Here is a 144179-nt window from a genome sequence, read left to right on the forward strand (position 1 = left end):
GAGAGTGAGTGAACAAGAGAGAACATGTACAAAGGGAGGGAGAGGGGGAAGCAAACTCCCTGCTGAGCAGGGAGCCTGACGCGGGCCATGATCCCATGACCCTGGGATCATGACCTGAGCCTAAGGCAGATGCTTAACTGACTGAGCCACCCAGGTGCCCTGAATCCTGCAGATTTTTTTTTTAAGATTTTATTTATTTATTTGACAGACAGAAATCACAAGTTGGCAGAGAGGCAGGCAGAGAGAGAGGGGGAAGCAGGCTCCCTGCCGAGCAGAGAGCCCAATGGGGGCTGGATCCCAGGACCCTGAGATCATGACCTGAGCCAAAGGCAGAGGTTTAACCCACTGAGCCACCCACGCACCCCGAATCCTGCAGATTTTTATTTTACTTTTACTTATTCTTTTTCTAATTGTTTTCTTTCTTTATGTAAATCTGCGTTTCTGACCTATATTTTACTTTTTTTGACAAACGTCTTTTTTAAATTTCTTGAAAGACAGGTCCAGTGGAAACAAATTCTCTCAATTTTTGTTTCTGGGAAAGTTTTTATGCCTCCTTTACTTTTGAAGCATAATTTCACAGAGAACAGAATTCTAAGTTTGTAGACTTTTCCTTCAACACAAAATATTTTATCTCATTCTCTCCTTGTTTACACGACTTTTTACGGGGAGACAGATATAACTTTTGTCTTTGCTTCTCTATGAATAAGAGGTTTTTCAACTGGCTTCATTCAAGACTTTATCTTATAGTTTAAAGATGATATGCCTAGTTGTAGTATTTTTGCCATTTCTCCTACTTGGTCTTCTCTAAACTTTGCAGATCTGTGGTTTCTTATCTGATAATAATTTGAGTGAGAATCTTAGTCATTATAATTTCAAGTATTTCTTCTGTTTCTTTCTGTTTTTTTTTTTTTTCTTCTCTGTAGTTAATATCCCCACTATGTGTATGGTACACCTTTTGTAGTTGTCTCGCAGTTCTTGAATATCTATTGATTTTTTTCATCACTCTCTGTGTCTTTTTTTAATTTTGGAGCTTCTATTGAGATACCCTCAAACTCAGAGGTTCCTTCATCAGCTGTGACCAGTCTATAATAAGCCCATCAAAGATATATATTTTTTTCATTTTCTATTACAACATTTTTGATCTCCAGCATATCTTTTCGGTTCTGTCTTACAGTTTCCATCTCTGTGCTTACACCGGCCATCTGTTCTTGTATGGTGTATACTTATTAAAGTTCTTATCATATTAATCATAGTTTTTTTAATTCCCAACTTGAAAATAAAAATAAATTCCCAATTTAATGATTCCAACATCCTTGCCATTTTTGAGTCTGCTTCTGATGCTCACTTTATCTCTTCAAACTATGTTTTCTTTTTTTTTCTACTTAGTGTGACATGTAATTTTTTTCTTCATGGTAACCAGATATAATGTTATAGATTAAAAGACTACAATAAATAAGCCATTAGTAATGTGGTGGTAAGTTGGGGAAGCAGGGAGAGGAAGATTTCTATATCCTAGTAAGTCTCAACTTTTAGTGATCCTGTGCTGTGAACTGCAAACTTCTCATGTCTTCTCAGATCCCCACCCACCCAGCCACCTTCAGTGAGGCAGAATGGCTAGAGGGATCTGGACTTGGGTATCTCCTCCCTCAAATCCATTAGGTTCTGATGAAACCCCAGCAGACTATACTCTGGTTAAGTAAATTCTCTTGAAAGTAGACCTTGTTAAGAAGGACAAGGTTTTGTGAAATATTTAAAAATAGTTTCTTTTCCTGTTCTATGTCAGAAGGACTATGAGATTTTTATTCTGATATTCCCTTCGAGAACCTGTTCCAGTTCCTGGAGATAGAGCTCACCAAAGAGTGGGTACCTCTGGAATTTTTAACTCTTAAACCTCCCCACACTGAACCATTAGCAATTTGTCAATAAAAGTTGGGTTTTTCCACCCTGGCACTAGTTTCTGTGGAAGCTTCTGCTTGTGAGTTTCTGGTCTCATAAATTAAGATTATCTGTCTCTCTCTAACCAATTTAGGGGGCAGCAATTTGCCATGTGACCTCACTTTTCGTATGGATCTAAGCGGTATTGATTTTCTGTTTGTTCAACTTAAACTTTCTTATCACAGAGTGGTAACTTCCAAGCTTCTTTATGCTAAGTATAAAAAAAGTTCCACACTTTTTTTTTTTTTAAGAATTTTTTTAAAGGTTTTATTTATTCATTTAACAGAGAGGGAGAGTACAAGCAGGGAGAACAGCAGGCAGAGTGGGAGGGAGAAGCAAGCTCTCTGCTGAGCCAGGAGCCGGATGTCGGACTTGATCCCATGAACCTGGGATCATGACCTGAGTCTAAGGCAGACACTTAACGAAATGAGCCACCCAGGCATCCCTACACTTTTTATTTTTAACCTTACTCTACTTTACAGAGAAAGAAACACAAGTTGAATACCATGCTTACCATTTCTGTTAGGTATTATCAGTTCTCACACAGATTAAAACTAAAAGGAGATTTTATTACCCTTAACTTTTCTTTCAAGTTCATTCTTAGGCTTTGTTTTCCTAGCACTATTACTAAAGGTCAGCTGCACGTCTCTGAAAATAGGAAAAGGATGACTGCACTATTCTATGTTGTTAATTACATTATATTTTTATTTTGCTTCAAAATTTTACCAAGACTAAATCAACTATTTATGGGTACTCTATAATTATATCCAGGCACCAATTGTTTGTCCATCAGATATATGCACTTCTAATTAGGAATGGAGAAGAGGAAACTGAAAATGCACAATTTCTTTCACATTTACTGAAATTTTCTTATGTCTGTTTGGAACACATCTTTGTTCTGGAAATGATCATCCATCTGTTATAGTAGGAAGAAAATGTAATCCTTTGCTTTTTAGTTCCTTTTTTCCCATTAGGCCATACAAGGGAAGGAAATGAGTTCTAGGCTATACTTTTGATTCATTGCATAGCTGAACACATTTACACAGAGAAAAGTGCTATTTTAATTTTACACACTTCAATAAACACACATACATATGTTCAGCCTTTAGATGTAGTCATAAAAAATGACTGACTGTGAGAATTCCTGAAATGGAGTAAAAACATACATAAAAGTTTTACTTATAATAGTATTGCTCAGAATCCTATTATCTAAAATTAAGGACAGGTTTGTAGTATTTTTTTAAGTGCACATTTTTAGTTTAGCCTTCCAAAACTATTTACAAATTACATTGTATTATCTTTTCTTCATCATGATATGTTCATACTTATCATGCTGGAATAACATTTATGGAATTTAAAATTCTGTGTTGCATGGATGCCTACAACATATTTTCTTGTGGTCAAGTTGTTGTTATTGTTATTCTAAGATTTAAAAATAGATCAAATAATTTTTTCATAAATGTTTTTCTTCAGGAAATTCTGATTCTTGTTATCACAGAATTTTCAAAAGTACACTATCACATAATAAGTTGATATTTATCAAGTACTTACTGTTTCAGCTGAGGCATACATTTTGAGTGGTACACAAAAGCTCAACCTTCTATACCCCCAAAAAGTATCCAGATATATATCTAGGTATGGATATCTTTAAACGTACTAAGTGCTCACGAGTGAAGTTTTTTTAAAATTCTGGATTCTTGACTTTTTCTTCCTTTTTTTAGTCTTAGTGCTATTTTCTTCTCTTATGTCCTCAATGTCTGATTCTCTTCTACCTATTATTATATTTCTATCCCTTTGAATATTATATATATGGTATATATAATATTATAAATTATTATATTTCTATACCTTCACAAATGACTTTTGTGAAGCTCTTGTTAATTTTCTCAGCAACTCTTACCTATTCATTCATACTTATTTCTTTATTTTTACATACTAATTTCTTGATCTAATTATATTATATCTGTTTTTAACTGTATTCAACATTTTTTTTTTAAATGCCTCTGTTACACTTGTTATTTACTCATTTGAAAATAGTATTTCCTAATCTCAGGTTGTTTCCTCTAAACTAGTGAAAATTTAGAGAATGTTCTGTACATTGAAAACTCTGCCTATTTGTGCTAGAGTCTCAATAACAATTAATGGAAAATAACTTATAAAATAGTATATGTTAAACCAAGATATATGTCACTTTCCATTTATAATTATTAACTTGTAAAATAATTACTGTAGCAGTTGTGTAGAGAATAAGCTAGAGGTGAGAAGCAAATGATTTCATTGTCAAGGTCATTGAAGCAGACCATGCAGATTTTGTAGAAAGGGGAGAAAAAATAAGAATGACCTCATTAAAACAACATAAATAGAACTAGCTAGACTTAGTGATGTACTAAAGGCTGAAGAAAAAAAATAATATGTGAATAATCATTTTGTTTGTTGAATTTTATCACTGGTTGTCTTTTACTAAAATGTGGTAAAGTGAGAGTTGCTTATGGGTGAGAGTTCAGGAGTTCAATTCTGAACACCATATGCTTGAGGGATATGAGTTATGTCAATTTATGTTAATAGAAAATTCAAAATTTCAAAAGGAAAATCCAGGGAAATTATCAATCTGAAAGTTCTTGGTATATAGATGACAGAAAATAATAAAAATATTGCTAAAATTTCTTGAGTACTATGGTACTACACTAAGTATTTTAAATGTGTTATTTCAGTTAATATTCATCACACTTTACCCTAAATATTGTCACCTCCATTTTACTAATGATAAATCTGAGACACAGATAAGTTAACCAACTTGTCAAAGACCATAAAGCCTGTGACTATCAGAATTCAAAACCTTAAATTCTGTCTAAAGATTGAACCAAATTATAGCTGTGATGGACCATGAGAGTGGAAAAAAACATATAGAAAAAGACCTGACATTAAGTAATTTGACATTTAGAAGATAGATAAATAAAAATAATGACTAAAGATAACTAAGAATTCCTGATGAGAAATGTAAGCAGAACTCAGAATAACATATCATTTAAATGAAAAAAAGGAATCTTCAGGAAAGAGGGAATTCCTTATCTGTGTGTGTCATGTAGTCCTGAGGTGTGTGGTAAGTTGAGGACTGAAAATGAGCATAGAGTCTTGTTAGCTAGCAAGTTTATAATATTCATAATGTTTTGAGTAAGAAGAGTTTTGATGGGGATACAAACACCAGAATGAAATGGAGAAGAGTCAGTTTGGTTGCATGTGTTCACATGTGGACGTCTCCTGTGTTCCAAACAACAGTAGCAATAATAATGGAACCAGGGGTGTCTGGATGAGTCAGTCATTGAGCCTTTGCCTTTGGCTCAGGTCATGATCCCAGGGTCCTGGGATCAAGCCCCACATAGGGCTCCTTGCTCAGCAGGAAGCCTGCTTCTCCCTCCCCCACTCCTTGTGTCCCCTCTCTCATTGTGTCTCTCTCTGTCAAATAATTGAATGGATAAAATCTTTTAAAAAATTAATAATAATAATAATGGAACCAAAAAGATATATTCATGCTCAGTAACAAGAATAGAACAGAAATGCAAACAACAGAGCTAATGCTGTGAGCCTTCTACTCTCTGACCCTAGGAGACCACACCTGTCCACTTAGGATAAATAAAAATAAGTAAGAGCCAGACTTGAAAGCAAGGGTAGAGCTGTGCCACTGCACTCTTACCTGCCTGCTTTCAAAGAGAGAAAAAACAATCTTGTATGTAACCTGGACCAGATGCTGAAGGTTTTGGAAAGTGAGCCAAGGACCAGGAGCTAAAGGCTTTCGAAAATGAACCTAGGAAAGAGAATTAGCTCCTCACCAGGAATTCAGCTGAGCTACTAGCTGGCTCTATGACTAGATCTGCACAGGGCAAAATCCCTCACCTGCCTCTTGAAGACACTGTTAGTCTGGGACCTGGTGCACCGGGTGGAAAAGGCTGTGTAAATACAGATAGGAAGAGATAAGCATAGGGTGGGGTAAACCAAAAAATTATAGAAAAAATTAAAGACTTTTTTTTAAAAAAACAGTCAAAATAGGTCTGTAAGTCATAACAATAAAATGTTTGATGCACTCTAGTGCTAAGAAAGGCAACCCACAGAATGAATCATTGAAACAGGAATGCATTCCAAGTGAAAATAATTTTGTAAACACTATGACTCTAGAATAAGTATATTTTGGATGAGATAAAGGAAGATGTAATGCCCAGTAGAGCAACACTATTTTGTAAATCAAAAATAGACATAGGGAATTTAATCATTTCCTCTTTATTACGCTTCCTGATGGGCTGGGATATCCATATTGTTATTTGTTTCTTGCCTTTACTGCACCTTATTTTTGTCAGTTCTTTCTTTCTCAACTTCGACTTTTATTTGATTCATTAAGATTCTCTTCAACTCTGCAGTTATTCTTTCTTGGGTATGAATAAGCAACGATACCGTTTGTATCACATGCACTAACTACCAGCTGTCTGTCTGCCATTTTGGTGCCACATATCCCTATCTGCAGGAAGATCTGGACTTAGGTCTAGTTCCCCCCTGGGTTGCTTCTACCACTGATGTAGCTTTATTAAACTGAATGAGATCTGTCTGTAGTGTTCTTTGAATCTTAATCTATAAATTAAGGGATAGTGTAAAGTTTGCCTCTACTTCATGACCTCAGGAAGAGGACTTTGCCGGTCATACACTCTCATGCCCACATTCTGTCTTATGCTGGTGGCATTGTGGTTTATCAAAATGATTTGTGATAAGCCTCCCTATTTACTAGATAATATAAGATAATAAGATTTTTTTTCCTGTTTGCCTTAGTTTTATCAACAATTCATCCTTTCAATGTGAAACATCTGTTCTCACACTGTTACTTATTTCAAAAATCTTCTTGACTGTACTTCAAAATGTTGCTTACCTTTTTATGTTTCATATAGGTAATAACCATCATACAAACATACCTTTTGTCTCTTGTGGCAAATTCATGCACATATTAGTCTCAATATTTCACTAGTGTTCATTCTGGTGAACATCAATGTAATCATTAACATCTAATTGTTTAATTGTTTGACAACTTACTTTATTTCTTTATAAAATGGGAAGTTGATCTACGCCTAAGAATGATTATATAATGTTAAAAGATTCATCCAACTACAAAAAAGGATATGAAAATATTCTCTTCTAAGTCAATTCCAGAAACCACCGATTTCTTAGTGTGGCAAAGAAGACAATAACAAGAAGTATTGAAAAACAAACACTGCTGGAGTTTTTACTTACTGGGTTTTTTTGTTTGTTCGTTTGCTTATTTGTTATTTTAAATTCCAACTGTCTTTTAAATGTGTACCAAATGTTAACAAACAGCTTCAAGATAAATAAAAGATCCGGGCACACAGTTGATGATGTGATAAGGTGGAAAAGAAAAGACTCAAAGTATAATATTAGCTAAATGAACAAAGAAGAAGCTGAGATCCCATGTTCTAACATGTTGGAAGTGAGGCAAATGAAACAGTCTCTGAAAAATGGATTTGGGACTTGCAATGTCTGTGAAGTGATGGATATGTAAAATATTGGGATCTTCCTGGCTTGCTTTATAATTCTCACATACAGTCTCTGAGACTTATTTAACACTCTATTGAAGTTTTAATGACTAGATAGAATTTGTATTCTTTATGCCTCTTTCTGTAATTTTATTCTGAGATGGCACTAGCAGGAAATGTGTGATTTTCAATATAGTGGATATTCCTAGTTGTAGAGTGTTGATTTATGACAAAATGTGAGGGTCAGTTTTACATGTCACCTGAATTCATGACAGTGTATTATTACCAAAATCCTAGTCTAGTTCAAATGCTCAAGTTTGTTATTTTTTCTACTCCTGCTGTCTAAGTTGATTTTCCTTTACTATTTAATGGCAAAGTGAAACAGATCTTTCTCCCACATGACCTAGTTGATAAATGTCAGAGAAGCAGGGGAAAATAAGTTTCCCTATGAGAAATAATCAAGCAAAAATTAAAGAGATAATGTCATGCAAAATAGATTAGGTATATCAAATGGGTGGTAGAACCCACCAAAAGTGGCTTCAAAGATGCTTATTAGGATAAGGACAAAACAAATTGAAGATATCTTAGCTGGTATTCAGGAGTTGTTGTTAGTAGTAATATAAAGTTCATAATATTTAAACTATTAAATTTGGATGTGGAATCAATAAGAGGTGTTTTAATATCATTAGGAATAAAAATTTTTAAAGGCAAGAGAAAAGAAATTAAAAATATAAATTTAAGACAATTAAGTAAATTTCTGGTAATCTTAAATTTGAGTCAAAATATTGACACAAACTCAAATTTTTTTTCTTTCCAAAATAATATTATCAAAGTCTATGCCCTAAAAGACCTGAAAGTTATGACAAACCCATATCAATAAATAACCTTAATATTCCAGGTGTGTCTTCAAATATCAACCTCAACAGAGAGAAATCTTGGGGACACCTGGTTGGATCAGTCAGAAGAGCATGCAGCTCTTGATCTCAGGGTTGTGAGATTGAGACCCACTATTGGCTGTAAAGATTACATAAAGAAAAAAACAAACTTTAAAAATAAATAAATAAATAAGAAATGTTGTGGTGATATAAGCCTCAGGATGATAGTCTAAGTCATTTCTTTTTTCCTCTTCCCTATTATCTGCAACTAATCAGACATCCATAACTGAAAATATTGCCTCTGCACAGCATATCAGGTCACCAAGAAATCCACATATCCGAGTACCCAAAAGTGAGTGGATTGGGCCATAGAAGAGCCAGTGGTGTCAGAGAAGGTGTTAAGTTCAGCAGTGGGACAGTGCGACCATTCTGGCAAAGGAGGTCTTCCCAAATACACAGTCTGCACATAGAGATACCTGTTGTTGTGTTTGAGCAGAGACCATAGTGACTGGGGTGATGAAAAGGTAAAGGAAATAGGCAGACAAAAACGTCTGAAGGAAAGTGTCTATTTTAGGACTGTTTTATCTGTGTGTGTGTGTGTGTGTGTGTGGTTTTGGTTTTGGTTTTTGCTTTTCTGTAAGTGTCTTCTGCTGTCTGCCTCAGGATTCTGGACCACAAGCTTCTTGGACCCCTGCCCCCCACCACTACCACTGGAGGATTCCCCAACAGGCTGTGGGGCATACCTAAAGCCCCAGGTGTTAAATACACAACTCCTTCTACTCGGCTGGAACCCTTTTATTACCACTGTTTGTTTGTTTGCTGTTTGTTTGTTTTGTTTGTTTGTTGACACACTCTTACTCCCAAACTTAACTTCCAATCAGGCTTGGTAAGAAAAATCAAAAAGTTTGACTCTAGCACTCCATTCTAGGAAACAAAAGCAAGATATCTAACTACCAATCTGTTGAATTGTTAAAATCAATGTAAGCAAATCTTTGCCTAAATAAGAGGAGTGCTGCTACTTTAAATGTGATGGAAGAGACACATTTCATCCAATGCCATGAAAAATTGTGGTAATATGTCATCACAAAATGAAAAAAAAAATAATTTTCTAACAACCAAACCCAAAGATAGAGAATATCATGATCTGATAAAGAATTCAAAATAGCTCTTATGAAGAAATTCAGTGAACTACAAGAAAACTCAGAAAGGCAACACAATAATCTCAGGAACAGAATTAATTAACAGAAAGAGTACTTTACTAAAGAGACTGAGATTCTAAAAAAAGAACCAAATAAAAATTCTGGAACTAAAGAACTCAATAAATGAGATAAAGAATGCAATGGAATACACTGGAAATACAGCAGATCTGAAGAAAGAGAGAATTAGTGAGTTGGAAGATAGGATTAGAGAAATGATCCTGGTGGAAGAAGAGAGAAAATTAAGATTTAAAAGAAGTAAAGAAACCCTATGAGAAGTAAAGAAGTAAAGAAACCCCATTTAAAAAGCTAACATATTGGGACACCTGGGTGGCTTAGTCGTTAAGTGTCTGCCTTCAGCTCAGATCATGATCTCAGGGACCTGGGATCAAGCCCCTCATCAGGCTCTCTGCTCAGCGGGGGGCCTGCTTCTCCCTCTCCCACTACCCCTGCTTGTGTTCCCTCTCTCAGTGTGTCTCTCTGTCAAATAAATAAATAAATAATCTTAAAAAAAAGATCCAACATAAAAATAATGAATATTCAAGAAGAAGATATGGAGAAGAGGCAGTTTATTTAAAGAAATAATAGCCCAGAACATTCCAAACCTGGAGAAGGAATTGGATATGCAAGTCCATGAAGCTAATAAAACACCTTATTATCTTGATGCAAAAAGACCCACTCCAAGACATATTATATTCAAACTGTCAAAAGTCAATGATAAAGAAAGAATTTTAAAGGCAGCCAAAAGAAAAAAGATAATAATCTACAAAAGAACACCCATTAGGCTATCAGCAGATTTCTCAGGAAAAACTCTACAGGCCAAGAAAAAGCAAAATCACATATTCAAAATATTGAAAGATAAAAACTGCTAGCCAAGAATACTCTATCCAGTAAAGTTATCCTTCATATGTGAAGGAAAATTAAAGGCTTTCCCAGACAAACAAAAACAAGGAAGTTTACCACCACCAGATCTCCCCCATGAAAAATGTTGAAAGAAGCTCTTCAAGCTAAGACATAAAGATAAAAATACACAAAAGGTGATAAATTGTCATAATTAGAAAATTGCAACTATTTTAGAATAGTATATTAAGCTCTTAATTATGGTATAAAAACTAAAGCAGAAGAACATTAAAAACAACGCTAAGCTACTACAATTTGGTAACAAAATCAGCATAAAAAAAGATGATTTGTGACATCAGAAGTATAAAAGGACAAAAGTGAAAGGGTGAAAACTTTATAAGCAAATGAAAATAATTGCTATCAACAGTAAAGGGACTATTTTATCTGTGATTTTTTTTTTCTGTAAACTTCATGATAACTACAAAACAAAAATCTAGAGCAGAGACATAAAAGCATAAAAAGGAGGAAATTGAACAAATCACTATGGAAAAGCACCAAATTACAAAGGTAGATCAAACAGAAGTAAAAATAAACAATGGAGAGAAAAATAATCAGGAGGCCAAAGATAAAATGGTAATAGTAAATATTTACAGATCAATAATCACCTTATATGTAAATGGATTGAATTCACTAATCAAAAGGCACAGATTGGCTGGATGGATTAAAAAACAAACAGGGGTGCCTGGGTGATTTAGTGGGTTAAAGCCTCTGCCTTCAGCTCAAGTCATGATCCCAGGGTCCTGGGATCAAGCCCTGAATCCGGCTCTCTGCTCAGCAAAGAGCCTGCTTCCCTCTCTCTCTCTGCCTGCTTCTCTGGCTACTTGTGATCTCTCTCTCTGTGTGTCAAATAAATAAATAAAATCTTTTAAAAAATAAAATGAAATAAAAAATAAAAACAAAAAATAAAAATAAAAAACAAAAAACAAACACAAACAAGATCCAACTAAATTCTGCTACAGGAGACTTATCTCAGCTTTGCAGACACAACATAGGCTCAAAGTGAAAGGAAGGAAAATGAAATTTCATGTAGATGTATCCAAAATAAGGTAGGTATAGCCATACTTATGTCAGATAAAATGGACTTCACGCCAAAATAGATAACAAGAAACTAAGAGGTTCACTATACAATGATGAAGAGGGTCAGTACACCAAGAAGATAAAGAATTATAAATATATATGCTCCTGGGCACCTGGTGGCTCAGTTGTTTGGGTGATTGCCTTCAGCCCAGGTCATGATCAGGCTTCCTGCTCAGCAGGAAGTGTGCTTCTCCCTATGACCCTCCCCCCTCATGCTCTCTCTCGCTCTCAAATAAATAAATAAATTGTGTGTGTGTGTGTATATATATATATATATATATATATGTAATATATATATGTAATATATATGTAAATATATATACCTACATATATATATACATACACATATCCCCAACATCTGAGCACCAGAATAATATTAAACAAATACAAACCAAAATAATTATTAAACAAATAATAATAGCTCTTAAAGGAGAGCTAGACAATAATACAATAATAGTAAAAGACTTTACTACTCTATTATCAACAAGGAACAGATGTCCTGACAAAAAAAATCAAGAACATGTTGGGATTGATCCATACTTTAGAACAAATAGACTTAACATACATATACAAGGCATTCCATCCAGTAGCAGCAGCATACACATTCTTTTCAAAGGCACTTGACACTTAGCAAATTTAAGAAGATTGAAATATACTAACTATCTTCTCTGGCCACAATGGCATGAAACTAGAAATCAACAAGAGGAAAGTGAGAATATCTACAAATATGTGGAAGCTAACAACACACTTCTAAATAACCACTGGGTCAAAGAAGAAGCCAAACAGGAAATTAAAAATTATCTTATGGGGCACCTGGGTGGCTCAGTGGGTAAAGCCTCTGCCTTCGGCTCAGGTCATGGTCTCAGGGTCCTGGGATCAAGCCCCACATCGGGCTCTCTGCTCAGCTGGGAGCCTGCTTTCCCCTCTCCCTCTGCCTGCCTCTCTGCCTACTTGTGATCTCTCTCTGTCAAATAAATAAATAAATATAATCTTAAATAAATAAATAAATAAATAAAATAAAAATTATCTTACGACAAATGAAAATGGTAATACCACACACCAAATATTGTAGGATGCAGCAAAAGCAGATCTAAGAGGAAATTTTATAGCAGTAAATGCATGTATTAAGAATCAGAACATCCTAACTTTACACTTTGAAGAACTAAAAAAAGAACCATGCTATTGCCCATGTGGAACATAATCAGTAGCACACAGGATCATAGGGGAAGGGAGAGAAATCTGAAGGGGAAGAAATCAGAGAGGGAGATGAACCATGAGAGACTATGGACCACAGGAAACAAACTGAGGATTTCAGAGGGGAGGGGGGAGGAGGAGGGAGTAACAGAGTGATGGGTATTGAGGAAGACACGTCTTGTGATAAGCACTGGGTGTTATACATAACTAATGAAGCACTGAACACTACATCAAAAACTCATGATATATTATACATGATATATATATAATATACATATTATATATAACTGAACATTAAAAAAAGAACCAATAAAGCCCAAACTTATCAAAAGGGAAGAAATAACAAAAATCAGAACAGAAATAAAATAGAGAGCAGAAAATAATATAAAGATTAAACAAAACTAAGGGCTGGAACTCTGGGAGTATAAACAAAATTGATTCACCTTTAGCCAGACTAACTAAGAATAAAAGAGAAAAGACTCAACTTATAAAATTGAAAATGAAAGAGAAGACGTTACAACTAATAGTGTGTTAGAACATAGAATCATAAGAGACTACTATGAATACATTTCTAGAAGCACACAACCTACTAAGACTGAATCACAAAGAAATAGAAAATCTAAACCAATAACAAGAAATTGAATCAGTATTAAAACAAACAAACAAACCTCCCAATAGAGAAAACTCCAGAACAAGGCATCATCACTGGAGAATTCTACCAAATGCTTAAATAAGAATTAACATTAATTTTTCTCAAACTCTTCCAATATATTAAAGAGGAGGAACACTTCCAAACCTTGATACCAAAATCAGATAAAAATATCCTGAGAAAACTATAGACCAATACCTTTAATGAATATAGATGGAAAATTCTCAACAAAATATTAGTAAACCAAATTCAGCAACACATTAGAAAGATTATACACTATGATTAAATGAGATTCATCCCTGGGTTAGAAGAATGGTTCAATACACACAAATCAATAAATGTAATACAGCATGTCAATAAAATGACAGACTAAAATCATCTCAATAGACACAAAAAAAGAATTTGACAAAATACAACATCCTTCTGCAATAAAGCCCTTAACAGATTGGGTATAGAAAGAACATCCCTCAAGACAGTAAAGGCCATATATGACAAACCCATAGCTAACATTTTACTCAGTGGAAAAAAATTGAAAGCATTTCCTCCAAAATCAGAAACAAGACAGATGCCCACTCCCACCATTTCTATTCAATATAGTACTGGAAGTCTTAGAGCAATTAGGCAAGAATTCAGAATAAAAGAAATAAAAGAGGGACGCCTGGGTGGCTCAGTTGGTTAAGCGGCTGCCTTCGGCTCGGGTCATGATCCCAGGGTCCTGGGATCGAGTCCCACATCGGGCTCCTTGCTCGGCAGGGAGCCTGCTTCTCCCTCTGCCTCTGCCTGCCTCTCTTTCTGCCTGTGCTCACTCTCTCTGACAAATTAAAAAAAAAAAAAAAAAAAAAAGAAATAAAAGACATCCAAATCAGAAAGGAAGAAATAAAATTGTCACTACTTGCTAACATTTGGATTTTAATTAGTGAATCCCAGAGTCAGGCAAAAAAACAGTCAGAATTAATCAATGATTTCAGTAGAGTGGAAATATACAAAACTAACTTATAGAAATCAATGGTGTTCTTTTACACTAACAATGAAACATCAGAAAAGAAAGCAAAAATGTATTCCATTCACAAGAGCATCAAAAACAATAAGATACTTAGAAATAAATTTAACCAAGGAAGTGAAAGATCTGTACAAGGAAAACTGTAAAACTTTTCTGAAAGAAATCAATGAAATGGGAAGATATCTCATATTCATGGATTGTCAGAATTAATATTTTTATTTTATTTTTCCATTCGTAATGAGATGGGTGGACCCAGAGTGTACTACGCTAAGCAAAATAAGTCAGTCAGAGAAAGACAAATGCCATATGATTTCATTCATATGTGGAATTTAAGAAATAAAATAGATGAACCTATTGGGAGGAGAATAAAAAAGAGGGAAGCAGGGGCACCTGGGTGACTCAGTAAGTTAAGAGTCTACCTTCAGCTCAGGTCATGATCCCAGGTTCCCAGGATTGAGCCCTGCTTGGACTCCCTGCTCAGTGGAGAATCTGCTTCTCCCTCTTCCTCTGCCTCTCCCTCTGCCACTCATGTGCTCTCTCTCTCTCAAATAAATAAGCAAAAAATCTTAAAAATAAATAAATAAAAAAGAAGAAGAAGCAAAACCATAAGAGACTCTTTTTTTATTTATTTCTTTTAACTTCTTTTCAGCATAACTAAATTCATTGTTTTTGCACCACACCCAGTGCTCCATGCAATACGTGCCCTCCTTAATACCCACCACCCGGCTCACCCAACCTCCCACCCCCCCCCCCGCCCCTTCAAAACCCTCAGATTGTTTTTCAGAGTCCATAGTCTCTCATGGTTCACCTCCCCTTCCAATTTCCCTCAACTCCCTTCTCCTCTCCATCTCCCCATGTCCTCCATGTTATTTGTTATGCTCCACAAATAAGTGAAACCATATGATACTTGACTCTCTCTGCTTGACTTATTTTGCTCAGCATAATCTCTTTCTGTCCCATCCATGTTGCTACAAAAGTTGGGTATTCGTCCTTTCTGATGGAGGCATAATACTCCATAGTGTATATGGACCACATCTTCCTTATCCATTCATCTGTTGAAGGGCATCTTGGTTCTTTCCACAGTTTGGCAACCGTGGCCATTGCTGCTATAAACATTGGGGTACAGATGGTCCTTCTTTTCACTACATCTGTATCTTTGGGGTAAATACCCAGTAGTGCAATTGCAGGGTCATAGGGAAGTTCTATTTTTAATTTATTGAGGAATCTCCACACTGTTTTCCAAAGTGGCAGCACCAACTTGCATTCCCACCAACAGTGTAAGAAGGTTCCCCTTTCTCCACATCCTCTCCAACACACGTTGTTTCCTGTCTTGCTAATTCTGGCCATTCTAACTGGTGTAAGGTGGTATCTCAATGTGGTTTTAATTTGAATCTCCCTGATGGCTAGTGATGATGAACATTTTTTCATGTGTCTGATAGCCATTTGTATGTCTTCATTGGAGAAGTGTCTGTTCATATCTTCTGCCCATTTTTTGATATGATTATCTGTTTTGTGTGTGTTGAGTTTGAGAAGTTCTTTATAGATCCTAGATATCAACCTTTTGTCTGTACTGTCATTTGCAAATATCTTCTCCCATTCCGTGGGTTGCCTCTTTGTTTTGTTGACTGTTTCCTTTGCTGTGCAGAAGTTTTTGATCTTGATGAAGTCCCAAAAATTCATTTTCGCTTTTGTTTCCTTTGCCTTTGGAGACATATCTTGAAAGAAGTTGCTGTGGCTGATATCGAAGAGGTTACTGCCTATGTTCTCCTCTAGGATTCTGATAGATTCCTGTCTCACGTTGAGGTCTTTTATCCATTTCGAGTTTATCTTTGTGCACGGTGTAAGAGAATGGTCAAGTTTCATTCTTCTACATATAGCTGTCCAATTTTCCAAACACCATTTATTGAAGAGACTGTCTTTTTTCCACTATATATTTTTCCCTGCTTTGTCAAAGATTATTTGACCATAGAGTTGAGGGTCCATATCTGGGCTCTCTACTCTGTTCCACTGGTCTATGTGTCTGTTTTTATGTCAGTATCATGCTGTCTTGGTGATCACAGCTTTGTAGTAAAGCTTGAAATCAGGTAACGTGATGCCGCCAGTTTTATTTTTGTTTTTCAACATTTCCTTAGCAATTCGGGGTTTCTTCTGTTTCCATACAAATTTTAGGATTATTTGCTCCAGCTCTTTGAAGAATACCGGTGGAATTTTGATCAGGATGGTATTAAAAGTATAGATTGCTCTAGGCAGTATAGACATTTTAACAATGTTTATTCTTCTGATCCAAGAGCATGGAATGGTTTTCCATCTTTTTGTGTCTTCTTCAGTTTCTTTCATGAGTGTTCCGTGGTTCTTCGAGTACAGATCCTTTACCTCTTTGGTTAGGTTTATTGCCAGGTATCTTATGGTTCTTGGTGCTATAGTAAATGGAATTGATTCTCTAATTTCCCTTTCTGTATTTTCATTGTTCGTGTATAAGAAAGCCACTGATTTCTGTACACTGACTTTGTTTCCTGCCACGTTACTGAATAGCTGTATGAGTTCTAGCAGTTTGGGGGTGGAGTCTTTTGGGTTTTCCATATAAAGAAACATGTCATCTGTGAAGAGAGAGAGTTTGGCTTCTTCATTGCCAATTTGGATACCTTTTATTTCTCTTTGTTGTCTGATTGCTGTTGCTAGGACTTCTAATACTATGTTGAACAAGAGTGGTGAGAGTGGGCATCCTTCTCACACGATCTGATCTCAATGGGAAGGCTGTGAGCTTTTTCCCATTGAGGATATTATTTGCTGTGGGTCTTTCATAGATTCCATAAGAGACTCTTAACTATAGAGAATAAAGTAAAGGTTGTGGGGGGAGTGAGTGGGGGATGGCTACATAGGTGACAGGTATTAAGGAGGCACTTGTGATGAACACTGTGTATTACATACAAGGTTTGAATTGCTAAAATCTACTCTTGAAACCAAACCAAACCAAACAAAACAAAAACAGAATTAATATTTTTGAAATAGCCATACTACCCAAAGCCATTTACAGACTCAATGCAATCCCGATCAAAATGCTAAAGGTATTTCTCACAGAAATAGAAGAAACATTCCTATAATGTGTGAGAAACTATGGAAGACCCCAGATAGCCAAAACAATCCTGAGAAAAAAAGAACAAAGCTGGAGGTATCCTGATTTCAAGCTATACTACGAAGCCATAGTAATAAAATCAACACAGTACTAGCACAAAAAATACAAACATATGTGATTGCAACAGAATAAAAAGCCCAGAATTAAGTCCCAGCACATAAGTCAACTAATACTGAAGAAGAAGCCAAGAATATCTAGGGGGAAAAGATAGTCCCTTCAACAAATGTGCTGGAAAAACTGCAGAAAAGCATGTAGCACAATTGAATTCAACCCTTGTCTTGCCCCACTCACAAAAAATTAACTCAAAATGAATGAAAGACTTAAACATAAGACCCTATAACCATAAAACTCTTAACAAAAAATGTAAAGAAGTTCATCGATGTTGGTCTTGACAATAATTTTTTGGAGATGATGCCCAGAGCAGAAACCACAAAAGCAAAAATCAAGAAATGGGACTACATCAAACTAAAAAGCTCTGCACAGCAAAAGAAACAACAAAATGAAATGGCAGCCTACAGAATGAGAGAGAAACTTTGCAAAACATATACTGAATAAAAATTAATGTCCAAAATATGTGAGAACTAACACGGTTTCAAAACAGTGACAAAACTAACAATCTGAGTTACAAAAAAGAATAGAAGAATTAAGTAGACATTTTTTGAAAGAGGATATCAAAATAGTCAACAGATCCATGAAATGATATTCGGCACTACTAATCATCAGGAAATTGCAAATCATAAAACCACAATGAGGTATTATCTCATACCTGCTAGATTGGGTATCATCAAGAAGAAAAGATACAATGGGTCCTGCTAAGAATGTGGTGAAAAGGGAATCTCCACACACTGTTGGTGGGAATGTAAAATGCTCTAATAACTAAGGAAAACAATATGGAGTTTTCTCAAAAGATTAAAAATAATTCTACCCTATGATCTAGCAAGTCCTCTTCCAGGGTATATATCCAAAGGAAATTAAAACGGGATTTCAATGGCATATATGCACACCCATGTTTATCACAGCATTATTCACAATAATCAAGATAAGAAACTACTGAAATGCTTATCAACAGATGAATGGATAAAAGATGTGGTACATGTACATAGTGGAATATTCTCAAGCCAAGAAAAAGGAAGATAGCTTTTCATAACCAACAACATGGAAGGACCTTGAGCATGTTATGCTAAGTGAGTCAGAGAAAGAAAAACATATACCGCATGATATCACTTACATGTGGAATCTCAAGTTAAATTGTAAAGTAAAATTGTGGGTCCCAGTGGATGGGGTGGAAGAATAAGAGTGTGTTGTTTATAGGTACAAATAAGTAATGATTAGTAAATAAGCCGTAGAAATCTAATGCACAGTATAATTAATATAGAAAATAATATTGTACTATAATGATGTGATAAATATCACTTCACTGCCAATCATAATATACAAATGCATCAAAGCAAGTAACATGCTGTACACCTTAAAACTTACACAATGTTTTAAGTCAAATTTATTCCTAGATCTTATAGGAAGAGAAACAATGAACATAAAACATTTTTACACTATTTTTTCTGATCTTGACCAATTAATATATATTTAATTGTAGTTATTTTGAGATGAACAAAAATAAAGGAATCTCAAGGAAGATTCTCCCCACCACCACCAAAATAAGAGATCTTACATAATGTTTAATTCTAAGACTGAGAAAGAAATATGTAAGATCTTGATTAAATATAATCATGTCAACAAGACACATCAGACTTCCATTTTCTGGTCCAACATGACAAGAGCTTGGAAAAAGTTGAACAAACAAAATCAACAACTATATTCAGATCCCACAGGGAACTGAGGTCACAGGACAAGTTGCTACTCTGACAAATGGAGTGTCAAACAGATAGGGAGCATCACAGCCTTCTAGCAGCAGAAGGCTCCTGATTTCGCTAATACTGGTGAGAAACTCATTACCAAGGAACCCAGGAGCCATTCTGTGAACTGCCTTGAAAGCAAAACACTTCAGAAGGGCCCCGTCTTCAAGGACCTTCACACATTGTTGTGAGTTTCTACCTTATGAGAGCAACCAGGCTCTGGGGGTGAAGATTGAAGAAAAATCCCCTTGTTCTTATGCTTTCAGGAAGAAAAGGTGGGAAATGACCATTTTAAGTATTCCCAGAACATTCTTTCCTTAACCAAAGGACTGCTGTGGAAAGAAGCTATTTTATCAGAGCCTAACTGATTTGGAAAAAGGGAAACACCCAGATTGACCCCCACTTGTGGCCTTTAATGTTGGGGAGGGAAATACCCAACCCCAGCCCCCTGGACTTCCTATCTCAACTGCGTGGAGAGGAGAGGGGAGTAAAACCAAGGTAGTTGTCAAGGTCATGGACAAGGACACGGGCTGACGAAAACATTGCAACTTGTTAAAAGATAAACTGAGGTGTAACCAAAAAATAATAAATTTAAAAAATAAAGTTTATGTGACCAAAAACAAACAAACAAACAAACAAACAAAACAAAACAAAAAACCCCACATCAGTTCTGATTGGGCAGCACCAGACCAGAAGTGATGAGGAGTTTGGGGAGAGACTTCACGGAGAAAAGGTGGAAGCAAAGTAAGGAAATTATTGACTGGCTCTAGCTGAAAGCCTAGTTGGCGATTTGTGCTCGGTTATCCTTAGGTTTCAATTTTGTTATTTATAGGTTAAGATTTGGTTGGCCTAGACATTGGGGACACTGCAGTTTACTGGCCCCTTGTTTAGCTAGTTCAAATCTAATCATTTCAGTTGCCTGAGAAATCAAACACATACCTGCTCAACACGGGCAAGAAAACCATTAAACCGTTATCAGCTATCTTCAGAGGCTCATTTTTTTTTTAAGTTTGAATATTTTATTTATTTATTTGTCAGAGAGAAGGAGAGAGAGTGCACACAAGCAGGCAGAGAGGAGGCAGAGGTGGAGAGAAAAGCAGGCTCCCTGCGGAGCAAGGAGCCCATACAGAACTTCATCCCAGGACCCTGGGATCATGACCCAAGCGGAAGTCAGCGGCTTAACCCACTGAGCCACCCAGGCATCCCTCAGAGGTTCACTTAAAAAAATACTTTGTTTCTTAATAATTTCATTCATATGTTTACAGTAAAGTGACAGTTTGAAACGCTGACACTAGGTGAAGCCGTAGAGGAGGCTAAATCAGCATTTCAGCCCTGACTCTGCAGTGTCCCTTGGGTTAAATATCCTGGCCTATTCAGGAGTCCGTTTTCTCGTTTGTAATGAGGCTATAATGCCAACTTCCTAGTGGTCTTTGTATTCATTTCCTCTGGCTGCTATAGCAAATTACCACAAAGTTGGTGGCTATAAACAACAGTTTTACAGTTCTGGAAGTCTGAAGTCCAAAACGGGGTCACTGGGCTCAGAACCAAGGCATTTTCCAGGCTATATCCTGCTGGAGACTACAGGGGAATGTCCATTCCTGTGTCCTTTCTAGCTTCTGGATGCTGCTTGCATTCCTAATTTTATGCCGCCTCCCTCCGCCTTCAAAGCCAGAAATGGTTGGTCAAGTCTTTCTTGTGCTGCATCACTCTGATGTTGACTCTCCTGCATCCCTTTTTCCCTTTTAAGGACCCTTGTGATTCCATTGACCCACCTAGATAATCCAACATCATATCCCCACCTCCCAGTCTTTAACTTAATCATATCTGCACATTCCCTTTTGCCACATAACCTAACATATTCACAGGTTTCAGGTGCTAGGACGCAGACATCTTTGGGGCCATTACCCTATTCTCCCTGCTACAGTATTGTGGGCAATTTATAAGAGGAAATGTGTATAAAGTTTAAAATCATGTTTCTAAAAAATGATTCTACTTCTTCTTACTCAGTCTTCTTCCTCCTCCCCTCCCTCCTCCCCTCCCTCCTCCCTTTCTCTTCCTCCTTCTTCTCCTCCTCTTCCTCCTCCTTCTCCCCCTCTCCCATTTTATGGCACTATGTATCTTTAAATTGATTTCCACATCTTTCATTTGAGGATCTAATCTGATTTTCATTTGCTGTATTTTCCTCCTTTCTTCTCATATTATTTCCTGCCCTCTCCCTTTCAATATTTATTTTATCATCCTGGAGTTTTACGAAAACTAATCCTGTTTGACAGTCAATTTCTGCCTGCTATTCCCTCATGATTGACTATTTATATCTTCTTGCTATATTCTCCCATCATCCGCATGCTTTCTATTTGCCTTTGCTCTGTCACCTCTTAGGATGCATCATTTATGAACCCTTTTCTTGAGTGTTTTGACAATTATGTTACCTCTAGATGAGCAGTTTTCCTCTTGAGACACTCAATACATTGACACTTCACACTCGTGCAAAACTCAAGATACCTCCTTGTTGCTCTGTTTTAAGGGCAATGTTTCATGGTGGGTTTTCACATTCTAATGCTTCTCTCACATATTTGGAGAACTATTAATGGGAAAGAGTCCATCACTCTGTATCTGACCAGTACAGCAAAGCAGAACTTACCAAACTGTCTAGTGAGCAAGATCAACACAATTGATCTAAGTAACCTAGTACACAAAATGATATTAAAGTGAAGTTGAACTCTAGAAGTGCATCACTTAATACTGCTTTCATGGATTGTGAAAATGACGGTGTTCCCTCTGATTAATCATTAACCATTAATAGTAGTAATTGAAACGTGCTAGAGATAGGTATATTCTAGAGAAATGTATTAATTACTAAAATTGTTTAAAATGACCAATAATATAATATTATGTTGTAATATAAACAAAAGCTAAGTTTAATTAATGCCAAGAATCCAAACAAAACCAGAAAATGTCCTACAAATATTCAACAATTGGTCAAGATAATATGTGGAACTCTCTGGTTAATGTATTATTTTTTAAATTCTATCTCGATATTTATCATTATGGAAACACACTATCCAAAAAATTAATTGCTTTTGTCCCTTTGCATTTGCCTTTTGCTGCCTGGGTGTTATTCCACCCAGACAGAATATTATAGTCACCCTGTGATAATACATATTTTCTTGGTAAAGACAGAGGTCATCAGCCCTCCATTAGCAGTATAGGCCAAACAGCAATAGTCAAAATTATACATGTGCTTTGCATAATATTATAAATAAATAAAAATAGATGACACTGATCTTGTTTGACCAGAAGTGAAAAGCATCACTGCCATTTCTTTGTAAGGCCCTGAATTAAACTTTAGTGCCCTGGAGCAATTATTTTTGTAATATGATAGTAAATTTCAGACGTCATACTTAAAATTTGATTCTCAGTGGCTGGAGCTTCCTTCTCTTGGACCAAGCCAATCTAGCCAAGACTGGACCATACAAAATACATCTACAACAGCAGTCTCTAGTTCTAATAGCGAATGCCAAATGTCATGAGAAACTGAAATTTCAAATATAAAACTTGACTTAGATTAACACATCCAACTGAATTTTAAGACATACAATTTCCCAAAATATGAGAAAATATTAGCTTGTGAGGTGTTGAGTCCTGATAGGAGGAACTAGAAAATATGGACAAAATTGGGGTACTCCGAACTCAGAGATGAGTGACAGGAAAAATGAAGCAGACTCCCTAAGCTAGGGTGAGGTTTGTAGGAGAATTAGATACATATAATCCACCTGGATACTGCCTTGTCTGGTGTCTGGACCAAAGAGTTGGCATGTGGAAGGGTTTTGGCAGTATGAGGAGAAAGGAAAGAGGAAATGTCAACCCTTCTCATCCTTGGACTTAGGTGGTGGTGTTCAAGGCATCAAAGCATGCTTCAGAGGAACGTGGCAATCATCTCAACATTCTCTAGGTTCGAGGCTATGACACTGATTCATGCATAGATAATGAACCAAAGCTCTACAGAAAGTGATGATGGAACTGCTCACACAGTTCAGTGAGACCAAGAAGTCAAATAGAAAATCCAGAAAAGAACAGCTCTTAGTGAAATGTGCTAGAAATTCCTTTGACCTTGAAGAGACAACCAGCACAAGCAACTGTTCCAGTGAATTTTGCTGTGAGCCTGATTATGGGATGTCATAGAATTCTGCGCTCTGGAATCATGAGGGCACTATTGCTAGTATGTCCTGGAAAACTGTGATGGCAAATGTAGTAAGCACTATTCAAAACACATTATATCTTTTACATTGTGCAAATGACTTGACATTGTCTAATTTAATAAAGCAATTGTACAAAAAGAATACTCTTTACAGATGAGAAAAGTGAGGCATGGAAAGGTCAAGTCTTTTGTATGAACTTACTAAACTAAAAGCTAAGCAGGCATTCAAGCCAAAATATGTCTGATTTCATCACTGTTCTGTTAAACACAGCAATTCAAAAAACAGATTAGGCTGAGAGATAGATATACAGCAACACTTCTTTAAAAGTCCTCTAGGCTCTGAGAACATACATCACTAATTAATAAATGAGCAATGAATCTTAGTTTCAATATTTATGACATAAAAGTAACAAACTATCATTTTTATCTCTAGGTTAATATTTTCTAAAGCTCATTTGCAATTGAAAATAATATAAAGTGTCGGGTCCTGGCAAAATTTAATCCCGCCCTCTGAAATGCAAGATGGTGTGTTATGTAAGTGCGAATTTTCATACAAATTCTATTATATATTCAAAATCATGCAAAAAAGGACTTGAGTCATAATGAGGATACTGGCAGTAGTTGAAAGTTGAAGAGGGAGACAGGACTTGAAGATTATTTTATCCTTTTCTCCCTTTGTATGTGAATCTATGCTTCTACTTCCGTTTGGACAGGAATCAATCAGAAAGTTCCTTCCACCTTGTTTCCAGCTCTTCACTTTTTCCCTAGTTTCTTTAAATTTGATTTATCAAATTGTTTCCCCTCCCATTCTTCTCCAAGAGAGGAAGGTCATAAGAGAATGTACATATTGCAATTCTTTGTTTTTCCTCTTCAAGGCTTAATGGAGGGAAATAGTGACTTATTTGTATTGCTAATTAGCACATACGGGGCTACAGAAAACTTTAAGATGATGAGAAATATCACCATCGTTTCTTTTTTCACTTCATTCTTTTATATATTCTTGGACGAGATACCTACTAAAATATGTAAAAGTTCTGTTTGGCAACTTCGTATTTTATATAAAGAATCTTTGTTGTAACAAAGTTAATTAACTTAATTGATTTAATTTCCTTAAAATAATAGTCTCAAGACATCCAAATAACTTTATTGACTTAAAAAGAGTTTTGTAAATTAAAGCACAATTGTCAATTGACATAAAATTGAGTAAGTGGTTAATTCATGGAAATTAACTGTTTAAGCTAATGAATTGTAAAACTGTATTAGTGCTGTCTTGATCATCATAAATGAATTACTCTGTTATCTGTTAAGCTTAGGAAGAAAACAATTACAGGGCTCTTTCCAATCCTATTACGTAAACCAAGGACTCCTTTTCTTTTGTAGTCCACTTAATTTGTATGTTTAAGAAAACTATTAGAGGAGCTGCTGTGCTTTGGGAAGATCAATATTCTCCGAAGGTTGGTATTTTTCAGCATTTTCTTTAGTTGATGATTTATAAGGTGCCAGGATTACTAATGGAATCTTTAACTCTTTGTCAGGTCTCTATTTTCTCTAATTATCTGCATTTTAATTATGAGCAAATAATATACAAATTAAATAATACTTTTGGAAATTTTGTAAGTGTATTCTAAGTTGAATTATGGTGTCAGAGAGTTCATGCTAGTCAATCTAGAATGGAGTAGAGATTGTGAAAAAAAAGGTCACTAAATTTAATGGCTGTTGGCTTGTAAATCACCATAAGTGTAATATCCCACAGAACTGAAAATATGATGTAAAATGAAATTTCAGATTTAAAAATCTGCTAAACAAAATTTAAAAATTCAAATGCAATACTTCACTTAAGTTATAATTAATAAAAAAAAATTCTGGAACAATATAAAACCATCACTTTTCACATCTGCTCAAGTACAAGTGGTACTTACTATATAATGTTAATATTCAAACTAAGTTTACCAACAGTGTTTCTTGCAGAACTGGAAGAAATTATCTTAAAATACGTATAGACCCACAAAAGACCCTAAATAGCCAAAATAATCTTGAAAAAGAAATACAAAGTTGGAGGCATCACAATTCCAGATTTTAACTTATACTACGAAGGTATAGTAATCAAAAGAGTATAAATAGACACATAGTGGGGCCCCTCGGTGGCTCAGTGGGTTAAAGCCTCTGCCGTCAGCCCAGGTCATGATCCCAGGGTCCTGGGATTGAGCCCCACATCAGCCTCTCTGCTCAGCGGGGAGCCTGCTTCTCCCTCTCTCTCTGCCTGCCTCTCTGCCTACTTGTGATCTCTGTCTGTCAAATAAATAAATTGATTAAAATCTTAAAAAAAAAAAATTGACACATAGTTCAGCAGAACAGGATGGAAAGCCCAGTAACAAGCCCATGATTATATGGCCAATCTTTGACAGAATAGGCAAGAATAAGCAGTAGGAGAAAAAGTCTCTTCAACAAACTGCTACAAATATGAATGAAACTGGGCTACTTCTTTACGCCACCCGCAAAAATAAACTCAAAACGGGTTAAAGACCTAAATGTGAGACCTGAAACCATATAAATTTTAGAACACAAGCAGTAACTTCTTTGACACCAGTCATAGCAACTTTTTTAAGCTAGATCTCCTGTGGCAAGGGAAATCAAAAGCAAAAATAAATTATGGAGACAACATCAAAATAAAAAGTTTCTGCCAGTGAAGGAAACAATCAACAAAACTGAAAGATAACCTACTGAATGGAAGAAGAAGAAATTTGCAAATGAGACATCTGACAAAGCGTTATTATTCAAAATGTAGAAAGAACTGATACAACTCAACACCCAAAAAATAAATAATCCAATAAAAAACAGGTAGACGACATGAACAGACATTTCTCCAAAGAAGATTTGCAGATGGCCAATGCACACATGGAAAGATGCTCAACGTCACTCATTATCAGGAAAATGTAAGTGAAAACTAGATAGATATCACCTCATACCTGTCAGAATGGTTAAAATAAAAAGCACAAGAAACAACAAGTTTTGGCAAGGATGTGGAGAATAAGGAACCCTCATGTACTGTTGGTGGGGATGCAAACTGATACAGCCACTGCAGAAGATGGTGTGGAGGTTCCTCAAAAAGTTAAAAGGAACCCTATGATTCAGTAATCACAAATATTGGAGATTTACCCTAAAATACAAAAACAGTAATTCAAAAGGATACATGTACCCCTATCTTTGTTACAGCATTATTTACAGTAGCCAAATGAAATCTTCCCATTTACAACAACATGGAAGGAGCTAGACTGCATAATGCTAAGTGAAATAAGTCAGAGAAAGACTAATACCATATGATTTCACTTCTATGTGGAATTTGAGAAACAGAATAAACAAACAAAGGAAACAAGAGAGAGAGAAAAAAAGAGAGAGAGAGACAAACCAAGAAATAGACTCTTAATTACAGAAAACAAACTGATGGTTATTAGAGGGGAAGTGGGTGGGGGGATGGGTGAAATGGGTGAAAGGAATTAAGAGAACACTTATCATGATGAGCAGGCAGCAATGTGTAGAATTGTTGAATCACTACGATGTACACCTGAGACTAATAAAGCACTATATACTAATTACACTGGAATTAGAATAAAAACCTTAATATGATTTAAAAGAATAAAAAAGCGGGTATCTGATGTAAAAAAAAATACATAAATAAATAAAATAAAATAAGCAATAGGATGCATTATTCAAAAAATATAGGAATGTAAAAGTGGGCATAATAGTGTATCAAATAGTACAACTACACAAATAAAATGTGACATCATTCTTACATGTTTTATAATTATCAGGATAAATTAATAATTAAAAAATGATCTGGGGAAATGGATTTGGGGGAAATGAACTCACTCAGTTCAATAAAACCTTAAGTAAAACAGTTTTTAATAATAAAAATGCCATAATCATCAAATGATTCCTGTTTCATTATAATTTTTATTATATAATTAGTTGAGAAATAAAACAGTTGATGATTAAAATACACTACTGACTTATCCCAGTGTAGTCCTTTTTGTTTTCAAAGATTGAGGGGGTAGTTATAGTTGTGTTTTGGTTAAGAGGAAAGACTCATCTATGCAGATACCTAGCCATCACTCTTGTCCCAAGTCTGAACATCTGTATTCTACCAGGAGAAATGTCAGTAAAAGCTATATGACACCCTTGTAGAATACTTTTTGATAACATTCATTGTATTCCTCTATTTTTCCAATGTGACCAAAAAGTTTTAAAATGGCAACAAGAAACTATGGATCATAATGGTGATTATCATAATAATTATATGAAATTCCTTAAACATTATCTTATAAAGAAGAGGGTACTCAACCTTAAATATATTCATACTGATGTGTGACTGCAAGACTGATACACCTCCATGTAACCTATGAGTCACATATAAGCTCAATAACATTAAATAATGTGACCAAAGGCACACTGCTGGAAAGTGGCAATATTCAATTATCAGATGCCAATCCCAATACAAATGTCATTATAACTCAAAGATGCCTTCAGTTTTGGTTCTGTTTCTACCAATAAGTATCTGACCAACAACTGGGCAAGCTCACGGTAGATATGCGCTGCCCTGGGGTGCTGGGTCACATGGTAAGCATGCATTTAACTCAATGAGAAACTACCAGCTCACATCCATGGTGTCTGTGCCATTTTCTATTCCTACAAGCAATGGACGAGAGCGTTTCCAATCGCTCAGCATACTCACTAGCAACTGATATTATCATTACTTTTTCAAAACTTCAACTACTATAGTGAGTTTGTGGTGGATCACATCAGAGTTTAATTTGCATTTCCTCGGTGGTACCTAACTGGCTCAGTCAGAAGAGCAGAGCATGCGAATCTTGATCTCAGGGTCATGAGTCTGAGCCCCACGTTGGGTGTAGAGATTACATAAATAAGTAAATAAATAAATACTTAAAAAAACACTGTGCAGTACTGGCATAACAATAGACATATAGACTAATGGAACAGAATAAAGATATTGAGGAGCACTTAGTGTACAAAATTCACATTTGCATATCTTTGGGGAAACATTTGTTTAGATATTTTGCCCAGTTTATAAATGGGTTTAAGTTTTCTTTACCTTTTTTTTTTTTTCCCACTTTGAGTTTTGAGATTTCGTGCATATTTGGGATATAAATTCTTTGTCAGAAATTTGGTTTGCAATGTTTCCTTCTAGTCTGGTTTGTCTTTTCATTGTCTTAACAACACCTTTAGCTGAAAAAAAAAATTTAATTTTGATAAAGTCCATTTTGACACTTGTTCCCTCCATGGGCTGGGCATTTGGCGTGGTATCTAAAATCTCTGCATCACTGAAGTGTCACATAGGTTTTCTCCTGTGAGTCCTTCAAAAAATTCTTTAGTTTTACACTTTACCTTTAGTGTATACGATTTACTTTTTCTCAATTTTTGGTTAAGGTATGGGATATAGGCTGTGGTTCATTTTTCTCACGTAAGTGTATAAAACTGTCTCAATTGCAAAACTCTCCTCTTCCACGGCATTGTCTTTGTAACTTCCATCAAAAAATCAGCTCACTCTTTGTTTGTCCCTCTCTGAATTTCTTATTCTGTTCCATAAATCTATTCTTTTACCAAAACCACACTTTTTTTTATTACTGTACCTTTATAACAAATGTTGAATCCGGTGGTATATTTCCTCCAACTTTGCTCATTTTAAAAATTGCTTTGCCTTCTCTCGTCTTTTCATATATCCCCTTTCCTTTTTAAAGTTCTGTCTCCCCGACCTGGCTCTTTCTCCCCTGCTAAGCATGAGACTATTCTTGGAGAGGTTCAGATGCTACTTAGACAAAGATGATAGTCGTTGTGAGGTGTCGAGTGACAAGATGCAGTAGTCTACAGCCTCTGGGCTGGCAAGCCTGTCCCTTTTTCCTTCTCCAAGTACAGTTCTCTTAGATGTCAAAGTCTTGCGTTAGATTATGAATTTACATCGTTATTTTTCATAACAACTTCCTCTGAACAAAATCCAGGTGGCTGGTCACTGAAGAAAGACATACAGATGCAACTTCTCTCCTTCTTGTTCTGGCCGGTTTCCCTAACAGACGTCATGACTGATATATTAAGCTGACCATTGGTCAGCTTGCCAAAGATTAAATAAATAAATAAATAACAAATATTTAAAAAGCAGCTTGGAAACTGATAGAGTAGCCACTGTTTCAATGAAAAAAATATGAAAAATGGCTAGGTCCTCAATGTGAAGAATGAATTAACCCTTAAAAATAGATTAATTGGGCAAATTGCACTAAAGAATAGATTAAACAGATCAAAACACAAAGAATATTTGGTGGAAAACTGTAATAGTTCTGTGTAACACCATCCCTAATATTTGAAGATTTCTATCCACTCCAAAATCCAATGGTGCTTTTGTCTGGTGGGGGGCATTCAGTGCACCCTTGGTCTTGAGACTTGTCTCCTTCCCACCAGCCCTGTGCCTTCCACTCCCATCCTGCTTGGCCAAGTGTACTCTGCCCCTGAAACTTTGTCACAAATGTGGGTTTCTCTGCCCAGCCTTGGATCGAGCGCTGAGTCCAGATGCTCGTGAAGTTTGCACGCTAATAGGAGGACAATGTTACCAATCAGTAAGTTCATATAAAGTAAGACCAGCAGTCTGCGCTCCTCAAGAGGCAAACCATCTTTCACCTTTCTTCATAATGACAATGGCAGATGGCATTCTGAGCACCTGAGCCAGAAACCAGAAGATTAGTGAATTGCTTACATAGAAGTATAAAGCTTTTGTATTTCCTAAGTAAGGTGAATAAAATTAAACTGCAAACAACAAACAAGAAAATGAAATTCAGAAGCACTAAAAATTCAGTGTTAAGGAAGGAGCCATTCATGTGCTAGAAGAACACATATGTGAAAATGTCTTGTGACAAAGAATATCTAGTTTTGCTCAGTATGACAAATAGTAAAAAAAAATAGACAAATTCTGTATTTCAGAAATATCACCTACAAGATACACAGTTGGCAGAAAAATATTTTAATACATATGAAGGATAAAATATTATTTCAGAAATATAAAGCTAAAATCAATAGGTTAAAACAAAACAAAACAAACAAAAAAACAAAAACAAAAAACAAGCTACAAAATGGGGAAAGGAAATTAGCAAAGCAACTCATTCTCATACACAAAATTCAATAATCAAGAAAAGACCAGAGTGAGCATAAGTAATCAGACATACAAAATGTAAAGAAGAATAAGGTATGAATGACAGAAAAAGGGGAAAGTTTATTGATTGACCCTCTTAAAAATGTTCATGGGACCTTCTCCGATGGTCTCATAAATTTAGCATTGTGTATAAAAAACCTTAAAAATATAGACCTGTTGAATCAGCATTTGTTCTTCCATAAATGTGTGCAAAGCAAGAGTCATAAAGGTCCGTGTGCAAACATGTTCATCCAAACCCATCTGTACTCATATGTATGTCTAATTGTGCAGCAGTGAAATGTTGTGGGTAAATCATGGAGCAACTGAATGAATTTCAAGGCAGTGTGTAACGGGAATATGGATATTTACTGACATAGAAGGAGACACCAAAAACATTTTTGAAGCATATTTACCAAAATATCTACATTGGGTATGTTTGTTTTTAAAAAAACAAACAAACAAGAAAAAAATGCCTTCTTTTCTCTTCCCTTCTTTCTCCTCCCCACCCTCTCACTCTCTTTCCTCCACCAATCCATTTCTCTCTTTCTTTGATCATTATATTTTATTCTTTTACAAGTAATATGCATCATTTGTGTAATGAAAACAATTGAAATTTAATTTAAAGTCTATTTGCATAACTGACCCTTCCTGCTAGGTTTTGTTTTCCATAACTATAGACCTAGATAAATACATGAGTCTGTGTGACTATAGATGAAAGGTTGAAACCAGTTGTAACTGTAACAAAACCATCCACTAAAATGCCAACCTGTGACTTATAGGATCTATTTACAACTTCGAGTAATATGTCTCACATAGTTGTAACAACTGCTTACACGTTATTTTGCGTTTTGCTGCTTGCTTAAAACATAGCTATAGTGTTTTCATAACCTTTGCATTTAATGATTGCATGATAATAATCTAGTAAATAAATTCCCCAATGTATATATTCAGATGTGATAATATTTGCTTTTCTGATCCATCTAACATAACAAAGGTAGGTAAATAATATTTCCTCATGAATGATAAATATTTTATGTCTTCTAATTTTTTTGCTTACTTATATTTAACCCATGATGTAAATTATATTTATTTTCATATTTAAGATATATAAAAACTTTTTTCCATTTATTCCAATGTTATCAATCACTTGTCCTTTAACCTTTCTTTATGAAAATATCACTTGTCCTCTAATGCAGTAACAAGTATTACCTTTCAAAATTGTCACAATATTATACCACATGGTAAATCAAATTTTCCCCACATGTTAAGATCATTTTTATAATAATCTTAAATTTATGATTTGTTGTATCCAAAATTAATGTATCTTTACTCTTTTTTCCCTATCTTTCCTATAAAATATGTATGTTGAATTTAGGTTTTAGATATGATACTTATGTTACATTGAGCAACTACTTCTTCTTTTCTATTTAACTAGGTTTAAGATAAGAATATATACCAAATGTTCCCACATCAAAAAAAGAGTCTTGGGGTGCCTGGTTGGCTCAGTGGGTTAAAGCCTCTGCCTTTGGCTCAGGTCATGATCTCAGGGTCCTGGGATCGAGCCCCACATCAAGCTCTCTGCTCAGCGGGGAGCCTGCTTCCCCCTCTCTCTCTGCCTACTTGTGATCTCTCTCTGTCAAATAAAGAAATAAATTCTTTTTTTAAAAAAGAGTCTTTACAAATTATTTGTGATTTGATATTTCTAAGTGCTTTTATATTTTTTTTTCTAAGTGCTTTTATATTAACATCCTTGCATTACTAGGTTAAAACCTTTTAGCTATTATTATTAATATTGGTGCTATTATTTCTTAGTTATCATTCATTTAGCCATATTACTTGGAAGTATTGATGATTTCTGTTTATCATGAGATTAAGACATTGCATCCTATAGTTACTAAAGAAAAAAAATCTGTAACTTTTTCTTGGAAAAAAAAGCTTTATGATTTTATTGCACATGGATATCAAATCTGGAACATGCCACCACTTTTTGTAAGGAAATTAAAAAAAAAAAAATGGGTCTCTGGTTCCACAGATAAGGAACTTGGAAATCGCCAGTATGTTTTATCAATAAGTAGTAAAAGACTGAACAAACTGAAACAATAAATAATTCTTCTTAGATCCATAAGAGAAATGAGGTCACAGGGCAAACTGATGTCCCCAAGATTGGGGAGAACAACAGGTGAATGCAGAGAATCACAAGTTCCCAGAGCAGAAATTTATAAACTAAATCTCGACAGGAACCAGTGCTACAGTAGGAAAACCTGAACTGCAGTAGACTAATTGTTAGTAGCTTAGAATGGTTAAGTCTGAGAGTTAAAAACTTCATGGGGACCCAGTGATAGGGGCACCCCCCACACTTTTGTGAGTTTTACTTCCAAGAGTTTATTATAAGGTAAAATAATAATGGGTTTCTTTACTTTTATAAGTATTATTTTATTTATTTTTTATTATGTTCAGTTAATCAGCATATACTTCATCATTAGATTTTGATATAGTGTTCAATGATTCATTAGTTGCATATAACACCCAGTGTTCATCATCCAAGTGCCCTCCTTAATACCCATCACCTGGTTACCTCATTCCCTCACCTCCCTTTTCTTCTGCAACCTTCATTTTGGCTCCCAGAGTCCAGAGACTGATGGTTTGTCTCCTTGTCTGATTTCTTGCCATTCATTTTTCCCTCCCTTCCCCTGTGGTCTTCCACGTTATTCCTTGTTCCACGTACGAGTAAAACTGTATGATAATTGTCTTTCTCTGCTTGACTTATTTCACCTAGCATAATCCCCTCCAGTTCCATCCATGTTGATGCAAATGGTGGGTATTCATTCTTTCTTACTGCTGAGTAATATTCCATTATATATATGAACCACAATGACCTTTTTCAAGACATGTCTCTAAAGGCAAGGGAAACAAAAGCAAAAATGAACTTTTGGGACTTCATCAAGATAAAAAGCTTTTGCACAACAAGGGAAACAGTCAACAAAACTAAGAGGCAACCCACAGAATGGGACAAGATATCTGCAAATGACATTACAGATGAAGGGCTGGTATCCAACACCCATAAAGAACTTCTCAAACTCAACACCAAAAAAACAAATAATCTAGTCAATAAATGGGCAGAAGACATGAACAGACACTTCTCCAAAGAAGACATACAAATGGTTAACAGACACATGAAAAAATGTTCAACATCGCTAGCCGTCAGGGAAATACATATCAAAACCACAATGAGATACCACCTGACACCAGTGAGAATGGCAAAAATTAACAAGACAGGAAACAGCAAGTGTTGGTGAGGATGTGGAGAAAGGGGAACATTCTTAGACTCTTGGTGGGAATGCAAGCTGGTATAGCCACTCTGGAAAATAATATGGAGGTTCCTCAAGATGTTAAAAACAGAGCTACCATATGATCCTGCAATTGCACTACTAGATATTTACCCCAAAGAGACATAGTGAAAAGAAGGTGCACGTGCACCCCAGTGTTCATAACACCAATATCCTCAATAGCCAAACTGTGGAAGGAGCCAAGATGCCCTTCAACAGATGAATGAAGATTTTATTTATTTGAGAGAGAGAGAGAAAACACACAGAGTAGTGAGGGGAGTAGAGGGAGAGGGAGAAGCATACTCCCCATTGGACACAGGGTTCAATCCCAGGATGCTGGGATCATGACCTGAGTCAAAGGCAGATGCTTACCAATCAAGCCACCCTGGCACCCCACATTCTATTCTTCTTAATAAAGGCACCCTCAGGAGAAAATATTCCACCTGTTGGGGTCTTATCAGAGCCTCACTGACCTGAGGGAAGAAAAATATCAACTCTAGCCAGCTTTAGCCTTCCATGGGACAGAAAGGAAATAGTGAACAGTAGCCCGCTCTAACCCTCCTGTCCCACCTAAGGGCGGAAGAAGAATCTGAGAAACACATCTGGAGTTCACATCCCAGAGGTATAGGCTCACTAAAAGACTGAGAACTGGAGTAATAATAATAATAGTAGTTCATAGTATAATAATAATAAAGCTACAGAAAGCTGCCCTTCCCTCAACATCAGACTGAAAATTTGAAACAACCATGATGAATATGCTAAGGGCTCCAGTGGATAAAGTAATAGGAATACAAAAAGGAAAAGAAAGAGAGAAAAGAACAGAAAAAAGCATTTGAAACAATATTGCAACAATTTCCCAAAATAATAGATTCCCATCTATTGCGAGATGTTCCCAAAATAACATCAGACACTAAACCACATATCACAAAGCTCAGAAAACACCAAGCAGCATAAATGCTTAAAAAAAAAAAAAACACACTTAGGCATATCATCTTCAAACTAAGGAAGATCAAAGATTAAAAAATCTGAAATAAGTCAGAGGATTAAAACTAGAGAAAAGAAAAAAAAAAACTAGAGAAAAGCAAAGATGAGAATTATACCTGACTTTTCTTCAGAAATTACTGCAAGCAAGAAGAGAATAGAAAGAGATATTTAAAGTGTTAAGAGGGGGTGAGGGGAACAAAACAAAAAACAAGCAAAAATCCACATTGACTGAGAACTCTGTATCTTGTGAAATAATGCCTAAAAATTGAAGGAGTAATAAAGAGATTTTCAGATAAGAAAAAAAAAAATTGAGAGCATTTGGAGGGTGCTCAGGGGCCGATACACTGACGTGTCTCCCTGCTCTTCCACAGCGAGAGAGAGAGAGAGAATTTCTTGTCAATGGCACTGCCTTGAAAGAAATATTAAAAGAAGTTCATTAGAGAGAAGGAAAATGATAACAGGTTAGAAACTCAGATTTATGGGAAATAAAGAAGGGAAGGGAGGGGAGGGGAGGGAAGGGAGAATAAGTGAAGGTAAAATTTTAAAAAATATGCTTTTCTTATTATTGATTGATTTAATAAGTAACTGTTCAAAATACTAATGTCAAGAATATATTTGATTATGTATGTTTATGTATATACATATATGCTTCCCTGTAAGTGAAATGAATAAAAGCAATGACACAAGGGACAGGAAAGAGGAGGTAGGATTATTTATTAATCGAAAGAACTTACATTACTCATGAAGCAGCAGTATAATGTTATTTGAAAGTGAATTTAGGGGCGCCTGGGTGGTTCAGTTGGTTAGGCGACTGCCTCCGGCTCAGGTCATGATCCCCGAGTCCCAATATCAAGTCCCACATCCAGCTCCCAGCACCATGGGAGTTACTTCTCGCTCAGAACTTCTCCCCCCTCATGCTCGCTCTCTCTCTCTCAATTAAATAAATAAAATCTTTAAAAATAAAAGTGAATTTTGATCCGTTTTAAATATATATTGCAAACTCTGGAGTAATCACTAAAAAAAGAGGAAAAAAAGAGTAGTATAACTGATATATAAAGAAAGAAAAGAAAATGGAATCATAAAATACTCACCTAAAACCACAAAGGACTGGGGCACCTCGGTGGCTCAGTGTTAAGCCTCTGCCTTCGGCTCAGGTCATGATCCCAGGGTCCTGGGATCAAGCCCCACATCAGGCTCTCTGCTTAGCAGGGAGCCTGCTTCTCCCTCTCTATTTGCCTCCCTCTCTGCCTACTTCTGCCTACTTGTGATTTCTCTCTCTGTCAAATAAATAAATAAATAATCTTAAAAAATAACACACAAAAGGCAGAAAGAGAGTGGAAGACAAAAATAGAAATAACAAGCAATGTTAAAAAATACATATAGTACAGTAACAGATATGGTAGTTATTCAAATTATATCAATTACCAATTTGAAAACCAGTGGTCTAATTGCACTAATCAAAAGAGAGAAGTTTTCAGAGCAGATCAAAAACTAAGACCTAACTCCAAGTTGTCTATAAGAAACCCACTGTAAATATAAAGATACATATAGATTAAAGGCAGTACATGGAGGATGATACACCATGGTAACACTAGTCAAAAGAAAACATGAGTTACATTATTTTCAGGCACAGCGGACTTCAAAGCAAATTAAGTTATCAGGGATAAAGAGGGGCATTGCATAATGATAAAATGGCCAATACTCGAAAAAGACATGCAGTCCTTAATATGTAAATAACTAACACACAGCATCATAATACATGAGGTAAAATCTGATACAACGTAAGGAGATATAGGTGAATCCACTATTATAGTGGAGACTTCAATACCCTTATATCAGAAATGGACATATTCCAGAAGCAGAAAATCAGTAAGAACACAGTTTAACTTCACAACTCCATTAATCAACTGTAAATAACTTTACCCAGAGCAGAATATACATTCTTTCATGGTCACATGGAACATTCACCAAAACAGACCGTATTCTGAGCTATAAAAATTCCGTAAAAATTTAAAGGACAAAAAAAAAAAAAAAATGTACTACCCTCCCAAACCTACTCATTATCCAAATTATTATATGTGTACACATTTTTTTTTCAAGAATCTGTCTCCAGCACATGGTTCCGCTTCCCATATTTTGGAACCCTTTATAGACTTTCCCTTCTTAGCGTCAGTGTGATGAGAGAAAACCAGATCAGTCACATTTTGAAAACCAACTGAAAAAGTTTCTGGAAGGAAGATGTATCCAACTGTGTCCATTGTTGACAAGTGAGAATTGACCTTTGGATTTGGCACTGGAGAGGGCTCTCCTCACCTTAGCCATAACAGCGCCCATGGAGACATAGCCTGGTTCAAGAGAATATGATAGTATATTGAGAACAAGTACATGCAACTCCTTCTAGAAGCTCTTTGCAATGGGGACAAAAGTAACAAGGCTGAACCTGCAGGGGCATGTACGTAGATGTTTTCATACTAAATGGGGGACTCAGTTTGGTAGGCACTAGCCACCCATTGTCACAAGACAAAACTCTAGGAGCTCTCCTTGATTTCTCTCTTTTCCTGGTGATCCACTTGATCAACAAGATCTGTTGACCCTCAAAATACATCCCCATTCTTAACTATCCCCTATGATTATGTGAGGAATCTGCATGACTTGAATTCCAAGTGTCAAATCCTGTACCATCTCACCAAGGAGATGTGTACCTGCAGATCCCTCTGATTTCCCCAGCTAAAAGCAACCCCAGTTTCTAGCACGTCATAAGATGGTGGTTCCCGGTGTAGCACTTGCCACATCTGGTTACTTTCTTGTCTGTTTTCCGGCTTATTTTTTCACGGTTGATGTTTTGTTGTCTTATCTCCAGAGAAAACATTCCTGTAAAAGCAAGAACATTTTCTATCTCATTAACAATGTCCTTTGCATGCAGAGAAGTGGCTAGCATACACAATGTCCTAAATAAAATTTGGGGGGATGCTGTTAATTAGTGAATAAAAACAATGTGACTATGTAAGCATAAGCAATAAATAATATTAGAATTAGAATATCCATTGGACTAGTATTTAATTTAAAGTTTTATTTGGGTAAAGTTTACCCAAATAAACTTTATTATATTTTATTATAGAGTTTCCCTATATAGAAAAATAGCTGATCTCCTCATTTTATAAGATATTCTTATGTGGGGGCACCTGGGTGTCTCAATCAATCAGTTAAGCATCTGACTTGTGATTTCAGCTCAGCTCCTGATCTCAGGATTGTGAGATCAAGCCCTGTGTCAGGCTCTGCCCTGAGCACAGAGTCTGCTTGGGATCCTCTGCCTCTTCCTCTTCCTATCTCCCTGCTTTCTCTCTCTCTTTCAAATTAATAAATAAAATATTTTTTAAAAAATTAAAAAAATATATATTCTTATATGTCCTTTATATAGATGAGTATATTTATTGCCAGTTTTTAATAATTCCTAATTATTTTATAATTTTATTTTATAATTGAACATTTTAATCTGCCACTTACTGGTGATTATATATATATTAAAAATATTAAAAATATAATATACTTTTATTATATAATATATATTATATATAATATATATAATATATAAAATATAATATAATATATTAAATATATATTATATTAAAATATTTAAAAATATATATTAAATATATATTAAATTTATATATATATAAATTTAATATATATTTAAATTTATATAAATATATATATAAATAAATATATATAAATATAAATTTATATATATTATTTATATAATATAAATATATGATATATATATTATTTATTTAATATATATTAAATATATATTAAATAAATATATATAAATATATTATATATTAAAATATATAATATATATATTATATATATATTATATATATAATATATATATTATATATTTATATAATATATATTTATATAATATATATATTATATATATATTTATATATTATTATAAATTAATATATATTAATTATATATATTTATATATATTATATATTTATATAATATATATATTATATATTTTAATATATAATATATATTTATATATAATATATTTATATTTAATATATATATTATATATTTTAATATATATTTTTAATATATATATATAATCACCAGTAAGTGGCAGATTAAAATATATATATATTTTAATATATATATATAATGTGTTTATATATATATATATATATATATACACACACATTTTATTTTGTATTGACCTATTATCCTCCTAGGCTGATAAAATACTATGATGAGTTTTAATATACTTATCCTTATATTTATACTTTCTTAAGTCTTTCTTTGTGGATAATTATACTATTTTTTAAGTAGCTTTCTTATTTCTTCCTTTCTTATTCTTAATTTGCTCTTTTTTTAAACTGGTCTTTTTACATTGGTCTACAATGTACAATGGTCCATATACTTCTATGTAGTTAGTTGATTACATAAATGACGTTGGTAGATGAGATTTAAAATTCCTTGATAATGGCTTAAGAGGGGCACCTGAGTGGCTTAGTCCATCAAGCATCTGCCTTTGGCTCAGGTCATGATCTCAGGGTCCTGGGATAGAGCTCCACATCAGGCAGGGAGCCTGCTTCTCCCTGACTCCTGCCTGCCACTCTCCCTGCTTGTGCTCTCTGTCTCTCTGTCAAATAAATAAGTAAAATCTTTTTTAAAAATGATAATGACTGAAAAGGGAATCTAGTATAGCCCAGCAAGCCTCAACCCTCAACTCACTCTTAGCTTTCTCCAGCTTCTCTTATTTATGTAAGCAAATAAAGCTGAGATAGACTCCGTGTTTACCTAATTAGATTAGCTAATGATTTTGATTTACTTTATGAATTAGTTTCCACATGATGACATATAACTATAAGTATACCTTTATTTACTTTTTTACATTTACTTGACTATTTTTGGTCATATGTCACTTTGTTTGGCATTGAATCTGTTAGACTCTCTAATGCAATTCATATAGAAGACTGGTTTGCACATTCATTGAGGTAAATAGGTGCATGGTTTCTCTACATGGAGAAAAGGAGAAATTCTAGAATATTAAAAATAAGAGCCTTTCTATTACATGTAGAAGGCGTAATGAACTATGCTAATAAAGTGTGGGAGAGCAGAGGACCTAATGGATCTTCAGTAATGTACAGATAAAAATCTCTCTGAATTAACTCAGCAAATCGATGTTGTTAATGTGACGAAAAATTCCTTCTCTTAGAATAGTAAATAGTCCCTATAAAATCTTTATACTTAACTTACTTGTGAAAATTATTTATCCGTAAATTGCATAAATAGCACTCTTGCTATTCAAATTATCTCAAATACTGTATTAATGGACTCTAAATTAATAAGGCTTTCTGTATTTCAGCTTTTCCATAATTAAACTAGCAATTTTTATCAGCTTAGAATTAAAGTCTTTCAATCTTGAGAGAACTAAAAATAGCAAACATTAATACAATTTAGCTATATTAGGGTATCACTTTCCTGATTTTTTAGGCACCATGATAGAAACTGTTCTAAAAAGGTTTATATCTTTCTGTTATATGTGTAAAATTTTCCATTTTAGTTGTTTCTCAGCAGGAAAACATCTTTAAATAAATTTGCCAGGTAACGAAACAAAGGTGATATTTAAAATCATTTTTTTAGACTTAACCTTGCCCATGCTATATAAATATAAACCCTGGTCATATAATGTGGTATGGAGTAGTAGTGATGTATACATACAAAAAGACCATACAAAAAGAAAATTAAAACCTTAGGAATTAACTTAAGAATTAATAGAAAGTTTTTAAATAAATTTTCAGATATGTATGTAATTTTTAAAGTAGTTATTACTAATCATAATCTTATAAAAAATGGATACTCTTAAGCATTTGTTTTGTTCATATATATGTATCTTGTTTGTTTGTTTGTTTATGAAAGTGAGTGTCTGCATAGCCAGTTTCAATTAGCAATAATCGCGCCTCGGATAGACCTCATTGGCTATGATACTGCCACTACGCAAAGCTGTATAGCCAGTTTCAAGCCATTTGACTGGATTTACATCAATCAGCAAGTTGAAAGAAATTCAAGCAATGCTTCTCAATACATGAATACGTAGAGTATGTGTGTACACATTCACAGTTGGATTCTCCCAATTAGATGAATAAAAATATTTTAAAAATTTTGATGGAAAAGGAATTTTTCTCTGACTATTCAAACCAGGTCAGGAATTTTTAACCTGGTGTCCATGAATAGGTCTTATCCTCTGAATCCCTGAAGCTATATATATATATTGGGTTATAACCCTTTTTTGTTTGTTTGTTTGTTTTTTGGTTTTTAGTTTTGTTTTCTTTTTTTTTCTTTCTTTTCTTTTTATTTATTTATTTATTATTTATTTATTTTAGAAAAAGATTCAGAGCTTTCATCAGAATCTGAGCGGCATCTATGACAAGGAAGTGAAAGCAGTCCTTAACTAGATGAAGGTAATAATGTGTATCTGGGGAACAATCTAATGACCTCTGAGGAAGTCACTTTCACTGGTCTGGGAAAATATGTGAAAGTTTTATTGAAACAAAAATAGGTGGCATCTCTCCATATATCATCAAACTCTGTGCTATCTTTAAAAATTAATATTCAAGAGAGTTTTGTTTGTTTATTCTGTATTTTTGGCAGATCACAGAAATTGCCCAATGGAGAAAATTAAATCATTTTTATTTACTGACAAATTTAACTATGGAGATGATGTGTACCCTTCATTACACATATGTCCAGGATGAAAATTCTGTTTTACAAAGCTGTGCATATTTTAAAGGTCTAAATAAAACATTTAAAAATAATCACATTTTAACTTTCAGATTAGCCTTGCTTTCAAGACGACAACAAAAAGTTTACTTCAAAATGAAATGGATGGAGATCCACTATCAGTATTATCAGAACAGGGAATTTGAACTGGCCTCCCCAAAAGAACAATCGGACAAGCAAAAGAAAATAATTAAACGTATGCAAGCTGGTAGAATTAAAGAGATGGTGAGGTATTATATAGTTGAGATTCAAGAAGAAAAATATCCAGAGAAATAAAACTTTTGTGTTTTCATAGCAGAATCTGTTCATCATAATGGAAGCTCTCATCCAGAAGGAAAGAAAATGAACATCATGTTCCCAAGACTCACGGGGCCAAGAAGAAAAACCATTAGGTTTCAGAACCCACTAAGAAAGGAGAGCTGTTTAATTTCTAGGGTAGCACCATAGGAGAGCAGTTTTCAAAGTGTGGTTCCAGAATAAAACACAGAGAAACAAATGGTGAAAAATACAGAAAAGTCCTAATACACATAACACATATAAATTGGAGTCTTGGAGTCTGAGGAGTGAGATTGGAGCAGAAGCAATAACTGAAAAGATAGAAAAGGATATCAGACTAAGTATTCAACAACATGCAGGATAAATTTTTTTAAAAAGCACATCTAATGGTGAAAAACAAAGTCAAAAGAAAAGTCTGAAAGCAGGTGGAGAAAGAGACACGTTACATACTTCAAAAGAGCAACTAAGACTAATAATGCAACTACAAAGCTACTTAAGGGAGGAAATAGAATGACTTAAAAATACAAATGAAGACAAAAAAGGAAAGAAATGAGAAGATAGATCAAATGACATAGATAGCAAACCAATAATAAGAGGGTCGGTCAATTGAGACCCAAATCATGAGGAGATATATTGCCCATTAATGATTTCTGTACTCCAGTTACAAGTTAAAGATTTGTCGGATGGAAAACAAAACTTTCAGGAAGCAAAGCTTTACTTTATAGAACACACCTAAAATAAAAGAAGAGAGAAATTAAAAAGACAAAAGAAAAAAAATCAAAAGGCCTTTAAGGAAAGAAAATGATAACAATAGATGAAAAGAGGAGCAAGAGAACAAGAGAACATCATAGTGATGACATTTCAATTTACTAGAAGACTAGGCAGCGACAAGGTGAGGCAAGTGAGGCATGTGGGCACATCATTTAAAGGACCCAATCTCTGGTGCCAATCCTGCACTTGTATAACTATGAGCATGAGAACCTCCCTAAAAGGATGTACGCTAAGCACCTCAATTGATTCATTCTGGTCCTGGCCCTGTCGGAAGACAAAACAATTATAAATGCCTATGCATCTATTAACCTAGCCTTTAAATAGTAAAGCAAAACTTGATAGAATTAAAGGAGAAAATAACATATCTATATTCAGAGTCGGAAATTATGAGTCTTTCTTAATCAATTGAACAAACAATACTAATCAGCAATTTAAAATATTGAAAAATATGATAGACAAGCTTAACTTAATTTGTGCATATAGGAATTACCTGTGTATATAGCAACTGCACTGATTCATACATATTTATCCAAATATGTACACAACATTTAAATATTCACCATATGCTAAGACATAAAACAATTCTCAACAACTTCTAGAATTTAAAGCATGTTCTCCGACTATAAAACTTTGCAATTAAGCTAAAAGTTTGCTAAAAATCCTTACATGTTTGGAAACAAAGAATTGTACTTCAAATAACACAGTAGTAGGGGCGCCTGGGTGGCTCGGCAGGTTCCACATCTGCCTTCAGATCAGGTCATGATCTCAGGGTCCTGGGATTGAGCCCCACATTGGGCTCCTTGTTCAGCAGGGAGTCTGCTTCTCCCTCTCTCTCTGCCTGCAGCTTCCCCTGCTTGTGCACGTTCTCTCTGTCAAATAAATAAAATATTAAAAAAAAGTTGCACATGAGTAAAATAAGAAATCAAAAGGGAAATTAGAGAATATTTTGATCTCAATAAAAATAAAAATAGTTCATATTTAAGCATGTGGGATGCAACTAAAACAGTAATCAGATGAAATTTTTTAAGTACATTGCAAGTGTCAAAAGTGTTTGAGAAATTATTATATAACTGTTCTGAGGAATCTACCCCAAGGAAATAAATAGTTGAAGATTCAGATAGTAGGGGTTCCTGGGGGGCTCGGTTGATTAAGTGTCTGACTTTGGCTCAGATCGTGACCTCAGGGTCCTGAGATTGAGCCCCATGTCAGGCTCCCCATGCAGCAGAGAGTCTGCCTCTCCCTCTCCCTTTGCCCCCTCCCCCCCGCCCCACTCATGTGTGCTCTCTCTCTCTCTCTCAAATAAATAAAATCTTTAAAAATGTATATTTTTTAAAAGATTCAGGAATAATATTTTAATAATATTTCTCCAAGGTATGGGGAATATTTAGTATAATCTCAACTATCTTGTGTATGGCACCAAATGTTAATCATGTTTCCTCTCAAATGTCTGAAGTAAAGTTAGGGGTTTTACAAAGGAATAAATAAATAAACAAAAAGTAGAATTGGATGGATAAATACAAAAAACAAATTGATGGATGCCAGAGGGGGAGGTGAGATGGGGGATGAGCAAAAAGGGTGAAGTAATAGTGGGAGATACAGGCTGTCAGTTATGGAATGAATAAGCCATGAGCATAAAAGGTACAGTATAGGGAACAGAGTCAATGGTATTATAATAGGGTTGGAAGGTGATGGAGGACAGCTACAAATGCATTGAGCATATTATAACTTATAGAGAAGCTGAATCTTCTGTTGTTTACCTGAAACTAATGTAGCATTGTGTGTTAACCATGCTTCAGTATTTTTTTAATTAGAGGTTTATTATTACTATTTGTTTTTATTTTTACTATGTTTTTGCCTTTTGCTAGTTTTTTAAAACACATTTTTTAATCAGAAAAACAAAAAGTTACTTCTAAATACTTGTGTATTTGCAACGCTATCTAGTGGAAGATCCGACGTTACAAGTCAGCTTTGGTGCTTTCCTGAGCAGCGTGCTGGGAGCAACAGCAGTTGTCATATGGGGCTGGTGTCAGCTAGGGCATCCAAAAGGGCCCAGGTCCTTTTTGTATGCTTACAATCTGGTAGGAAATACAGAGAATCAGCAATATGCATAAAAGTAGGTAGATTAGGGGGTGCCTGGGTGGCTCAGTGAGTTAGAGCCTCTGCCTTTGGCTCAGGGTCCTGGGATGGAGCCCCGCATCGGGCTCTCTGCTCAGCAGGGAGCCTGCTTCCTCCCTCTCTCTCTGCCTGCCTCTCTGCCTACTTGTGATCTCTGTCAAGTAAATAAATTTAAAAAATCTTAAAAAAAAAAAAAAAGGTAGGTAGATTACACGAATGTTATAGGAGATGAGAGATATGGGGGAAATTACTGTAGGAGGGATGGGGTAAGCCAGTGGGAGAAGGTGATGAAATAGAAACCGTTGAATGTTGCTATCAGGACAGAACTTTGTTAGGTGATTAGAACAATTCGACTTTTCAAAGCCTGGAACATCTTAAGTGCCGTCCCTGACTTAAAGGGCTTCTAGGAGAATACAAGGACTTACGCATGTCAAAGTCCCCAAGACCTTGAAATTCCAGATTTGCTTAAGCTGTTATTTCTGGGGTTTAGTATAGATGTTAGTGTCTGGGAAATAAACCCCCTTCATGGTTTCTATTCTACACATGTCCTTTGAAACAGGTGAATTAGGCCACCCAGAAGTATTTCACTATAGTCAAACAAACCAGCTTCTTTATGTGCCATCTTTTGACAACTTTGCACTGCCATTTGTAAGAGGTTCATGCCAACCAATTTCATCCAACACATGGTGCCAGAAGCCCATGAGTATTCCATGCATTCATGAGTCTTCGCAACACAAGTTTTCTGGATCTGCAAATAAATTTAGGTGAGTGGAAAATTACTTATCAGAAAATCTAGCACCCATTTTACTCCATTAGCTAAATTGTTCCAAAATTTAACAAAAACAAAATCTTATCAGCTTTTAGCATCTCTAATACATTCCTTTATTGCAGACAGCTTTTTGAATCACATTAAAGCCACAGGATTGGAGTTGCCATGAGTTGCATTTTATCAGCACAAATAAGGGTGCTTTTTTTTGCCATACAAATTAGAGCGATTATTTCAACTCAAGCTGTGATAGTTCTGGGGAGAATGATTGCACATATATTATTCAAAAAAAAAAAAAACGAAAAAGAAAGGAAAGAAAAAAGAAGAGATCACAGTAGGATTCTGCAATGCAGTGCTTCGTTTTGTTTGTGTGTGATCTCTTTTTTTAAAATCTAGCCACTTAGTAGTAATTTATTGTCCCATTATGTCCACATTTTGCTGAATTCAAGAAGTCTATACTTGTCATGTTTACAACTAAAGATACTCACAATCCTTTTACTGTACTGAAACTTTAAAAATGCCACAAACCAAACTAGACATCATTTAAAAGCTGCTGATTGCAAATTTAGAAGACGAAATGAAAAAGAAAGAACTGTTTTCTAAATTTCCATGTAGTCTGGCATCATACATTTAATAAATTCTTCAGCTGGTGCTTGTCAAAAGTGCATAGTTCTGTGCTCTGTGCCAAGGAATGTCCAAAAGACACAGACGCAGAGCTTCTTGTAAAATGCCTTTCCTCAACCTTCAATATCCAATTTCCTTGAATATTTTTCAACCTCAGACCAGATTAAAGAGACATTCGGGAAGATCGCACCCTCCATTGAAATATTAGAGTATAGAGCAGAATATATAAAATAAAATCCCTTCTTACTTTTATGTATAAGAATAAATTTCAATGTTTTACAAACCTCAATAATTAGAAACAATTTTGCTTTCCAAAGTTTGGAACTTACCTTTTTATATACTAAATTTAAAATTCAAATTAATGTTGAAATAAAAATTCTAACCACTCAAAAGCTCTTTATACTTTTGCTTCAGATCCTGTGGCAAAATTGAGACTAAACCAAGCCCAGCAGATGAAGGATTTAGTGCAAAGACTTTGGTGAGTTCAACAGGGGCTGCTTGGGGTCACAGGTGAGGCAGAGAGCTAAGTAAGGAAAAACAAGATGGCCGCCTCCCAGGGAAGGGACTCTGCTCCTCTCTTTTTGGTTTCAATCAGCAGCACAAGAGTGGAGGTATCACACAAATCTGAAAGATAATTCTTAATTCTTCCCAAAACAGTACTTTGGGGAGCACTGCTGCCAGTTTACTTAAGAAGAAGTAACCCCCAATTTTATATATCAGGCAGAAAAAAAAGGAAAAATACATTCTGATTGCTGGTGAAATGAATAGAATTTGTGTATAAAGGTCATTCAGAAATCATTAATTTGTGCAGATTATCTCTTCATTGTTTACTATGTACAGATAGACACTAGTTGGTGCCAACTGACTACTGTAACTTGGGGGAAGATCAGTTACGTATTAATGGTGTGATCAGCAGTGATTAGAAAGGGAACATATCACCAATCAACCTCCCTTGAAAACAACTTAAGAATTAGTAAAAGTTTCATGAATGAATACCCTCGGGTGTGATTCTATTAAAATCCAGAGTCACTTTTTCCAGGGGCTTGTGGTTTTCATTTGGAGTTTTAAAAACCACACAGCATACTGCTGCCATGTGGAAGAATTCCTTGAGCTTGTTCGAACTATAAATCAAGTGAAGGCATTAATAAAAAAAAAAAAAAAAAACTCTTTCAAACTCTGATGAGATTTTCTCACACTTGAGAAGAAAGTCAGAGGTATAAATGTTAGCTCTTTTACTTCTCCCTCTCCCATTCTGGTTTGCTTCTTTTTTTTTTTTTTTAAAGATTTTATTTATTTATTTGTCAGAGAGAGTGAGCACAGGCAGACAGAGAGGCAGGCAGAGGCAGAGGGAGAAGCAGGCTCCCTGCTGAGCAAGGAGCCCGATGTGGGACTCGATCCCAGGACGCTGGGATCATGACCTGAGCCGAAGGCAGCCGCTTAACCAACTGAGCCACCCAGGCGTCCCTGGTTTGCTTCTTTTGATTTGGTTTCATCCAAAGGGGCAAAATTATTAAAGATAGACCTTTATATGATAAAGTAAACTTAGTTAATTTAAAAAAAATAAGTAAGATATTTGAATTCAGACCCTTCTATTTATGTATCAGAAGGTATCTCAACTCAGTGGAAAAGGAGCAAATGTCTACATTATTTCACCTGAGGCATAACTAACTGGAATTTGCCCTTCAATCAGAGCCATAAATTATATCTTGAGTATCAGAAGAAAATTACAATATGAATATACATAAATCATTAAAAATACAATCTGTCTTTGCAAGCTATGTATGAAATGAAATGAGATGAACTATATGGCTGTATTTCAAGACAAGAAGGAAACTCAGAGTAATTTCCACTGGATGGAGAACAGTGACATTATTGTGATAAAAATTTTCCCAAACTACCATTAATATCTAGAACAAAGAAAAGATACCAATTATTATTATTAGATTCATAACAGAAATAAAAATAACTGAATGTGTGGTAGAGAAAGAGTAGATGGAGTATAAAGAAATATATTTTAATTATAAGGCAAGTTAAGTAATGAAACAGTTGGCAAGGGAAGTTTACTTTCATCACAGTTAAAATTGGCTTCAGATCCAGTAAGACATTCTTTCAGAAAGCTTTTTTTAATGATATTGTTTACTAATTTGCTGGTTTTCTGTACCAAACAACTTCTGAGGGCTCTTCATACTATCACAAAAGATTTAATCTAATTAAATATGATTTGATATTAAAATTGGCTTATCCCAAGATTCTTTCAACTTAATTTCAAATGTTTACCATAGCTCTAAAAGCCAAGAGTTTAATGAGGAAAAAAATAACTATTAAAATACACTTTTGGATCTTGACTATAGAGAACACACTGATGGTTACCAGAGGGGAGGTGGGTGGGGGTGATGGGGAAAACAGATGATGGGGCTGAAGGAGCACACCTGTTGTGCAGAGCACTGGGTGTTGTATGGAAGCATTGAATCACTATTTTGTATACCTGAGACCAGTATTACACTGTATGTTAACTAACTGGAATTTAAATACAAACTTAAAAAAATTAAAATAAGTAATACTTTTGGTATAGAGAAAACATGGTACTTATGTAAGATATTATAGCAGAAGGTATAAAAGTCCCTTTCTATTATCCCCAAGATAATTAGGTAATGACAAAATTGGATACATGGGGGGGCGCCTGGGTGGCTCAGTGGGTTGATGCCTCTGCCTTTGGTTCAGGTCATGATCTCAGGGTCTTGGGATCGAGCCCCACATGAGGCTCTCTGCTCTGCTGGAAGCCTGCTTCCCTTCCTCTCTCTCTACCTGCCTCTCTGCCTGCTTGTGATCTCTCTCTCTGTCAAATAAATAAATAAAATTTTTAAAAAAATAAAATATAAGTTTAAAAAACAAATTGGCTACATAGGGGGAATTAAGAGATGTCTCCTTTCAATCCATTGCTGTAATAAAAGATTTATTATGTGTAGAATAGTCTTTTGTGTAGAAAAAAGGTACATTTATTCATTAGGTAGATATAGAAAAGAAAATAATTACTACTGAAGCAAAGAATGACTTAACTATATTTTAAAACTGCATGAGCTAGATCATTCCCCATACAGCTTTCAAAGATTTTTTTTGCCTCTATTTCAATTTTCTTCTATCATTTCAAATTCTAATTCTAAAAAGAGAGCATTGCTTAGTGGTTATTGTAATGGGATAACATGATGGAATAATTAACAGAGGAATTTGAAGTCTTGAGATAAAAAAGAAATCTAAGGCACAATCTTTTAGTAATAAGTGTCATTACTTAGGTTGGGCTCAGACCAGTTTTAAGTTCAAAGAAACAGCACACAAAGAAAGGATATATGACCTATATTTACTGAATGCTTCTAGGTGCCAGGTACTTTGCTAATTGCTGAAAATAAAAGACTAAGACACAGTCTGTATCTTTACCAAATGGAGGATGAGAACAATAGAATAATTGATTGACTACAGTTAGAATCAATGCCTCAAAAGAAAAGCATGGGGTACAAAAAGAGAATATAACTAGGTCTGATGTTTGAACAATAATGGAAGGCTTTCCTCAGAAAATTGAAAGGTAAAGGAGTAAACCAGAGAAAATAATAAGGAGAAGATATTCCAGCCAGGGAAAGCTACATGTTGAGAGGTCTTAGCACATGAGAAGAAAAGGGAGAGGCAGTGTGGTTGGTACATAAAAATCCACCAAGAATGTGAAACCAGATGAGGTTGAAGAGCCAGCAGGACCTAGATCCTTTAAGCTTCTAAGGCTCCATTAAGAATTTTCAGTTTATTCTAGATCAGTGCAAAATGATTCAAGTGTGAAACAGGAAAGTGACACAAGGATTTTCTATGTAAACCCAATGAGTTTTTCACCAACAAAGCCACGAGGGAGTTGACTAGAAGTCCAATTTCCAGTGACAAGAGAAATCAGACAAATCCAGACTTAATTTAATTATAACCTAATGTTCAGGATGACTTAATCCCACAGATAAGATATGGTTATAAGAATACTTATTTATTCTGCTGATATTCAAATTGAATCTGTGATAAACATAGGGATCCTGGGCCTGGTTCACCCTGAATCAGGACCCAAATCAGTGAAAGGAACTGTGAAAACCATGATTTACCAAGTCCTAGGGATAAGGGTTTGCAAAGGACAGACCAGGTTGGAAGGCTCTGGAAGAAAACACTAACTCTTGCCTTTTTAACTTCTAGATGCTACCCACATCATTTGGCTCATTCCCTCTTTCACACATCTCTCCAATCTCTGTTTCTTTGACTCCCTGGTTCCCTGGTAAGAACTCACATGATTACACTGGACCCACCCGGATAATCCAGAATCACTTCCCCTGTCTCAAGATCCCTCACTTGCTCACATCTGCATATTCTGTTTTGTCATGTTGTAAAAATAAAAAAAATTAAAAATTAATAAAATAAATAATAAAATAAATAAAATTTAAAAAATAAAAAATAAAATAAATATTTGCCCTTAGTTCCTGGCACGCAGTTCCCAAAATCCTTGGAATCTTTAGAGTTATAAGATTGTGGTGCTATTCTAATGAGATGACTGGTAGCCTGAGACCCCTAGAGAGATCCAGGATAGGGGCTGGTCCCCAGAAAGACTGAGGCATGTGTATCACAGTTCTCCAGAAACACAGAGTACATACAGAGTATATATGTAATATAAATATATATTTACTTATTTATGATTTACAATCTTTTCACTTAATGATGGTGCAAAACTGACACACATTATGTAGAGACCATACTTCAAATTTTGAACTTTGATTTTTTCCCAGGCTAGCAATATGTGGTACAATACTCTCCTGATCTTGGGTAGCAGAAACAAGCCACAGTTCCCACTTAGCCAAGCAATCACAAAGGTAAATACTGACAGCCATTCAGTTTTTCACTTTCAGTTCAGTGCTCAATAAATTATATGAAATACTCAACATTTTGTTATAAAATAGGTTTTGTATTACAGGGCTTTGCTCAATTGTAGACTCATGTAAGTGTTCTGAGCACACTTAAAGTAGGCTAGGTTAAATGGTAATGTTTAGTAGGTTAAGTGTATTAAATGTATTTTCGACTTATTGTATTTTCAACTTAAGATGAGTTATTGGGACATAACCCCATAGCGAGTTGAGGAAGATCTGCATATAAAGGGAGATTTATTACAGGAATTGGCTTGCACAGTTACAGAGGCTGAGAAGTCCCACAGTTTGACATCTGCAGGCTGGAGAACTCGAAAACCTGGTGGTACTATTTAGTTTGAGTATGAAGGTCTGAGAACCAGGATCCTCAATGTCCCAGGTCAGAAAATAATGGACATTCCAGCTGGAGAAAGAGGGAATTGACCCCTCATTAAACTTGTTGTTCTATTTTGGCCCTCAGTAGATTGGATGACGCCCACTCACATTGCTAGCAATAGGTCTGTACTCTACTGAATGAAATGTTTCTCTCTTCCAGAAACCCCCAGCAATAATGTGCCAGCTATCTGGGTATCCCTTAGACCAATCAAGCTGACATGTGAAATGAACCATCATAGTAGTCTAGAGGGTTGAAACCTTCAGTCCTGTCCCAAAACCTTCAGGAGAGATGAGGGGCTGGAAATCAGGTTAATCACCAATAGTTAAGGATTTAATCAATCATGCTTATGTAATAGAATCTCCATAAAAACTCCAAACAACAGGGTTCAGATTGCTTCCAAGATGATGAACGCCCTGACGCCCTGAGAGGGTGACAAGCCCTTGGGAACCTGGAAATCTGTGCTCCTTCCATGATGCATCCCTTTCACTTGGCTGCTCCTGAGTTTTATCTTCTATAATAAGCTGATAAGCATAAATGAAGAGAGTTCCAGGGTTCTGTGAGCCATTCCAACAAATTATGAAATCTGAAGAAAAGAGGGGCGTTTTGGGAACCTCTGACATCGCAGCAAAGTCAGACAAACGGGCGGTACCTAATATTCATGACTGGTGTCTGAAGTGTTGTAAGAAAAACAATTTATTTGTAAACTCAAATGCTCACAGGTTCACCGATTAGAACATAAACATCTTGGGGAACCCATTACTCTGCCAACCACAATCCTCCCTTTGATCCTCCCAAATCTATGGGCTCTCATGTGCAAAATGCATTCATCCCATTCCAAACATTTCAATTCATTACAGCATCACCCCCATGTCCCAAGGATCATCTACATCTCAGCAGCTCAAAAGTCCCCAACCCCAGCATGTAAATTATTTAAATCAAGGATGGGTGTGGCTCTGGGTAAAAAATCCATCCTGAGACACATTCCTTGACATCTGGGATGCTGTGTAACTCTAGAAATAAGTCATATGTTCCCAAAATAAAAGTCTGAGATGGACATAAGATGACAGTTACAGACATTATCATTCAAAAAAGAAGAACACTAAAGGAAAAAAGGTGTGACCAGTCCCACATAATTTTGAAATGCTACTGGGCAAACAACCATCCTTTTCCAGATTCGGGACTAATTCTCTACAGTCTGTGGCTTCACATGTTTGCAGCTCAGTAGTTCTGTTTTGTGTTTTGTGTTTTGGGGTATCTTTAAGATTTTATTTATTTATTTATGAGAGAGAGAGAGAGCGAGCACCCGCACTAATGGAAGGGGAGAGGGAGAGAGAGAATCTCAAGCAGACCCCATCCTGAGCATGGAGCCAGACACAGGGCTCAATCCCAGGACCCTGAGATCAGGACCTGAGCTGAAATCAAGAGTTGGACACTCAACCCACTGTGCCACCCAGGTGCCCTGCAGCTCAGTAGTTCTACCAGCATATTCCCTATCTATACAGTGTTGGGCATCTGACAGTCCTCTTTCTTTTCTGTGCTCTTTCAGACCACATGGCAGTGTTTCTGCTGGCATAAAATTCTGAAAAAACCTTGTAGATCTCCTGTGTGTGTGGCAAGAATTTACTTCATTAGATCAGAGACTCCACCTCAGATCTTTCTAGGTAATCACATCCCCTTTTTTGGCTCCTTTGGAGAGGCTAATGGGATCCATGACCACATCCCTGATCTCTTCAAGGGGTTCTGTGTGTGACAGAATTCTACAGTGCCCTTTTGTTCTTTCTGAGTCACTAGCAAAAGAAAAACCATCAGCCACACCCTTGGCTTTCTACCCAGAGCAAGCTTTCCAGAAAGCAAATTTCCCAATTTTATCATCTTTGGCAATCTAAAGAGGCTGAGAATTTCCAAAATCATCAAGTCTTGGTTTCTTTTTGCTTAACAGTTGTTCCATCCATCCGTCTCTTTCATCTCTTGTTGTTTGTTTGTTTGTTTGTTTTAATTTTATTTATTTACCTGACAGACAGAGATCACAAGTAGGCAGAGAGGCAGGCAGAGAGAAGTGGGGAAGCAGGCTTCCTGCTGAGCAGAGAGCCCGATGCGGGGCTTGATCCCAGGACCCTGGGATCATGACCCGAGCCGAAGGCAGAGGCTTAACCCACTGAACCACCCAGGTGCCCTCATCTCTTGTTTATTATAAGCGAGAAGAAAGAAAATAGGCCACACTTTCAACACTTTGCTTGGAAATCTCCTAAGCTAAATGTCAAAGTTCATTGTTTTCAACTTCTGCTTTCTACTTAGCTACAAAATACAGTTTAGCTAAGCTTTTTGCCCCTATACAACAAGAATTATCTTTCTTCTAGTTTCCAATACCATGTTTCTCATTGCTTTCTGAAGTCTCATCCACAGTGCCTTGAGTGTCCACATTTCTACTAACAACCTATTCGTAATCATTTAAGTATTCTTAGTATCAGTTTTCTCTACAATACTCCTTACTTCCCATTGAGTCTTCACTAGCAGAGGAGTCAAGATTTAGAATTCTACTAATAATCCATTAAAGGTAATAGAGGCTATTTGTATTGTGCGTTCCAAAATTCTTCAGGCCTCTACCCATTACTGAATTCCAAAGTTGCTTCCACATTTTTAGGTATTTATCACATCAGTACCCCCATCTGGTATCATAATGTACATTGATTTCCTATCAACACTAGAACAAATTATTGCAAATTTAGTCTCTTAAAACAATACAATTTTTTTTTAAATCTTAAAGTTCTGGAGGCCAGGGATTTAAAATGGGTTTCAATGGACTAAAATTAAGGTGCGGGCAAGACTGTGTTCCTTCTGGAAGCCCTGGGGGAATCCATTGTTTTTCCTTCTTCAACTTCTAGAGGCTGCTGGCATTCCTAGGATTGTGGTCCTCTCCTTCTATTGTCATCTCCTCTGATTATCATTGTCCTGACTCCTTTCACTTTACAAAGGTTTTTATGACTGTTAGGCCTACCAGATAACACAGGATAATTTTCCCCTGTCGAAATCCTTAATCACATCAATAAAATCATCTTTGCCATGTGACGTAATATAGTCACAGGTTCAAGGACATCTTTGGGGATCATTATTCTGCCTACGATAATGACATAGGCAAATTTCTGGGAATAATAAATATATTGTCCTAAGCACCCAAACCTCCCTTCCCAGACACTAACTGAAATTAAAAACACCTTCAGCAATAGCAAATATCCAGAATATTTGTCAACTGTATTTTCTTTCAAATACGATAGAAGAGAGTTAATTGGAGAAGCTCTCAAAAGGCCCACTCAGACTTCATCAGATTTCGTCTTCTAGATGAAGCACAGATTTATTTTAAGGCATCAGTAAGAAGACATGGGCAGAACACCCCAATATAGCCTGAATTAGATGAGCAAACATGGGGAGAAAAGCTTACCTTGTGAGAAAAAGGAACTAGTTCACATGGAATCTCACTTGCTGCTTAGGTCATTGTGTAGGAAAGTGTGCTAGGTTGCCTGAGGGAAACAGTCACACCAAACTCAAAACTTCCCCCTAGTTTATAATCAACCCAATGCACTGAAATTCTTTTTTCTGGCATTTGTTCATCCATTCATTCATACACTCATTCAACAGATATTTAACAAGTAACCCCACACCTAACAGAGTTTCCTGGAAACAACAGAGAATAAAATGAAGTCTCTCCTCTAAAAGAACCCATGTTGAGTTATGAGGGAAAGATAATAGAAAACAAGTAACTTGTGATAGTGTCAGGTAGCACCAAGTTTTATAAAGGAAAATAATGCAAAATGAGGTAAGATGGGGGGAAAATGAGGTTAAGATGGAAAGGAAGAGGAGAATTAAAGACATTTGAACAAGAGTATTTGGGCAGAGGCGTATAAGAGAGAAAAGGAGTTAACTGAATGGATATTTAGGGGGTAGGCAGAAAGAAGAGCAGAATCAAAGCTTCTCCACATGATACGTTCTAAAGACAGTGAGGAGCCTGTCCTCTCTGCAGCTGAAGAGGGGAAAGCAAGGGACATTTAAAAGTAACAGGATTAGAAAGGTGGTCTAGGGTCTGATCATGTAGGTCAAGCTTCCGGATTTTATTCTAAAGCCTTTGGAACAGGGGAGTGCAGATTCAATTTACATTTTAAAAGGTAGGCAGCAGCTTACCAGCTACTAGGGAAGCATAAGAGCCCGTCAAAGTAACACAGATAGTAGTTTGTTGTTGCAGTAAGTAAGTAGGGCAGCTTTAATTAGAACTCTGCTTGTACACTGTAATATGGAAAGGGAAAAGCAGAACATGCTAGTGAGCTGCTGGAGAATGGGTGGTGTTCTTCTCTCACTCTGTCTACTAGGAGAACTCTGTCAGCTTCCCGAACAGATTCAAAGCATCAGTGATCGAACTTGCAGAGAACTGGGCTTCTCCATGGCAATGGTTCTCTGTAAGAAGGAGAGGCTCTTCACCAAAAGAGAGACAGAGAGCCACACTAAAATGTAAACAGTGTATATTGTATGGTTGGTAGTACTAGTGGAGGCCAGGTCCCAAAAATAGCTAGGTAAAGAAAGCTAGTCAATGTCAAGATGACTAGGAAATTCAGTTAAAAAAAAAAAAAAAAAGACACCTAGGGCCAAGAATCCCTTCTTGAAGAGATCTTGATCTATACCTTTCCTCACCTTCCTGGGGAGGCTGGGTAATCTAACTAGTAAAAGTAACTTACCCCCCATTATTTATTTGGGATAAATTTACAAGCACACATAGATCTCTTCTTTCCCATATATGAATTTTAAAAGGGAGGAAAAAGGCACATTAGGTTTTAATTTAATTTGCATCAAAAAAGAAAAGAATACTAACACTGGGGTTCTATTTGAAATAAAGGTAAATTTAAAACAGCAGTGTTATGGAATCTCATAACCCTCTGAGAACAGATGGGTAGCTATGCCATATTTTCCCAGAAAACATCTACAAATAGGTTCAACTTACATTTCAGGACTGTTAATTCTCATATGAAGACATTAACTACCGTGATATTTATATAATAAAGAATAGCCCCTTATTCGAAAAGATCATGATAACATTATCAAACCTTGCTAAATTTTACCACAGCTACACTGACACGAGAAATATCTAAAATTTTATGACTAAATGGGAAAAAAAGAAATAAATTAATATGGTGTCAACTGTGAATGAAAAATAACAATGGCAAAATGTAAGACCTGTAGAAAGACGTTGGTAAAGAAGCCAAAAATTTAGAAACTAGAAAGTACAATTTTTTAAAATGAATTTACCATGATGCTCAAACTCTCCTTCTAAAAATGAGTCCTAAGAATATATCCCAATAATAATAGTAATCATTATATTAGAGAACTGTCAGAGTTTATTTTTATTCATATTTCTCATTTAGTTCTATGTTATGTTTTTCATATAATTGATATTGAATACATTTAAGTTTGAACAATACATGCAAGTTTCTGTTTTGAATTTTGATTAGATGAAAAGAGGGTCACTACTACCCTCACAGGAACAATAACTTAATGCTAGAAAATCTGTAAATTCACTTTTCTTGAACATATCAGACAGCCAAACTCACTGAGTGACCAATTAACCTGAAATTTAAGGAAAAATAGGCTTTGCTAAATAGAGATCAGATATAAGCAATGGTTTTCCTAGGTTAAATGCTGGTGGGCACAGGTAAAAATTCATCTGGAAGTTGTAGTGAATCACAAAAGGTTGATGATGGGCTAGCAAGAGAATACAGAACACACGGAAACTACAGACACAAGCTCAATTCAACCCCACGTGCAGGCTCTTCTCCATAAACCTCACTGAATGCTTACAAAAAAATTAACACTGGCAAGAGTCCTGAAAAAGTGTTCCTCGTGGATAAACCCAAAGAAGAGGGACTGTAGGCACTGCTGCAAATGCACAAATTTCAACTAGACTCTTCTCCATTCTTATGGGGGAAAATACACTTTCAGCTGTTGGTTAAAGGGCAGCAAACTTTCTTGCCCTTGGAGCTAAGGGAAAACCTGCTGCAGCTGAAATGGAGGGGAGTAATGACTCTCTTCAGAGACAGAAAAGAAAACATGAGGAGCTCACATTGACAGCTGATATGACTGTGAAATCCCCACTCAAAAACCGAGGGACACAGTGAAAGAAAGAATCACTAAACATAAAGATAGATTAATAAATACTACCTAAAATAAACACAAAGAGAAAAAAAAATGATAAAACAGAGATGTAAGAAAATTAAAAATGCTATCGAGTGTGCAATTGCAATCCTTGGGAGCTATGAGTAGGAAGGAAAAGAACGCTGCAGAAGAAGTATCGGAACAAATAATGGCTAAGAAGTTCGCAAAATTAATAGACATCAAACTACAGATCCCAGCTCACAGAACATCAAATAGGGCAGATAGCAAACACATACTGACATGAACCTCTCAATAAATGTAGAAAGAGCCAATACCTATTTATTATAAAAACTAGGAAAAGAAAGGAACATGTTTTTCTGAAAATGACGAACTATAAAAATCTTAACAGCTGGCATCAAATGAACAGTGAAAGATGAATGCTTTCCTCCCAGGAGTTAGACAAAGATAATCTGCCCTTCCGACTCTTACTCAGCATAGTACTAGAAGTTCTAGACAATGCAATAAGGCAAAACGTAAAAGGTGTACAGAATGGGGAAGAAAACAAAAATAAAACTGTTTATTTTCCCACATGTTCTGACCATTTACATACAATTCCAAAGCATCTACCAAAAAAAAAAAAAAAAAAGGACACTAGAACAAATCTGTGAGTTGGCAGACCACAGGATAAAAATCGACATACAAAAGTACATCACATTTCTACATACTATCAATGAAAAGTTGGCAACTGTAATTTGAAAATATATAATTTACAATAGTGATAAAAATATGAAACGCTAAGCTATGTTTATTATAAAATATGTGTAGAGCCTGTGGGCTAAAAATTGCAAAATCTTTTTTTTTATAAAAATTGCAAAACCTTATTAAAACAAAAAGTCATGGAGATATATACCATATTCATGGACTGGAAAAGTCAGTGTTGTAAAGATATTAATTCACCTAAAATTGTCCCACATATTCAATATGCAATTGCAATAAAAATTCCAGGAGTAATTTTTAGAAAAATAAAATAATTTATTTTAAAATTATAGGAAAAGAAGATGACACATATAAAAGAACAAATTTGAAGCACTCACACTACCTGAATTTTTTTAAGATTTTATTTATTTATTTGACAGAGAGAGAGATCACAAGTAGGTAGAGAGGCAGGCAGAGAAAGAGGGGGGGAAGCAGGCTCCCTGCTGAGCAGAGAGCCTGATGCAGGGCTCAATCCCAGGACCCTGAGATCATGACCTGAGCCAAAGGCAGAGGATTAACCCACTGAGCCACCCAGGCACCCCATACTACCTGATTTTTAAACCTACTTAAACTACAGTAGTCAAGATAATATTAAAATAGAGAATTCATAATCATATAGATCAATGAAACAGAAAAGAAACCCAGAATCATACTTACATATTTATGGTAAATTGATTTTCAACAAAAATGCAAAGACAATTAAATTTTGGTTTTGGTTTTTTCTTTAAGTTTTTATTTAAATTCTAGTCGTTTAACATATACTGTAATATTAGTTTCAGGTATACAATACAGTGATTCAACACTTTCATACAATACCCAGTGCTCACCACAGCAAGTGTGCTTCTTAATCCCCATGGCCTATTTAACCCATCCCTCCCCCCATCTCTGTTCTGGCAACCATCAGTTTGTTCCCCACAGTCAAGAGTCTATTTCTTGGTTTGCCTCTCTCTCTCTCCTTGTTTTCCTTTGCTCATTTCTTTTGTCTCTTAAACTCCACATATGAATGAAATCATATGCTCTTGATTTAGTTATTTTTGTATTCTTTGGGTAAATAGCACAATTCTAGATCATAGGATGGTTCTACTTCTAACATCTCAAGGAACCTCCATACTGTTTTCTAGAATGACCGCATCAGTTTGCCTTCCCACCAACACTGTACAAGTTTCTGCTTTTTCCACGTCCTTGCCATTTCTTTCTTGTGCTGTGTTTAGCCCTTCTCATGTGTGTGAGGTGATGTCTCATTGTAGTTTTGATTTGTATTTCCCTGATGATCAGTGATGTTGAACATCTTTTCATGTGTAAGTTGGCCATCTGTATGTTTTCTTTGGAAAATGTCTGTTCATGTATTCTGCCCATTTTTAATTTGATTATTAATTTTATGGCTGTTGAGCTTTATAAGTTCTTTATACATTTTATATATTAACTCTTTATCAGATATGTCATTTGCAAATATCTTCTCCCATTCAGTAGGTTGCCTTTTACTTTTGTTGATTGTTTCCTTAATTGTGCCAAAGCTTTTCATTTTGATGAAGTCCCAAGAGTTTATTTGAGTTTTTGTGTTTCCCTTGCCTCAGGAGACCTATCTAGAAAGAAGTCACTACTGCCCATGCTGAAGAGGTTACTCCTTGTGTTTTCTTCCAGGATTTTTATGGCTTCCTGTCTCCCATTTAGCTTTTTAATCCACTTTGAGTTTATTTTGATATATGGTAAAAGAAAATGGTCCAGTTTCATTCTTTTACATGTAGCTGTCCAGTTTTCGCAATACCATATGTTGGTACCATACTGTTTTGATCACCAGAGCTTTGTAATGTAACTTGAAGTCCAGAATTGTGATGCCTCCAGCTTTGCTTTTCTTTTTTCAAGGTCACTTTGTCTATTTGGAGTCTTTTGTGGTTCCACACAAATATTAGGGTTGTTTGTTCTAGCTTGGTTTTGGCATTTTGATAGGTTGCATTAAACGTGTAGATTGCTTTGGGTAGTATAGCCATTTAAACAATGTTCGTTCTTCTAATCCATGAGCATGGAATGTCTTTCCATTTCTTTGTGTCATCTTGAATTTCTTTCAGCAGTGTTTTATAGTTTTCAGAGTATAGGTCTTTCACCTCTTTGGTTAGGTTTATTTCTAGATATCTTATTGTTTTTGCTACAATTATAAATGGCATTGATTCCTTAATTTTTCTTTCTGCTGCTTCATTATTGTTGTATAGAAATGCAACAGATTTCTGTGCATTTATTTTTGTATCCTGTGACTTTACTGAATTTGTTTATCAGTTCTAGCAATTTTTTGGTCAACTCTTCAGGTTTTTTAAATGGACTATCATGTCATAATAGTGAAGGTTTTACTTCTTTGCTGATTTGGAAGCTGTTTATTTCTGTTGTCTGATTGCTGAGGCTAGGACTTCCAGTACTATGTTAAATAATAATGGTGAGAGTGGACATCTTGTCTCGTTCCTTACTGTAAAGGAAAAGCTCTCAGTTTTTCCCCATTGAAGATGATATTAGCTGTGGATTTTTCATGTATGGCCTTTATTATGTGAAGGTATATTCCCTCTAAACCTGTTTTGTTGAGGGTTTTTATGATAAATGGATGTTATACTTTGTCAAGTACATCTATTGAATTGATCATATGATTCTCATCCTTTCTTTTATTAATGTGGTATATCACAGTGATTGATTTAAGGTAATTAAATTTTTAAAAGGATAATCTTTTGGGGGCAACTGGGTGGCTCAGTGGGTTAAGCCTCTGCCTTCAGCTCAGGTCATGATCTCTCGGTCCTGGATCAAGCCCTGCATCGGGAACTCTGCTCAGCAGGAAAATTGCTTCCCCCCCTCTCTCTCTGCATGCCTCTCTGCCTACTTGTGATCTCTGTCAAATAAATAAATAAAATGTTTTTTAAAAATTTTAAAAATAAAAGCATTATCTTTTTAATATCCCAATCCATACCTCACACCTTTTACCAAAAAAAAAGAAAGAAAGATAGCTCAAAATAAATTATAATCCTGAATATAAAACCTAAAATTCTAAAACTGCTAGAAGGAAACGTGAAAATATTTGTGATCTTGAATTAGGCAAAGGTTTTATAGATACAGCACCAAAAGTAGAATCCATAAAGAGAAAAAAAAAATAAAATGATAATTTGGACACCATCAAAATTAAAAATTCTGATCTGTGGAGGTTGGTGTTATCAGAATAAAAATACAAGGCAAGTCATAAATTAGGAAAAAATATTTGCAAATCATATATCTGACAAAGGACTTGTAATCGTAGTAAAAGTTCTTAAAACTCATGAACAGGAAGCCAAAAGTTTTTTTTAACAATGGGCAAAATATCTGAACTGACAATTCACACAGAATATATATGAATAGCAAACAAGCCTATGAAAAGTTGCTCAACATCATTAATCATTAGGAAAATGCAAATTAAAACTATATTGGACTGCTACACATCTGTGGTATTGAATGAAATTTTTAAACAAGCAATTCTAAGGTTGCTGAGTAACTGGCCTCATACATTGCAAAATGCTATAGTGACTTTGCTAAACAACTTAGCAATATCTTATAAAATTGAAAACATGTTTATCAATCTTACCACTTTCATTTATCCAAGTGAAATAAAAACTTGTGTTCACAAAAATAAATAAATAAATAAATAAATAAATACCAAAAACCCATATGAAAATGATTTTATTCATGAACTGAAAGCCACCCATATGTTCCTCAGCTCCAGTGTGGAGTAGGCATATACAACGGAATGAACCACAGTGATAACAGAGAATGAGCTACCGATACACACCACAGCATAAATGAATCTCAAATGAATTGTGCTAAGTAAAAGAAGCTAGGTGTGAGGGTTATATACGACATCATTCTATTTACGTGTCATTCTTTCAAAAGCAAAACTATAGGCGAAAAGTAGGTGAGTGTATGTCAGAGCTGGAAGCAGGGAGGGAGGTGTGAAGGTTGCCTCTGAAGAGTTTATTGGGTAATGGAACTGTTTTAAATCATAATTATTGTGGTGGTTAACAGACTGTATATGTGTGCCAAACTCTCAGAACTTTATGTTTAAAAATCTGAATTTTACTCCATGTAAATATATCTTAACTAAAAACAGAACAAATTGAGTACTAAAAAAAAACCTAATAAATTATCCTAACAATAAAATCAGACATGTGAATAAAAATCCATACAGAAGAGATTTAAAATCATTTAATTTTTTCCAATAAAACTTAGTAATAATCTAAATATTCACCAGGCAGAAAATATCAAAAGGTAAGGCATAAAACAATATTTTTTAAATGAAATAAAAACAATTATAAAAAATTCTAAAATTATATTGAGAAACACACTCATGTACAGTGTCAATGGTATAGCAAAATACTTGAATATTTTGTACTATGACTGTACTCTTTTTATGCTAACTCTTAAGGGTTTATAACAACTTTAATATTTTTATCTCATCCCTGTGAAAGACATGTAGAAGTTTCTAATAAAGAAACTACATGCATTTGCAATATCCCACCAAAGGAGCATCATTGTGTCTGTGTTAAGAGATTGGGTGGGTCAGAATGATCTCACAAGAGGATGTTCAGAACAGACCGTGGCACTGCAACCAGTGTGAGCGGCAATTTCAACAGGAAGAGGCATCTTTTACGCAAAAGACCCATTCTGATTCAGAGACTACTCCTCTGTTTGTTTCAAGGTGACTAACATGCTACAAGTTGCAACATTTTGGTTGGTTTTAACCAAAATTAAACCAGACATACAGGTTTAAAAGTGGGTGATACTGAGTGGGGACTGGCAGGTTGACCTCAATCCCATTGCCACCTCTACCACACATTAATCACGTGGCCACAGAGAGATTACTTGACTTCTTTGTTTTGTTTTTTTTTTTGTTTGTTTGTTTGTTTGTTTTATTTTGTTTTTCTGACAGGAGAAATGGAGATTAGAAAAAGAATGGAATGGAAATTCCCCATTTATTTATCTGTTGTCAAATTGTATCTACTGTGTCTACATTGTATCTATCGTGGCATGCACTTGAGCTAGGAAAATCAGCAAGGGAATTCTCTAAAACTTTCTAGAACTGGGCGGAAAGCACATTCATCAAATGATAAAATTAATAAGCACATAAATACTCTAAAGATGGTCAAAATGTAATAGAAAATGCCATAGAAAAGAGGCTCTGGCCTAGACTGGGCTTAAAGCTATGAAACAAGGAGCGGGGAAGGTTTTCTCTAAAGAAATGCTGTTTGAGATAAATTTTCAAGCAAAGGAAAAGCCTGTAAAGAGCTTGTTACCTGCCGTTAGTTATGTGCTCAATAAAAATGCCTCATTTTGTGCAAGAAAAGGAAGCAATCAGCCTATAGCATTAATGAATCACCTGGGAAGAGAAGGTAACACCAGAGGGCTTGACTCAGGGATATCCGCATCTCCTGTTGTAACTGTCCGACGCAGGTGGAAAGTTAGGCTGTTCGGAACAATCGCCAGTGCTCCGTGGAAATGACTTTTCTTGAATCCTAAGGCTAACTGCTTCCCTGACTCTCTCCTCTTTCAAGCCATGCAAAGCTTTTAGTGAAAGAAATTCCTCACCACCTCACTGGCTACAATCAATACGGTCCACATCACTTTCCACTGTGAGAACTATAAAAATAGAATCTGAAATTCAGCCTTAGGACTCTGGGGAAGAGAAGCACACATAAGTAAGGGAAAGTGTTTCACTTTGAATTCTGATACCTGACATTTGGACCTGAAGAGTCAGTGGAAATGACAGAAAAGTAAAATAATGCAAGATATGAGAGCCACATAGGGAAATGATGTCACAAGATTTTTCCTATTTATTTCCCTTCTTTTTGAACTTTGACCTGCAGGTTATAAGAAGAATCCTTAGAGCTTTTTAATACAATTTTATGTGGTGAGGGACTTACAGGAAATGCTTATCTTTGGATCTGCTCATCCCTGGAACACTTTAAACAAACCAGGATTGGAAGAATTATTCCTTCTCTTTATCTGCCAGTGTCTGTGCTCTCTGTGGGAAGAAGCCCTTCTTCCAGAATCAGAATCAGGGCAGGAGGACAAAACAGAAAGCCAATACTGAACAGTTTGGTATATTTGTTTCATTTCCCTAGGGTTTCCCTCAAAATGAGTAAAAGTGGCAGGTAACCTTCACTATCACCTTCTAAATGACCCTAATCCTTAGGTGTTTTTCATCTTTACATAAAGGAGAAATTTGTCTCCTGCTAACGTAGCTACAAAAATATATAGCTTTAGATGAGTTGGGATAAATCTTATAGAGAATCTAGTTCACTACCCACTTTTTAAGAATGAGATCATGGAGACCTACATAGATTCTCTGACTTTCCCGATGCATCACTTTTAGTGTCACGGACTTAAAACCTAACCAGTTGCTGGTGGGAGGAGAAGGGGACTGACTGGTCAATCACACTATTCTCTGGTTAATAGCCAATGTTTTATTTTTATTTTTTTAATGATTTTATTTATTTATAGGCAGAGAGGCAGGCAGAGAGAGGGAGAGGAGGAAGCAGGCTCCCTGCTGAGCAGAGAGCCCGATGCGGGGCTCGATCCCAGGACCCCGGGATCATGACCTGAGCTGAAGGCAGAGGCTTTAACCCACTGAGCCACCCAGGCACCCCTAATAGCCAATGTTTTAAATGGTGATCTGTCCAAAATCCCAGACCACGTTAATTGGTTCTTCAGAAGATATACTTCCAAATACATTTAGTCCTCTCCACACTTTGGCTTGGTTTCTCTAAGCATTCTTCATATGCTCTGTTCTATCTCATTTGAGACAGATTGTTTGCAGCAGATTGTATTTCCCAAAGATGTTTGCATCAGTACCTCCCATCCTACATGCTCCTGTACAGTTGACCTTGTTATCTTCCAGCCCAGGAGTGGCTCTGTGTTTCCTCCTCTTCGATTTGGGCATGCTCTTGACAGCTTCGTCACAGATATGACCCTGTGACTACCAAGGTTGGTTCATAAAATTCATTCAGTCTCACCAAAGAAGATATACAGATAGCAAGTAAGCATATGAAAAGATGTTCCACATCGTATGTCATCCGGGAAATGCAAATTAAAGGAAAAATCACCTACCACCCATTTATCAGATTTGGCCAATATTCAGTACACCTTTCTTGTTGTAGAACAACTGGAAATTTCATTCAATGTTGATGGGAATGCAAAGCGGTAGGGCTCCTTCAGGAGACAGTTTGGAAGCTTCTCACAAAACTAAACGTGCTCTGCCACATGACCCAGGCATTGTACTCCTTCATATTTACCCAAAGGAGATGGCAACTTAAGTCCACACAAAATCCATACAGCGATGTCTATAACCTCTTTATTCATAACTGCCAAAGCTTGGAAGCAACCAAGATGCCTTGCAGTAGATGAATGGATAAATAAACTGTTGGCACATCCAGACAATGGAATATTACTCAGTGCTAAAAAAAATGAGCTATTAAGTCATGAAAAGATGTGAAGGAATCTTAAATGCATATTGTTAAGTGAAAGAAGCCAATCTGAAAAGGCTGAATACTACATGATCCCAACCCTATGACCTTCTAGAAAAGGCAAAAGCATGGAGACAATTAAATATATATATATACCTATATATATAGGTATATATAGAGAGATTATATATATATAAAAATATATATATTTAAATAGATATGAGATTTTATATATATACACACATATATAATATTACTTTAAATTAAATATATATATACCTATATATATATAGGTATATATTAAATATATATAGGTATATATATATATAGTTTACATTAAGGTTAACTCGGTGTTCTACATTCCCTTTCATTGGGGGACACTGACATGTACCCACCATTGTCGTATATAGAATATCAGTACTGACGTAAAAACCCTCTGAGCTCTGCCAGTTCATTTCTTTCCCTAACCTCCCTGTTACCATTGAGATTATATATATATAAAAATATATATATATATTTAAATAGATATGAGATTTTATATATATATACATATATAATATTACTTTAAGTAATATTATTATATATTATATATTATAAAAATATATATATATTTAAATAGATATGAGATTTTATATATATATATAGATTTTATATATATATTTATATATATACATATATAATATATATATAAAATCTCATATAGATTTTATATAAAATCTATATGATATATATATTTATATATATATTTAAATAGATATGAGATTTTATATATATATATTATATATGTATATATATACATATATATATAAAATCTCATATCTATTTAAATATATATATAAATATATATATATCATATAGATTATATATATATATTTATATATATACATATATAATATATATATAAAATCTCATATCTATTTAAATATATATATATTTTTATATATATATAATCTCAATGGTAACAGGGAGGTTAGGGAAAGAAATGAACTGGCAGAGCTCAGAGGGTTTTTACGTCAGTACTGACGTAAAATATATATAAATATATATATATGAGATTTTATATATATATATTTATATATATATTATATATATATATAAAATCTATATGAGATTTTATATATATATATTATATATGTGTATATATATATAATCTATATATATATAAAATCTCATATCTATTTAAATATATATATATTTATAATATATAATATATAATAATATTACTTAAAGTAATATTATATATGTATATATATATAAAATCTCATATCTATTTAAATATATATATATTTTTATATATATAATCTTATATATATAATTTATATATATATAATATACACTTAAGGTAATATTATATATGTGTATATATATATTACTTAATATATATATTAAGTATATATATATTACTTAAAGTAATATTATATATGTATATATATATAAAATCTCATATCTATTTAAATATATATATATTTTTATATATATAATCTTATATATATCTTATATATATATATATTATATATATATAATTTATATATAAATTATATATATATAATTTATATTATATATATAAATTATATATATAATATATTCTATATATATTATATATATATATATATATTCTATATATATATATATATATATTCTATATACGACAATGGTGGGTACATGTCAGTGTCCCCCAATGAAAGGGAATGTAGAACACCGAGTTAACCTTAATGTAAACTATGGACTTCGGGTCATGATGACATGTCAATATAGGCTCATCAATAGTAACAAATGCACCACTCTGGTGGGAAATATTGGTAGTATGGTTGGGAAAGGCTATGGGTGTGTGAGGGCAGGGGTATATAGGAACTCTATAGTTTCTGCTAATTTTTTCTGTGAACCTAAAACTGCTCTAAAAAGTAAAGTGTGTGTGTATATATGTATTTATAATTTCTGTTTTGTGTCTTCCACCTGAGTGCCTCTGTCTCTGAATGACTGTTCTTGGAGCTTTGTGCCACAGTGTAGGAAGAAGCCATATTATAAGGAAACTTTGGGGGTTTCCTCATTCAGGGTGGCATCTGTTTCTACTGTGGACAAACCTTAGTTACTGCTACTGTTTTATTTACACTGGGATTCAGTCACACCCTCCTTACTTCTAATTCCTGCCTCTCAGGTCTGCTGTAGGCTCCGATGTTGATCTCCCTGCTTTAGTGTAAATAAGGTTTGTTTCATTCTCCTTCTCCTGGTTCTACATTAGCATGGGCTCTGGATACTTCTATTTACCCTCCCTGATGGTTTATATGACCTTTCCCAGGATGTATGGAGAGATCTTACCCTTTTTGTACAAAAACCACATATTTTACTTCTCTTAGGCTTAATTCTTTCATGTAACCAAAAATTCATCTGACATTTGATCTAGCAATTTTATATCTAGGAAATGAAACTAAAGAAAAGTATGGAATTTAAATAAAAGTTTATGTACAAGACATTAGGAAAATAATAACAGCAAACTTAGAAATAAAACTGTCCAGATAAATGGAAATAACTTAGTTACAGTCATAGTCTAGAATATGTTTTAGCTTTTATAAATTATGTTTGTGAAGAATAATTAGTAATGTGGGGAAACATTCTTAATTGAAAAATTATGGCACAAAATTTTATATCCAATGTAACTTTGCTGTTGGTAATCATACACAAATATACATGTAAAAAAAACAAGAGGGTGATAATACTCAATGCACAAACAATGGTGGGATGGGTGATTTTGTTTGTTTATGTATTTCTATAAATTTGAAAAAAAAAAATCCTTCAATGAGTATACGCTTTTTTCTGTACTTCTTTTTGTACTTCAAGAAAATGTATGTTAGGTCTTTTTAGAAGTTAGAAAAAAATCATGGGGTGCTTGGCTTATTTGGTTAAACATCTGCCTTCTGCTCAGGTCATGATCCCAGGGTCCTGGGACTGAGCCCCACATTGGGCTCCTTGCTTAGCATGGAATCTGCTTCTCACTCTCCCTGTGCTCCTCCCCACTGCTTACTCTCCCTCCTGCTCTCTCTCTCTCTCTCAAGTAAATAAATAAAATCTTAAAAAAAAAAAAAGGAAAAATTCAGAAAGGTGACAGTAACAAAAAAAAAAAAAAAACGGGAACACCACCAACAAAAAAATTCATAAAGCAAAAACAGTCCATGAGAATGCAGTGGAGGAACAAATCTAGTTCATAGCAGCAAGGAAAAACTTTTTAAAATCAAATAACAAAACAAAACAAAATCAAGTAACAAAGTTAACTGGACTCATCTATCACCAGAAATTATAAAACCTCACAGTAGAACATAAGGAATATGTAAATTTTGAAAAACAGGAGTTATTCATTACATCTGTAGCTAAAATCTCAAAATTACAAACATGTACTTCTTCCCAAATTCACCCGCAAATGTTATGCAATCACATCTATGTATGTTTATATCCAGAAAGCTAAGGTCACAGAAGATTTTTGTTAGAGTATAAAGTTCAAGAAAATAAGAACATTGGAAAGAAATTCTGCCATTTCTGATAGTTAAATATATTTAGGAGATTAATTAAATGAGCAGCTGACATAAATAAATATCACTGGAAATAAAAGTGAATAAAACAAGAAATTTTGTAATTATGAAAATAGTATTTTAAATCAGTGGAGAAAGTGTGGAGTATAGTGCCAGTATATTGGAAACAAATGAACATTTATTCAGAAAGTAAAAAGTAAAAGTAAAGGTGGGTTACAGGACCTTCGGTTTTTAAGTAGTAGCTGGTATTGCTTCTTCTTTCCTTAGAAATTTCTACTTGGGGAAAACAAAAAGGGAGAATGAAATACAAACATCAGACTCTAATTTCAATCATGTAGGCTGTATCTTTAATAGTGCCAATTCAGAAACAGGAGGAAATGCTACCAGATGCCGTTATCATCAGGTGGTCGTGTGGCAAGATTTTGAGAGCAAAGCCTTTAACACAGATTTCAGAAAGAGTTGGCCAGGTCAATAAATTCATGTCTGGATCAGTGGGACTAGAGATGAAGTGTGAGATGGCAACCTGGGAGCCCCATAATCATTAACATTATCATAGTTATTAAGAAAATTTTACTGCAGATAGCAGTAGGGTATCCTCTGATTTGCACCAAGCCATGGTGCACACTGGTGTGACCTTTGACTGGGCTTCAAATCCTCCATAGAGTCAGACCATTGTCAGCTGCCCTGACACTGGAAAGTGGGGTAGGAAGGTAAGTCTCCAAGGAAGAGTAAAACGGAACATCCAAGAAGTCCCCAAGACAGTGTCTTTTATCTCTAATAAGGGATATAAAATGCAGGTTACATAAGTCCTATGGCCTTCGGAGATTACACCATCACACCACCTGCCCATCCCAATCACTGGCATCCTGACCTGACATGTAGATGGGAAGTCCCATTTCACACCCTCCTTTGACAAGAGGTTCTCCTGCTACCTTTCCATTGGAGGGATGCCACCCAAAACTCCCGTGTGCTTTTGTTACCAACCCTACCCATGGAAAAAGAGAGAGAGAAAGAGGGAGAGAGAGGGAAAGAGAAGTTAAATCTCTTAAGTTAAAAGGAAATATTTTGAAATACATGTCATAAACACATATCCAGTTAAGACATCTTCTCCTAAATTCAATTATATTAAATTTTTAAACTCTAATTTGGAAATTTAAAAAGATATTACATAAATCATTAAACCATAAATAGGTCTTTAGAAGTGCTTTCTTTCAGAAATAGAACTGGTCAGCTTTCGTTCTGGTGCTGTGGTAGCCAGCACTGAGAAGAAACTAGTCCACAAGAGCTAAATTTTATACTAACTCCTTGTTGGCGAGCATTAGGGGCTTTACTACTCCAGATGAATTGTTCCTGAATGTGATTCAGTTGAGTGTGACATGTTGTTATCTGAATCAATTGATAATTTAATTGGGAAAAGAAGGAAAGTGCTCTCCTGGGATATCTGCCCAGTAAGTAACATCTCTAACCTCAAAGCACTGGGACACTTCCCAGAATTTTGCCTAATTTCAAGTTAATCTTTTAAACATTCAATGATGTAAATGTATTTCAAAAGTATCCCTGAGGTATAACATACTGGATCTTCTTGGTAAATCCCAGGAATGTGGTACACTGAGTATATACTATTAGAAGATTTTAATTTTTTTTATTTTTTTAAAGATTTTATTTATTTATTTCATAGAGAAAGCAGAAAGCATAAGCAGGTGTGGGGGGGAGGGTGCAGAGACAGAGGGAGAACCAGATTCCCCACTGAGCAGGTAACCTGATGCGGGGCCTGATCCCAGGACCCCAAGATCATGACCTGAGCTGAGGTCAGACACTTAACCAACTGAACCATCCAAGTGCCCCCGATGATTTCAAATTTATTAACCACAAAAATACAACGTTGAGAGATGAATGGATAAAGAAGTTGTGGTTCGTATACACAGTGGAATATTACTCAGTCATCAGAAAGGATGAATACCCATCATTTGCATTGAGATGGATGGAACTGGAGGGGATTATGCTAAGTGAAATAAGTCAAGCAGAGAAAGACAATATGGTTTCACTCATATGCAGAACATAAGGAATAGCATGGAGGACAGTGGGGGAAGGAAGGGAAAACTGAAAGGGCTGAGGGGGAATCAGAGGAGTCACCATGAGAGACTATGGACTCCAGGAAACAATCTGAGGGTTTCAGAGGGGAGTGGGGTGGGGTGATGGGATAGCCTGCTGGTCGGTATTAAGGAAGGCATGTGTTGTAATGAGCCCTGGGTGTTACATGAAAATAATGAATCATGGAACACTACTCAAAAATTAATGATGTGCTGTATGGTACCTAACATAACATAATAAAAAAAAATACAATGTTGAAGATATCAGGTAATGTAAGAAAAAAATTAAAACTAAGACATTATAGACATGTGAGCAAAAAAATTCAACTAACGTGATATTAAACAAATATGGCTACAAAGTTAAAGTATGTGAATATATACCAACAAATATGCTGTACACATTATTTTGAATATTCAGTGAATTAATATAGAAACAATTATTATTTTGGTTACCTAGGCAGGAATATATGTTGCTTTTATGAAATTATTTTTAAAAATGTATACATTTAGTAATATAATAAAATTATCCCTTATTCAATAAATAAACATAACAAAAATTTATAAATTTAATTATTTTTAGTGTTGTTTCTCACTCAGAAATTTCCATTTTAGACAGTACATATAGTCACCTTTACATAGATTACCTCCTAATAAGTATTTAACAAATACAATAATAATAAATATAAATTGAATTAATAGATCAATAATATGTTCCCCTATTACCAACTCTACTAAAATTTTGCATTTCCTGCTTATTCGCCTTCCCTCTTCTTTTGGCAGATGGCTTTGGTCCTTTCTAGGAGTAAGACTGAGTAGAAGGACTTTCTTCTAGACATATAGTGTATTCACTTTCTTGTAAAGTCACCGTACTTAGAATAAGACGGTTATTTCTCCACAGTTATGTCTCAAGACCTTAAGACATTCATAAAACACCCACCTTCCAGAAGTAGAACAGATGACTTGCCTAAAGGCAATGAAGTATGATAGTCAAGAACATGAATTCTGGGTCATGTTCTAAGTGTGTATCTTGATCAGAGTATTTGCTGAGTGGTCTTAGTATGCTATTTAAATCCCTAAACCTGAATTTCTTCTTCTATGATGGAGATAATAATAGCACCTACCTCTAACTGTTGTTGAAGGATTAAAGGAGCTATTTGAAATATGGGTGTAAACAATATCTTGCAAAAATATTTGATAAATATAGGTATTTAATTCTGCATATTTGACCAAAAATACAATCTTCCTACCAAAACAAAACAAAACATTTTGAATCACAATTTTAAAAAGAGAATAAAATGATAAGGAGATATCATTGAAAGAGGTAATAGATTCATTTAAATTTACTCAAACTTATGAACAGTGTATTGGGAGAATGTTTCAGTATGGAGGAAAAGTGACATTAGAAGGGTACTAAACTCTTGAGGAATCACCAAAGTATCACTATTTTAGTCTGCTCAGGCTGCTATAACAAAAACCACAAACTGGAAAAAAAATTTTTTTCACATAGTCTGGAGACTGGTGGTCCTAGTGCAGGGTGCCAGCATGATCCCTTGCTCAAAAAGGTCCCTCCCTGCCTTGTAGGACAGCAGCATATTCACTGTGTGCTCTGTCCTTGGGGTGTGCAAGTAGAGAATTCTGGTCCTGTTTCTCTCCATAATGTCGCTTATCCCACCAGATCAAGGCGTCTCACCCTTATGACCTCATCTATCCAAAACTACATCTGAAAAGGCCCTATTTCCAAATATAGCCACCTTTGGGGTTAGGGCTTCAATTTATAAATTCTGAGGGGACACAAACATTCAATTCATAATAGTTACCATTGGGAATTTCTCAAGACATAAAGCAAAATCAATTTTACATATTCAGCCCTTGTCTAGATCTGACTAGATAGGCATTGAGCAAAGACTGTGAAATAGGTATAATCAGGTTTCCTTATTGTACTTTTAGAAAGATTAAGGATTTCATGGCCAGTTTGGAATACCAGAGTGTAGATCCTTACAAGAAATCAAAATAATAAACATGGGAGTCAAAGCGCTCAGAAGAGGAACATGGTGATGGTATATGAATATGGATCTATCTGAAGGCCTTGATACTAGGGAGTGATCCATGACTGAGCAACATGTGCGCAGACTAGTGGCCAATTAGAAATGCAAAATCAGAGAAATGTCAAATTACACAGAAATCTTGAGCATGCTTTAGAATGATCTCTTCTATTTCTGTGAAGAATGTCCTTGGTATTTTAATGGAAATTGCATTGAATCCGTAGATGGAGTTCGATAATGTGGCCATTTGAACAATATTAATTCTTCTAATCCATGGGCATAGAGAGGACTTTCCATTTCATTGATTTCTTTCAGAGAAGTAGTTTTTACCGTGCAGATCTTTTACTTCCTTGGTTAAGTTTATTCTTAAATATTTTACTCTTTTTTTGATGTTATTGTGATTGGAAGAGTTTTTATTTCTTTTTCTGATGTTTCATCATTAGCATAAAGGAATGCCACTGATTTCTGCAAGTCAATTTTGTAAGTGGCCACTTTACTGAAATCATTGATTGATTCCAACAAGTTTTTGACCCTTTGGGATCATCTATATATATAAGATCATACCAGCAGCAAATAGCAGCAATTTTGCTTTTTTCCTTCCTGATTTAGATGCCTTTTATTTCTTTGTCTTACCTAATTGCTCTGGCTAGGATTTTCAGCACTATACTGAATAGGAGTGGTGAGAACGGTCCACATCATCTCCTTCTTGATCTCAGAGGAAACACAGGTTTTTCTTCATTGAGTATAATGTTAGCTGTGGATTTGTTGATATGGCTTTTATTATGCTGAAGTTATGTTCTTTCTATACCTACTCTGTTAAGGGTTTCTATCATGAAAAGACGTTATATTTTGTTCAAATACAAACACAATACCAATACTATCATAAATTAATCTTGTACATATATAAGAAGAAAAATATAAACAAAATTAATCTATTAATATATTCTTAAAACTTCATCATTGTAAGTTTCTGAATAATTTTACACATAATATCATTGATAGACTCATGATTCCACACAATATTGTCCTTTGTGTTACCAAGAGTGTTTGTCATGGAACATTTCAATACATTTCACTATTATCTTTGGGAAATTTTTCAAGCCACTGACACCTTTCTGCAAGTTTTGATGTTCTCCTCCTCTTGTTTCTAACAAATAGCAACTGGGACTCATATTCCTTCCTAAAATGGTTCTTAGAAGTTTTACTGCCTGAAACACTATACCTGACTTGGAAAAACAGCCAGCTGTGTGTATGCTGAATCAGTGGTGTGGTCCTCTCTGGCAAACAGACATTATAAGCCCCATATTGCAAGGTGGGTGCGTACGCTCTTCACATATGCAAAAATATTTACAACCTGGGGGTCTATATGGCTTATTTTTTTCATCCTTTCTTTCTCTCATTTTCTTCCTTCCCTCTGTTTTCATTTCTTCCTTCTTGATCCTTTCTGCCGTTCCTACTTCTTTCCTTCCTTTTTAGAAATTCATTATTTCAGTCTAAATCCTTTCTCCCTCTCACCCTAACTTTGCATGAAAACCACCTCAATGGGAATAACACAGAAGGAGTCTGAAGGGAAAATAAGCACAGACTTTTTAAATTTGCTTTGCATTTTTATAGAATGATAGCTTTGAGGATTCGATAATACAGAAAACACAGCAAGCCACCCATTCCAGGAGAATATTGCTGCACTTGGAAGGAAGTCTTTTAGAACACTTGTAAATTATATTATTTAGAATCTGTAGGGACTCATGAACACAGGAAAGGAGATAGAAATGTTATACAAATTGCCATTCTCTCAAATAAGAAGAAGCTAGGTTTACTTCCTCGTTTTTACAATTGTAGGAAGTAGCACAGAGTGGGCATGTTATTGCACAAAACTTGAGAAATTGTTTTTGCATATACCGTTTGACATAATGAGAGACTAGAGATTTTAAAATTTTAGCAATTAAAAAAAACAGCTTTGTGTTTCCTTATTGCACAGCCCAGTTTCATATCTTTTGGGTATACTAAAAGTCCCTGTCCTCATAAATTTTCTGCACACACAAATGGAATCACAATGTAACTAAATGCAAGACAAGTTGCTTAAAAGTTGACTTAATATCCAATTTGGGTTGTTTGTTTAAAAAATATATATTTATTACTATCAGGAATTACAAAACTTGTAGTAATGATAAGTTGGACAATGATTAAAATTTCCGATTTGACTTTTTAAACATTTAGGGTATGAATTAAAATTTGAGTATTGAAAATTAAAGTTCTTTAAAATAGATACCATGCTTGGGGTGCCTGGGTGGCTCAGTCGTTAAGTGACTGCCTTCAGCTCAGGTCATGATCCCAGTGTCCTGCGATCAAGCCCAGCCTCCAGCTCCTTGCTCAGCAGGAAGCCTGCTTCACCCTCTCCAACTCCCCCTGCTTGTGTTCCTCTCTCGCTGTGTCTCTCTCTGTCAAATAAGTAAAATCTTTAAAAAATAATAATAATAAATAAATAAGTAAAATAGATACCACACTAGTTATTTCAAGTGTGGAATAAAAGCATATAATATGCAAAATAATTCTCAGTTGTTTCTATTGATGTATATATGTTTATGTGTGTGCATTTCAATAGCTGAGTGTTTATTAGTGTATGTGGCTGAAAATTGACTCCAGCTCTATATTCTGTCCTGTGACATTGTTGGCCTCTTTCAGTCAACAGAAAATTTAGACTTTGGTGGTCATATTGGCTCTCTTTCAATAAAGAAGAGTCCTACATATTAAATAATAAAAATGAGTTAATTCTCATGTACATAAAATATTCTCAATTGCAAGAAAAAAGTCATTTGAAAATAATAATACCTAATAACTAAGTCCACACATAATAAATCTGGAAATCCAGTGAAGTAGTAACTTTAGTCTAGATATGTTGCTAGTATCTGTTACCGCAGAAGATTTATACCATAAGCTGTGATTTTTTTTTTTAAATGACCCAGATGTAAGCTCAAGGAGGAAAACAAAATAGAATTAGAGAAAAAAAATGAGGATAGAATAATGGTAGACCACAAATTATATTCTTTTCTAGAACTATGTAGACTTATACATGCCTTACAGCATGTATTGTAAGTAATTGTGCATAAAAGCATGGGCAAACCTATGTTCAAAGCCTGGTTACTGCCTTACTGGGTCAGTTGCTTAGCCTCCTTCAACCTCGGTTTCCTTTTCTACTAAATGGAAATATTAGTGCTCATTATTAAGAATGTTATGAGGCTTGAATGAATCAATGTACATAAATCCATAGTGCTGGGTATGTTCAGAAATGGTAGCTATTACGAGTAGCATTAGCATACTAATAGTAAAACTAAAACTGCCATTGAAATAAACAATAATGACTTTATGTCAGGAAGTGTGAAAGACATTATTGCAATGGTTCTAACGTATTGTTATTGAAGCCAGAATTCCTTCTGTTGGAGGGTTCAAGTTAAGTCTTACAATTCCGCCATATCGTGGCATCAGGCACAGACAAATTCAAGACATCAAAGAGATTTTCCACAAAGGTTTTTGTTCTTTGAAATGTTCACATATGGTCTGCAGTGTTCATATCATCACCAAAGCCCATGTTGCAGGAGGAAGGAGGGGAGAAAAAAGAAGGAAGGGAAAGATGGCAACTGTATTTCTTTTTCTAAGGTACATGGTCAGTAACATTGATAAGTTATCAACATGTTAGACTCTTCACATTTGACAATGTTTTATTCCCCAAAATAATCTGTGATCATTGTAAATCGTGGACCAGGAATGTTTAGATTCCTAAGAAGAGGACCATTATGAAGAATGTGAAGAAGGCATTCTATAGTAATTATTTGGGACAACAAAAGGAACACACACAAAAAGGGCCATTATGCAAAAAGATATTCATTCAGAACTAGTCTTGTGGAAAAAGCGCAAGTTCTTTGGTTTGGATTCCAAAGAGGGCACTCTTTTAAAAATCCTCTACCTTTCAAACCAACTCTTCATTTTAGTGTACCCCATTTTTGAAATATGCTTTAAGACACAATGCAAAAATGATGTCTAGGTGTAGAAATATGTTTTCTGTGCCAAAAGACCATATTGTCCCTGAGTTAGTCAGCTTTTGCTTCAGTAACAAACAATCCCAAAATCTCAGTCCTCAACACAAACATTAATTTCTTGCTCATGTTACATGAAAGTAGCAAAGTGGTCTGAGGGTTCTCACACATTTCTTTTTGAATCCAGCACCCAGGTTGAACAAACTACCCTACATGGAACATGCTGTTTTCCTGCTAGAGAAGGAAAGGCACAGAAATGCTCAGATGAGCCCTGAAATGACGTTTCAAGTTTTAGGTAGAGGTAGCATATATCATATCTGTTCACAATCCACTTCATAAAGTGTTTTGCAAGAGTAAACCCAGCATGGATTGGTAGGAAAGTATACTCCTATCATAGGAGGTGAGGATGAATATTTACAAAAAATAAAACAATACGCTGTAGACCCATTGGTGATATATATAAGTATAAAACAATGTAAGCCAAATAGCTAAAACTACCAGGTAAAAAACAAACAAACATGTAACTAGAAGTTCAAAGTAAAGAATTAATAATGCAGGCTGAAATAATCTGAGATTATACAAACAAAAACCCTCAAAATTTTGGAAATGATAGGATCATTGTTTTAGCCTTCAATCCTATCAATCCCTAAATTGTGTCAGTTCAACGTATGTAAAATCTTGCAACTCTCCCATTTCTCCCCGGTCCGTATTGCCACTCTCCTGGCTCAGGGTCACAGCGTCTCTTGTCTGATCTATTAGAAATATAATTTTAGTGTTCTATACAGGCCTCTGTCTAATTCACCAACCTGTTGTTTCCTTATTTTGTCTCTCCACTTAAAAATCAGAAAATGCCACTACCTACCAAAAATTCTTCAATGCATTCCCGTTGTTTACTGGACAAAACCTAAAAAATCTTTTGCATCGAAGTGCTTCATGCATTGGCCCTTGACTATCAACTAATACAGCTTTCCTTTCTTCCTTTGCTTCTACCCACATTTGCCAATCCAGTGTGTCCTGAACTATTAGTTCTTGACTGCATTTCACACATTTCTCACCTCCCTAGCCCTGCACAAGATCATCTGTGATTTGACTGAAATGAGCCATTCCAACATTCATGAACTCTTGTTCATTGGTCAAGTCTCAATTCAAATAACAACTCCCTTCCAAAGTTTGCCTTGATTTTCTGAGACTAATTAGGTCCTTCCTTTCCTATGTTCCCACTGGATTTGGTACGTATCATTTTAATACATTATTATAATGCGTTGTTAATGTTTACTGGTATTATTCCACTTAATGTCCATTGGGTTTTCTCCATGTTTCTTTAATTTTTCCTGACATAACCAAATATATAGATAGATAGATAGATAGATAGATAGATCTGTGTTCATATAACACATGAAATGTTAGTCTTACTCTAGGCTCATGTCTTTCTCTAAGAATTCTGATTTTAATTTTCCTGTAAAAGAACAAAAAAAGTGGTTCCGGTTGTTCTCAACCAAAATCTTTGTATGTGATCTTAATCAATAACCACATTTTGCAAAGAAAATAGCTTTGCTAATTAAATGTTCAAGCAATTTTCAATGTTGCTATTATTGTCAGAGAGTAAGAATTTGTGTTCCCCTTTCAAGGGTGTTTCTAGCTGGGCTAAGAGTCAAATTAATAGGAGAAAATAAAATTAAAAGCATATGCATGGGGAATCCACACAGACAGGAAATTTCCAGAGAGGCAAAATGCTGAGTGTGTATCACCCGGAACTAAGGAGAAGGGAGTGGGAGTCTGGGACTTCAGAGGAAAGGACTGCAATTCACAGGGTATTGAGCAGATGGGTGGTAATTAGATATTTGCCCTGCCGTACAGACAGGTCACTCAGATAAAATTTATCTCTGCTAACAACCCTTATTCTGAGAAAGACCCCCAATTTAGATTCCCCTATGTATTTTAAGGGAGGGACAAAAGTTTCGTGAGCCCAGAGGGTCTCCATTGCCTCCAACTCAGAGTAATCTTCCTGCCAAAGTGGTCCATCTTGGGATGAACTGCCCTCGGGCCCTATAATCCCCTCCTCTGAAACTCCCCTGAAGTTTCATATACTAAAAGTTGAACTGGTAGATTGCTTTGTCTCCCTGAACCAGACTTATCTTGACAATAGGTCAGTTTTGTCAAACTCACTTCAGGAGGCAATAATGCAGGTGTATTCTCAAAGTTAGGCCTATGGTTCAAGTAATCACTTATTAAATAAGAGTCATTTCTATGGCAACAAAAGAAAAACAGTGGTTAATGATTGGGTCAAATGTTAAACCAGTTTCTGTGTTCTGAAGGTAGCCAGTTAAGAAGATTTCTACGTGGGGTGCCTGGGTGGCTCAGTGGTTTAAAGCCTCTGCCTTCGGCTCAGGTCATGATCCCAGGGTCCTGGGATCGAGTCCCACGTTGGGCTCTCTTCTCATTGGGGAGCCTGCTTCTTCCTCTCTCTCTGCCTGCCTCTCTGCCTACTTGTGATCTCTGTCTGTCAAATAAATAAATAAAATTTAAAAAAAAAAGATTCCTACGTATCAGACTTGGAGCATGTTCAGATAGAGTGCAGGCAGGTAGTGGCAATCTGACAGACCTTCCTAGTTTGTAGCTCAAATGTCTTTGATCATTTTGAGTGGCCATTGAGCAACATGAATGAAAATTATCTATATATGAGCTATTGTGTCAATCTCTCTGAAATTTATATCAGTTTATATTTCTTTTTCAGGGCTTTAGGATAAAAAGCAGTTTTAGTTCTCAAATGATTCAAAGTTAGAAAGGTGGGAGAAAAATCGAAATGTTAATTTGGAGAGTTGTCACTAGACATTGAAGGAAACTAGAAGAAATCAGGATGCAGTCTAATTTATAATGAATAATATTAAAATATAATGTCTACACAGATGTGTTATTGAAACATATTTTTCTCTATAATCACCCTTACTTTTACCAAAGATAGCCAAATTAATGTTAATTTATTTGTAAAATAAGTCTAGTTTCCAAAAAAATTGGTCTAATTATATACATAAATGCAGCAAAAATAGAATTTGATCATATAGACTCTTTAAAACCTGCTTTTGAAAACTCAAAAGAAAACTGCTAGAACTCATACAGGAATTCAGTAAAGTGTCAGGATATAAAATCAATGCACAGGGACGCCTGGGTGGCTCAGTTGGTTAAGCGGCTGCCTTCGGCTCAGGTCATGATCCCAGCATCCTGGGATCGAGTCCCACATCGGGCTCCTTGCTCAGCAGGGAGCCTGCTTCTCCCTCTGCCTCTGCCTGCCTCTCTGTCTGCCTGTGCTCACTCTCTCTGACAAATAAATAAATAAAATCTTTAAAAAAAAATAAAAATAAAAAAAAATAAAATCAATGCACAGAAATCAGTTGCATTTCTATACGCCAACAATGAGACAGAAGAAAGAGAAATTAGGGAGTCAATCCCACTTACAATTGCAACCCAAACCATAAGATGCCTAGGAATAAATCTAACCAAACAAGCAAAGGATTTATACTCAGAAAATTATAGGATACTCATGAAAGAAACTGAGGAGGACACAAAGAAATGGAAAACACTCCAAGCTCATGGATTGGAAAAACAAACATTGTTCAAATATCTATGCTACCCAGAGCAATCTACACATTCAGTCCCTATCAAAATACCATCAACTTTTTTCACAGAACTGGAAAATAATCTTAAAATTTGTGTGGAACCACAAAAGATCCAGAATAGCCAAAGCAATGCTGAAAAAGAAAACCAACACTGGTGCCATCACAATTCTGGAATTCAAGCTCTATTACAGAGCATTAATCACCAAGACTATATGGTACTGGATGCCTCAGTCATTAAGCGTCTGTCTTTGGCTCATGTCATGGTCCCACAGTTCTGGCATCGAGCCGTGCATTGGTCTCTCTGCTTGGTGGGAGGCCTGCTTCTCCCCCTCCCACTCCCCCTGCTTGTGTTCCCTCTCTCACTGTGTCTCTCTGTCAAATAAATAGAAAAATCTTAAAAAAAAAAAAAAAGACTATATGGTACTAGCACAAAAACAGACACATAGATCGATGGAACAGAATAGAGAATCCAGAAACAGACGCTCAACTCTATGGTCAACTAATCTTCAACAAAGCAGGAAATAATATCCAATGGGGAAAAAAAGTCTCTTCAATAAATGATGTTGGGAAAATTGCAGAAGAATAAAACTGGAGCACTTCCTTATACCATACACAAAAATAGACTCAAAATGGATGAAAAACATAAATATGAGACAGGAATCCATCAAAATCCTAGAGGAAAACACAGGCAGCTGCCTCTGTGACCTTGACCACAGTAACTTCTTGCTAGACACATCTCCAAAGACAAGGGAAACAAAGGCCAAAAATGAACTATTGGGACCTCATCAAGATAAAAACCTTTTCCACAGCAAAGCAAACAGTTGACAAAAACCAAAAAACAACCAGCAGAATGGGAGAGGATATTTTCAAATGACAAATCAGATAAAAGGCCAGTATCCAAAATCTACAAAGAACTTATCAAACTCAACACCCAAGGAACAAATAATCCAATCAAGAAAAGAGCAGAAGACATGAACAGATATTTCTGCAAAGAAAACTTCTAAATGGTCAACAAACACATGAAAAACATCACTCAGCATTAGATACCACCTCACACAAGTCAGAATGGCTAAAATTAACAAGTCAGGAAACAACAGGTGTTAGCGAGGATGCGGAGAAATGGGAACCCTCCTACACTGCTGGTGGGAATGCTGGTGCAGCCACTCTGGAAAATAGTATGGAGGGTCCTCAAAGTTGAAAAGTTGAGCTACCTTATGACCCAGCAATTTCACTACTGGGTGTTTACCCTAAAGATAGAACTACAGTGATCCAAAGGGGCACCTGCACCCCAGTGTTTATAGCAACAATGTCTACAATAGCCAAACTATGGAAGGAGCCCAGATGATCGACAGATGAACAGATGAATGGATTAAGAATGTATGATATGTTGACTGTTTCCTTTGCTGTGCAGAAGCTTTTGATCTTGATGAACACCCAAAAGTTCATTTTCACTTTTGTTTCCTTTGCCTTTGGAGACATATCTTGAAAGAAGTTGCTGTGGCTGATATCGAAGAGGTTACTGCCTATGTTCTCCTCTAGGATTCTAATGGATTCCTGTCTCATGTTGAGGTCTTTTATCCATTTCGAGTTTATCTTTGTGCACGGTGTAAGAGAATGGTCGAGTTTCATTCTTCTACATATAGCTGTCCAGTTTTCCCAGCACCATTTATTGAAGAGACTGTCTTCTTTCCACTGGATATTTTTTCCTGTTTTGTCAAAGATTATTTGACCATAGAGTTGAGGGTCCATATCTGGGCTCTCTACTCTGTTCCACTGGTCTATGTATCTGTTTTTATGTCAGTACCATGTTGTCTTGGTGATCACAGCTTTGTAGTAAAGCTTGAAATCAGGTAACGTGATGCCACCAGTTTTATTTTTGTTTTTCAACATTTCCTTAGCAATTCGGGGTCTCTTCTGTTTCCATACAAATTTTAGGATTATTTGCTCCAGCTCTTTGAAAAATACCGGTGGAATTTTGATCAGAATGGCATTAAAAGTATAGATTGCTCTAGGCAGTATAGACATTTTAACAATGTTTATTCTTCCGATCCAAGAGCATGGAATGGTCTTCCATCTTTTTGTGTCTTCTTCAATTTCTTTCATGAGTGTTCCGTGGTTCTTCGAGTACAGATCCTTTACCTCTTTGGTTAGGTTTATTCCCAGGTATCTTATGGTTCTTGGTGCTATAGTAAATGGAATCGATTCTCTAATTTGCCTTTCTGTATTTTCATTGTTAGTGTATAAGAAAGCCACTGATTTCTGTACATTGACTTTATATCCTGCCACGTTACTGAATAGCTGTATGAGTTCTAGCAAAGAGGGAACCCATGGAATGGGAGAAGATATTTGCAAATGACAGTACAGACAAAAGGTTGATATACAGGATCTATAAAGAAATCCTCAAACTCAACACACACAAAACAGACAATCATATTAAAAAATGGGCAGAAGATATGAACAGACACTTCTCCAATGAAGACATACAAATGGCTATCAGACACATGAAAAAGTGTTCATCATCACTAGCCATCAGGGAGATTCAAATTAAAACCACATTAAGATACCACCTTACACCAGTTAGAATGGCCAGAATTAGCAAGACAGGAAACAACGTGTGTTGGAGGGGATGTGGAGAAAGGGGAACCCTCTTACACTGTTGGTGGGAATGCAAGTTGGTGCAGCTGCTTTGGAGAACAGTGTGGAGGTTCCTCAATAAATTAAAAATAGAAAAAATTTTTAAAAATTTTTAAAAATTTTAAAAAATTAAAAATAGAACTTCCCTATGACCCTGCAATTGTACTACTAGGTATTTACCCCAAAGATACAGATGTAGTGAAAAGAAGGGCCATCTGTACCCCAATGTTTATAGCAGCAATGGCCACGGTCGCCAAACTGTGGAAAGAACCAAGATGCCCTTCAATGGACGAATGGATAAGGAAGATGTGGTCCGTATACACTATGGAGTATTATGCCTCCATCAGAAAGGACGAATACCCAACTTTTGTAGCAACATGGACAGGACTGGAAGAGATTATGCTGAGTGAGATAAGTCAAGCAGAGAGAGTCAATTATCATATGGTTTCACTTATTTGTGGAGCATAACAAATAACATAGAGGACAAGGGGAGATGGAGAGGAGAAGAGAGTTGAGGGAAATTGGAAGGGGAGATGAACTATGAGAGACTATGGACTCTGAAAAACAACCTGAGGGTTTTGAAGGGGCAGGGGGTGGGAGGTTGGGGGAACCAGGTGGTGGGTATTAGGGAGGGCACAGATTGCATGGAGCACTGGGTGTGGTGAAAAAACAATGAATACTGTTACGCTGAAAAGAAATAAAAAATTTTAAAAAAATAAATAAATAAAACCATCTTTCATCTGAAAAAAAAAGAATGTATGGTATGTATGTGTGTGTGTGTGTGTGTGTGCATATATATATATATGAATATTATGCAGCCATCAAAAAATGCAACCTTGGCATTTGCAACCACACGGATGAAACTAGAGGGTGTTATGCTAAGTGAAATAAGTCAATCAGAGGAAGACAATTATCATATGATCTCACTGATATGAGGAATTTAAGAAATAAGGCAGAAGATCATAGGGGAAGAGAGGAAAAAATGAAACAAGATTAAACCAGAGACAGAGACAAACCATAAGAGATTCCTATAATTAAATAGGACACAAACTGAGAGTTGTTGGAGGGGAGAGAGGTGGAGGGATGGGGTAACTGGGTGATGGACACTGGGGAGAGTATGTGTTGTAATGAGCACTGGGTATTATATAAGCCTGATGAATCACAGACCTGTACCCCTGAAACAAATAATACATTATATGTTAATTAATTGAATTTAAATTTTAAAAATATAGACAAATAAAATATTGGCAAGAAAAAAAAATAAAATAAAACCAGCTTTGCTGGAACTTTTCATACTGAATCTCTAGATTACAGTTTTAATAGTGTCTGGAGGTCAGACGCCAAGCCAATGTGCCATCAGATTTCACCTGCTATATGTATATAGATTTGGGTGAATTACTCTCTTCTCAAGTTCCCCAAAATATCCTGAGGTTCCTGCCCCTGCCAGGAAGTGACCATCTTTAGTCACCTAGTGAAACTGCTGGAAATTCTGTAAGCAAGTTATCAGGCATATTTGTAAAGGACTTTATTGGCTCCATAAACTCAACCTTAGTTCCTTAAAGCTGTCTGGTTTTATCTGAGTCTATGCATGTCTCTCTCAAATATGACATTCCAGTAGAAAAGCCTTGGTAATAAAACCAATGTTTTCAATTGTGTCCTGTCAGAAGAAGAGATTCTTACTAAATTTATGCAAATAAATATATTGTTATAAAAATATAAAAATGCTCACTGAAAATGTCTGAAGTCTGGAGTGTTCAGGCAGGGAGAAAGGTAAATGTTTCAATTTGTTCCCAAAGGTACATTTTATCAAATTTTTGTAAGTCAGTTAGCTTAAGAGAAAAAGTATTCTTGGGGCACCTGGGTGACTCAGTTGGTTAAGCATCTGCCTTCAGCTCAGGTCATGAATCCAGGGTCCTGGGATGGGGCCCCACGTCAGGCTCCCTGCTCTGCGGGGAGTCTGCTTCTTCCTTTCCCTCTGCCCTTCCCCCTGCTTGTGCTCTCTGGCTCTCTCTCTTTCTCTCTGGCAATGAATAAATAAAAATCTTTTTAAAAAAAAGAAAGAAAGAAAAGGTATTCTTAAATCTTTAAAAAAACATTTTTAACAACAATGTTTCAAACAAAGAACAACAAAAACTATAGTTATCTTCCCCCATTTAGTCTCAAGTTATTAATTCTTGTTCTGCTTGAATCTAATTTTTTCACTAGGTTCTCGAAATTTTTACCTAGTTCAGCTTTATAATCTTAAGGTACTCAGAAACCAGTACTCATCGTTTTTTTCCATGAGTCTCACTGAAGATACAACCCATTTGCAGGAAACTTTTATAGATGCTTGTGAGTAAAACTATAACTGTCTCTAAGTGATAAAAGACTTAAAAATGGCCATGGTTATAGATCTGATTACAGTTCTTTAAAATGCAACTAATAAAGAGATTTGGTTATTTTGGTGACATACAACACTTTAAGATAACATACCAGGATATCATATTTCTAGGTGCTTCATATAATTTTTAGAAGATTTACTTTACTAACCTATCTACATAAATATAACCTAGGAGGGTTTAATATCATTTATTTGGCAATGCTTTCCACATAATTTCAAATACCAAATAAGCCTCATTAGTTTAACTTCTCAAAAAGATGATTTTTTGTTTTTTTTTAATGTTCCAGGAGTCTAATTGGAAAGTTTCAGTTAGATTGGGGTCAAAAGACTATACTAAGGGCACCTGGGTGGATTAGTAAGTTAAATGTCTGGCTTTGGCTCAGGTCATGATCCCAGGGTCCTGGAATTGAGCCCCACATCAGGCTCCCTGCTCAGCAGAGTCTGTTTCTCCCTCTCCCTCTGCCTCTCCTCACCAACTCATGCTGTCTTGCTCTCTCTCAAATTAATTAATTAATTAATTAGTGAATTAATTTTTTAAAAGACTGTATTAGAATATGATTTTGAGAAGTATGTCAAAAAATATCAAAAGATTTGAACGTTTGATTAAATAGGATCACAAATCATTATGAAATGACATTTAAGTATCTATTTAACCAAAGTGACAATAAAAGATATCAAAGGCAAATACAGAAAGCTACATGATTACAAGCAAATTTAGTAAAATTAAGACTCAGTTTTCTTAAGTAATCAGAGACCCCATAACCATAGAAATTATTTTGGGAAACAGAATCATTTTTTTTTTAATTAGGCAGATAACTTAAAAGGTCAAGAAAAACCTTGTTTATAATTTCTTATGAAGACCACAACAATTGTTCAGGTAAACTTTGTACTTTTAACAAAACTAAAACAAAAACTTTGTACTAGTGTGTTTTTGGTATTAAAACTCATTTATTTATTTAAATTTATCCTAATCTTAACCAGTACTGACCACACATAAAATTTCTTTCTTTTTTACATTCAGATTTTGTCCTAAATTTTCCATCTTTAAATAACCAGTCTCACTTTCAAACACCATTACTTTACTTTCCTTAACAAATACATATTTTTATTCTTCATACTTTTTCTTACCAAAAAGAAAAAATATATCCTATTTTCCTTACAGTGTTGTTTCCCTTATTTCCAGTAGAGTTTATTACATTTATTAGAATTCTTAATGCTTAGAAACCTTCCTTTCTAGTGAAAAACTAAGTAGCAAGCAATTATGAATTGTCTGTTATACAAGAATTCTTTAGATTGGCCAATATACGAACATATTTCACAATTTTCAGGAACATATATTTTTCACATAGTACAACCTTTTTTAAAAATATTTATTTATTTATTTTAGAGAGAAAAAGAAAGAAAGAGACAGAGAGCATGAGCAGACCGTACTGAGTGTGGAGTCCGAGTTGGGGCTCCACCTCACCACTCAGGTTATGACCTGAGCCAAAATCAAGAGTTGAAGGCTTTACCAACCAAACCACTAAGGTGCACCCATAGTACAATCTTTTAATAAAAATAAAAAGTAAACATGTTCACTAACAGACTTTATCTTTACATTCTCTGTAATAAGACAAAAGTAGATAAAACATGTTTAGTACTTAACGTTTCATTATTTTATTTGGAAATGATCTAGATAATCAATAAATTTAATTTTATTCATCATTTAACTTAGCAAACCTTTAAGTTAAGATTTTGGAAGCTATTTAAAAGTCTACCTACAGGTTTTTGTTGTTGTTGTTGTTTTGTTTTGTTTTGTTTTTGCTTATATCTATTTAATTCACTTGTTCTTAACAATTAGACTACTCACAAACTTCATAAGGCATTAGATTAAGTCAACCATTCTGTTTTTTTTTCTTTCTGATAAATTTTGCAACAGAATACCATGAACGTATTTGACTATTAGTTAACACAAGCAGAGTAAAAGTTTTATATTTAATGTTGATAACTCTAAACACCTGTTTATTTTAATTAAATCAACATCCTTAAATTAGCTTTAATACTGGATATTTTCCCAGATCCCATGAACGTGAAAAGCATTTGGGTTAGCTTTTATCTGTCTGAGTTTTAGAATGCCCAATCCTTACAAGTGCTTGCCTTCAAACCAACTTCAAATAGAGCTCTTTTTACAAATTAATTTTAGCAATGCCATTTGGAGTTAGAGAAAATATTTCACATTTACAACATACATGGAGATATACAAACACACAAAACAGAGACAAGATGTTAAACAATATTTGTGGAGGGGACGCTATAGACCCAACTTTTATACACTTATAAACACTTATATAAAAATATAATGTATATGTGAATATATATATGAATACATATGCATTTATATGAATATATAAGAATGCCCAGAAAGTGGATGGGGGTAGAAAAATTATATCACAAAGGCACAGAGAGAGTAAGTTGTTTTGTTTTGTTTCGTTTTTTAAGGTGGATATATATTGAGTATATTAGCCTGTTATTAGAGGTGCTAGAGTCTAGGTATAAGAGCATTTTCATCACTGAATTTTTAAAAGGACTCTTTCTCTCCGTCTCTCTGTCTCTCTCTGTCTCTCTTGTTTTTTCCAGTCTTAGGAGGTTGTGGGCTGTGTTTACATTTTAAAAATGTCATAAGGCTTATAATTTCAAGAGACAGAAAAAGAATGCAAAAAAAAAAATATCTGGAGTTTCAGAGTAATTGACATTTAAAATTTACCTTTTGTTAAAGTACAAAACGATTTTGTTCCAATATCTTGGATTTGTGTTCTCTTGTCTTTTGTTTTTTGGGTTTTTTTTTTTTTTTGCTTTGTTTTGTTTTGTTTTGTTTTGTTTTCGGTAACATTCACAAACATTTTCAGAGGAACAGGCAAGTTTTGGAGATTGGTCAAGATAGGTAGGCTTTGAATTGTTTCTAGAGTTGTATTTCTGATTTTGTAGAGATTTATAAGATAAGGATAGTTGTTCCAAATTCCCCAAAGACCTGGGTTACAACTTATATCTCAAAGGACTGACTCATCATTTTAACTAAATTTGCTTCTTTGTATCAGGGAGAAATTTAACTAAAACGATAACTGTATGATTTATGCCTTTATAAAGTATGTGTACAACATTTTAACAAAAGCTTTTTTCTGGGTACACAATTCAACCTTGGCCTCTATTAGCACCTGAATATTGAACTTCTACAAACCATTTGTAGAAGGACCTCAGAGAAATTCAGTCACCTATTTCCTCAGAAGGAAGACTGTGAATATAGTGAAATAATATTTCTAATTACTTTCTAAATTCAGTAGAATTTTTCAAAAGTAGAAATAGAAGAGCTTTATAATTTAAAGATTGGCACAAATTCTTTGTCTGTTGCGGGGGCTGTCTAAGATACACCTTCCGGGGACATCGTATAAAAATGCCTGTGGCTGGCAGAGCCTGATTATAAAGTCCTGGAAGGTAGGAGCAAGGTTAGCCTTACTGTCGTCAGGTGGTCTTCTTAAGTTCATTGTCCGGCCTTCTCCATGTATATGAGCAACCTCTATGCTTTGAACCTAGAGATTAGGCCAGAGAGATCTGTAAATCTTGTAAGGAAAGGGAAGTTAAAACAGGCAATGAGGCTTTATTTTAAGAAAGAAAATTTACAAAATAATAATAATCATAAAAGAGAAAGAAAGAGAAAAAGAAAAGGAAAAAGAAACAGGAAGGAAAAGGAAAGGAAAGAAGGAAGGAAGGAAGGAAGAATTTACATTGGATGGGGACATATCTTATGTCTAATTTCTGTCCTTTTATCTTGTTAAGGGAGTCCCCAAGGGTAGATGTTATACTAATAAGATAGCTGTGAACTCTTTATTTTATACATATTTTATGTATAAGCACATAAAATATAAATAAAATAATATAAAAATATAAATATTATATATATAATATGTATAAAATATATAGCAAATTTAAAGGGTCCATCATTTGCCAATTGATGAGTGGTATCTATTAACATGTCTCAAACCAATATGCAATTCACAGGGTATTGAGAAGAGCAGATATGTGGTAATTAGATATTTGTCCTGCCATACAGATGGGTCACACAGATAAAATTCATCCCTTCCAATAACCCTTATTCTGAGAAAGACCTCAATTTATATTCTTCTGTATAGCTAAGAGGGGGGCAGAAGTTTCTTTTGAGCCCACAGGCTCTCGGTTGCCTTCACCCAAAAGAGTCTTCATGTCAAAGTAGCTCATTTGGGGGTGACCTGCCAACAGCCCCTACACTATATGTTATTTAATTGCTTTATATTTCAATACCAGGGTTGTGGGAGAAACAGTAAAACAGAGACAGAAAAGTTGTACCTGGGACTGAGATATGCCTGAAGTTTGCAGAAAGAAATGATCTCTGGGTGGGTAATAGGTGGTCCAAAAGCTTACATGTACTTTAGGTCTCAAAGTGTCATAATAATTTCATAAGACAAATGGAACTTTTTTCATATTAAAGGAGTGAGTGTATTCTAAAGAATATCCCTGTGGAATTTCTCCTAAATTTTTGAGGATACTTAATTAAAAAAAAAAAAATGTGTCCTATGTGACTGTATATTTTTTTTTTACAAAAAATAAGAATGCACATTCAGGTAAAAAATTCAGTGATCTACTAACTAATGTACTATGGTTGATAAAGACTCATAAAATATTTCTTTTTTCCTGGATGAATGTCATATCAAAACTTCTGAGTGCTGGAAGTCCCTCCCCTTTCATGGTACTTCAATGCCATCCTCATTTCTGAGCTATACAGGAACTCTGCAAATGACCTGACATCCATCATGGATGGAGTACGCAGAGGGATATCTCCCTGGATGGCACTGTTGGCATTTTTCACTTCTGAGTTCCAGTTACCTTGTTGGTGAAATTCAAATGTTTCTCTTTCTATGTAGAGACTATAAAAAGACAAAAGGGAGACTTCTGGAGCTGCTTGGCTATTGTACCATATTTTTTGTTAAACCTCTATTGTTCATGTTTTTCTTTTTCTTTTTTCTTACTCAGAAAATTAATTTTACCAGCATTCTAGGGTTGCTAAGATTCCCAGACGCTTACTCATATTAACCAAATCATAGGAGACTCATTGACAAAATCAATTTATAATTTAAAATTCAAATTTTAATTATAAGGCAAACTAGGTATTTGTGTCAATTCCACTAGTACATACTCCCCCAAAACAAGATAAATTTTAATGAGGTTGTACTATTAACAGCCTCGACAGTAGGAGCTAAAATATATGATTAAAAGTTAATATTATTAGTCTCTGATAGTTTTGTACACCTCTCTAAATAAAACTCCTACCATAAGGCTGACTGAATATATTATTTAACCTGGGAAAGACCTTTTTCCCAGTAAGGAGTTTAGATAAGCGTAATTAAATTTTGCCTCTGTAATTCTCTCTCTGTCAGTCTTCCATGATTTAATGACTAATTTTTATTGACATATCCTTTCCCTACATACATCATTAATGACTTCCGCTGACAGACATGTTCTGCTGGCATTACATATGTACTATACATAAAGTTTTAAATTCCTTATTCATTGGCCGATATTATTTACAAGTTAAGTACATACAGGGAAAGTGAATAATTTACCTTTCCATAGTTTCATCCCATTAATCCTCTTCAAATCTCTGAAGTTACATAAGCATAGTTACTTTTTTTTTTTTTTTTTTTCAATTGACACCCTTGTCAAGCCCTTGAAGATAGCTTTGTTCCTTCTCTTGGGCCAGTCTGAATACCCCTCTCAACTCTTCTTCAATTACAAGTCTCCGTCCCATCATATGTTCTCCAGTTGTCTTCATCCTGCTCAGAGAACAGTATTAAGAATGAGAAAAAACCATCAAAGTGTGAAAAAAGACCAAGATTACCTATTACCATCTCCTTTCTCCCTTTATTCACTCAGTATTTGGGGGTCATCTGTCCCGCAGTATTTGTTGGTCATTTGCCCGTACTGACAAGAGAGTTAACTGAGAATCATAGAGATTTATACATGTAAATATATTACATGTGATCTCTGTAAGAGTTAGACTCAGTTAACCTGACTCAGGGGGAAATGAGAAGAATCTGTAAGAGGAGGTTGTGGTTGAGTTGTTTATTGAAAGATGCCAAAGAGTTTGCAAATGAGATAAAATCATTACAAATGGACAAGCGCTTGCAAAGTTTGGGGGCAACCAGAGATAATTAGAGAGCCCATGACACATCAGAATAAAAAAGTAAATTATAAAATAGGAGCTAATGATTAAGAATTCTATGTAGCATGTTAAGGAATTTGGTTTATATAATTGGAGGCAATAGGGAGAACTTACTGGAATTTAAGTAGTGCCATATTATCCTATCAGGAGATAAAAGGTATCAGATGAATAAATCCAATATGTGTGTGAGCAAAAAAGAAAATGAAAAATCCTACTGGCAAGTGGAAACACATCAGAGGGATGCTGGAAGAACTACAATTAGACATGACAGGGGGCACAAATTTAGGTGTGATTTGCAGTTTCCAACAAGTAACAGAATTTATTGAACTAGGAATTGGATTATTACAAAGGTGAGACCAAGTGACCCACGGAACCCCGTTTCTGCCTCCTGTGACTGAAAGACCAGCTACTTGCAGACACAGGGAATTCAGTAAGGGAGGCAGGTTGGAGCAAGAGAAGAAGTTTTAGGCAAAGAAGTGTTCTTCAAAAATCATGTATACTTTAAGAGATAATTTCAAAGTTAGTTTAGTAATTTCTGCTATAAAATAAATCACTAGAAGTAAAACGTGGGATGTGGGACGTACCCAGTGAATAAAATCAGGTAACTAACTCATGAAGACATACATCTCATTGTTTATACCTCATAAACAGCATGTAATAAGTATCAAGAACTTATAGTATATATAATTAATTTCTATTCCTAGAAGTTAAGAGCCTTCTTATAAATGTTTAAGTTTGAATATTTTAAACAGATTTTGTTCTAAGTAGGTTTCCTCTCAATCATGACTAATTTGGGGAAAAATAATATTTGAACATATTAATAATTAAGAGCCCTGTAGGGTTTTTTTTTTCATATGAAGGAACTGAATTAATGAGGTTCTAACATATTTGATAAGCATCCTTGAGTGTCCTGGTTTCAATTAATTCTTCTTAATAAGTGTCGCTTCATTTAGACTCTCCACTCAGTTTCCTGTAATTTCAATTACTAAACTCTAGGAAAGAATAAAGTTTTATCTTGTCATTTTCAATGCAGGCTATACATGGAGATTGTTAATAGGACTCCTTCAGTAAGATGATGCTGTCAGCTTTTGTTCTCAGATAATAATGTAAACACAATAGTTGATTATTTTATACTCATTATAATCTTGACATTAATGAGAGGGAAGACAGCTTCTAGGGATGAAGAGTAATAAAACAAGAGATGAAAACTATGACTGAGGCAGGACGTCACTGCCGCTGGTGGAGAAGCAACTGAATCAAGCCACCGTGGAGCGGAAATTCCTACCCCAGCCCAAACTCCCAGTCCCAGGTCCCAAGAAGGAGGACAATGGGCACTGGGACACTTCTCTTCACAAGAGGCCAGCATGCATGGTATATTATGAAGGCAAGGTTGAACATTGGAGGCAGTGACTCTTACTGTTATTTTTTTTTATTTTTATTTTTATCATTCCTGGGACATAGGGTAACACTTAAAGGAATAGGTGAGTAGAAGGTAAACAAAATATTAAAGAAGTTTTTTTTTTTTTAAAGATTTATCTATTTGAGAGAGACAGTAATAGAGAGAGCGAGCAGTGGTGGGGGTGGGGGGACCAGAGAAAGAGGGAGAGAAAGGGAGAAAACCCCAAGTAGACTCCCTGCTGAGCACAGAGCCCAACAGTGCCACAGAGCTCAATCCCATGACCCTAAGACCATGACCTGAGCTGAAGTCAAGAACTGGACACTCAACGGACTGAGCCACCCAGGCGTCCCAGAATATCAAAGAAGTTTTTGAATACTTTCCCTAGTTCAGCTCCTGAGAGCAGTGACTTCCACATGCTCAGTGTATCTAAACTGTGTTGGGCAAGCTTCCCCAGGGGCCATGAAAGTTGCCTCCAACTCAGGAAGGTTTCTCATCTTCCTTATGCAGGAATCACGTCTTCAGTGTAGATGTCTATCCACCAAGACAATTCTTTTCTTTCCTTGGTATGTGGTCTGTGTTCTCCACAAACTTCACTGGGGGTTTGGCTCCTCCGTCTGGAGGGTCGGTGCCACACCTTCCTTCTCTGATTTACTGCCCACCCTTCTTACTTGACCCTCAAATTTGCAATTAGCACCTCTCTTTTTGACTCCTGCTGAATCTATCTCAGCTAAGTAAGGGGGACAATATCAGCATCGCATTCAAGGCCAGAGCATGCACAGGGACCTGCCTTGCATCTGGTGCAGCTGTGTTGGACGGCGTCTCTCCCCATCACCAGAAGGCCCTCATAGATCTTGTCTGTCAGGGAAATGGATCATAACTCATGGAGAAGGGTTCACTGGATGTCCAGCCTGTGTAATCTTCCATGTTAGGGCCCAATTCCATGAATGCAAACCTCTGCATTGAAGGAACCACATATGGTTCCTGTTAGCTCACCAGCTCACCCTCAGTGAAATCAGAATCTTAGCTTAAGTGTATGTTCCCAAGAAGGTCCTGGGTAGTTCTGCTCTAGTCATACTATCAGAAGCACTACCCAGTTAGAGCTGGACACTTTCCTTTCATATTAGAGTGACTGCTGGTTATTTGGGAAATCACACCCTAGGTGAGCAGACCCCATTCATCAATAGCCACGTCACCCCAGCAAACACTCCCACCCCACCCCACCCCACCCCACACACTGCACGTAAGCCAGCACATTGAGTTTAAGAAGACTGCAGGTGCTTCTTAGACACACTTCTGCTTCGAAGAAGGGGTTTTCAAAGTCCTGAGAGTGTTAAAAATGTTTATTTAAGGATTTCACCCTCACCCACTGAATCAGAATCTCTAGAAATAAAGGCCAGACAACTGAGTCAGGGTGACCTTTCCATGTAGTTCTTATGCCTGTGAAAGTATGAGAAGCACTGCTCTACATCACTGGTCCCTGGTGGCAACCCTCTCCACATTCCTATGCCTTGTCCCTGGTCTATCCCATGAAGACAATACAGGCAAATAATGTTTCAAGTGGAAACTGGAATTCCTACAATTCCGAAAAAGTGGCCACCTGCTGCAATATATAAAAAATGAGTGCACCTATCGTCCTGCCTAGACCCTGAAGCTATCTGAAAGGACAGACAGACAAGACAAGGACATTTTGTATCTCAACCAACTCCCCAGTTAGTGCTGGCACATCTGGAGCTAATGCTGACATTCTGTGCTATTATCGACAAAAAGGTAAATGCAGAAAACTTCCCGAGGTGTTCAGATCACCCACAAAGGCAGAGTATTACTGTTCCTGCTGAATCTGGTTTCTTCTCCAGCACAGTTTCAGTGTAGATGGCCCCTATCATGCCTTGTTGCTACAGTTGACAGAGGTTCCATTTCTCCTTTTGGTAATACCTTGCTGTATGCTGTATTTCCCCCTGCAAAAAGCCATTCTAACAGCACATTTTCAGAATCCTATTTCTTTTTTTTTTTTTTTTTCTGTTATTGTCAAGGCTTATATCCTGCATGAGTTCCAGCTGTTTCCCATGTCACCAGATGTTCCTGAGCACTGATCTAGTAGTAGGGAAATTTTCAAGTCCTGGGGTAACTCTACCTTTGAGCCTCCCTGCTGGGTCTCCAGCCTGCAATTTGGAACATGCCAGTGATATCTTCCAGCCACATCTCAAAACTCTTCTCTCCAGTCTCAGGCACTGCTGCTCTCAGATGATCTCCAGGCTCACTTGCAAGTGGAAAGGGGAAAAGCTCAGTATTCACAGACAGAGAAGAAAAATGGATTTTTACCAATCCAGGCTTAGATCTCTTGACATTCATTTCTCCTTGCAGAACGTGTTCATGATTTTTAAGACATCATTTGAGGCTGACTTATCCAGCCACCACTTTGTCTCTTTATAGCATCTCAATATTTGTCACCGTATAGAATGATAAAGAGACTTCAGAGGCAATGAAATCCAACCCACTAAGCACTGAACATGTTTATATTTTACTGTAACACCAAAGAATACCTTCCAAGCAGCAGCTTATTCCTTTCCAACAAATCTCATTCTGTTTTTGAACAATCTTTGTGACAAGTTCTATCTGAAAATCCACCTGCTTTTCAGGACTTAAGGAAGGGAGATGTAATAGGAATTACACCTTTAGCAGATGTGTCTAGAAGGTAAAAGAAGGGGAAAAAGGCCATTCTTTCTTGAAAATTAAGGTTTTAACCATTTCCAATCAGTAAGATTTGTGATTTTGCCCATCTATGACTCACTCTCCCTCTACTAATTAGATGAGCATAATCACTCATATTTTCAAGTTTGAAAGTTTTAATTGGACTACACAATGAGGAAGGAATTTTAAAATAACTATGAAGAAATATGGCTATTTAATGAAATATAGATGCTGAAAATATTTTCTGCCTAGCATGCTTTGTGACTGTTGAGATTTACCCCTTTGAGGAAAGAAGCAGAGAAGTGTATTTATTGCTCAATATTCACAGTTCTAAGCATTTTTATTATTCTAAGTATACCCTGATCATTCACTGATTCTCGCAAAATGTTAATTTTCCCTTTTGCAGATGGTATATTATGATTATATTTATCTAAATATAGAGGGAACTTCCCAAGAAGGAGATCTAAATAAGTGTGAAGAATAATCACTGTTTCTCAGTAGAACGATGTAAGTAATGTATTTCTTTTGGGTAAACAAATGTTTATGTCAAAAATCTTTTAGCATATTACAGGAAAAAAAATATCCTTTTTGATTGACTCTACTACACAATTATCCCAAAATAGTTTGAAACTGAAATATATGATAAAATAAATTTAGCCCTGTATCTCATATGTTAAATATTCAATAAGCACTTGAATAAATAAGTAAATGCATCAATTAAAATGTTTAATCAACAGTTCCACCTTTTGTACTTAAAATGGGAGGGGGTTCAGCAGTATTAAGATACTAATTTAATTCAACTTTTCTCCACCCTGGTTTGAATCTTGCTTTCTGATTCACTGGTTATTAAGCTAATTATCAGTCCTGGTAAATCAGGTCTAACTGTCAATCAAAGCACAACTTCTTTGTAGAGCAAATTGAAGCCATTTAATAAAATGTGCAGTTGGACTATGACTCTACCTAGTTTCAAGATATTAGATGGCTAAGCTCTTGGGGTGCCTTGCTGGCTTAGTCAAAAGAGCATGTGACTCTTGATCTCAGGGTTGTGAAATCAAGCACCCTGTTGGGTGTACAGATTACTAAAAATAAATAAATAATCTTAAAAAAAAGATGGCTAAGCTCTTAGTGAGTTGAGAATCAAGGAAGATAGGTCATGAATGAAGTATGTTTATAAGTAAGATAGTGCTGAGTGCCTGGATGGCTCAGTCAGTTAAGCGTCTGTGTTCAGCTCAGATCATGATCCCAGGCTCCTGGGATGGCTCTTTGCATTGGGCTATCCTTTCAGTGGGGAGTCTGCTTCTTCCTCTCCCTCTGCCCCTCCCTCCATTTGTGTTTTTTCTCTCTCTCTCTCTCACTCTCACTCTCTTTCTGTCTCTATTAAATAAATAAATTAAATATTTTTAAAAAAACCTTTACAATAAAATAATGTTTCCACAAAATCAAATTTATCTTTTGTATCCCCGTTTATTTTTAATATGGGAAACAATCACTGTCACATCAAGCACTTTTTTTTTACATTTTGTATTTCCCCCATATTGAATAAATTTGAGAGAAAAATTAAAAGGATTACCTCTAAAGGATATACCGAAAATGATAACAATAGGCATAAGGAGAAATGATGCATAAATCACTTCCATCACTAAGATACTCTTCAACCAAGAGTATAGTAAGCTAAGCAAACAAACAGAAGAATTATTTGGCACTGGGTAGAAGTCTTAATTAGGAATTAAATTTACTCTATCTCAATTATATGATTTAAAACATTTGCACTGAATTGAAAGTAATAAAAAATAATTAACATGCACATAACAAACACATTAAAATGCATACATACATTTCCATAGTGGCAAAGCAAATATGGAATTAAAGTGATTCTTCACACAATTAACAAAATCTATTTCATATCCCCTTCTCAACACTGTTCAATGACTTTCTATCACCTATGAAATAAAGTCCAAACTATTCTAAGCTACACCCACCAAGATGCAATATTTTTTTCTAATAGAAATAAGACTTTATTTGAGGTATACTGATGAAGCATTACTCTCTGACCCTAATCTTCAATATCACCCCAAGTAGTTTTGAAATGCCTTTCTTGGAAACATTAATAAGTAGACATTTGCACTACTCTCTTATTCTAATGTTTAATAGAAACAGAATTACAACTCCTGAAACTTCTGTCTAACTTTCTTCAGAACATCACCATACAATTTACTATAATTAGGTGACTTTCCTGTGTTCTCTAGAATGATTCAGTTATAGCTTGATTGGACTGCATCTTCATCCATTAACCATGACTAAGTCAAACATCCTTGACTGCATTTTGTTTTTGTGAAACGGAATTTCACTCGTATTGATGGATTCATGTCTCCCCCCAAAGGTCCTCATCCACAAAATGAATAACTTTCCTAGAAATAATTCATTCATTACTTGTTTGTTTACTTTAATTTTAGTATAAACAGTAAATATACTTATTTTACTAATACTGTATTATGCAGAAATGCATAGAAGAGAAAATAAAACTTTAAATGCATCTGTACCAAGGAACAATCATTCTAAATATATGCCTGCATTTCTATCCAATGTTCATATTAAGTTGGGATATCAGTGCAACCTACATTTTGCACCTATTGGTAAATTAGAAGCATTTTCAATGTTATTACAGTCTTACATGTTACAGTCTGTATAACATGTTCCACACAAAATGGAAAATATGTCATTTGTTTTATAATTCAATCACCAAATTAGTGAATATTTACTGAGCTGCTACTACATACCAAGCACTGTTTTAGGCTTGGGAATTATAACTGAGAACAAAAGGAATACACTCACATCAGCATAAATAACACAGCAAGCAATGTGGAGACAGGCAGAACAAAGTCCACAACTAAAAGTAGAGAGGAGACCACATCAAAGAAGGTAGGAAGGGTGAAGGCAAAGTTTAGGAGCAAAACAGACCTTGGTTGTCTGCAGCGGGAGGGAGCTGGTGGTGCAGAGAAGGACAAAAAACAAACTTTCATACCAGGGAGCCCACACAAATCCCCATAACATGTGGCACTGAAAGCAAGAGGGACCAAATTTCAAGGGTTCTTAAAGCTGAGGGACTTAAAGCCTAGAATTAAAAAAAAAAAAAAAAAAAAAATCAGTGAGCTTAGCTCTGGAAAACCCTGAAGGGCTACAGGAAACAGAGTCTCCACCCTTAAAGAGACAGCACACACACATAAAGAAATAGCCACTGGAGATACAGCACAGAACCAACAGTTGGAAAATGCCAGAAGCAGATGGGAGAGAGAGTTATTTCATCATCTCAGAGTGTGGTCTGGAGAGGCAGGGATCATGGGAAGACACCTCCAGGAACAAAGAAGCTAGCAATTGTCATTTCACTCCCTCACCCCCCCACCCCACCCCCCACCCCCACCCCCCCCCCCAACTTAAATGCAGAGCCACTGTGGGAACTAGCCTGATACCATCAACACTCACTATCTAACTTACTTACACAGATCCGCCCTTCTGAGTCATACTTGCTTCAGTCCTGGTGCTGTAGGACCCCTCCCCCAGAAGACCAGCATAAATCCTACCTGGTCTCCTGAACCACAAGTTCTGCAGAACTTAATTTCCAGCAGCAGCAGCATCAAGTTTCACCTCAAAAGCAGACCACCATGAAACTTGTTAAAATGTGCCCTACTGCTGCTGGGGACCAAAAACTGCTCACAAAAGGAAAAGAGAGTCTCTGCAGACAACTAGGCTGAAAGAAAAAGAGCTCAGTACTCAACAGAAAAGGACACCCAACACACATCAGAGACACTCAGTGAAGCACCAGTCCTGGGGAATGGGGGATGCTGCACTGCAGGGCACTACAGGACCTCTTCTTCATAAGGTCATTACCCTCAAGAGCAAGCAATGGCGCTGACTTTCCTAACACAGAGAAACAGAAAAGTATAATTGGATAAAATGAGGAAACAGAGAAATATGTCCTTAATGAACAAACATTACCAAACCACAGCAAGAGACCTAAATGAAACAGATAATAAGTGATATGCTTCACAGAGCATCTAAAGTAATGATCATAAAGATTCTGTACTAGAGAAAAGAGGGGAAAATATCAGGGAGATCTTTAAGAAAGAGATAAAAAGAATGAAAAATGAAGAACTCAGTAAATGTAATTAAAAATACACTTCATGGGATAAATAGCAGGCTTAAGGAAACAGAGGAATGAATTAATGACCTGGAAGACAGGAGAATGGAAAGTAATCAAGCTGAACAAGTGAGAGAAAAAAAAATTATACAAACAGAGAATAGACTTAGGGAACTCATTTACTCCATCAAACATAATAACAATCACATAACAGGGATCCCAGAAGAAGAGAGACAAAGAAGAGGGCAGAAAAAATTATTCGAAGAAACGATAGCCAAAAACTTTCTTAATCTGGGGAAAGAAACAGATATGCAGATCCAAGAGGTACAGAGATAGCCCCAAAAATTCAACCAAAGGAGGTTCACACTAAGACACGTGGTAATTAAAATGGCAAAAAGCAGTGATAATGAAAAAAAATTAAAAGCAGAAAGAGGAAAGAAGACAGTTACATACAAGGGGAAACCCCATGAGTTTATCAGCAGATTTTTCAGCAGAAACTTTGCAGGCCAGAAGAAAGTGGCAAGATACATTCAAAGTGCTGAAAGGTTAAAAATCTACAGCGAAGAATTCTCTATCCAGAAAGGCTACCATTCAGAATAGAAGGAGAGTTTCTCAGAAAAACAAAACTAAAGGAGTTTATAACCATTCAGTCAGCACAACAAGAAATATTAAAGAAGATTCTTTGAGTAGAAATGAAAGACCATAAGTGAGAGTATAAAAAGTAAAAAACAAAAAAGGCAGTAAAAATAAATACTTTTGTAAAAATCAGTGAAATGATTCATAAAATAAAAGGACACCATATGGTGTCCATGAAAAATATGACAACATACACCCAAAATGTGGGAGGGAGAAGAGTAAATAATGGATTCTAACAGAAGCGGCCATCAACTTCATGTAGCCTAATGTGCAGAAGATGTTATATATAAACATAATGGTTACCACAAATCAAAGACCAGTAATAGATATGCAAAGACTGAATAAAATGGAATCCAAGTATATCACTAGGAAAGCCAAGAAATCATGGAAAATAGAAAGAGAAGAGAAGAAAGAGAAAAACTACAAAAACAACCAAAGAACAAGTAATAAAATGGCAATAAATACACATCTATTGATAATTACTTTGAATGTAATGGACTAAACACTAGAATCAAAAGTCATAAGACGACAGACTGGATTAAAAAAGGACACCCTGATTTGCCTGGCTGGCACAGTTGAAAGAGCATTCAACTCTTGATATTGGGGTCATGAATTTGAGCCCCATGTTGCATGTAGAGAATACTAAAAAAGAAATAAGTCAACTTTTTTTTTGAAACAGTATTGAAGAGGCACCAGTGTGCAAAAATAAAGCTCAATGACTTACGAAGGGCAACAAAAATACGAAACTACCACTCAGGGAAATAAGACATTATCGGTTGCTAATATAAAAGGTTTCTAAGACAAAAAGTACTGTAACAAATCCCTGTTTTATGGGAACAAAGTATGCCTATGAATTTATTTCAGGAAAAAAAAAAGTTAAAAACCCACAATGAAGCTTTGACACTCACCACTAGGGGTGCACACAGCTAACCTTGGGTAACGTTCTACATTCACCATTTAATTATTGTGGCTGCCTTTTGTAAGAAATTTCTCTTCTGTCTCCAAAGCAGAAGAAAGCAAGAATAAGCTGAAAAGCTTGTGAAGTCAGGAATCTTTGATTCTTGGAGGGCTCCCAAGTACCTAGAGTAGTGGTTAATTCACAAAGATGCAAAACATTTCTGGATTGGCTGAATAAATGGTGGTTACTACGCTTCAGCATTAGAGGAATTCATTCCAGCAGCACAATACAAAAGTGTTACAGCTTTGCATGCTGACTGAGCATAGTTTGGGCCTCGTCCTATATATGCTGAAATATTATTGCCCAAACTGCCATATTAGTTCCATTTTCAGCTTCACACGTAAAATATTAGGTATAGGAAAAACATGGAGAATAGTATTTTGATAAATTTTCTTACATTAATTAATTAGTTAATGTGATCTCTTTGCCCAACCCTGTGTATTTTGAAAATTGATTGCCTTTGGTTTTGTATTTTATGTTGAACCCATCTTCTGAGTGATTTGGAAATAAACCTAACCATAAGAGCTATTAACCCAGTGTCTAGCACTGATGTTGAAATTTCATTTGAGTTCAGTTGAGGTCCAATAGAGCAGGGGCAGTGGTGTCAGCAGTGGTGCTAGAGGTGATAAATAAATAGATAGATAGAAAGATAGACAGATGAATGGTAAAAGGTCTTCTAAATTTATTTGTGGAATTCTTCCATATTTTAAAATGTGTGTACTCACATGTTTTTTTTTAAAATACATATATGGTTTTTGCCTCTAGTGTCTTGCTTAAAAAACCCTTGCCTACCCAACAATAATGTGCAAATTCAATTATAAATGCTTCCACTTTTATAATAAAATTATTAGCTTTTATGTACAGGACTTTAGAATCTAATTTTATCTTTTTACACTTGGTTATTCAATTATCATAACACTCATTTAGGGTGTCATTCTATCTTCACCCAATTTTATTTGTGCCTAGAATTATTTCTGAAAGTTCTATTGTGTTAAATTAATCTTCCTGTTTATTTCTGTTAAAGAAGTACATTATTTGAATTATTTTAGTTTTATTACACATTTTAATGGCTGGTAAGACTATAACACCCCCATATTGCTTTTAAAATGTTCCTTTCTTTTCTTTCATGTTTATTCATCCACATGAACTTTAAAAGACTTTTTTTCAATTCCACCATCCAGTCTGTATTTTCTGTGGCTGCATTTATTATACAATCTTATTTGAGCAAACATGATTATTTCCTCATATAAAGAATATATGTTCCATTTATCCACATCTTCAATCATATCTCCCAGAAAATCCTATAGTTTTTACTTTTTCTTACTTCCTTGTTACTACATATTTTTGAACAAACATTGAGTATCTACTGTATGCCAACCACTGGAATAGTCATTGGGATATAGTTCTGGGCTCTGGACACAAATGACTTGACTTTCTTTCTTTCTTCTTGACTTTTTCAAGTTACATATTACTGGACAATAAAGAGACTGAACAATGTATTACAATAAAATAGCATTGGTGTTACAGAGATCACACATGAAGATGCCACTTGAAGGAATCATGGGAGATGGAGTGAGTAGTGGTGAGAGCCTGGAGTTGAAGCAGGCACTGAGCACACTGGAGGAAGCCTGGAAGAAGAGAGAGGTCTGGAGGTGGGGCCAGATGTTGAAGGTCTGCCTGCACTGGACCATCTTAAGGGGCTCAGAGTTTATTTTAAGGACAACGGAGGAGTATAACGGCTCAGGTAGAGAAATGGCATAATCATATTTGCATTCTTGTAAAATTTTCGTTAGTTATGGGGTTGATAATTAATTGGAATGGAGTAAGAACAGAGATAAAGGCTTTCTAAGAGACTGTTGAAAGATTCATGCCAGATATGATGAATGCACAAAAGAAGGGCCAGTAGGGATGGAAAAAGAGGCAGTTGGCTAAAACCTGATTCCTATTCACAGAACTGAAGTAAGAGGATACATCAGGACAAACTAATATTTATCCCCACAAGGTAATAAAATTGCAAATGACATAGCTGCATCCAAGTCGTCTGTTTTCTGAACCCAAGCTTGGAAGCACCGAATGTACCTTATCACAAAGGACTCTGGAATAATTTTAGATGGAGTACAATGTAATCTAATAGGTCTCCATTATGTGGGGAGTAGAACATGAGAAAAAATATATCCTGACTCCAAACACAGGGGACTAGTGTTTGGAAGGCTTACTAATCTTAACATACCATTTGGACAAATTTCTCTATAATCTAGAGTTAGAAAATTACACTTGGTTATTTTGTTTAGCCTAAGTATTTGAATTGTCTCAACTTTCATGGAAAAGCAATAAACAAGCAAATAAACAAACTTGATCCAAGTAAGAAATAAAAACCTTGAATAAATCAATAACCACCAAACACATTTTTTAAAGTTTCTAATATCATGATGGGTTTTTCACTAAAACACACACACACACACTAAAACTGAATAGAGATAGCTCACAAACACACACAAAAAGTCACTTACGATGCATAAATTCAAAGTGAAATATTAGTAAATTGCCTACAGTATTATGGAAAAACAATTTGTAATGACCAAAAAATTATTTTAAGAATAGATTATAATTAGGAAGTCATTACCATAATTTACAGTATCAAATAAACAGACACAGACAAGCTACACAATAAAATCCAAAAGTAACAGGAAGTCAAAACCCTGTGATGCCAGACACTAACAAGTAACATTTTATCCAAAGATGCAGTGTAGCCTAATGAAACCTACAAAATCAAGGGACAAACGTTTCTCAAAAGACTTTGGTCAGCTTTAAGCTCACATCCGCCCTTCCTCTGGCCTGATGCTGTCTGGCCAGCCCGTGTAATCAAAAGTGCCCCTTCAGTGATTTATGACCCGTTTTCACGCTGTCAGTCTCCCTTAGCAAGACCACTTTTTCTGGACAGGTGAGTTAGTGGGGAATGGGCCCCTCTGAAACCGCGTGCTCAGCACCTGGCTTTGCAGCTGTTCTCAATCACTGCCAGCGTTCAAGGCCATGGCTAAAGGGGCCCTGGCACTCAGCAGTGACAAATGAGTGGACCGTGGGTGACAACACATCAAGAAGTGAAAGGCAAAAGGAGCTCTGACTTACAGAACTAGAGCACGTAGTATCACATTCATATAAATCCTATCTGTACCACGATTGCAACACGAGTAATATTCCTAAAAGCAAAGAGAATCTTTCACGCATCACCCATTCCTGAGGTATCCCCATCAGTCCTCCCGCAAAGATTTGCCTTCAGCCAGGTTGGGCCACACCCACAGCAACAGAGCAGCCTTGCAGACAACAATGGACAGTTTTCTTCAGTTTAATTTTGTATTAAAATTAGATTCTACTTTGAAATATGAAGTAGCTGAAGTAACTAATTTTCAATGCTGCGATGAAAAGTTTGCCAACCCTAATTAACTCCTCCAGCATAGAAAAATTGTTTCAGTTGGCCCAGAAATATGTCTGTAAGAATCGTGAAAAGAAATCAAGCCCTATTAGTGTCACAGTTGGTAACAGAAAAGGCAAGCAGAAAAATCAAACCTTTACCAAGAGTGAATGTTAACGGAGAGGTTGAAATAAATAAAGGCTATGTGCCCCAGAAGATCATGGTCATTTACAATTTATTAGCTAATCTTGTAGGCACATGTCATTCTTCTTTTATATCACATACGAATTTCTGAGTTTTCCAAAATATTTGAGACAAAAGATAGACTAATTAAAAAAAAAACCATAACAGACATTTTAATATATTTTCACAATCAAATACTTAAGTGGCATGGGGTAGGTATTTGTAATGCTTTCCTCCCAGGGGATGCTGTGAAAATTAAAAAAAAAAAAAAAGAGAGAAAATATTAAATAACAAAAATAACATAAAACTCTTTGAGTCACAATACTTTCCCCACCGTCAATGACACGTGCTCCTCCCAAACAAAAGATGGTCCATTTGTTTCTTCAACTAATGAATTAAAGTTAATCACATTTGACTGAACAGTAGAGAGAAGCTGAAATGCATTATTCTTCAGAAATAATTATTTCACTCTAATGTTCTTAAAGTCACTCACATCTCACTGTAAACCTTTTTTTCTACAATATTTCATACTGCATGAAATTGCCATTCCCAGTAGCAAATAATAATGCTCTTTTAATAAACATGCCTTTATAAAATACTTGTAACGATAGAAAAGTCTTAAAATTTAAACTCGCAGTGTTGGAAGCAGAAGAAATCTTTCGTCTGACCCATAAGAGACCCTCGTTTCTGGTGGGTGCCACCAATTCTTGCCCTGGTCAAACCTTATCTGAGGTCTCAATCCTATTTGGAGCCTTCCTGTCCTTATACTGAGAAGCCCCCAGTTTGTATAGGTAGTTGATACTCTTACCCACGATGCATAGAAATCATCTTCTCCTTCAAGATCTCTATACTGGGGCACCTGGGTGGCTCAGTTGGTTAAGCATCTACGTTCAGCTCAGGTCATGGTCCCAAGGTCTTGGGGTCCCTGCTCAGGGAAGGAGTCCACTTCTCCCTCTGACTCTCCCTCCCCCTGCTTCTGCTCTCTCTCCCAAATAAATAAAAACTCTTAAAAAATGCTGTATTAAAAAAAAAAAGATCTCTGTACTATCTTATACTTTCTGTGTTTAGGTTCATCCTACTTCATTCACATTTTGGTATATGTATCATGTTTTCTTTTGTTTTAGAGTCTGAAATGAGTAAAAAAATAAAGCTTTCACTTTTGATTGTACAAGTTGTTCCTGAGTGTGTTTTACATGTATTCAATAACAAAGTTAAGAAATAGTATTTCTTGGCTCCTTTCTACAAAATATGAGGACTTTGTTTGCTTTCTGCTCACATACTTCAAACTTGTTTTGGTCTACAATAACTTAATACTCTTCATTCCTTAATACATAGGCAAACATTCTACCATGATGGCTTCCATCCAATGGACTCGTTTCACAAGTGTCTTTATCAGTCGACTCATTCTGTTCTGCCTGACAGATGCACTTCTCACCATGAATTCACAAGTTATCATTTGTACAGATCATACCCTATCAGCTGGTTTAACGTGAGCCTGCAGTGAAAGACGAGTCTTCCCTTAGCTAACTGACAAAGCCAGGATTCTGAGGGTAGAAGGCAAGGGCCAGACCCACAGTGGTGATTCCTCTGGATATTTAAGACCTTGAGAATCTGCCCGGTAGCCAGCAGCTTTGTTTTTCATCCCATAGCCGTTGCCTCTTTACTACCAAAGGATGCCATTTGGACTATAATGCCTATCAGAAGCCAGAAGGAATGTTTTCTGTATATAGCCCCAGTTACACAAGATTAAGAAAATATTTAAGAGTTTAATGATACCAAGTGAAGTCAGAGTTAGGCCTTATGCAAGGACCTTCTTAGGGAGCTGTGAGAACTGAACTGGGCTACCCTGCTTTGGCAAACACATCCGTATGAGAGACATCCCCTTCTCATCTGATCTTTCCCACAGCTACTCTGGTCCTCTCCAACAAGTCTCTGTAAATTCAAATCTTGGGCCACAGTTTTGATCAGTTCTCTCAGGAGCTCTTTGATGCAAATATCCTTTTAAAAAATATATAGTGGTTTCTCATGACATACAAAATAATTGTCTTTTATTTCTTTGGCATTTTTAACACCTTTGTTGGTGATTTTGGCCCTGATAAATTTTCCAAAATCATCTTTTCCACTACTTACGACATTCCACCCTTTAACTAAGCTAACTACAAAAATTCCAGGTGTGTCAAGATATTTCACTGCATTTTTTTTTCCTGCACACTCTCCTCCCTCTGAATAAACATCTTCCCCTGGCTCCTTGTTCTCTTTCAGACCAATCCTTGCCTGCTTCCCAACACCAGTACCAGACTCTGCTCTTCCCTGCTTCCTTTGAAACTCCACTTTCTTTGCACTGATCCAGCCACACATGGTTTCATGTCTATAGCACATTCAGACTGAAATCCTTGGCCAAAAATGTTAGCTCTTATTCCCTCTGGTTTCCCTAGCCCTTGTTCAGGTACCTGCATGATAACTCACGTCAGTAAATATTTGTGGAACTGAACTGGAAACCTGAAGTCTGTTCTTCATTATTTTCCCACTGCCCCCCTACAACCCCCACGCAAGGGGGTGACTGTAGGAGCTCGCATTGTTATTCCCGTCCAAACCAGTGATAGAAGACTTGTTTGGATAATTGGCAAAGTCAGGATATGTTGATTTTTTTTGGCTTTGGGTGCTAATGATTTCAACCGGTGAGATGTTTTTATGTGTTATAAAATGAGGCGTGAGGAGGCGAAGTTCCTGACATCACTCCTCACTCGCACTTCAGAAAACCATAGCTTGAAGGCTAGCGGATATGAAAGGTGGGTTCCAGTCTCTGATCTGCCACAGCGGAGTTTTATGAAAACACTTGTCAATCTTTCTGAGCTTTTTGAATGCATTAAAATGTATGGGCTGATGTGGAGAACAAAGGCAAAAGAAATATAGGAGAAAAGTTAAACTTCCTTGTAACTTACAGCCCATTGACAAGCACTTGAGATAGGCAGAGTGACCTTCCTCGAGGAGTTTAGCTGCCTCGATTTTAATACTTTGTAGAGGCAAAAGGCAATCTTAGTTTAACATTAACCCAACCTCCAGGATCCTGTAAAAAACCCCTTTGGAAACTTCCTTTATCTCTATCCCCTCAAGCTATATGTTAGCAATCATCCTCCAAGCATAGGGCCCACTGATACACATCTGAAGGGCCCCTTGACTAAGGTTTTACCAAACCTTAGTCTGGTAAATGACCTTTTCCTAACAACAGCTAGCCTCTCAAGGTCTTTGAAACCATGCTTCCAAATTCCTTAGAGACTTATACTATCCCTAACCCCCTCCCAACTTGAAATATAATCAATCACTCCTCTCAATCCCTGCTTCATTCCTTTCCGCCCACAGGTCCTGTCCCATGATAATTTAAAAACAAAACAAACAAACAAAAAAAAAAACACACCCTTTTGCACAGAAAATCTCTCAAGAATTCTTTTTTGACTATTTGCCCCCAAACCCCAACGTTTCACATCATGAAGACTGAAGTTACTTTTATTTTATTCCTCATCCAGCGATCCAGTTGTCTGGTTCACTAATATTTAATGTAATACCATGTAAAAGATTATTTTCTATTCAAATCCGAGTCTCTTTCCATGACCCGTTGAAAGTGCACAATTCTGTTAATGGCCTGATTTACAAATTTACAAATTATTACTATGGCTTTCTCTAGCAAAAAGTAGACCGTCTTCCAATAGTCATGAACCAAATTGAAATAGCTTGAAAGCAAAGCCTACTTAAATCATTTATAGGCAATTTTCTATCCTACAAATTCTAGGGAAGGTTCTTCAAACCTTAAGTAGAAAACAGTCAAAAGAGAGAAGCTTCTAAATAGCTTTATCTCTTTGGTTAACCCGAAAATCATGGCGACTAGAACAGGGCCCATGTGTGACTCCTTGGTGCCAGAGGATCTTAGAATCAGGATGTCAAGCTCCCGTGGTCTGGAATGCACGTGTGATAGCTTTGTCCTGTGATTCTCACCTTGTTCTTCCTTAGATGTTATTTATTCTATTAATTCCTTGTCTCTTAAAGGAGAACATAGGCTTTTTATATTACAAGGCACGTGTAACATGGGGGTCGGGGTTCACATCCTAGCAAAGAATAGAAACCAGGAGAGAGCAAAGGGGGAAAAAACAGATTTTTCTCTCATGAGGTCCCTTCAGTTTCCCCGTCTCACTTTTAGAAGGTTCATATTTTCAAATTCATCTACTTCTTATATTTTAAAAATTTATTGCTCTATTTTTCATAATACTCTATTTTTAAAAAAAGTTTCCCTTGGTTATTTCTTTTTTTTTTTTTTTCATTCTCTATCTGATTTCTCTTGTTTTCTTTTTTGTGGTCTGTCTTTCTAGGGACTTTCCTTTGTATTTTCAAACAACCAGTTTTCATTTCTTGTTTTGTACATCCTTAACAGATTCTGCTGTCATGATTATAAAACCACGGGGCAGCTGGGAGCTCATTTGGTTGAACATCTGCCTTTGGATCAGGTCATGATCCTGGGATGGAGCCCCAAGTCAGGCCCCCTGCTCAGTGGGAAGCCTACTTCATCCTCTCCCTCTGCCACTCCCCCTGCTTGTGCTCTCTTTCTTTCAAATAAATAAACAAAATGTTTAAAAAAAAAAAAAAGATTATAAAACCACTCGAGAAGTATGCAATTTTTTCTACTTTCTGGAAGAATTTGTAATATTGGCATTGTTATCCTTCTAATGTTTAAAAGAATTCATAGTAAAGTTATATCGACTTGTACCTTTATTTCATGAAGGTTTAATAATTACAGATTCAGTTTACAAGGTAAAGGACTAGATTGTCTATTTCTCTTTGTGTTAGTTTTGCCAAGCTCTGTTTTTTAAAGACTGTATCTATCTCATCTAAATTTAAAATTAGCATAATGCTTATAATATCCCCTAATGACTTTTTAATGTTTGTTACCATCTAAAAAATGTTTTATATCTTCATAATTTTCCACTTCCATTGGGAGATATTCTCAACATGATCTTCAGTTCACTACATTTTTCTTTAATAAAGTATACTGTGCTTTTTTCCCCAACATATGTGTTATCTGAATTATTAACTTTTTATAACAAGTATTTCCACTTGTATTCTCTTTATGATTCTTGTTCTTGTTTCAAAGTACAAAAATTTTCCTTTACCTTGCAAGGCATATGTGCTGTACTTATTTAAATTCCTAATCCTTTTTTTTCTTAGTTTCACTTATTCTTCCTTCTGTGATTTTGGTTATTCAAAGCAGTTTTTTGTTGTTTTGTTTTGGTTTTTTTGCTCTTATGGTGGTTCTACTTCATGGGTATGAATACTTCTCTTAGAAATTTAGTGCAGGGGCGCCTGGGTGGCTCAGTGGGTTAAGCCTCTGCCTTCGGCTCAGGTCGTGATCTCGGGGTCCTGGGATCGAGCCCCGCATCGGGCTCTCTGCTCTGCGGGGAGCCTGCTTCCTCCTCTCCCTCTGCCTGCCTCTCTGCCTGCTCATGATCTCTATCAAGTGAATAAATAATTTAAAAAAAAAAAAGAAATTTAGTGCATGTGAATAAGAAATGAGCTCAAGAGGGGGTAAGGAATGTGCCAGTAAACCCTAAGACCAGGGGTACAACTGTGTTGCCGTTGTGGCTGCCCCTCCCCCCACATCAACAAGTCCTGGGCTGTATTCATGACAAGCTCTAAAGAAAGGAGCTCTGGGAAGTGATACATTTCTTTTAGTCTGCAGGTGTGAAGCCACGAGCAAATGTAGAAGAATGGGAATTCTTGAACCTGGTTGTTTGTGTTTATTCCTTATGCAACAGGTTATTAGCATAGCCGAAAACTTTACCTTAATTCCTCACCTGTCCAAGGAACAAAAAGTGAGCCCCGGAGGACAGGTGGGGCATAGAGAGCAGGAGAAAGCTTTCTTCTAATTCCTGGACATGGACCCCTGCCCGTATTTTCCCAGGTAGCTATCCCATGGCTCACCCCAAAGATCTGATAAGACTGTCTCTGGAACCCCAGGAAGCCCTCAAGAGTTCCTAATTTAGTTCTTCAGATTCATACTGTTCAATTGCCAGAGCTTCTTGGAGAATATATTTGGGTGTAAAAAGTCAATGGTCTATGTTAATTCTTCATATTGTCACAAACTACAAGCTATTCCTGATTTATTCTGCCCTCTCTTGCTCTCCCTCTTTTCCTCCCTCCTTTCCTTCTCCCTGCCCCTGTCCCTCTCTAGCTCTTTTTCTTCTCTAAATATAAGAAAAGAGTAAAAACTTAAGGAATATTTAGAAAGAAAAGGTTTACATACAAAAAAATGGGAAGTTCCACTCCAAGACAACAGAAAATAATATTGGCTAAGTGCCAAAATGGAAGAATAATTGTAATGTAAAAATCATACACATAATGAAGACATTCTTCATAAGAAGTGGCAAAAATGGATGGTCTTATAATGTCAGAAATCCCAGTGCCATGTATTTTTAAGAATATCAGAAATTACTAGAAAAAAAAATTTAACAAAATACTAAGTATCTTCATTAGTGTTTTGCTCCCATTCTTTTCCAGGGTCAACAGTATATCTCATGATGAACGAGATATACCGATGAATGAACATTTAACAAAATACTAGGTAACTTTATTAATGTTTTGCTTCCTTTCTTTTCCGGGTTCAAAAATATATCTTATGATGAATGAGATATATTGAATGATGAATGATGAATGAATAAAGAAGATGTGGTATATATACATGATGGAATATTACTTGACCATCAAAAAGAATGAAATCTTTCCATTTGCAATGACATCAATGGAGCTAGAGAATTATGCTAAGCAAAATAAGTCAGCCAGAAAAAGACAAATACCATATGATTTCACTCATGTGGAACTTAAGAGACAAAACAGATGAACACAGGAGAAGGGGGTAAAAAAAGAGAGGGAGATGGGGCCCTGGGTGACTCAGTTGGTTAAGTATCTAACTCTTTGATTTCACTTCAGGTCATGATGTCAGGGTCACGAGATCAAGTCCCATGTCAGACTCTGTAGAGAGTTTGAGCTTGCTTAAGATTCTTTCTCTCCCTCTCCCTCTGTCCCTCCTCCCCAACTCCCATGCTCTCTCCCCCCCCTTTTTTTTTTAAGATTTATTTATTTATTTTAGAGAGAGAGAGAGAGAGAACATGGGCAGAAAGGGCAGAAGGAGAGAGAAACTTAAGCAGACTCCATACTGAACACGGAGCCTTACATGGGCCTGTCTCCTAACCATAAAATCGTGATCTGAGCTGAAACCAAGAGTCAGTTCTTAAATGACTATGTCACGCAACTGCCTTTCCCTTTCTCTCTTGAAGAAGAAGAAGAAGAAGAAGAAGAAGAAGAAGAAGAAGAAGAAGAAGAAGAAAAAGAGAGAGGGAGACAAACCATGAGAGACTCTTGACTATAGAGAACAAACTAGGGTAGCTGAAGGGGGGGATGGGAGTTGGTATTAAGGAGGACACTTGTGCTGATGAGCACTGGATATGCAAGTGATGAATGTGATGAATCACTAAATTGTACTCCTGAAATCAATGTTACACTATGTGTTAACTAAGTAGAGTTTAAAAACCTAAAAAAATAATAATTTAATTAATAAAATAAAATCTCTGTACTACAGAGTTTCTTTATCTTTTGTTTTTGAAGTGGAGTAATCACAGTTCTAGTTTTAGGTATGTTCTTTATTTTCTGTGCCCTAGACCACCTGAAGTATCCCAAGAATTACCACCACCTCTTGTATGAGAAATACAACCCTGGACCTGAGATCTGAGGGGTTTCATTCTTAGATGATTCTTCAAATTCTATCATATTTCTCAACTACCTAGTTTCTCAACTCCTTCTTGGGACAATTCCAGTTCTTATCTTCAAACTCATGAGCAGAATTGCACCCAATATCCTTTTTGTTTTTCTGGTTTTTTCTCTCCCCAGGATTCTTTTTTCTTTAATCTTTTTGCTGTTTGTTTTATAAATTGTATGAGGCTTATTGAGACATAATTTATGTAAAGTACAATGCATAAATTTTAACTACAGAATTCACAACTTGACAGATATGTACACCTTTGTAATCAACACTCAATCAAGACATTTTCAACAACTCAAAAAGTTTCATTGTGACATATTCAGTCAGCACTACTGTCACCAGGCAAATATTATACTAGCTTATAATGTGATCTGAAGTGGGGTCCCTAAGCAAATGGTCAAAAAGAATTCTTGAGGCATTTATTGGTGCAAAAAAAGTGATTTGATTAAAGCACAGGGACAGAACCCATGGGCGGATAGAGCTGCACTGGCATTGTGAGGGGAAATAGATTATGTACTTTGGGGAGGAGGAGTGGGTAAAAACAAAGGAAGTTTCCAAAAGGACTTTCTTTTTTTTTTTTTTTTAAGATTTTATTTATTTGACAGAGATCACAAGTAGGCAGAGAGGCAGACAGAGAGAGAGGAAGGGAAGCAGGCTCCCTGCTGATGTGGGGCTTGATCCCAGGACCCTGAGATCATGACCTGAGCCAAAGGCAGAGGCTTTAACCCACTGAGCCACCCAGACGCCCCCCGAAAGGACTTTCATACATTCAAGAGGACTCACAGGATCCTGGAGACCTAGCTATTATTAAGCTAAGGTTGTTTTTTCCTCTAGCAAGTCATTACCATCAAGCCAGTTGGGAGTTCCTGAAGGAATGTCTTACTCTGCCTGACTCAGGTATGTCAATGGACTGCAAACTATAAAGAAATTTAAATTTATCTGCACTTCCTTTTGCCTTTGCTCTCCACATCATTCCCCCTAAACAATTTTGACCCTTAAATCTTTAGGGCTCCTGAGGTTGAAAAGTCTTATTTCCCATAACTTCTTTCTGTTGAATAGGAGCATAGAGATGTCCCTATCTGTAGATCAACATAGGTCAGTTGTGAACTTCTATATACAAAAGTTGCCAAAGGCAGAGGCTGCCAACCCATGGTGGACAACGTATATAAAACTCCTTGAGCAGAAGGGATCATCTGTTGGCTTGACGTTATGGCAGTGAAAGAGTCTTGGCCCAGGCAGGGAGACACAGGAAAAGACAACAAAAGAAGGTCAATATCATTATGAGGGGGGAAAGGCCCAATAAACATGGCCTTTGAGAGTTAACCCAAATCTTCCAGTCCAGGAGTTTAAACAATCACTAAAGGAAAGAAAGATTTTTAAAGTGCCAATTTGAATTATTTATGTCTCTTAGCAATCTGGTTACATTTCTGTGATACCTGGAACATACACACAACATTCTGTTTTTATCCGAGCACATAAATGTGCATATGTGCACCTATGTGCGCCAGTTAAAATATCTAATGCCATTTTTGAGAGTAAATTAGGCCTTAATTGTGTAGCAAGTGGTGTTAACCATCTTACAGTTTTGTTTACCAAGCAATTAGGTAATTAATAGGAGACACCTTTTAGAAATAAAAGAAAAAATGTAAGTTAATGGGTGGACCAAATTACAAACCCAGTGTCTTGAGTCTCGAGTGCTTAAAATCTGTTTTCTACAAAGATGTGTTACTGGAATGTTTTCTCTCTATAAAAACCCCCATGATGAAGTTTTAGAATATAAGTGAGGTTCAGCAGGGGTGGAGTCTGGAGCTGACAACCAAGAAAGAACTCTTGAGACATCTTTGGTGGACAGAAAGAGTGGCTGCGCTGGGGTTGTGATGGGCAGCTGATTAGAGACTATGGGGTTGGGGGAGGTAAGGAAAAAGGGAGGTTTCAATAGAAGTTTCATATGCTAAAGAGGACCTAGAAGATACCAGAGGTCTTGCCATTGTCAGGGTAAGATTGTTTTTCCCCTCTAGCAAAGTATTAACCTTAACATAGCTGTGAGATTCCTGGAAGAATGTTACAGGTGTCCCACCCAGGAATAGAGAGCTGGGGGAGGTCACAGCTTGTCAGCTTCTCCTTTGTCCTGAGCTTGCCTTCTTCTGTTCCCTCATCCCTCATTTTTAGAGATAGTCAAATTAGACTAATTTATTGGTAAAACAGGTCCAGTTTTTAAAAATTTGGCCTGTTTACATAAACTCAGCAAGAATGATCACAGGGATGTTTTGTAGTCTGCTTTGCTGGTACGTTTTGTAAGGAATCTCAATTGAACTTTTAATAGCCTCAGGGCCATGCCATCAGACATGCTTGCGATACCTGTAAATTTGGGTGAATTCCTCTTTTCAATGGTCCCAAAATATCCTGAGGTTCCTGTGCCTGCCAGGAAGTGGTGTTTTTTACTCATCTGGTAACACTGCTGGGAACTCTGTAAACAAGGCACCACACTAACATTTCCAAGGGGTTCTGTGCACTTACGCTTCATAAAGCCAACCTTAGTTCTTTAAAGCTGTTTGGTCAAATCTGAGCCTGTGTGTCTCTCAAATATGACATTCCAGTCAAAGCCTTGGTAAAATAATGTTTCCAATGGTGTCCTGTTACAAGAAGAACAGATCCTTATTGAACTTATGCAAATAACTATGATTGCCTTGAAAGAAAGACTATTCACTGAGAGTTTCTGAATTTCAGAGGGTCCAGGTAGAGAGAAACACTTCAAATTGTTCACAAAGGAATATTTTATCCTATTTCTGTATATCATGAGTATCTTAAGAGAATTTGGGAGCGCCAACATTAGAGAACCAGCAATGTTTTAAACAGGAGTCATAAAAGCTATAGTCATCTTCCTTAAATTAATTTAGTTCGATGTTACTAATTCTTGGTTCAGTTTGAGTGAAGCTTTTGATGAGGGAGCAGGAGGCTGGCTGAGGACAAAGCAAAAGCTGGCATCTTGCACCCCCTCTCCATCCGCTCCCCTCGGTGATGTGTGTGGCATTCCTCAGGAACCCCTGACTGCCAAAACAAATAGTTAACTCACAATCCCGCAAGACAGGAGTCTCCCTTGGTTTACAAATGTCCTAGAGATCTATGAACAAAGAAGTTACATTATCAATAGCACAAATTCCAGAGGCAAATGACTCAGTTCCTCAAGCCTTAATGTCACCCTCCCCTCCATAAACAAAACTGAAGGAGGCTGGGGTAGAAGGAAATGTAAGTGAAAATAAGTTTCTCACTAACAGAGACAGCTTGATAGCAGGATTGTGACATTTCACCAGGAATCTCCCAACCCTCTTGATGTTAATGGCTCGCCAAAAGACAACATTGATCAAGCCTCTGGTATCCCTGCGCCTTGGAGGCCTCCTTTAGCATATGAAAGCTCCGCTCCATTAGCATATGAAAGCTCCGTTCAAACCTCCCTTTCCCTCACCTTCCCCCAACCGCAGGGTACATAACCTGCCATCCCTCACAACCCGGGGCAGCAGCTCTTCCTGCCCACGGGTCCTGTCCCCGTGCTTTAATAAACCACCATTTTGCACCAAAGATGTCTCAAGAATTCTTTCTTGGTCATCGGCTCCGGACCGCAGCCCACCGAACCTCACCCAGGTTCTAGAACTTCATCACTTTGAGTTAGTTCTGGAAATTCTCACCAATTTGTTTTGGGATTTTCATGATATAAAAAAAATCTGTATTTATCAAAAGCCCACTTTTATGAATCTCCTTTAAGATGAAACGTGTTTCGCATGAGAATAAGAACAGTAATTATAAATGACAAAAGATTCAAGTTATCGGTTAAAGATCTGATAAGTGGTCATAATATTGCTGGCAAAGAAATCTGGGCTATTTCTGTGACACACCATAATCATAATTTCAAGTGTTGACTTCATACCAAAACACATTAAAACTTTAGGAATTGCATATAGTCTCCAGAATAGTTTCAAGGTTTACCCAAACATAACCTAAGTTTATTACTTGTTTAACAGTGCCTCTACAATGACTTAACATACCAAATAAAAAGGCCTAAATAGTCAAAAAGACTTCATTTACAATTTGAATATCGGGAAGTTGTTTAAAAACCTCAGAAAGTTATAAAGCACATTCCCAAATAGGATTACAGATCATTACAAAATGTCCAATTAGATTATTTATTTAGCCAAGTGGCAATAAGAGATTACAAAGGCAAATACGCAGGGTTATACAGTTGTAAGCAAAACTTAATTCTCTTAACATTGAGATTTAAGTATCAAGGACCTGATAAAGACAAAACATAAGTTTTGGTTTTCTGGGCAGAGGAAAAAGAAAAATTAAAAAAAAAAAAAACTTTTGTTTACATTTTCTTATTAAGAGCAGATAACAGTCCAAGAAAACTTCATCTTTTGAAGAGAGAAAAACAGAATTTCAATCTTATACCAGCGCACTTTTAAAATCCATTCATCTTAACCTTAGTCCTGACCACATATAAAATTCCTTTTCAAAGATTTCCTTTATTTCCATCGGGCTTAATTACACTTGGCAGAAGAATTTTAACTCTTAGAAACCTTAGTCTTAAGTGAAAACCAAGTAGTAACTAATTGTGAACTGTCTGTTATGCCAGAATTCTCTAGATGGCAAATTTATTAATACATTTCATAATTTTAAAAATATGTACAATAGTGCATAGTATATAGTACAATCTGTTAATAAAGCACAAAGCATAATTACCAACAGACCCAAGTATCCTCAGCTTCTGTGCAATATTGATGAGGGAACAGAAGGCTGGCTGAGGACAAAACAAAAGCTGACACCTTGCAACCTCCCCCCACCCCACTCCTGGGTGGGATATATGTGATATTCCTTAGGCATCTCCCACCCATCTTAATGTTAATACCTTGCTAGAGGGCAAAACAACCTTGGCAATGGCAAGACCTCTGGTATCTGGTATCTTGTAGGTCCTCTTTGCATATGATAGTTCTATTGAAACCTCCCTTTCCCTTACTTCTCCCCAACTCCATGGTACAAAACCAGCCACCCCTCACAACCCCAGGGCAGCAGCTCTTTCTGCCCATGGGTCCTGTCCCCGTGCTTTAATAAACCACCATTTTGCACCAAAGATGTCTCAAGAATTCTTTCTTGGTCATTGGCTCTGGACCTCACCCCACCGAACCTCACATTTATTCTAGAACATCATCAATATGAAGTCAAAAACATAAACCTATGTTCAGTAATAAATGCTTTAGTATTTAATTTCATTTAGAAGAGTGAGATGTCCATTGAATTCAATCCAGTTTATCACCCAAGCAAAACTTTGTAAAGTTTCAGGTTACCGAAGACTTTGAAAGCTATCTTAATAATTGCCCATGAAAACTCCGAGACACGCAAAATTAATCATGATTTTAAGTCATCTTTTTGCTGACAAATTGCAAAAAATAACCAAACTTATTTGATCTTTAGTAAACATTGGAAGAACAAAACTTTCAATTAGTTTAAATATCGAATTATGTTCTACCTGGGTCCACTGAAAGTCAATCAATTTGGCCCCTATTTTCAATTTTTACCTGGGTTGTTGGTGGGAAATCTGAATTGGGAGGTGGTGAGTCCGGGGCGGGGGGGGGGGGGGGCGCTGCTCTATGCTCCTTGACAGTGAGGGAGGAGAAAGAGCCAGTGGTTCCAAAGGCACCAAAGATGTTATAGGAACCAGTTATGCAGACCACACCCAGGATGGTGCAGAAAATGAGGGGTGGGGGAAAGCAGAAGAGGTTAGCTGTCACCGGGAAGACTGGAGTGGAAAAGTCCAAAGGGCAGAAAAAGAGGTCTCCGGGTCCTATAGGTCATCAGATGAACAGATAAAAAGATGCCCATTTTTCCCATCCACAAGTGGAATTAAGCAGTCTATGTTGGGCAGGAGAAGACAGGGAACTTGCCTGAAACAAAAGGAGTTTCAGCAGCTGCTTAGGAATATTCCTTAAAGTCGCTGTCCCAAAGTAGACTAACCAGAACTGTTGACTCCAATTATCATAGCCATTAACCTAGGAAATGAATGACGGAGAAGCCCCCATATACAGCTAGAGTAACCAGGGTACATTAGTGGAACAATGAGAGAGAATCAGTATACCCTAAATTAAGGATTGCCCCTGTGTTTCCTCCAGCAACCTGGGTTTATTCAGAGGAAACCTGTTTAGGCAAACAGTCATCTAATATGTCAGGAGGGAGATATGTCAGGTTATTGGTCAAATATATTATGCAAGAGGCCCTTCGGTCAGCGTCCTGATTTAGAGCCATGAAGCCTTGAACTTAGGGTATGTCCATCCATTTGCCCTGTTTCCTGCAGAAGAGATCTAACTGACAGATCATATTGAAGTTTAATGTCCCATAAATGGGCCATTTTTCCTCATCTCCTAAGGAGTACTGAGGCCATGCAGTGTTACAAAAGAAGATAAATTTTCCCCCTTTAAATCTTGCAATCCAAATTGTTTCCAGTGGGTTAAAGGACACCCCAAGGGAGAGTCCTTGGGAATTTAAGAAGAGGGAATCCCCATTACCAAGAAAATCCCCTCTGACTACCAGGTGGTGTCCCATGCAGGATATGTCAGAGTCAAAGTGATGGTCTGTCATCACTTTGCTGTGATGTCAAAGTGACCTGAGGCATCCCCCCAGCGAAATTGCCATGACCACCACCCTGTGCTATAGGAAGATTGCTGGCTTCCTTCTGCTTCATCATTGCATTCTAGACAAAATAAATAAATAAATAAAATTGGGTTCCCATGTATGGACCAGAGGTACTGCGGCTTGCCTTACCATGCCTTGCTGTGAAGAACCTGCCACTTTTAACCCATGGAAAATGCTAGACAAATTTTACAAGGTGGGATTGCCCAATTTTATGATTTAAGGAGTTAGTAGGAGACATTAATGGAAAACAGTAAATATGGAAATCCATTATGGTCAAAGTGACATTCCAACATATGTAGTACTTACAGTGAACTTTCCCTAGGAAAAGGTCCCTGGCTGGGTTTTAATTCAGTTGAATACTGGTTTGGGCTGGCTTCAAGTGGAGGTCTTGTGGCCAGAAGTGGCTAGGCCAGGGATATGGAAGGGATCACATTAGACCAATGAGGAGGAAAACTTACACAGGGGTCTTAAGATTGGTGGCTGTCCTAGTGACTTAGGTGGCTATTGAGTGCCCAAGAAAGACGATTTTGTTTAAGGACAGAAACGAAGAGAATTTCTGGGTCTTATTGCCACTCTATCCAGGGTACTAATTTCCAGCCAAAAGGCAGGTTTTTGTTGCCCATAGAGCAGCCAGGAGCTAGAGGATTGTAGCCTGAGCAATTGACAAGGAAGTGTTCCAATAAGACACTACTCCTCGAAAAGCCCCCGGAATGAAAGCAAAAGAAGAGAAGAGGAAGTGCTCACCAAGTTTGCACCAAGGCTCAGAGTCCAGATGAGAAGACTCAGGACACATACTGGGCCAAAATGATGTGATTGGAAGTGGGGCTCATGAGTGAATGATCAAGAAAGAATTCCTGAGACGGTTATTGAAGCAAAAAAGGTGATTTGATTAAAGCGCAGGGACAGAACCCATGGGAAGATAGAGCTACACCGGGATTGTGAGGAGCAATAGATTATGTACTTTGGAGCTGGGGGAAGGCAAAGACAAGGGAAGTTTCCGAAAGGACTTTCATATGTTCAAGAGGACTCCTAGGATCCTGGAGGCCTAGCTATTGTCAAGCTAAAGTTGGTTTTTCCTCTAGCAAGGCATTAACACCAAGCCAGTTGGGAGTTCCTAAAGAATGCCTTACTCTGCCTGACTCAAGTATATGTCAGTGGCTTGCAAGTTATAAGGAAATTTAATTTTATCTGTATTTCCTTTGTCTTTGTTCTTCACATCAGTTTATGTCACATACTATAGACCAGATTTAAATGTGATCATGTGTGTGTTTTTCTCAATATAATGCTTTTGTGCTTTACCCATGTTGTTATAGGTCATAATAATTAGTTGTTTTTAATTGCTAAAATGCCATTATTTGTATATGCCATAATGTATTTATCTGTGCTTTTGTTAGTAAATATTTGAGTTGATTCTGGGTTTTAACCATTATGAATAGATATTTCTGTACATGTCTTTTTGTGAATGTGTGTTCATTTTGTTGGTAAATATGTAAGAGAAGATGTATATTAAAACACACACACACAAAGAGTCAGGGGACACAAAGAAACTTTTGGAGGTGATGGATATGTCTGTTACCATGATTAGGGTGATGGTTTCACAGGTGTTTGCTTATGTCCAAATATATATCAAATTGTGTATATTAAAATGTGCAGTTTTTGCATATCAATTATAACTCAGTAAAACTGTTATTTAAAAAAATAAATAAGTAAAAAGGGGCCCCAGGTGGCACAGTTGGTTAAACATCAGACTCTTGATTTCAGCTCAGGTCATGATCTTAAGATTCTGGGATCGAGCCCCATGTCAGGCTCCATGCTCAACGAAGTATCTGCTTGAGATTCCCTCTCCCTCTGCTGGTCCCTCCTGCTCATGCTCCCTCTCTCTCTCTCTCTTTCTCTCTCTCTCAAATAAATAAATAAAATCTAAATAAAATAAAAAAATAAAATAAAACTAAAAAGAAAGTGCCAACCAAATTCCCAAGTGATTTTACCCTTTTCTTTTACCAGCAGTGTAGGAATTCTGGTTGCCCCCCATCTTTCTCAACACTTAGTATTGTCAGGCATCAGTTTTAGCCATGCTAGGTATTATAGAGTAGCATCTCACTGTGGACTTCATATGTACTTCATAATGTCCAATTACAATGAGATCCATCTAATGTGCCTACTGGATATTTTTTCCTCTTTTTTGAAATGAGTATTTGAGTAATATGCCCATATACTTTTCTTCCGTGGGGTTATTTGTATTTTTCAGCATTCATTTTTAAAAACTTCTCCTTAGTACCTACAGTTACGTTTATTCTTTACTACAAATTAGTATGAATTTCAATAAATCATTCATCAAAGGGATTAATCTAATAAGAATCATATCACCTTTTAATCGATAAATATTTGTTTAAATATTTGTCATAATATTTGTACTTATAATATTTGTCATAAAGATAGTTGCTAAAATTTAAAACTTTAATCCTGTGTAATATAAAACCTAACTATAAGAAATAAATTATTAATAATATTGGCATCAATAAACAACCAGCATTACACTTAAATCTAAAACTCAAGAATATACACCAAAAAAATCAAGAAAATCTTGCAATATCATGCACTGCTGGTGTGAACTGAGAAGCTTTTAGAGATAATTTGGCCTTTTTTTTCATGAGTGTTTAAAACGATCATACCATTGATCCTGAAATTTCACTGTTAGAAATTTATTTCACAAAGAAGTCATAGATATCCATGCAGAGCTCTATAAAAGAATTTCATTACAGTATTATTTATAATAGTGAATATATTGAAACAACCTAAGTGTCCAATATAGGCAAGAAGTTAAATGAACCATGCTTAAGCAAAGTAGTATTAGGTAAGCTTTAAAAATCACATTTTAATGACATGGGAGAATGTATAAATGCTATGTATAATGAGAAGAATCATTTTAGAAATGTGAGAAATAAAAACTTCCAAAGAAAAAGGAAGAAATTATACATCATATATCAGAGATGAGGATTGCTAACAAGATTTCTTTCCAACTGCATAGAAAGATAGATTTGTATTAATTGTGAGAAATATAAATTATTTGTATTACATATGAGTGTTTAAAATACATATATACAATATATATAGTATGTAAGATATTGAAATTTATCAGATTGAACTACCAGAGTTTTGGGTTCAGAAACCTTGATTAGTGTCTTCATCTGCCACCTTGAGAATTACTTTTTCCCTTTGACACTCAGTTAAGAACAAGAGACACCTAAACTAACAGGTATGTAATAAGTATTAAAAAAGATAATGAATAAAAAGGAAAATGCCTATCAAAAAGTGAGAGGTATCTTAGTAAGTATTAATGAAAAAGTATTGGCTTTTGTCTATATGATTTATATTATTTTTACCATTATTATTTTAGTTATTACTTTATATTATTATTATTGCTACTTTTTTTTTAAGATTTTTTTTTTTAATTTGACAGACAGAGATCACAAGTAGGCAGAGAGGCAGGAAGCAGGGAGCCCGATGCAGGACTTGATCCCAGGACCCCAAGATCATGACCCGAGCCAAAGGCAGAGGCTTAACCCACTGAGCCACCCAGGCGCCCCACTACTTTTTTTTTTTTTTTAAGATTTTATTTTTAAGTAGTCCCTACACCCAACATGTGGCCGGAATTTACAATCCCAAGATCGAGAGTTACACACTCTACCAACTGAGCCTATGATGTCTTTTTAATAAAGCATTCTTTCTATTAGAAATTATTTGAAGATATGGTGTTAAATAATTGCATAATGATTCAACAATGATTGTGTCACTATTTAGCTCCTACATAACAAACATAATTTCATTAGGCAGAATTAGTGCAGCTACTGGTTTTTTTCCCAGCTTGAGACCCACTCTTCTCCATTCTGCTCTACATGCCTAAGGTAGGGATGCTCAAACATTTCTATTTTGCTAACTGACATTTGGTGAGGCTCTGTCAATAGAGGCATTAGAGAGATCCTGGAAGCCTAAGAAGGGGACAAAAACTTGTCTGTCTTATTTGCTCTCCATTTGAACCTGCTTCATTTCCCAGAGCACTTCTCCAGCAAGGCTTCTTCCCCAGGCACTGGCTGCTTTATATGTGTTGACACAGTGTCCTAGACGTTAAAACTGAAAAAAAAAATTATTGGTTCATTAATATTATTATTGTTTTATATGTGTTTCATATGTGAGCATAAATATGAGAAATAGCCATATTCTCCAAAATAAAAAACAAGAAGAGTAGCATTATTTTTTGGCAAATCTGTATAATGTACTCAAAAGAAGACAGCTAGATTCTCGTTTTCATGTCTCCTTCTGCATTCCATCTCTTGTAACATATTGTTTTAGCTGAATTATATAAAGAAAATCTAGTCTCATATAAATAGATATAAGGAGCATTTTATATAATTTTAGATAATCATGGACATTTTTTTTGTGAGTATAACAGAACTCAACCAGTGGTAGTATTGCAAAAGTTAGTTGTAACCAGATCAATGAGCGTTTCATCCTCTTTTACATTAAAATCCATTCATCTATCTTTTAATCTGAATGAATCCTGTACTCAAGTATGATATATAATAGCATGCATTAGTTGTTGGGAAAATATTGATTCATTGAGCTATTCAGATCTCAAATTTTGACATAGTCATTAATATCACCACTAATCTCATCAGAAAAGTCTATATTGAGAAACTGTCATCCTAATGATATAAGCTTTCCAAAATTCTAGTTATCACTTGAAAGCCCAAATTCTATTATTGGCAACAAAAGTACTAGTTGTTTTTCTTAAAGTCACAAGCTCACCTCATTTAAAAAAAAAAAAAAAAAGTCAAATGCCAAGAATGAATAACTATAATCTGTGTATCAGTTCATTAAAATTCTATGAAAAGTAGCTAGTTCAGCTGAAAACCCAAACAAGAACTCATGCAAGAAGATGTTATTTATACATTTATACATTCTCATTTTGTGACACAGGTTATTAAAAATAATTGTACGCAAGGGTTGAAATTTAACATAAATAATGCTAACTGCTTTATCAAGTACATTCTGCAGTGAAACTTAAAAATATGTCCTTAAATGCTGTGTCCCTGATTTGTGCTAAGGTGTCTGAAATTCTACCCACCATAGCTTTGTTACCATCATTGCAAAGGTCAACACACTGAAAAAGCCAAATAAGTTCTTGTTATTACTATAAAAATTGCTTGGCTTCCCTTGACCTCTGGAAAAGTCTTGAAGAATCTCGGGTGTTCATGGACTGCACTGTGAGAACTGGTGGCTTAGAGAAAGAGTCAAGTATGGATTATGGAGCAGGGCTTGAAGGCAAGGCAAAGATTACTCATAGCCTGATGGGATTTCATTTTGAAAGAACCGCTATGGCTGTGCTTTGTGAAGAGTATTCAGACGGAAGTGGGCGTACAAAGGAGCAATAATAATTTCAGTTAGAGGCTATTTTAATAGTCCAAGAAAGAGATGATGATAACTTGAACTAAGATAGTAACGAAAAAGAAAGCAAGAAGTTGGGTTTGGGATATATTTGAAGTAGACCCACTACGTTTTCTTCATCGATTGAATGTTGAGTATAAAAGGGAGAGATGAAAGATGATATCAAGGTGATCAGAATGAAAAGCAGTGTGAGTATTAGTGGCATTTGTTGAGTTGAGGAAGTCTGAAGGAGGAGCATGTTAAAAACAGGAAAGTAAGTATTCAATATCGTTTTCATTGAATTCGGGATGCCAGGGAGACATTCAAATGGAGCTAAGTATGCAGTCGGAAGTTCAAAGCAGAGATTCAGGATAGAGTCATAGATATGGGAGTCAACACCACGTAGACGGTATTTGAAATTGTAGGGCTGGGCAAAAATTAATAGAGAAAAAAACAAGGAAAAGACTTCTGAGAACTGAAGCATGGGAAAGGGAATCCCATGATTTGTTATCATAACTGAGGCACTTTCTGTAGTAAAGAAGACACTAAAAATAATTCAAAATACATATTTTATCATATTTATTTCTTAACTGACAAATTCATTTTATTGGTGTTTATGCAAAAATAATTCTATGCAAAATGACTTTCAAAATAAAATTGTTTCTGAAACTTTAAGATAACATATTAAGTACACTAAAAGAAAATTTAAGATGTTTTCTACATATTTATTATCAGAAAAAAGTGAAAAACATAAGCAGAATAGTTATTCTTGATAATTTTCATATGTCTGAACAAATAGAGCCTCATTCTGTAATGTTGTAGCAAAGGCATTTTCTGAAAAATGTTCATCTTCTGCAACTAAAACTTTGGCCACAATCTTCTTAAAGTAACTTCTAATAAAATAACCTCAAAGAATCTATGTCTTCTGATTTTCATGTAACAAATATGACTATAGCACCTAAAATGTGTAAATATCAGCATATGTTATGCATTTACATGTTTAAAACAACTGCCTTGAGACATGCAAATTCCGTATTTATTTTTCTTTGAACATGCACTTTTTAAAAGCCTTTTGTTGCTATAAGGATTATGGCAAAGGATTGTAAGGTCATGACAATAAATTTAATAATTATAGATTTATATCATGTAATTAATGATAAGATTACTGTAGCAAGAACATTTATCCTCCTCTCTATAGCTCTACAGAAAGACTACCTAGCTTATATTTCACCCACATAAATTTCAAAACCAATCATTCTTCAGAAGGGTCCTGACTTTGGTGACCTGGCAGGGCTGTGCATCCCTTGAGCTGAGCTGAGACATGGGTCCTGGATGATACACCAAGTGGCCAGTAGCATCCAGCATCCAGTTGCTGTCCTAAACCCTAAGTTCAGAAGAGATTAGCCATTTCTGGCCACTAGTGTCTGAATGTACTTTTTATCAGTTAGCACCCACCATGCTGTTCTTAAAAAGGAGGTATTGATTGTGCTATATTTGCAAAGGGTCAAGAGAACAGAGATGGGTAACCATTGATCGTCTTTTAGTTTTATATAAAGTGAGAAATATGTTCACTGCATATGCATCTCACACACAACTAAATGAGACCATGACAAAAAGTAGAAGTAGATGGTGAGATATACTAACCTATTTAAATTAATTTTAATATGATTATTAATAATAATGCTTTAAAATTAAAAATCCTGGGCAAATACTAAATCACAATACAGAGATCACATGCAGAAACCAAAACTGTGGTGTGGTCTCAGAAGCCAAATGAAACAAGGGCTTCTAGAATAGCATGTGTCAAAGACTGGCTTCTAAGAAGTGTATAAGCCCCATTCTGAGGATTGATCACTGAATTTGGCAATTTTAACATGTTGGTTACTTAATAAAAAGTTTTAGTGACTTAATGGGCCTAAAAGTTCAATAGAAGGGGCGCCTGGGTGACTCAGTGGGTTAAGCCTCTGCCTTCAGCTCAGGTCATGATCTCAGGGTCCTGGGATCGAGCCCCGCGTTGGGCTCTCTGTTTAGAAGGGAGCCTGCTTCCCCTCCACACCTGCCTCTCTGTCTACTTGTGATCTCTGTCTGTCAAATAAATAAATAAAATCTTTCAAAAAATCAATAAAAACACATAGAAAAATCCCAAAAACCCAATGACAGAAAAACAGACAAATAAATTATCATATGTTCAATGAAACATTAACAACAGTAAACAAAAATAAGCTGCAGCTACCAACAATAGTATAAAGAAAAAATTCACAATATAAATGTGAGTGGGAGAGTTAAATCCCAAAAGTATTGCATAGGGCATGATAACATTTTAATGAGGTTAAAATATAAATTTTTATTACATAATGTACACAAAATTCAGTATGCCTGTTAACCTCTGGTGGGGGAGTTGTACAGGAATGAAATATAGAAGAATCATATATTTAGGTGTAAGTTATTAATATTCTACTATGTGTTTGGTGGTAATTTCAGGATGCTAAATAAGGGAGAGGAGAGTGAGGAAGAGAAGAGGAAGAAAAAGTTACAGAAGAGAAAATCTTTCTTTTCTTCCTGGGGGGGGGAAAAAAAAATCAGTCCAAAATTCTATCAGCAGGGCTGATCCAGGTAGACGTCCACAGGAGAATGGAGTGCTGAGGAGATTTCAGTGACCCAGAAGGGAATTCAGAGTGGCAGGAGAAGACTGTATCAGTGGAAGGGTGTTATGGACTGAATGTGTCTGCTCCCAAATTTATATGTTGATGTCCCTCAGTGTGCCTGCATTTGGAGTTGGGCCCTATAAGGTCATAACGGTGGGGCCCTGGTTCAACTAGGAAGGGTGTCCTTATAGGTAGGCTTGCCAACCTTGTCAAGATCATAAAGTCAAGAAAAGAATGAAGAACTACTCCCAATTGAAGTAGACTGAATGAAGAACTACTCCCAATTGAAGTGACAAATTAATGCAACCTAGTATTCTGGATTTGATCTTTTCATTATAAATATTATTTTGGACAGTTGGGAAAACCTGGTTGGCATCTGAGGATCAGAGGCTCATAGTGTACCACTAATTTAGATGGATGTTTAGGGTTACGCGGGAGAATATCTTTGCCTGTAGGAAATGTACACTACAGTATTCAGGAGTCATGGGCTTCAGGTCAAGAGGTATTCTTAAATGATTCAGGAAAAATGTTACTTGTCCTATTCTTAAAACTCTTTGGCAAGTTTAAAATTGTTTCAAAAGATTTTTTAAAAAGAAAAGAGAGAAAAGGAATTTGAGGAAATAGTGATAGCAAGTACAAACCACTCATTCAAAATACACTTCTATAAAACAGCAACAAAACAAATAAAAAAAATACCATAGGGATATGTGAAATTAAGGGAAGATTCTTTTAAGCTGGCTGTTGGGTATATCCACTGTGTTTGTAAGCTACTGGGAGTGATGTGGTAGAGAATAAATTGTACTGTTGGGTAAAGAGGGGCAAAGTTGCAGCAACAAAGCCCTTGAGTAGACGAAAAGGATGCGATTCAGGTACAGGAACACGAGTTGCCAATATTTAGAAGCATAGAAAATTAATCTACTGAAAGAAAGAGAAGACGAAATCTATCAGTCTGGAAGCACGTAAATTTGTAGATTTAATCATGGGAGCATAGGGAGGTTCTTTGTTCTATTTTGTCGGTGATGTATCAGTTTGTCAGGCAAGGGAGAAAGGATACAAGAAGTCCATTATGATATGGATCGTGAAATATGGCTGGATGAAGGGAGAAATAAGGAGATAATTAGGATGGTGGGCCATGAAAAGGTGATGGGGTTAATGGATTAGAGGTTTTGATGGGATGAAGTATCTGAGAGATGTGCTAGAGAACAGAAGGAGGAAATTAGGGATAAGTATTCAGAGAGAAGGATGTTTGAAAATAAGATACTCATCCTATTCAGTTGTGTTTCACATTAACAGCAGAAATAACTTAGTTTGGGGCACCTGGGTGGCTCAGTCGTTAACCATCCGCCTTCAGCTCAGGTCATGATTCCAGGGTCCCGGGATCGAGCCCCACATGGAGCTCCCTGCTTGGTGGGAAGCCTGCTTCTCCCTCTCCTGCTCCCCCTGCTTGTGTTCCTCCCTCGCTGTGTCTCTCTCTGTCAAATAAATAAATAAAATCTTTAAAAAAATAACTTAGTTCAATTATCTTAGGACTGAAGATTTATTGGTGTCAGAAATGATGTGGATAGATCAGAATAAGAACAGTTTGGGTACAGTATTGGACACAGAACTGTAAAGGAACACCGAGATACGGAAAAATCAAATTCCTTTCCTTTTCTTTCTTCTTTGTTTTTTTTTTTTTTTTTCCAGATTCTTATTTTAGTCAAACATGTAAAGAAGGGATTTCGAAATCATAAAATGAGTGGATTTAAAAGCACAACTGGTAAATTTCAAAAGCCTTATGCATGGGGCGCCTGGGTGGTTCAGTGGGTTAAGTCTCTGCCTTTGGCTCAGGTCATGATCCCAGAATCCTGGGATCGAGTCCCGCATAGGACTCTCTGCTCAGCGGGGAGCCTGCTTCCTCCTCTCTCTGTCTCTGCCTGCCTCTCTGTCTACTTGTGATCTCTCTCTGTATCAAGTAAATAAAATCTTAAAAAAAAAAAGCCTTATGCAGTATGATAGGAATATATTCAGCCATTTTACTACCCTTAATGATCTGTCCCTATTAGGAATGGATTTATGTTACTGAGAAAAATCTGTGGCATTTCTTAATGGTTGTTGGAAAAAAGATAAACAAAAATGAGGGAACAAAGTCATTTAGATAATGTCCATTTTGAGCCAGTTTAAAGAATATATATATATACGTTTTCACTGTTATCAAGCTCTAAGCATATTTTATCATTGCAGAAATATGTGGAAATCTTTATAACAATGTGAAGTATCAAAATTAATTTATATTCTACTACAATAATGACAAAGAATATGTTTGGTGAAATAACCTCGGGTCACTCCCTGCCATTGTTTTGTCCTCAGTAGAAAGCACAGGTCACCAACTGGGTACTTCTCTGGTCTGTGAAGTAAGTGGAAAGGGAAAAATGAATGATTATTTTTGGTGACAGCTTAGACTATATGTAAGTGGCTAAAGACATGAGTATTTCATCTATTTTTTCAAAATAATTAAGTCACAGAACATTCGTGGTGAAATATGCACATTTTAAATGAGTTTTAGAGTGGTTGTTTACTCCAGAATAGCCTTTAATGTATTCTGGGTTCCTCTCTTCCTTTCTTTTGGTCATGGTTCCTTAAATGTGCCTCGCTTTTTCCAAAGAACTGTGCCATTGTTTTTTCTGTTCTTTTTATAGAGCTTTAATAGATTTTTTTTACAATTTCTGTTTGTTCCATTATGCTTCACAACATCAGCACAAATAGGTAGAGCAGCTAGTTTTATAGATCATTTTTCTAAATTAAATTCACAGCTCTTAAGTCCAGAGTTTATGGAATTATAAGGTAGAACCAGCTGTTAGAAAGACAAATAAAGCCCCACGAACTTGTATGGTTGTTTCCATGTTAGGGGCTATCAAAATCTTCTTAGAGACACAGACTGAAAACAAGTACCAGGCACTCAATTTCTCTTCTCTAAAATAGATTTAATTCAGTAAGACTAAAGAATGGTTCAATCCAAGCAATAAATTCCTCACTTCCTAAAATATAAATGTATTGTTTTTGAAAATAAATATATGATGCAGTGGTGCCTGGGTGGCTCAGTGGGTTAAAGCTTCTGCCTTCAGCTCGGGTCATGGTCCCAGGGTCCTAGGATCAAGCCCCACATCGGGCTCTCTGCTCAGCGGCGAGCCTGCTTCCCCCCTCTCACTCTGCCTGCCTCTCTGCCTACTTGTGATCTCTCTCTGTCAAATAAATAAATAAAATCTTTAAAATAAATATATAGTGCATAGCTTACATATAGAAAAATACACAATCTTAACTACAATTCATGAATTTTGACAAATATATATGTATACATATATATGTATACATATATAAATATATACATATATATACATATGTATACATATATACAATTATATATATTGTGTATATATATAATATACATATATACAAATGTATACATATATATACACAATTCATGAATTTTGACAAATATATATATGTATACATATATACATATACATATATATGTATACATATATATATTTAAGCAATGCCCAATGAAGATAAAGTACATTTCTGTCACCCCAAAAGATCCTTCATGCTTTTTTCCTGTCAACCATCCCCCTTACCATAGAGAACACCATTATTGACTTCTATCATTAGATTAGTTTTGCCTGTACCTAAATTTCATATAAACACAAGCATTCATTAGTAAGCTGTTATGTCTAATCTCTTTTCCTGAATATTGCAGCAATGAAGTTTATTCAAGTCGTTTTGTGTAGCAGCAGTTTGCTCTTTTTTATTGTGTGGTATCCGTTATGTGAATATACCACAATTTATCCCCAACTGTATGTTAGACATTTGGATTGTTTCCTATTTGGAGCTATTAGGAATAAGGCTGCTATGAGAATTCTAATGCAAGCCTTTTGACAGACGTCTGCACCCATTCATCCTGGGTCTATACCAAGGAATAAGATTGCTGAGTCATAGAGCAGGTGCACACTTAGCGTTAGTGATCCCGAAAACAGTTTTCCACTTGGTCCTACCCTGTTGTTTTCCTACCAACAGTGTAGAGAGTTTCCATCGCTTTACATCACAGCCAGAACTTGGTTTTGTCTGTTTAATGTAATCACCGTGTGAGTCTGAAGCAATATCTCACTGTGGTTTTAATTTCTGTCTCCCCGATAGCAGGACTAGGCTAAGGCAAGTAAAATAGTAACTTGCATATAAAATTTAAGAGGAAGAACACTTAAAAATTCAGTAATGAAGAGAAATAATATTTAATGAGATGGTTTTTAAAATAAAGATTAAGGCAAATAACCCATGTGAAACAAAATATCAAAAATTTAAGCAAATCTGCACTATGCTTATGAAGATAGGGATAATCCTTTATATTTTGCCAATTATTGTAAGGTTAGCTGTAGCTCTTTGTAAGGAAGTCTGGTAATCAGATCAGATCAATTTTCTTCTATTACTAGTTTTTGTGCATCTATTGAGATGGACATATAGTTGGTCTTCTTTCTTGATTATTGACTGATACTAAATTTAAAACCAAATATATTTTCTATTAGTAAGCCCAATGTCATTATGATATGTTAACCTATTCATATAGGATTCATTTTTAAAAGATTTGTATAGAATTTATGCCCCTGTATTTCTAAGAGAGATCTTTTGTGTTTTTTCTTTTTTTTTTTGTATGGTTTTGATATCAAGATCATGCTAATATCATAAAATGAGATGGAAATATTACCATTTTTTTAATATTTCTGGAGGAATTTGTGTAAAATTGGTATTATTTCTTCCTTAAATATTGGGGAAAATTTACTACTAAAGGTAGTCACTAACCTTGAAAATGTCTTGAGAATCAACTTATTTATAGATAAGGTATATTCAATTTTTCTATTTCACCTTGTGTAGGCTTTGATAAAATGTGTTTCCAGTGAATTTTTCCATTTTATTTATGTTACCAAATTTATTTGCACATATGTGTCTGTATTATCTTATTGGTTTGATGCCCACAGGATTTATAGGGATATATCTGTTTCATTTCTGTTATTGACAATTTGCATTTCCTTTTCAGTTGTTTTCTATACCAGTCCTTCTATACTTTCCTTAACTTTATTTTATTTTTCAAAAAGAACACGCTTTGGGTTCTTTGTTGAGTTTCTCTATTGTATGTCTTCTTTACATTTCATTGATTTTTTTTCTTTTACCTTTACATTTTATTCCATTTTGATGATTCAGTCTGATGCCTCTTACATTTCTTGAGATGAAAGTTTAAGATTGTTGGTTTTCAACATTTTATTTCTTTTCTCATATATGCATTAAGAACCATAAATTTCCTCTTAACCCTGCTTCAACTGTAGCCCTAATTTTTTTTTTTAAGATTTTATTTATTTATTTGACAGACAGAGATTACAAGTAGACAGAGAGGCAGGCAGAGAGAGAGAGAGGGAAGCAGGCTCCCTGCTGAGCAGAGAGCCTGATGTGGGACTCGATCCCAGGACTTCTGAGATCATGACCTGAGCTGAAGGCAGCGGCTTAACCCACTGAGCCACCCAGGCGCCCTGTAGCCCTAAAATTTGATATGTCTGCTTTTTAAATCTCTTTTATTTAAAAATATTTCAAATTATTATTGTGATTACTCTGGTAACCTACAAGTTGTTTAAAAGTTTAAAGTTGCTTAACTTCCAACCATCTAGGGATTTTCTAACAGAATAGTTTTTGATTATTAGTGTAATTGTACTATAATCAGAGCTTATAACCTGTTATTCCATTCCTTTGACATTTGTTAGGACTTGCTCTCTGGTCTTTCATGTAGTCTATTTTGGGAGAGGATCCATGTGTCTATGTGTATTTGAAAAAAATGTGGACCTACAGTTGTAGGAGGTGATAATCTGTGTGAGTCAATTAGGTCAAATTGTTTCATCATGCTGCTCTAAACCTCTATATTTTTTATTGATTTTGAAATTGCTTGTTCTGTTACTGAGGCAAAGGGTTCAGATCTCTAATAATGACTATGGACTTAACTATTTTTCCTTTCTTTCTCTTTTTTTGTTTCATACATTTTGACGATGATAATGATAATGATGATTTTAGAAAGAAAGAAAGAAAGAAAGCGTGAGCAGGGGACAGCAAGAGTGTCCCACTTAAGGGGCACTTGGATGGCTCAGTGGGTTAAGCCACTGCCTTCAGCTCAGGTCATGATCTCAGGGTCCTGGGATCAAGCCCTGCATTGGGGCTCAGCGGGGAGCCTGCTTCCTCCCTCTCTCTCTGCCTGCCTCTCTGCTTACTTGTGATCTCTCTCTGTCAAATAAATAAATAAAACCTTTTTAAAAAAAGAGTGTCCCACTTGAAATCAAGACGTGAGAATTGATTTCACGACCTTGAGATCATGACCTGAGCCAAAATTAAGAATCAGATGCTTAACCAACTAAGCTATCCAGACACTCCTATTTTGACATTATTAAATGCATACATATTTATGATTTCATCCCTTCTCATTAAGTTGACACTTTTATCATTATAAAATTCCCCTCTTTATTTCTAGAAATACTTCTCACTTTAAAGTCTGCTTTTTCTGATAGTAATATAGACATGCCACCATTTTATAAGTTAGTGATTTCCTAGTACAGTCAATTCTGTTTGTTCTATAAAGTCACTGTGACTTTAAATACGAGTTAAATATTAAATTACTGCTTTTATGGGCAATACAGAGTTAGGTTCCTGTGAGCCTCTGGTCACAGCAATTTTATCAACTGATTACTACATAACTGATCACTTCATTGTTTCATGTATGCTTCTGTTTAAAGACTCATTACTTAATACATATTTACTTTTGAACAATATGGGTTTGAAACACACGGGTCCAATGACAAACAGATTTTTCTCAATAAACACATTGGAAACATTTTTGAAGATTCGCAATAATTTGGAAAAACTCACAAACCCTCTAGTCTACAAATATTGAAAAAAATAAGAAAAAGCTAGTTGTGTCATGCATACATGAAACCTATGTGGATACTAGTCTATTTTATTACATATAACCACAAAAAATATATAAATCTTTTATAAAAACTAAAATTTATCAGAACTTGTGCATACACGTATTGACCATACGTAGTGCCATTGGCAGTCGAGAGAAATATAAACAAAGGTAAAGATGCAGAATTAAAACATAACTGCATGAAGGACGCCTGGGTGGCTCAGTTGGTTAAGCAGCTGCCTTCGGCTCAGGTCATGATCCCAGCGTCCTGGGATCGAGTCCCGCATCGGGCTCCTTGCTCGGCGGGGAGCCTGCTTCTCCCTCTGCCTCTGTCTGCCTGTGCTCGCTCGCTCTCTCTAACAAATAAATAAATTAAAAAAAAAAAAACCATAACTGCATGATATTAATTTGTAGTACATATTACTACCATAATTTTGTAGCCACCTCCTGTTGCTGTTGTGGTATTGTGAGCATTTACTTAAAATGCCATATGACACTAATTATCTCCACGTGATCAGTCCGCCTCTGCAGGAAGTTGCATATCACAGTAAAAAGTGATGGCTCATGGCCTCAGGCATTTTTTCATTGTGCTTCGTGCAATACCATAAACCTTAAATAAGGTCACAGGACCCGTACCAAGTGCACTAGTGATGCTGGAAGTTCTCGTAAGAAGCGAAGTCATGACATTACAAGAAAAACTTGAGTTGCTTGATAGGTACTATAGATTGAGGTCTGCAGCTGCAGTTACCTGCCATTTCAAGGTAAATGAATTCAGCATAAAAACCATTTAAAAAAAAAAAAAAGAAAGAAAAGGAAATTTATGAAGCTTTCACTGCAGCTACAGCAGCAGACAAAAAACATTGCACTTTTTGCAAAATACCTTGTTATCGTGTGTTAAAAATGCAGCTTTTAAATGGGCACAGGGTTGCTATCAGAAAGGCATACCTATAGACTCTAACACAATTTGAGAAAAGTGAATTCATTACATGACAACTTAAGCAAAATGAAGGTGAGGGATCTAAAAGCTGGAGAATTTAATGCTAACAAAGGATGGTTTGATAAATTTAGGAAGATGTTTGGTTTTTAAAATGTCAAGATAATAGGACCAAGAGGCAGCAGAGGAGTTCCCAGATGCCATTAGGAAAACCTTTGGAAGACTGTTTGTCTGAACAGATTTTTAATGCAGGCAAAAGTACCCTATTCTGGAAAAGAATGCCACAAGACATTTATTAGTAAAGAAGAGAAGCAAGCACCGAGAATTAAGGCAAGAAAGAATAGGTTGAATCCCCTGTTTTGTGTAAATGCAACTGGGGTGGAAATCAAAACTGTCCTTATCTATAAAGCTGCTAACACTTGAGCCTTGAAGGGAAACAATAAATACCAGCTGCCAGTGTTTTGGCTGTATACCAAGAAGGCCTGGACAACAAGAACCCTTGTCCTGGATTGGTTCCACTGATGCATTGTTCCTCAAGTCAGGAAGTCAGAAAGTACCTTGCCAGTAAGAGACTGCTTTTTACAACTCCTTCAATACTGTCCAAACCCTCCTGGCCACCAGAACCCCATGAGCTCAACATCAAAGATGCTGACTTGGTCTACTTGCCCCCAAGCACAATGTCTCTAATTAAGCCTCTAGATCCAGGAGTCATAAGGACCATTAAGGCTCAGCATACATGGTACCCTTTTGAAAGGATTGTCAATGATATGGAAGAGAACTCTAATAGAACATCACGAAAGTCTGAAGGATTACGTAATTGAAGATGCCATCGCTGTCATAGAAAAGACCGAGACATGTCAAGCCCAAAGTGATAACCTCCTGCTAAAGAAAACTGCATCCAGATGTTGTACATGACTTCACAGGATTTATGACAGAGCCAATCAAGGAAATTGTGAAAGAGATTGTGGATATGGCAAAAAAAGGTGGAGGGTGTGAAGGGTTTTCAAGGTATGGATCTCAGAGAAATTCAAGAATGAATGAATAGACAACACACCAGAGGAATTAACAGAAGATGACAATGCAACTGAGTGCTTCTGAACCAGTGCCAGATGATGAGGAGAAAGACATAGAAGAAGCAGGGCCAGAAAACAAATCGATATTCGACAATCTGGCAGAAGTGTTCCAATTATTCAAGACTGCTTTTGACTCCTTTTATGACATGGACCCTTCTAGGATACAGGCACTGAAATGAAAGCAAACACTGAGAAAAGAATTAGTATTACATAGAAACATTTTTAGAGAAATAAAGAAAAGCAGAAAATTCGGATAGAAATGATGATTATGGTCTTTCTGGAACATTCCACCTGGCTCTCCTGCTTCCTTTCCTACCTCCTCCACCTTTTCCAACTCTGCAGCCCTTGAGACAGCAAAATGAACCCCTCTTCTTCCTCCTCTTCCTCAGCATACTTGATGTGAAGATGGTGAGGATGAAGACCTTTATGATGAGTCACTTTCACTTAAAGAACAGTAAACAATCATACAGTTAATAAATCTATCTATTGTGCATGTGTCTAAAAGACTTCATGTAGAAATCTCATGATTTCTAAAACTTCTTGTAGAAATCTCTAGACTTCATGTAGAAATCTCTAGAACCGGATGAGATATTTTGTCGTCGTCATCATCATCATCGCCTAAGTACTCACCATGTGGGCAAGAATTACATGGAGGTGGATAGCCTGCCCTTACACAGGCATAAGGTGAGTGATATTTTATATAAAATTAATAATATGTTGGCTTTCTTATATTTTATAACTTTGCTTTCAAAGAATTACGTTACCATATGGTATGCCTTTCTCTATTGGAGAAACTGCATATCAGCCTATCATTATAAGCAAGTATTTGAAAAAAAAAATCAGAACAATGCTTTCAATACTGTACTATGAATATGATCGCAAGACCATATGCCATACCAAATTTATATTGATTTTTCATTAGTGTATAGGCTAGGCTACTCTGAAGAAATCATATCAATTACTTTCAGCTACCATGAAGCAATCATATTGCTACTCCTTTGTTATCAATACATGAATAATTATACCTGTAAATAAATATGAACTTCTTTTTCCCATCCTCTTTTCAGTTTTGATGTCTAATGTTAGTAATACATATAACATCTATAGTGTTTTGTATCATATAAGACAATATTGATGTAGGTCCTGACAGATGACTTATCTTGTAAATTATAGATGATGTGAACTACAGTGTTGGTACAGTACAGTACTGTAAATGTATTTTCCTTTCCTTATGGTTTCCTTTAACATTTTCTTTTCTCTAACTTACTTTATTGTGAGAATACAGCATATAATACATTTAACGTACAAAATAATACATGTTCATCAACTGTTGATGTTATTGGTAAGGCTTTCAGTCAACAGGAGGCGATCAGTAGTTAAGTTTTTGGAAACTTAATAAAAGTCAAAGTTATATGCAGATTTTTGATTGCATGGTGGGACCTTGCTCCCCATGTCCTGCTATTCGAGGGTCAATTTATATTGTTGATTCAGTAACAATGAATTTATGAGCAACATGCTATGGCTCATGCCTAAAAAAAATTAACACACCTCTTTCTCTAACAGCCTTCCTTCTCTTAGGAACACTAGACATCATTTCAACACTACGTGTGAGAGCCATTTAAACAAACAAATTTAAAGAGATACAAAGTTGGGTGAGCCTGGTGGTGGGTATTGTGGAGGGAATGTACTGCATGGAACACTGGGTGTGGTGCATAAACGATGAATTTTGGAACACTGAAAAGAAATAAAATAAAACAAAATGAAAAAAAATTTAAAAATAAAAAATAGGAAAAACTGTCACTAAATTGAATGCAAAAAGGACACTTGTTTATAGTATGGGAGATGAAACAAGAGAGTGTTGCCCTGTTCACCCTCAGCTGGACACCTGTTTATTAGAAGACTCAAATTCCATCACTCTGCACAGATTGACAAATGACTGCAAAGGTGCTAAGACTATTGATTCCAGGTTACAAATAAATTTTGACAAGTAAGTGAGATTCCAATCTGTAAATAAAGGAATCATATGTGTGTATTTTTCTCTCCTTCCAATTTAAATCTGAGTTCTTTATACCTAAACATGTCTTTTTTAAAAACAACAATGTTCAGATCATATTCATTTCTAATATCTGTTCTAACAACTTTTATCATCTTTTTTTAAGGATTTTATTTCTAGGGGTGCCTGGGTGGCTCAGCGGGTTGAAGCCTCTGCCTTCAGCTCAGGTCATGATCCTGGGGTTCTGGGATCGAGCCCCGCATCAGGCTCTCTGCTCAGCGGGGAGCCTGCTTCCTCCTTTCTCTCTGCCTGCCTCTCTGCCTACTTGTGATCTGTCTCTCTGTCAAATAAATAAATAAAATCTTTAAAAAAAAAATTTTATTTCTAAGCAATCTCTACACCCAACATGGGGCTCAAACTCACAACCCCAAGATCAAGAGTCATACACTCTCCCAGATGAGCCAGCCAGGCACCCTGACAATTTTTATCTTCTAATGGCAATTTTTTGTCCATTTAGAATTAATATAATTACTGACATAATTTGTTTTGAATCTACCATCTTTCCATTAGCTTTCTAAATGTGTCATAGGTCTATGCTCCTTATTTTACCTTTCTCGTCTTCTTTTGGATTATTATTTAAATTACCTACTTTTTAGTTATTTTTAAAAACTTTTTATTTAGTGGTGCCCTAAGGAATACAGTGGCTTCTTTCCTTGCTACAGTTTGATGAGTTAAATGAGTACTTGGAAATCTTTCCAATTGTTGCAAGAACTTTTTAACCTCTCTTCACAAGATAGTTTCTTGAAACATTCAATATTATGAGCCCCTCCAGTTCATTTTACTGCCATCACCATGTCCACCAAGGATTCGCTATTCACCGAAAACTGTGTTTAAGAGGGATCAACAGAAGATGTTACATTTATACTATATTGTATTATGAAGTTCCTGCTGCAAGAAATACCACACAAACACACTTTTCTTATTTTCTGACATCAACACATCAAAAATGAGGTAAACTTTAATGTTACATAAAACCTATAAAACAAGCTCATGTAGACTTTAAAAATCTCCTTTAAAACCTACTTTAATTGCAGAAGTAAATTATAAAATGTTTGTATAATACTGAGCAGTTACTGTAATTAAATTGTAATAATTGTAATATAATTATGCTGTCAGATTAGATTGAAACAAAATTAGTTTCGCTTTGAGAGATGATTTGGATGCATTTAAGCCTTTTCTATTCTCTGAGACAGAAATTTTCTGACTTTTGATACTTTAATAGATCTAAAACTATCATGGTGAGATAACTCTAAAGAGTAGTGTAGGAGAGAAGCAGAAGGGTGTGACTAGTTAATCATTACTGATTTGTAAGCATTTCTTTCATGGTTATTCACATTTTCTCCTTTGAGTCCATTTTGCAATTCATAATTTTATTAAGAATGTATTATTAAAATTCTTTTTTATGTAGATTTGTCTGTAAATCTCAAATGTATATGCATATTTAATTATGAAAACAACAAAATCTATCATAATAAATTTAAAAATACATCACAAAATGTTACCATTAAACTCAAATACGCAAAGGGAACCATTGTTTAATTGTATCAACCCAGTAATATCCATTTAATCTAGCCATCTGAAAGAGTTAATATATGTACTGGTTCTTTCTTCAACTTTATATTGTCAATTTTTGGTAAAGATTTTATTTTTTTTTTATTTTTCGAAGATTCTATCCATTTATCTTACAGAGAGGGAGAGAGAGAGACAGTAAGAGAGGGAATACAAGCAGGGGGAGAGGGAGAAGCAGGCTCCCAACTGAGCTAGAAGCCCAATGTGGGGCTCGATCCCAGGACCACAAGATCATGACCCAAGCCAAAATCAGACATTTAAGGATTGAGCCACCTGGGGGTCCCAGTAGAGATTTTATTTTTAAGTAATCTCTACACCCAATATGGGGCTCAAACTTACAATTCCAAAATAAAGTGTCTCATGCCCCTCAACTTTTTATGGCTGTGGGTTTGGGTTGAAAAGACAAGTTCTAACAAGATGCATTCAATGTAATAATGTTTAAGAATTTTTTAAGTAATTAAATTATATTATTGAAATACATGTGTGTAGGAAGTATATTAAAATAAATGAAAACTATAGTCTTCAAGTAAGAATTAATAAAAGATAAAAATGGGATGGGAGGGGCCACTGAGTGGCTCAGACCGTTAAGCATCTGACTCAGTTTTGGTTCAGATTGTGATCTCATGGGTTGTGAGATGGAGGCCCGCATTGGGCTCAGTGGGGAGTGTGCTCGAAACTCCCTCCTTCTTCCCTCCTCTCCCCCCCACCATGTGCTTACACACTCTCTCTCTCTCTAATAAATAAATAAATATTTAAAAAATGACATGGAAATGTAGGCATTTTTAGCTTCTAATTGTAACTATGTTTTTATGTTTAAAGATTAATTCATTTATTTGGGAGAGAAAGAGAGAGAGGGAGAGCATGTGAGAGAGGGTAGGGGGAGACAGATTCTTTAGCAGACTCCCCACTGAGCATAGAGCCTGATGCAGGTTCCATCTCATGACCCATGAAACCATGACCTGAGCTGAAACCAAGAGTCAGACCCTTAATAGACTGAGTCCACCCAGGCTGCCCCTTTTGTTTTTTAGAAAAGAGAGAGAATTGAAGTAAATATGATTTAAAAAAAAAAAAAGTCACATCTGCCAGACAAGTATTTTGTTGCTTTTATATTTTCCACACTTTTCTATGTTTTTAAAATATTTTATTACTAAAAATATAAACTAAACACATTTAAAAAACAGATGTTGAATATACTTCATGCAATATTTTTTTTTTACTTTTGAATTCAACAATGTCTCCCCTTAAAATTCCAACTCTTCATCCACATTCATGGAGTTTTATTTTTGGTAACTCTTTTAGTTGGATGAGTATTTTTTTTTTTTTTCATTTTCTTGTTTGGGCATGTTCTTGTTTGTTTGAGAAATTCTTCCTCTCAGTACACTTTTAGAAAATTCCAATTTTGGGGGGTGCTTGGGTATTTCAGTCAGCTAAGCCACTGACCTTGGTTTTAGCTCAGGTCATGATCTCAGTCAGGGTCATGGGACTGAGCTCTGCATTTGGACTCCACACTCAGTACAGAGTCTGCTGGATATACTGCCTTTCACCCTCTGCCCCTCCCCCTCACTCTCTCTCTCTAAAATAAATAAATAAATCTTAAAAAAAAAACAACAATTTTTAGCATACAGTATTCTTCCTATCACATATCTATATCCATATCTAACTCTCAATTGATAAGGGTAGAGATATATATTATTTATTCACTTGCTTGTTTATTTTGGTTTGATATATGTATGTATTGAAAAATTTCACCACAATGAGCATTCATCACCACACATAATTACAATTTTTCTTCTTGTGTTAAAAACTTTTAAGATCTCCTCTTCTAGCAAATTTCAATATGTAATTTGGTATTATTAACTATAGTCACTATGTTGTACATTACACACCCAGGAATTATTTCTTTTATAATTAGACGTATATATTTGACCAGATTTACCCACATTAACCACTCTCCAATCCCCACCTCTGGCAATCACCAGTTTGTTCTCTGTATTTAAGAGCTTATTTTTTGTTGGTGGTGGTGGTGGTGGTAGTTTATTTGTTTGTTTGTTTGTTTGTTTGTTTTAGCTTCCACATGTAAGTGAGATCATATAGTATTTGTCCTTCTCCCTCTGACTTATCTCACTTAGTGAAGTGTCCTCAAGGTCCATCTATGCTGTTGCAAGTGACAGCCTTTTTTATGGCTGAATAGCATTCCAGTGTGTGTGTGTGTGTGTGTGTGTGTGTGTGTGTGTGTACATGTATCACATTTTCTCTTCATCCATCCATCAGTTGACACAGGATTTTTCCATGTTTTTATTATTATAAATAATGCTGCAAGAAACACAGCTGGGTGTTCATATAGCTTTCTGAGTTAGTGTTTTCACTTCTGGTGGGTAAATACCCAGAAGTGGTATTGTTAGATTATATAATAGTAGTATTTTTAGTTTTGGGGGGAACACCCATACTGTTTTCCGTAAGGTCTGCATCAATTTATAACCCCACCAACGGTGCAAAAGTGTTCCTTTTTCTCCACGTCTTCACCAACAGTTTTTTCAACTTTTTTATAATAGATGTTCTGTAACAGGTAAGAAGGGATATCTCAGTGTGGTTTTGATTTGCATTTCCCTGATTATGACTGCTACTGACCACATTTTCATGTATTTGTTGGCTATGTGTATGTCTTCTTTGAAAAAAAAAATTGTTTTTGTTTTTTAGGTGGGGGGAGGGGAACAGAGGGAGATGGAGAGACAGAATCCTAAGCAAGCTCCACACCCAGCATGGAGCCTAATGTGAGCCTGATCTCACAACGCTGAGTTCATGACCTGAGCTAAAATCAAGAGTCAGTTGCTTAACCAACTGAGCCACCCAGCCCTCTTTGAAAAACATTTGTTTATTCAGATTCTTTGCCTAATATTTAATCAGATTTTTTTTTTTTTGCTATTGAGTTGCATGAGTTCCTTATATATTTTGAGTATTAACCCCTTTCTATGAATTTATATTTTAATAAATGCCTTACATTTTTTGGACTATTTAGTAAGAACTGGTTATTTCTAATGTCACTC

This window comes from Martes martes, assembly GCF_963455335.1.
Source record: "Martes martes genome assembly, chromosome: 11".
In the NCBI taxonomy this organism is placed as follows: Eukaryota; Metazoa; Chordata; class Mammalia; order Carnivora; family Mustelidae; genus Martes; species Martes martes.